Here is a 144,179-nt window from a genome sequence, read left to right on the forward strand (position 1 = left end):
ATAAGTCAGTAATTCCTATGGGCCACTAACAAAGTATATCCCTTGCCTCGAGGATGAGCAAGATTGGATGCATGTGCTAGCCACCATCGATTTGCTATTCTTAGATGATGAGGAGGATTATAAGTGAGTTGCCAGGTTTACTGGTGAGTCCTACAAACTCACACCATCTCAGACTATTGAAGAATAGAATCCCACCATCAATACCACTCTACATGATAGCCAAGAGCTCTGGTAGATGACCATCATCACATATCCCCTTCCATGTCTCATCTAACAAACTCGAACTCTCCAGGGGATTCTTGAACACTTAATGAGAGAGATTGCTAGTAACCCAACTATCCATCTCAAACCTCTCAAGGAACTCATGGACAGGGCCAAAGTGGCAATGGGCCAAAGTGTATGAATTGAATCTATTGTACAATTGGGTACTACTCACAAATGAAAAGATGGCTGAGAGAGGAAGCCTAGGAGAGGATGAGTAGTCAAGATGTGATGATTTAGACAACAATTACAAAGACTGCTACTCTATGAATGAAGAAAGTGAGAAAGAGGTCGATACAATAGAGTATGAAATGAACATTCAAGTGAATGAACAAATATGAGTAAACTCCAAGCTATAGAAATACAACATCTTTAGGATTGAAACAAGAGTCGGTAGGATGGAATGTGACCATACTTGGTTGGACCACCTAAGTGTAATGGACTACAAACAAGCTAGATTAGTTCAACCAAGCACCACACGACTCCTTAGAATTGAATTGGCCTCATAGTTGTGACCATAAGGGAGAAACTCCTTCCTCTAGTGAGGGTTGTGAGTTTAACTCTGAATCAAAAGAAAGCTCTAAGAGCAATCTAGATATATCCCAACCACCTAAGACCAAATGCTCCAAAGGGAACCTACCAGTCCACTTAAGGTGCAGGCGGTTGAAGGAGGAACATAGGAGGTAATCCAAGGGATTAGAAGCCAAACGACAAAGGAAGCCCCAAGTCCTACTGAAGGGCTTCACAAAATTCAAAAAGGGTGATAGGGCGGTGATCTTGGTGGGAGCTAAGAGGCAGGGACAAGAAATTGAACTGATAGAGGGGCTTGTTAAGGTCAAGAAGTCAACTTAGCAAAGGAGGGTGAAAAGACTTGACATGTATTTATAGCCGAGGAGCTTGATCTCATCACTCTTCTACAAGAATACATAGATGTGTTTGCTTGAACTAAGAGAAGTAGATCCAAGGGTTGTGACTCATAACATCCCCATGACTCCTGATGCAACACTAGTCAAGCAACAACTATAGGCAATGAATCCTAAGCATGCACATGTAGTTAAGGAAGAGATAGATAAGTTGTTGAAGACCAGATTCATATGCAAAATTAAGCATACGAATTGGATGTCACCTATAGTGGTTTTCTTGAAGAAGAACCAAAATATTCGAGTGTGTGTGAATGATAGAAATATCAATGCTACAACTAAGAGGGAAAACTATCCGCTACCCTACATAGAGCACATGCTTAAAAGAGTAACAAGGAAGGAAGCCTACAAATTCCCTCCAATTTCCTAGACAGCTTCTCAAGCTACAATCAGGTATAGGTGCACCCTAGCGACAAACATAAGATAGCATTTGCAACCAAATGGGGTGTATTTGTCTACATAGTCATGCCATAATGCACTAGCTACCTTTTAGCGCCCCATGTGTGCCATCTTCAAAGACATGCTCAAGCGAGAATTGGAGGTATTCGTTGTGACGATCTATGTGTCCACTCTAGTTGGAGAGAACACCTAGATAGACTTTGTGTAATCTTTGAGTGATGTAGAAAGTATAATTTCTCCTCAAACCCCCTAAAGTGCCAATTCTAGGTAAAACATGGATGTATTCTAGGGCACATGGTGTCTAAGAATAGCATTGCCACTAATTTCTCCAAATTGTTAATATCTATTTGCCACCACCCATGAACTATAAGGGAGTTAAGTGCTTCCTGGGACACACGAGGTACTATCGATGATTCATTCTAAACAATGCATTGATTGCTGATCCCTTTACAAATTGCTAATTGTATTCGAGTGGATCAAGGAATGCCAATGTGCTTATGAGGAACTAAAGAAGGATCTTATGAATGCACCAATTCTACAAGCCCCAAATTGGGACATGACATTCCATGTGCACATTGATGTGTCAAAGTTTCCTATGGGAGTTGTTTTGTGCCAACCTAGTGAACATGATCTCAATTATCTTGTGAGATTTGCTGGCATACAACTCATGGATATAGAGATAAATTACTCCACCACAATGAAGAGGGAAGGCCTAGCCATGGTGTTCACAGTGAAGAAGTTTTTTCATTATCTTTTAGCTACATCCTTCACCTTCTTTGTTGACCATCAGGCTTTGCTTTATTTAGTAAACAAACCTTGCACTACAAGATGCATAGCTAGATGGTTACTTCTACTTCCAGATTTTTACTTCTCTATGGTTGTACGCAAGGATAAGCAGCACTACATGGTAGACCATATGTCTTGCATACCCATAGGAGAAGTTGTTGACTAGGGCATCGTAGAAAACCTATCAGATGTGTACCTTTTTAGTATGACCACTGGAAGTGACCTGTTTAGGGCCAATTTAATATCATATTGGATAGATGATATAGTCCAAATACTAGAGCATGGATTACCTGAGTGACCTATAGGGAAGGCTAGGATAAATAACCTTATCCTCAAAGTTCAACCCTATCAGTTAATAGAGCTAACCAGCTCTATAGACTAGGATAATATGGGTTATTATGAAGGGGTGTGTATGAGCATGAGATACATGATATACTTGCTGAAGCACATGGTGGAATTGTTGAAGGACAATTTAGTGAAGACACCACAACATGCAAGGTGTTGCAATCACAATTGTGGTGGCCCACTGTCTTCCGCAACATAAGTAAGTTTGTGAAGCATTGCGGCAAGTATCAAAGAACCAAAGTCCCCATTCGAAAGATCAAGATGGATTTGATTCCAGTGTGATAGCACAACAACCCTTTGAAAAGTTGGGAATCGACTTCATTGGGCCAATCAGTCCCATAGTGCAATACTCACAAGCAAAGTACATAATTGTGGCTATGGATTATCTCACAAAATGGGTTGAAGCTCAAGACACTAGAAAGAATGACTCTAGAACCATGGCTAAGTTCCTTTAGGAGTAAGTGATCTTGCAATTAGGCTACCCCATCGAACTGGTTAGTGATCAAGGCACACACTTCATTAATGAGGTGATTGGCCAATTTTAATCCACCTTCTTGATTATCCATAAGAAATCCTCACCATATTACCCTTAGGCTAATGGTCAGGAAAAATCTATGAATAAGATCCTAGTGAATGTCCTAACTAAGGTAGTCTCTACCTCTGACTCGGACAATAAACTCATGGTTGATCTATGGGTCTATAGAATAGCTTACAAGATGACCATAGGGTAGACACCATTCAAGCTAATCTATGATGGGACCGAAGCAATCTTGCTAGATGAGTTCTTTATTCCAAGCCTGAGAGTGGCAATACAAGAGAGATAGAATGGAAAGGAAGCATGCACAGAACACCTAGTGGAGTTAAACCGCCTCTTTGATGTTGAGATGGCAAGCTCAACACGTGCGGACATTGATGATGGACCACTTGGCTAGATGAGTCTGCACGTCAACACTTAGCACATTGGTGGTCATTATGATACTCACATAGCTAATGACTTATCACTTATTATATTTAGTTTGTTACACCTAACGATAGCTGGCAAAGATATAATGCGAGTTGATTAGTGTAGTCGGTTATGCACTGTTTGACTTAGAAGGCTACTTTCCTTTATGTTGTATCTTATCTATACTTTGTGTACATTGTATAGTGTGTGGAAGAAGAAGAAAAATCAGCAAGAAAACGTTTTGGCCTCCGTCTATCTTCTTGTGTTCTTGAGTGAGCTTCCTCTTATGTATACAGTGTGTGTTTGGTGCAGCAGCTCAAGCACATCCCCCCATCACGCAATTCTTGACATGGTATCAGAGCCGTGCTACTGAGAGAGGCTACTTTTGAAGGCTGAAGTGAAGGAGAAGAAGCAAGATTCGAGTAAGCAAGCAACGTGTAAGAAGCTCTCCCGTTCTTTCACTCTCTCTCTTGGATAGTGCATGTGGAGGCATCGGAAGCAGGGTCGAGCAAAAATCTCAAATTGCTGTGAGATTTGTGTGCGAGCAGATCACTATATATTCAGCAGATATTAGCCCTTTAGGGATTTTTCGCAGTTATTTTGGGCATCTGAGGCCATTTCAGGCCCTGTTTTAGAGCCACAAGGTTGCAGACAACATTTTCAGGGTACACTGTGATTTGGGCTGTATTGACCAAAAGTGGGTGTGTAGGTTATAGATTGCAAATCTATAATTTTTGAGGTGTTTGCAGGAAGCAAACATAAGGTTTATCTACAAATAGGTTGCAGATTACATGTATATTGAGCAATCAGTGAAAAAAGGTTGCTTGGTGTAATGCTGTGCACGTGTTGTGAAAGATTGTAGAAGACTAGCTTGTTGTGTTGTATCCTTGTTTGTAATAATGGCAGAGAATAGTGAAAATCTCATTATTGAGAAGCTCGACAAGAACAACTACCCTTCATGGAAGTTTCGTGTGACGAACTGTCTCATTGGAAAGGGCCTTTATGAGTTTGTTTCAGGTGAAGAAAAGGAGCCAGAGATGGAATTAAAAGTATGGAAAAAATGGAATGCGAAAGAAAAAAAGGTGATGTACTGGTTATCTGCAGTCATTGATAATACGATGTTGGGACATATCAAGAATGTAGAAACTTGACATGTAGCTTGGACAATTTTTGAGAGCATGTTTTCAGTAAATACATAGGCATGAAATATTCAACTCAAGCAAGAGTTGAATGCCTTGAAGAAAGGAAAAATGTCTGTCAATGAGTATGTGTTAAAGGTGAGGAGCATTGCATATGCTTTAGCAGTGATTGATGCAATGCCGGACGATGACGATTTGGTTACATCCACTCTGAGTGGCCTTAACAATGAGAAGGCATGGAAATCATTTGTTACTTCAATATATGCACGAAAGCCATTTTCAGATTTTGATGAGTTTATCTCTCTCATGATTACTAAAGAGATCAATATGCAGGATGATTCGTTTGAAAAAAATGGTGAATATATCCAAGAATTTTACTGGAGTTCAGGAAGGAGATGTGCTAGATCCTTTTCGAGAGGCCGTGGTATGGGACGTGCTGGCGATAACCAGCAAAACATGTTCAATCAACAGTTTGGTAAAATGCAGGTTTTTGGAGGTAGAGGAAACTTTAGAGGCAGGGGGAGCTCTAGAGGAAGAGGTGGATGGCAGAACAGAGGCTATGGAAATTCTGCTATTGTTTGCTATTATTGTGGCAAAACAGGACATATTGCAGCCAATTGTTATGCTAAGAAGGATGATATTCGCAATAGTAATTTGCAGCAAGGAAACTATGCATTGTCTTCACGACAAAATGAAGAAAAAAATGAGCGTATGTTTTTTATGTAGCATATGATGAATGTAGTTACAGGAAAGGGGACACATGATGATGTATGGTATGTCGATTCAGGTGCATCTAATCATATAACCAATCATGTTGAATGGTTTGGAGAGATGCATGACTTACGAAACCTAGGTTATGTGTAGACGGGTGATGATTCATGCCACCCAATTTCACACATTGAAAATGTTCCCTTGTCCTTGTATAATGGCCAGACAAAGAGTTTGACAGATGTATTACATGTGCCATCAATTACAAAGAATCTAGTGTCTATTGGCCAAATGGTAGAGTCGGCATTGCAAGTCTGATTCAATGCAAAAGGTTGTTTTGTAGAAGACTTTAATGATAAGTGCAGGTTGGTCGCAAAAGGAAGTAGAGTTGGCCGAATGTTCACTTTAGATGTTGGAATTCTTGCAATGGATGCTGCTATGTATGCTAAAGGAAAAGGAGTAGTTGTAGATATTGAAATATGGCATAAACATATTGGACATGCAAATGTGCAAAGACTGAAATTGATGCAGTCCAGAGGATTGGTTACAGGGTTGCCTTCTTTTAGAGTTGCAGAATTGCATAAAGTCTGTGAAGCATGCCAGTTTGGCAAGCAGGCAAGACAACCCTTATTGCATGATAGAGAAGTGAGCAGAAATATACTTGATGTAGTACATACAGATGTTTGGGGGTCTACACAGAATGTATCTCTTGGTGGCAACAAATACTTTGTCACATTTATTGATGATTGTTCAAGGAAGCTATGGGTATACTTCATGAAGGAAAAGAGTGATGTGTTTGAGCACTTCAAATCTTTTAAGACAGTTGTTGAAACAGAAACAAGCTTGAAAGTGAAGTGCTTGAGATCAGATGGAGGGGGAGAGTGCCTCTCTAATGAGTTCAGTGGCTTCTTGAGAACTCATGGGATAAAGAGGCAATTTACTTGTAGGTATATCCCACAGCAAAATGGTGTTGCAGAAAGAAAAAATAGATATATTGTAGAAGTTACACGGGCATTAATGGCTGAAAAGAATATGCCCAAACATTCTTGGTTTGAGGCTGTCCGTACTGCTGTCTACATGATGAATAGAACTCCCACAACTGCTGCAGTTCATGGGATGACTCCTGAAGAATGCTTTAGTGGCAAGAAGCCTGATGTATTACACTTGAAGGTATTTGGCTGTGATGCATACATTCATGTGCTAGATGAGCTACGGAAGAAGCTTGATCCAAAGGCAGAAAAATGTGTTTTTATTGGATACTCTTTAGAGGAGAAAGGGTATTGCTATTATAACCATGTCACAGGTGAGTTCAGAGTGAGCAGGGATGTTATCTTTGATGAGATGGGAAGTTGATATACACCCGCTGGTGATGTTTTGGATGATGATAATGATCAGGAGACAGCAATGTGCAGAAAGATAAACAAGAATCACGGAGTTTTAGTGGACCAGAAACATCATTTAGCACTACACCTATAGTGAGCCCTTGGTCTGGGAGACTAAGGAGTAGCCCCACATCTTTAGGTGGATCTATAAGTGTTGCAAGGAAGGACAAAGGAAAGAATAAAGTGCTGGATGGTAATGATGCATCTACCAGTCATTTGGGATTTGATGGAGATTCTAGTGGTTTGGAGAGTTTGGATGATGAGATTGGCATTCCTTCAGTCAGGACACCAGGCGTACAGAGAGCTCATAGTAATGTAAAGGCTCCATTGAGTGATCCGGTGGTACGTAGATCTAGCAGGGTCAGATACCCTGTTAAAAGTTTTGGTTTTTAAGGTTATGCAGTTCACCATTATGCTTATATGGTGAAACTAGTTGAGGATATTGAGCCCACTTGTTTTGAGGATGCTGTTGGTCATGCTCATTGGGGTGTAGCAATGGATGAGGAGATGGCTGCATTAGAAGTCAATAAGACCTACAATTTGGTACCCTTACCTAAGGGTAAGAAAGCTATTGGCTATAAGTGGGTTTACAAAGTCAAGCATAATGTAAACGGTTCAGTTAGTAGGTATAAGACTAGGCTGATTGCAAAAGGCTATGCTCAAACATATGGCATAGATTATGAAGAGACATTCAGTCCAGTTCCTAGGATGGCAACTGTTAGGTGTGTGATTGCCTTGGCAGCAGACAAAGGTTGGAGTTTGCAGAAAATTGATGTTAAGAATGCCTTCTTACATGGTGAATTGCAAGAAGAAGTGTATATGGAGCAGCCATTAGGTTATGAGGATTTAGAGCATCCCACATATGTGTGCAGGTTAAAGAAGACACTCTATGGGATGAAGCAAGCACCTAGAGCATGGTCTAGTAAGATTGGAGATTATCTTGTCAATATTGGATTTTATATTTTTGATGCTGATCCCTCACTTTATGTGAGAAAGGGAGATGCAGGTTTGGTCATCATAGTCATCTATGTGGATGACTTGATTATTACAAGTGACAGTGACAATGGGATTGCTAAAGTTAAGGACTTCTTGAAGAAGAAGTTTGAGATGAAAGATTTGGGTGAGCTGAGATAATTTCTTGGTATTGAGGTGATTAAATGTGATGATGGTATATGGCTATCCCAAAGGAAGTATGGCTTGGATATATTATCCAAGTATGGTATGATAGCATGTAAGCCTCTTTCAGTACCATTGGAGAAAAATGTGAAGTTGAGTGCTAACATTGGGGATGAGATAGAAGACCATACTATGTTCAGGAGGATAGTGGGGAGTTTGATTTACATGACTATCACAAGGCCAGACTTGAGCTATGTTGTTGGCGTTGTCAGTCAGTTTATGCAGATGCCTAGAAAGCCTCATTTGGATGTAGTTAGACATATATTGAGGTATGTGAAGTCCACTTTACATTATGGACTTTTTTATGAGGCAGATAAGGACGTACAGATCTTTGGATACACAAATGCAGATTGGGCTAGTAGTATGTCGGACAGAAGATCTACAAGTGGATTCATGTTTTCCCTTGGTAGTGCAATAGTTACATGGAGTAGCAAAAAGCAACCTATAGTTTCTTTATCGAGTACAAAGGCTGAGTATAGAGGTGCTGCTATGGCAACATGTGAGGTGGTATGGCTGCAAAAATTATTAGGTGATTTGGACATGCAAGGAGATGGTCCAGCTGTCATTCATTGTGACAACATGAGTTGCATATAGCTAGCTAGGAATCCAGTATTCCATGCTAGGACAAAACACATTGAGGTGCACTACCACTTTGTGAGAGAGAAGGTACTTGCAGGAGAGATTGACTTGTTATATGTCAGCACACAGGATCAGATAGCTGATATTTTCACAAAGGCATTGGGTGCATAGAAGATTTGAAAGTTTCAAAGTTTACTTGGAGTTGTAGAGATAGAATTGAGCTTGAGGGGAAGTGTTGAGATGGCAAGCTCAACACGTGCGGACATTGATGATGGACCGCCTAGGTAGATGAGTCCGCACATCTACACTAAGCACGTTGGTGGTCATTATGATACTCATATGGCCACTGACTTATCACTTATTATATTTAGTTTGTTACACCTATCTACAGCTAGCAAAGATATAATGCCAGTCAATTAGTGTAGTTGGTTATGCACTGTTTGACTCAGAAGGCCACTTTCCTTTATGTTGTATCTTATCTATACTTTGTGTACATTGTATAGTGTGTGGAAGAAGAAGAAAAATCACCAAGAAAACGTTTTGGCCTCCATCTCTCTTCTTGTGTTCTTAAGTGAGCTTCCTCTTGTGGATACAGTGTGTGTTTGGCACAACAGCTCAAGCACATCCCCCCATCACGCGATTCTTGACATTTGAAACCAAAATCTTGGCAACTCATGCACTAATTTGTGAAAAGGTGAGATGCAAGAACTAGTTTGACAAACGTGTCAAACAATGCAACTTCGAGCAGGGTGACCTAGTGCTCCTATACTCTGTGAAGGGCCATAAGCAAAGATGAAGTTGAGGGGACTGGGACCTTTCAAGGTTCACAACATCAGTCAAATTGGCAATGTAGAGCTCGACATGCTAAAGGAAAAGAGAGCAAAGGATTCTTTAATGGAAGTTTCCTCAAGAAGTACTACCCTCCAGCGCACCCACTATACAAGCCTCCAATGTTGGATCAGCCTATAAACATAATAGTAGCCACCATCACTAAGATAGAGGATGAGGACAAGGAAGTAGTGCTAAATGCATACTTGCACATATCAGTCATCATAGGCCACAAGCCATATGCCTTTGATGCACTCATTGATGAGGGAGATGACTATAATATCCTTACATACAATCTTTGGACCCTCATTGGTCAACCCCAATTGCAACCTACTAATGCAAAACTTATCCCGTTTGGAGGGTAGCCTTATTTACTGCTGAGAAAGTATAAGGTAGTGGTCTCTATTGAGATTGAAAGCCTCCCAGTGATTTTCTATGTGATGCCTAGCACCAAGACCACTGGTAAGGAATTGTTGCTAGGATGTGCATTCAAGAAACATGCATATTGTAATGTCAACTACAACTCAAAGTGTATTCACCTTACCATTGGCAATATTTGGATAGTGACCGCTTTCAATAAGGGCAATGTAGCTCTGTCTAAGGTTGTAGTGTTATCAGTAGAGCAACTTAGTGTCAAGCCTAAAGAGGGGGGTTGTAACTTATCCTACCCCACTACCATGCACCGGCCACTAAACAACAACTCAAATGGGCACCCAAATGGCAATTGCAGTTGCTTAGAGAAGCCAATTTGCATGAACTCGTAATTCCACAACCTCATGCCCTAGACCTAAGAGACTGGCACTACAGGAATTGACAAACGGTCAAGCCACAATGGGTACCCAAAGCCCCGTTGCATGCTCAAGGCTACTACAAATGCAACACTTAGATTTGGTTGCCCAAGACCAGGTGTGGCACATGTATCCCTCAACCTCATTGCCTTCCAATCCATCTCCACTGGTCTATAAGCCAACTAGGTATGAGAACCAAAGTGACCCAAAAGGAACCAAACCCATCAAGCCTCAATAGGTCTATTAACCAAAACCGTGACATGCTGCTTCCAAACTGACCCAAACGGAACCAAACCCCCATCGAGACTCAATAGTTTTATCGACCAAAACTGCACCCCGCTGCTTCGAAACCGACTCAACCTGACACTTCTATTGTTCTAATTTCCCCACAAGCAGAAAGAAGCATATCAACTGAGCCACAAGACCAACCCATCACACAAGTGGCTGCCAGACACCCCACTGAGACCAGCCCATGCAGTAAACATCAATAGTTAAGTTATCTAGTCCAACCAAACTCTAACCTTCCGCAAGCCTTAGACCCACCTGTAACCAGAGATCCATTCTTATCTTGGCCTGAAACCTAGCCATGAACATAGGGAATGACTTGGCCACTTGTATTAGATGCTTGGACACTACCTTCACTAAGTTTACTAAAAGCTATGAATTGTTGGATTTAGGCCTCCTCGACGAGCCATTAGCAACAGAAGTATGTTCCTTGCTATGCACTTGGGAGAAATATGAATTCATGTTTATCAATTTTTTGCAAGTGGCTATTGAGGACTTGCCAACAAGATTCCTCAAGATCAAGCTCTCAAATAGTAGTTGCTCACCTCCTATAGCAAGAGCAAAGTCCCTGCAACAACCCATGAACTAGGCAGAGTTGAAATGGTTAGTAGACTTTGACTCTTCCTTTTTGTGAAAATGGTATGCTCTCCATCTCCAATAGGATCAAGAGGGCTGCCAAATTACGACCAACATCCAACATAGACATGCAGTCAAAACCTCCGAGTACGGTCCAATCTATGTAGCTCCTACCTTGTTCAGAGTATTTTCCATCACGTACAACCAACCTTTAAAAGAGCATGTTATGGCCCATCCCTATTTGGATTGACTCATAACTAAGGAAGAACTACATGTTGCAAGCAAGATCAAATCTAGTGACTTCCTAATCGATGTTCTTGACCTACATCACACACATAGGTATTAGGCCTCAAAACATGGATTTCCATGCCCACTTAGAGTATTAACCTATAATTCTATGCTTGGCTTACAAAGAAATAAAGCACAACAAGCAAATTCTTCACATCCTTAACCCTTTATCCTCCAATCCTAGGAAGGATCTTCATCATTCCTGGGGGGGAGAAGAGGGGGTAAGGTGGAAAAGAACTTGAACTTTAGAACTTCAAACTAAACTTCAAAAGAAAAAAGGACGAATAAAGAAAACAAGTACTTGAAGAAAAGTTTTATATGGAATTTGTGCTTGGAATGTGTGGATTGCTCAAAGTATAAAACTTTTTTATTCTATACTCGAACATCACACCATTCCATAGCATTTGTTCTTAATCTTTTTTTTTAAATTACAAAAGGTACTCTCTCAAATGAGCTAATTGTAAGCTATTGTGCCATAATAGAAACTCAAGATGGCAAGATAACTTTTGTTCTTAGAGGAAGAGCACAATAGGTATCGATTTTCCACTAAGACACAAGTCTACAACTAACTAAAATACCATAGCATCAAGAATTTGGGAGAGTTGGTAAAGAAGAAAGGCACAGTGAAATAAATAGTCGATCAATGAAATATCCATAGATATGCGGAGAAGATGGGCCAGAAAATCAACCATGGCATATGCAAAGAGTTCTTGATAACTTTCAACGAAAGAAATAACACCGGTACGATGACCATCATGTAAGGAGGCTCATCGAGGGCTCACCCAAAAGGATAGAACTTGTGCTTAGCCCGGAAATAGTGGAGAACGCTTTAGGGTTGGCAAACACACTAGGAAAGAGACCAAAGAGGGATGTTCAGGGCATGCTAAAGATGTTGAAGACAAAGGTGCATACCAATGATAAGATCGGTCTAGCAGACATCACTAACCTAGCCATCCTATTATAGGCAAAATGGTGCATGCCCTATTCTCTAGTCATCGATACAACACCCTCATGGCTTAGATCCCAATGCCAAAATGCTTGAAAGCATAGCTGGGGCATTAGATAAAATAAATCTAAATTCCTACATCTACAAAACGATTGAATCATCAACCAAAGCATTGTCATCAAGCCAAAGACTTGTGTAGGAGGTGAGTCATTGGCCACCATGATTGAATCGGATAAGGAAATGCCTATATCAAAAGTATCCATGAAAGGGTTTGGAGAGGTGTTAATGGCCATCATCTAAGAATCCGTGGTAGAGATGGAAAGGGAAGAGGAAGTAGGGGAAACTCTAGAGAGATATCTATTCAAGAGTATCACCTCTCACCGTGGTTGCAAAAAGCATGTTAGCATCTCCAAATGTGAGAATGTGGAAGATGAAGAAGGTACAAGCCACAGAAAGAGAAGGAAGAGCGAGCTGCAAGAAATAAATTACCTCAATTCCAAGCAGAATAGCAACAACATGGGTTTAGTGAAAAGACTATTACTGAGCAAGGTGGGGAGGGTTTGATCCCATTGAGCTAGGGGGAGTAGAGAAAAATCATGCTGAAAATCCTGGGCACGAAGAAGGAAACCACAATAGGAGAGGACAAAGCCCAAGGAGCCATGCAGATGAAATCAAAGGAGCTAGAGGAGGAACGAAAGTTGAAGCAAGAAGAAGAGGAAGAATGCCTGCAAAAGGAAAAAGAAGAGTCCTAAAGGATGGAGGAAGAATGAAGGAGGAAGCAACAAGAGGAGGAAAGACTAAGGAGAGAAGAGGATGTGCAAATGGCTCTTGCCATTAGGCTGTCATTTGAGCAATCCTCTCGCATAGAAGAATTGGTTAGGAGGAGCCTAGAGAACACTTTTGGAACCACACATTAGAACCACTCCTGCCCATTATGGTTGCCACCATTACCACCATCTAAGAGACCACAGATGCAATGGTGAGCCAAAACAATGTGATGGCTTGGGTGTAATACCTAGTCAACATGGTGCAACAGCTTGGTCCAACACCTAGTGGAGGAGCCCCAATGTCAGGGATGAAGAGGCTTGCCATAGTGTATGCAGAATCAAGGAAAGACCCAAAGAAGGCCATGATAGAAGCCTTGACTATGTCCATACCCTTAGCCATGTCAATGCTTTGATAGCCTTCTACAGCACCATATCACATGAGCGCAACAATCCCACCTATAGCCATATCCATAGAGAATAGAGGTAGATTATATCTCGGATATGCATGGTAGGTATGACTTTCCAAGGATCTACAATGTGAATGTAGAAAGTCTAGAGGAGTGCCTAATCTTCACCAAGCGCGACATCTCCTCATCCATCACACACTTCATCGACCAATTCTCATCCTGCCTTGACCCTGCCTTTATTACTACATGTAATTTAACTTAGGCTACGTAGGATTTTACTCAAGAAAAAGCTTACAAAAAAAGAAGCCCAAGAATCCTACAACTCTTTTTTAATCTAAATGTAGGACTTAATAGCTATGCGATGGCCCATCTTATGATGAGGGCCGTGCTCCTGCCTTCTTTTTGCATGGCCATACTTAAAGATATGAATGACAGTCACTTCACCAAGTGCACCACCTCTTCCTATCAACGACACCCCTAAATGTATGCATTAACATAAAGGCCTACTTACAGAGAATACCCTTCCTTACTAAGTCTCTTAGGCCCCTTCGCAGAGTGTAGCTCCTGAAGAGCATTGGGATGACAACTAATGTGTTCCCTCCCAGTTTGAATGTTAAAAAAAAAACAAGCAAACAAGAAAAAAAGAGAAGAGAAAAAAAAAAGAATGCAAAGAAAGGGAAAAAGATGAAGCACAAGAAAAGGATCGAATGGAGTTCTCATATACCATCCGAGTGCCACCAACACTGCACCTAGGGACAATTATATTCCCAGGCCCTTCCCCACTTCACACTAAAGAAACATCAAGGACATGACACACCTAGGGAGTTTACATTTTCCTAGGGTTGGACCTGTCTCCTTGAGTCACACCCACAATACCTTCCCTTACACTCGAACAAGATCCTTAAGTGTGGGACAATACCAAGGACTTTCCTGAGGTTTGCAACCCAACACCCAATTCCATTGGCACAGACACCATGCCCCTAGGTAGTGCACTTCCTTTTCCTTTTCAAGTCTATTCGACAACCCCCAATCAACCATTGATATCAAAGGTCCCATTACCCACTTAATCTATCCTTGGCTTCCACTACCTCTTATCCATTTTATTATGCTTCTTGGCCAATCTCCCAAAAGCCCCATCATTGATCCACATGGTAAACCTTCAACCACTACAATCCTCACCACCAAGTGCCACGGGACTAGCACTTGGCTAGAAGGGGGTAATATTAACTCTGGTGTAAAGAAAGTGAAAAGAAAGCAAAGGAAATAAAAAATATGCAAGACAAAGTGGAAAAAGGCGTGGCCCAAGGCCCAATGGAAAAGTAGAAGGAAAAGGGCCAAAAGTGTAAAAAGCAAACTTAAAAGTCCAAGGAAAGTGCAAAAGAGAAAATGTGCATTTTAAATATAAAAGTGCATCCTAAATCCTTGTAAAAGAGTGCTAGGCTCCCTGCTATGCAATTTGTAAATGTGGGCTAACATGGGTAAAGAAACAATGTAAATAGGAAGGAAAAAGGAAAAGAGAACCTAGGCTAAAATGGCTGGTCATATAAAAAAGGGGATGGGCATGCAAGAGAAGTAGGGCATGTATAAAAAGCAAAAGATGAATGAAAAAGCTAATTCTTATGTGTAGCCAAAACTAGCTCTATTCTTCTTGTTCTTGCTTGTGCTTGTGCTTGAGGGAGGGAGCGAGGAATGAGTGTGTGAGGGTAAGGGACCATGGTGGAGAAGCTATCCATCTTCTCCTTTCTTCTTCTTCTCTTCTTTTCTCTTCTCTTCTCTTCTCTTCTCTTCTCTTGTCTCGCACATAACAATGGAGCTTGGAGCTTGGAGCTTGAGGATCGAGCTTGCTTGAGCTTGCACCTTAGATCTTGGAGCTATTGAAGAGCTTGTGGAAGGAGGCAACTCGATCGGGCATGAAGGTAAGCTTACTATACTTATGAGTGTGAGAGTACACACAGATATGTAAGAGATGTTAAAGTTACGGGATCTAGAGCATGGCAGTGAGTTATGGTGGATGGAAGAAGAAGTGTGGACTCATGATGGAGAAGACAAAGGCACTGTTTGTTACACAAGTGATTTAGGTTCCAAGATTGAGACTTGGACTCATAAACACAATCTTGTGTATGTGGACAATGACACTGACACTTCACTGGAAAGAAAAGAGTACTATCATTGCATTAAGAAAAGGAAGCAAGTACAATGCTTTATAGGAAAGTAGGAAACTGCAGTAGGCACCACTGTGCATATGGGATAGGTTAGCCTGCATGTCCTTGGCCCTGAAGCTCCATACAAAGAGGCTGTTTAGTGAGTGTGATTGCTGATTCTCAACACCCCTTCTCAATCACAACTAGAAAGGCACAAAGTGTGTAGAGGCTGTAATGAGAACCACCTGCAAAGTGTGGGCACACCACAAACATGGTAGACACCAGAGGTTGTCACAAAAAAGGCTAAGTGTGGGCACCAAAACATGATGGACATCCAGAGGCTGTAACAGGGGCCTCACAAAGTGTACAGGGACTGTAATGCCAAGTTACATAAGGAGTTTACAAAGCTTATGGCAGGAAGCATTAGGGTAAGGAAATACAAGGCTTTTAAAATAGTCTATCAGAGTTATGAGAGTAGAAGGACTGATGAGTCTTGTCCTTCCAATCCTGGTGGTCTTCATCTTCTTCTTCTTCCTTTGCTCCATTTTCTTCTTCTTCTTTGACTGCGACTAGATAGGCCTTTTGGGATCTCTTTCTTGCGTGACAGAACTTCTCAGTATATCCGGTCCTTTTACAGAAGTCACAGAAGAGCAGTTCCTTTTTACCTTTGTATCTATTGCCAACATATAATGCATGCTCATCTCTAGAGGTACTTGGTTCTTCCTTAGTTTTTAGCTTCTTTTCCTCTTCTAACAGTGATGCCTGGATATCAACAAGTTCAGGATTTGGCATGCTGATTAAAGTTGTTGATACATTATTATATTCAGGAGGCAAACTCTTAAGTAGAACACCGATGCAAACATCTTCGTCCATTTTAATGTTGATTCCTGCAAGTTGGGTTAGGAGTCCTTCCATGTAATTTAGATGTGTGGCAAGTGATGTGCTGGACTTCATTTCAAGCTTGAAGAACTCAATAAGGAGACCATACTTTGATGATTTTGATTGTGCACCGAACAAGGTGTCAAGTCTCTTCCATGTATCCTGTGAGGTCTCACAGTTATCCACATGGTGGATATAACTGTCGTCTAGCTCCAGTTTGATAAATGGCCTAGGCTCTGTCATCATTCTTTTGCCAAGTAGTTGCAAGGTCCGCATCCCGAGGTTTCTTCTCTTTGCCATTTGTGATGGCCCAGAGACCCTTTTTCATCAAGATGAGCTTGATGCAGGTTTGCCGGGTGTGAAACCCGACTCCTTTGAATCGAGCATTTGGAGAGTCTTTTCCCATGTTGAGGTTGCAAGATCAGCAGCAAATCAGTTTCCAAAATTCTCAGTTTGCAGCAGAGTTGGTTGTGTCACAAGACACAAGTGCTAAGAGCACTAGATGAGTGTCACTGGACACTATGTTTGTATCTTCTTCCTTGAGTTTTCAAATCTTCAATGGTTCTTCAAATGCTTCACAGATCTCCCCTCCTTGATTTGATGCTTGTCTTGTTGAGAAATTTAGTAGCTTAGTGAGATCTCCCCTCCTTGATTTAAGTGGCAGGAGAGAGAAAGTGAAGTGAGAGATGAGCTTGAGCTCAAAAAGCTATGGTGGTCTTTTTTTTAGGGTTTCTGCACGACTGGTTTTTCTGAGATTCCAGCTCATAGCCTGAACCATATGCCTCAAGATTCAAGTTGGAGATAGCCTAAGTGATAGGCTTCAAAATCCCTAAAGACCCAGGACGAATCGCGCTGCATAGATGGACATCAGGATATACGAACAGAAGGCGCTGTTTCTGGACTGCGACTGACGAATCATGCAATGGTGGAGCTGTAGGTCACCAATGTTGGTGTTTGAAGTGACAGGAGGCAGCGCCTTGAGTCAAGAAACATTTCTCCAGAAGAAAGCGTGTTGAAATATTGCCTGTGGAGGGAGATCAAGAAGCTCCACGGAGGCAAGGTGCAGGTTTGGCTATGGCTGTCACAGGTCAAGTGGAGATAGAGTTCAGAAATGAGCTCATTAGCTGGGACTGAGCTGGACTTGAGCTGACTTGAGTGAAGAGGAGCTGAGAGAGGAGTGAAATGAGCTAGGCCATGCCCGACTGCGCTCTGATACCATGTTAAAGTTATGGGATCTAGAGCATGGTAGTGAGTTATGGTGGATGGAAGAAGAAGTGTGGACTCATGATGGAGAAGACAAGGGCACTGCTTGTTACACAAGTGAATTAGGTTCCAAGATTGAGACTTGGACTCATAAACACAATCTTGTGTATGTGGACAATGACATTGACACTTCACTGGAAAGAAAAGAGTACTATCATTGCATTAAGAAAAGGAAGCAAGTACAATGCTTTATAGGAAAGTAGGAAATTGCAGTAGACACCACTATGGATATGGGATAGGTTAGCCTGCATGTCCTTGGCCCTGAAGCTCCATACAAAGAGGCTGTTTAGTGAGTGTGATTGCTGATTCTCAACAAGAGGTAGCCATTATACTTTGCCTAAAATGCTTGGAACAATAAGTAGTCCATGGGACTTGGTGGCTAAGCAAGGGCTCCCACAATTGGTCAGTTCACTACACCTTGAAGCTAGACTTATGTTTTTGCTTTCTAGGGTTAGAGAGAAGGATGCATGGTTAGCTAGAATGGAATGTCAACAAGAAGACAAGGTGAGAAATTATTGCCAAAGCAAGTTGTAGTTTCTGAAAGAATAGAAGTTTTTTCAATGTCTCAATCTCTTTAGAAACGTTTTTAGAGGTTGTAAAAGACAAAAGTGAGGGATCCGTATTAGGAACCGACTTTTGTATGTTTAGCCCAATATTTTAGTTTTGTTGTTGGGAAAGTAATGCACTCCAACCATTGAGGTTTTCACACCCTTATCATGTGGTACAATCAAAGACTTTTCTACTTAAGTGTAGATGATATATATGGGGTATTGATAGTCCGTCCACACTTGCATGACTTATGTTTTTTCTTTGTAGGGTTAGAGAGAAGGATGCATGGTTAGCTAGAATGGAATGTCAACAAGAAGACAAGGTGAGCGATTACTGCCAAAGCAAGTTGCAGTTTCTAAAAGAATAGAAGTTTTTTCAATGTCTCGACTTTTGTATGTTTAGCCCAATATTTTAGTTTTGTTGTTGGGAAAAAGGATGGGCTCCAACCATTGAGGTTTTCACACTCTTATCATGTAGCACAATCAGAGGTTGTAGATGATAGATATGGGGTATCGATTGTCCATCCACACTTTCAATTTGCATACTTAAAAATATATGCAACTAGTTTAAGAAAGATAAATTGGGAGGAACCAATTAGTTGGATTAAAATGGGAAAGATTGGATTTGTTAGAGTATGAGAAAATGAGGAGAAAACACAAGTATAAACTCCAAAAAAACACAAGAAAACTCAAGAAACAAAACAAACATAAAAACAAAAGCTCAAAGCTTAAAATTGAAGTTGCTAATATTCCTTAATTTATGTGGCATCATTGTTAATTGTCTCCTAGATCTTCTATTCAATTACAATGAATGCAAGAAGAAAATATGAAAATGGAAAGTGAGATTTAGGATTGTGATGAGGGTTTGAAAATACCATTAGGATCATTGAGATCACCTATAAGAACATTGAGGTCCATTCCCTTCATGATGTGTGTTGTATCAAGTTTAAGGGTAAGTCAAAGAAATCTAGGTTTAGTTTTCTTGTGGAAGGCAAACACATTGCTTGTAATTGTATTCATTGTGTTGAGGCTATGGTTTTTGTGCATTAGGTAGTTGTTTCTCAAGCTTTGTCTCTATTGATTTCCCAAGGTTTTTTTCTATTGAAGGTTTGATTGATTAGGCTTGTTGGCTAAACCTCATGAGTCATTGGGTGGCTCTCCCACTCAATTAGTCTTGAATGGTAGCCAAGAAGGCCTTTATGAGTGATTGTTGATTCTTAATGTTGCACAACCTCAAGTGGTGTATGGTTCATGAGATGGTAGGTAGCACTGAAATGGCACTTCTTCACTTGGGTGATGCCTACCTTGCTTGAGAGCACTAGCTCAAACAACATGACATTGCCTCAGACCATGACATCTACATCAAACTATAGGACATGTGCTTGCCTTAAGTAGTGACTCACTAGCTTTATGTTGGTTTATTTTTTGATCTCTTGATTTGGGTGTCTAGTCAACAACATTTGTTTGTGACTTGGAAGTCAAAAAACTTTTGCTTGCCATGATTTGCCAATTACACGTGATCATTTTCTTAGTGTGAGCTCTTTGATATAGTGAGCATGACTCATTCAAAGCATGCATCATCTCACTGTTGCTAGCTACAAAGTTGCCAACGAATCACTAGTTGTGGCTAGTATGGCATACATGCACTTGGACCATAATGCATGTGCACTTATGCACATGCTATGAGTGCAATTGTGCACACACCACCGAATTTTTGCTCATGCACATGACGAGTAGTCTTTCACTTGGTGCCTTCTACCCTCATGCACAACTCATGCCCATTTGTGCACTCCCCTATACTCCCTACCCACTCACTAACACTCATGCAAATCAATCATCTATCATGCACACACTCACCCTCTTGTGCAAAATATACCACTCTCACTCACTCTACTTATTAGCCTCTTGTGCACTCACCTACTCACTAACCACCACACACATACCCGTCCATTGGTGCACTGCAATACCTCATGCACTAGTGCACTCACTAGCCTATGCTCACACACTTTCACCCTCTTGTGTATACGCTGATTCTCCCATGCACACACATACTCACACTCTGATGCACTGCCACTCTCATTCATTGCACTCATTAACCTCTACTACACTCACTATTGCACTCATTAACCTCTACTACACTCACTATTGCACTCATTAACCTCTACTACACTCACTTACCACACACACACACGCACACACGCACACACACACACACACACACACACACACTCTCTCTCTCTCTCTCCCTCTCTCCCACCCGCTCATTAACCTCTCCAACATGTGCTTACTCACTCACCACTACGTGCACACTCTTCCGCCCGCTTATTTGTGTACTACATGCATACTCTTCTAGCCACTCATTTATGTATTACACTTTCCCATGCGCTAGTATCCTCACAAGCCTCCATTCACACATGGAGTTATTTTATTTTTTAAATTGTTCCCTTGGAAAAGAAATGATTTCATCTATGGAGATAGGCTATTTGACTTGCTTTTGATTGAAATTTGAGAATTTGCTAAGGGGAGAGCTATAATCACTATGAGAGATTTTTGCACGAGGCTTTAATACATGAGTGGGTCATCTCCATGATTGCATCATGAAAAATATACCGATAAAGGCAAGCTCCTATGAAAGTGAAGTGTTAGGGAGTCTTTGTTGGGACACCCTCAAGTTGGATCCTAGGATGAAGATAGGAACCCCTGTAGCTTGAGTTTGTAGATGTTGGAAGACTCTATTTTACATAAAGTGTAGATTATGTGGGTTGTGTCCATGGATATTGGACTCTGGTATCTAGGTGCTTTGGATATGGGTCCGAGTGCAAGGGATGGAATGCTGTCTTGGAATCATATCTTGGGGAAGCTACACATAAGTACATTGTTTGTAAATAATTTCTAAGAGATTATTTGATATTGTCTTGGTATATTGTGTTAATGGGTCTAATTAAGGAAGCCTAAGGAGTTTACTCTTTGTAAAGGAGACATATCACCTATGACTGAAGAATCTTGGAAAACCCTCTATCTATGTGTTGTGCAAGAGTCATATGATCCACCTTTTAACACTTACATGGTGTATTAAAAAAAAAAATTACATACTCTCTTTTTTAGATATAATATTTTGAGTTTTATTTAATTTGTCATATTAATTAAACTTAGAAGACTAGAACATTTCTAATACAAGAATTGCATGCACTTTAAACATGATACATTGTTACATTACTCTAAAATATTATTTCATGATAATGCATTATCTTGAATACCAAAAAGGTTGTATTTCAAACATATAACAAATAGATCATCTTTAATTTAAAAATTTGGTAACAAATAGATTATATTTAATTAATTTTTTTTACTAAGAGTTGATATTAAGCCCTTTCTAAGATAGAATATCACACACACACACACACACGCGCACGCACGCACGCACGCACGCACACATTTATGGATAGACACATTACGTTGAGATTTTTCTATATTGCCACACTAAAATTTGGCATAAGCAGGACATAAGAATGTGTCAAAGTTTCAAAGTACTACAACAAGATATACACAATGGTCTCCTTTACATAAGAATGTATCAAAGTCTTAGAGTATTACAACAAGATATATACAATGGTCTCCTTCCCATCGTTTCAAAATATTAATCCCATATCAATGTTCCAATTAATTTTTTTATTTATAGCAATCTTTATGTGCATGGTAGATGTTGTTCAATATTGAGGAAGTATAATAATGAAATCTTTATGTAACCTTATAGGTGGCATATATTCTAAAATATATTTTTTCTTTTATTAGACTCTCATGTCTTTTATGCTAGTACTACAATCAAAATAGACAAAGCAATATTAATGAGACATGATCTTGAGCCTTCTTTAGTATTAATCATTGAGGCCAAGGATAGGTGGATGGTGATATAATGTATAACAAATGGTGATGCCTATGAATTTGTCAGTATATAAGCTCTTAGACATTGAAAGAAAGGACTATATTAAGTATGGAAATATTTATGCAATTACTTGTAATGAAGGAGACCTAGGAGAGAGAAGGAGAGAAGGGAGAGACTGCAGAGAGGAGAGAGAAAGAGGAAGAAGATGAGAGAGAAAGACTAGAAGAGGAGAGAGAAATAAAGGAAAAGAGAGAGAAAGAGGAGGGAAGCCATGAAAGTTGAAAGGAAGGAGAAAAGAGACTTGATTATTGATAAAACTGATGCCCTAATTGGGTCTCTCAACACCTTATATACCCTGTCAATATAACTGGGTATTTCCATGCTAACCCGTGTCCTACCCGTCTATCCCCACTCTTTTACATTCCATCTCGACCTCGAAGGTTTTTGCCCTCAAAAACAAAAAGAGGACTTATGGCTCACAACAAAAAAAGAGGGGGGAGGGTTGCATAGTACTACTCTGCTCAGCATTACAAAGGAGAATATAGGTATGGGGAAGTACAATCTCATGTGGAATTGGGACATAGAATTGTGTATATGATGTATATGACATGTGCAAGTTGATAGCATATGAGTTTGGCCTCCAATTCTTGACAATTAAGGGCTGACAAACAGTGGATAGCATGCTGTCCAGAACATGCATGCTGGAGAAAACTGGTCATAACTTCCTATGGACAGCTCGGATTGAGGTGTGTGACATGTCAAAACAAAGCTCATGAAGTGTACTTTCAAGACATATAGGTGACACTTGATTGTCATTAATGCAGGGTAAAAACTATTCTGAAATAGTATGTTGTCTGTAAGTTGTCTGCATTTCAGACTGGGGAAAATTTAGCTACTTCTCAATCAAAATTGCATCCTTGAAGTAGCGAAAGAACTGCACTGGTGAAATGCTGATTAGGATAGGGCTTTTTCAAGACCATTCCGTTCCCTGAGATCAAATGGATAACCTGCATAATAAGCATCAAGAGCACAAGGGTCATCCATACAAGCATGGGTCACCATACTACCACCAGGGTCAAAAGGATAATTGTGATCCAATGCATCCGTTGTATCATAGAAGTAATTCATGGTGTCATCGTCAAGCATTGATGGTGGCACAAGATCCTTACCGACCCATACGGTAGCCTGCATTGACTTGTCCATAAACTCATTGGAAACCACTAGGTCAAATAAGACTGGAGTAGATGAGGCTGCAATCAATACAGCATTCAATGCATCAATCCCTAGGCATTTCATGTCCATGAGTTTCACATGCGTGGCTATTACTGGGCATTCAAAGTTAAGGGCCTTGGGCTGATGGGGCATCTGCTCATGAGCCTGCAGCAGTGAGATGCTCTCATCATGGCATCGTTCTTGAGAAGTATCATGTGGCTCATAAGGATGCACATGTTGCTTATAGTAATGATCAAGTGGCTGATGATATCAAGCACTCCATTTCTGATAATGATGTTGCTCCCCATGTACATACTCATAAGGATGCACATGTTGCTTATAGTAATGATCAAGTGGCTGATGATATCGAGCACTCCATTGCTGATAATGATGTTGCTCCCCATGTACATACTCATATACATTTGCATGATGTTGTCCATGTACATAATGTGGTCTAGATGGTTGTCCATGTATGTGACCAGAATGTGGTTCATAAGAACGTATATAGTCATCAGAAGCATGCTGCTCAAAATATTCACACTCATCATATGCATGTTGACCATAAGTAGGTGCATGCACTTGCCTTTGCACATCGAACCCATGCCAATGGTCATGGTACTCATAATGTCCGTGAGAATGCCCATACATGCCTTGCTGACCAAAATGTCCATGGGTACCATGCTGACCATGCATTATATATGGACCAAACTGATTATTAGGGCCTTGCTGTCCATGAATGCTATGTGCTACATGCTGCCCATACATGCCTTGATGTCCAATCCCTGGCTGTCCAAAATTTCCATGGGGGCCATGCTGTCCATGCATTACATGAGGACCAAATTGCACATTAGGACCTTGCTGTCCAAAATGGCCATGCTGCCCATTGCCATGTGCATGCTCCCCAAAATTTGCATTTTTCCCTTGCATATAGCTTCCACTACACAGGGGAGCTACTGTCCCAAGGATGAGCTAGAAGGGTTCATCATAGGTGATGGGAGAATGGATTCATCATGTTGCATAGGGGGCTCACCCAGCTCATAGGTGCTATGGGGAAGGCCATGGGTGCCACCAAAACCTTGTGGATTACGCCCAAGGTAGGAGAGGAGTTGGCCTCATGGGGAGGGACATGCTCCTTGGGCTGAGCCAAGGAGGGTGCGATGGAGGGGATGAGGGCGCCCATGCGCTCTATGAGTAAGTCCGTCTTGGCCATCATCTCAGAATGACGGCGATCTTGGCAGGTTTCCATCTCCCTATGGCGTTGTTCCATCTCTTGATGTCGTTCAACATGACGGGTCTCATGTTGGCATAGGGTTTGGTTGAGCATAGATAAGCGGTCCATCTCGGGGGCACCCTCTTGAAACATGTCTTCATGATCCTCCTGGGCTGAACTAGGATTGTTCATTGAGGTATGGGAGTCCCTTATTTCATGCTGGAAGTCCTCCTGGGCCTTTGCTTTACCCTTGTGGCCTACCATCCCAAGTGAAGTCCACTAGACCCCTTATTACAGAAATGACAATATCTTGAGCTAGGAAGCTCTCATAGCCAAAATTTTGGATTCAAATTAAAGCCCTCGATCCCCTCTACAAGGCTATGTAAAAATATATCTGACAGTAAATGATCAGGGCTTTGCTGTAATCACTTTTTGCGGGTTGATTGTGTAGGACTGCTGCCTGTCCCACAGAACCTCTGAGCACAAAACTGAGCGTATCTCCCAAAACGTAGGGCATAATGGGGGGTTTTTTAGTTTAGATCGAAGGGGAGGATGCCCTCTTCAAATCAAGATATAGAGCCCGCACTCAATCACACAAGAAGGTTTTGCTGTAATCAACATTTTCGGGCTGACTGTGTAGGATTGCCGCCTGTCTCACAATACCTCTGAGCACAAAACTGAGCGTATCTCCCAAATTGTAGGGCAGAATGGGGAGTTTTTTGGTTTAGATCGAAGGGGTGGATCCCCTCTTCAAATCGAGCTATAGGGCCCTGACTTAGTCACACAAGAAGGATTTGCTGTAATCAACTTTTGCGGGCTGACTGTGTGGGACTGGCTGTCTGCAATACCCTGCAAGGACTCCTTCAAAGAGCATACCTTACCCCAATGGTGAGGTGCTTATTCCAAAACATCCTAGGCCTCAATGGTAGTTCTCAATGCCACGTAGATCCATACATCATTTGCATCAATAGTTCTCATGCTACCACCACTTCTGCAACATTGATGCCATGTCTATGCATCCGCCGACCAAAATTGTTGCCATCTGACTTTTGCATACCAGGCCCTTCCATCCGCCTAAAATCATTGCCACAATCTGCGTTAACACTGGGGCCTTGTACTATTATAAATACATCATCAAGTTCAGGGCCAAGAATCCTAGTCGAGATTGTCACAGGTTGATTGCTTCAAGCAGCTTGCTGGCTCAGCTAGCTATGGCTCTACATCATGCACACTATAGAGGGCATGGAGCTTTTCAAAGGCTCAATGAAAACACCATAGGCAGGTAGAAGTTTACTAGCTAGAAAGAGAAGTTGCTTTCAAAAGACTTCAGAAGTTTAATCATCATATGCATGTTATTAATCTACAATGGTAGACAAATATCTGTTCTACACAGTGTTGCATAATACATCTAGCACATTCAAATGTGGCCATAAATGCATGTTCCAAAATGACAGAGCGTTGAAGTATCTCTGCATAGGTAGGCTGATGAGAATCAAAGCCCCAATTTTGTTGTGAATAGTATAGATAAGAATATCAACAAGCTGAAGAACAATGTTTGGTCCTGTCCCCCACATGCCTCCTGTAGCCAGAACATTGTAGCTCACTTCTAGATCTCCTCCCTTAGGTTTGGGTGTAAGCAACTGCTTGAGCTTAGACAAAATGCAATTGTGAACTTACTCCAAATCAGCTGTTGAGATGGAGCTATTACCCAAACATACACACAAACCAGGCTTCAGAGAATCGTTAAAAGAAAACTGTTATGCTGAGTTGAGTGCCCATTCATAGACAGTAGTCACTTTGGGTCTTTGGGAATCTATAGAGCTGAACTTCCATAGGAGAACTGGTGGTTGGTGTCTCAAGTCTTGACTTCAATGGTCAAAAGAGAATCAGATGACATTGACAGTTTGGTCTTCTATACCCTCCTTAGGAAGGACTGTGAGCAGCTCCAGAATGGCATTGCTACCACTTCCTTGTCCTTATAGTTCATAGAGGCTTGCAAATAGTTCAACAGGCTTCTTCAGTTCCACAGCTCTTAGAACCAATGTTGATAATGCCAAACATATCTGGGTCAAAAGTTGAGGGGGCCCATTGCTAAATTCCTTTAGAGAAGTAAGTAGCGTTGCCTGTAGAGCTCCCCTATAATCAGGCTGAAGATTTACTCCTTCACTCTGGATCTTTCTCTGCAGTACTTGTGTAGCAAACAACTTAACCTCAAAGTCATGACAGAAATAAGTAAGATTTGACGTAAGGATGTCAATTGCCACTTCTCATGCAACATCCGTATGCTGGAACTAAACGAGCCACTGGTTCGCAGCCACCCTGTTGCAAGTTTGCACATCGTGGTTTAGGACTCGAACTGGGGAACGCAGGCAAGATTGCAGTAGGACCTTATTCCCAAGCCTGCTTGGCTGCACATATTATGTTGTTCTCCCTGCGACAATGCTGGTTACCTCAACTAGAAATCTCACAACAAGCCTTTTCAATATAAGGGGATCCCTTATGAATACACAGCTTGCAGACAAGGAGCTGTAGATTTACAAAATTTAAATCATCTCGAGGAACAAGCCCTCTATTTGCAGGTGCCTTGACTCTAGGTATGTGGTGAAGCTCTTAGTAGGGTATTCCTCCCATCGTGAGAAGGTTAGCTTGCTCATCTATGACTGCATGCAAAATAGAAGCTTGCAAGAAGTGCTGCATCTGAAAATTCGACCCTCTAGATTCAATGTCTAGGATCCCGTCTGGGAATCTAGCAAGCAGGAGACTCTTGACAGAGCTGGAATTGAGTCTCCTGAAGAATTTAGATACGATCTTTTAGATCACTCGAGGGTCCCAGCACCAGAGGCGTGGTGAGCTGCAGATGTACTTAAAGGAAATGATGTGTTGATCATTTTGCAACATCCTCCTACGTACACTTTGGGAATTCGAAGCTCTGAGGACTACCTGCTATTTGACATGGATAATCCTCCTTGTGATGCATACAGAACAGAACGTGGAGGTGAAGTCACATATCATGGCCCTGGCCAGTTGGTTATGTATTCCATTTAGAATCTTAGGCATTATAAGTTAGATCTTCATTGGTATCTTAGGGCTCTTGAGGAAGTAATCATTCAAGCTTTACAATGTGCCTGTCACATTGAAGCTTCACGTATTGAAGGATACACAGGTGTTTGGGTTGGAGATGAGAAGATAGCAGCGACTGGGGTCAGAGTATCACGCTGGATAACCTACCATGGCTTTGCCCTTTATGAGATCACAGACCTATCCCCCTTCAGAAATATAGTCCCCATTGATATTCATAATCGCCTAGTGGGAAGTGTATGCAAGTTGTATATCCATTTCTTTGTTGATTTCCCTGAGTCTTGTTCACTTTCTCTAGACTAGTGCAAGAACCTGGAAGAAGCTATATTACCTACCAGGCACACCTGAGAGCATGCACGAATCCAAGACGAAGAGAATCTTTGCTTTGATGTTATATTCTGTTATTTGGAAGGAGATAGACAAGGCCTTTTGACAATTGCATGGATGGAGGAGTATGTCAACTACTCGATCCTGCTACAGCATCTTGAAACCCATTGGTTCTCTATAATCAATTCATGTGTTACTATGTTGCTTTTAACTGGATTTCTAGCTACCATACTCATGTGGTGCAGCCAGGCAAAGGGTTACACAATGGAACCTGGATTTCACAAGTGGCAGTGAGCAGGGAAGCAGATACTTGGAGTTGGCCCATCGTGTTGATGAAGCATTGGGCTTCATGTCAGCGTGTGGGCTCACCATTGATCATCCAATTATGACCACAATAGAGTTTTGGACTTCACACGTGTGTCTGCTTATCCCTTATGAGCAAGCCCTAACTCGACTTGATTCAACATCAGGCCTTTGGTACGATTGTTTACTCACATGCTGTGGGTAGGCAAAAGGACAAGGCAATTAGATCGGTGCCAAGTTCTGGGAGCTCATGTGCTGGAACTCCAGAACCAAACACTCCCTCGAGTTCATGTGATGCGACTCCAAAACCAGACGCTCCCTCATCATGTTGAAAAGGGGCAGTTCATGGGAAAGAAGTAAAACAACCTACTACAAACAGTGTAGCTTGGCTGCGAGTACCACATGGTACTCCATCACTGCTTCATACAGCTCCTGTCCCTGCTATACCTCAAAGTTAAAAATGAGCTGCCATTTTTGTCTCCTTGCCTCCAAATTTAGCCAAGCCTCCTACCGTACCTCGTTTGTGTCTTGCAAGAAAGCTACCATCTCTGCCTCTGTACCTGAAAAGTAGGGTTTATTGTTAGAAAATGAGACTAGATTTGAGGGAAAGGAGAGAGAAAGGAAGGATCTAAAAACTAAGCTCTGATACCAACTGTAATGAAGGAGACCTAGGAGAGAGAAGGAGAGAAGGGAGAGACTGCAGAGAGGAGAGAGAAAGAGGAAGAAGATGAGAGAAGAAGAGAGAGAAAGACTAGAAGAGGAGAGAGAAAGACAGGAAAAGAGAGAGAAAGAGGAGGGAAGCCATGAAAGTTGGAAGGAGAAAAGAGACTTGATTATTGATAAAACTGATGCCCTAATTGGGTCTCTCAACACCTTATATACCCTGTCAATATAACTAGGTATTCCCATGCTAACCCGTGTCCTACCCGACTATCCCCACTCTTTTACATTACCCCATACCCTAAACCCTTGTTACTATATAGATAATCCCCATTAGATAATTTGTAAGGTTTTGTTGATGCTCCAATGGCCTAGGATCTACCTATAATGCAAAATCATGTTGATATTGGATACATAGGACATGATGTACTAGCTCCATGACGTTTTATGATAATCTATTAGAGCCTCACATCTTGCTAATTATTATTAGACCTCTATGGATTATGGCATGGTGAAAGACTCTACTAAGGACCTTATGAGAAGGCTATGTGTATATATGATGGTTTTCCTGGGAGAGGGCTATGAAGACCAAGTTACATAAAAACTATACTTGGGATTTGGTTTCCTTGCCTAGTGGAAAACATGTGTTGCTATGCAAATGGGTGTATCAGCTAAAAGCATCCCTGTTTTCCTTAGGCTAGCATATACAAACTACTTGGTTGCAAAGGATTTAAAACATGAAAAGGGGCTTGACTTTGATGATATCTTCTCTCTCGTGTGGTCAAAATGGCTAAAGTTGCTTGGTTTTGGTGTGTGTGGGTGTGTGTGTGTATTGGATGCATAGTTAGATTTAGATTACTATCCAATGGTTGTCTACATGGGGATATATATGAGGACATTTATATGCATAGCCTAAGGGCTTTGTTGAAAAGGGTAGGGAAAACCTAGTGTGCAAGTTGAGGAAGAGTTCCTATGAACTTAAGGAGGCACCTAGAGAATGGTATCATAAGTTTGATGCCTTTATGCATTTACAATCTTATTCCCACAATGCTATGGATAAGTGTCTCTATATGAAAAAGGCATGTGATGGTAGCCCTATTATTCTGATGATCTATGTTAATGATATGTTGACAGTTGGGAGTGCTCACGATGATGATTTGGATGCTTTAAAGACTCAAGTAAAGAGGAGCTTTGAGATCAAAGACATTGAATATGCTTCTCATATACTTATTATGTGTATTATACACAATTGCTCTAACAAACTTCTCTACTTATTGTAAAAGGTATACATTCATAGGATGCTATGGCAGTGAGATACTAGAGTTATGGGTTATAGTGACTCAATTATACAAGACATGTAGATAGTATGAGATCCACCTTTGGCTTTGTCTTTATCTTTCCTAGAGGTTCCATGGTAGCCACTAGACCTGATATAGTATTTGCAACTGCAAAGGAACTAATTCCCATAGGAAGCCATTAAATTGAAATACAAAGAAATAAACTATTTAACCAAGAAACCATAGCCAAGGTGGCTAGGCATGAAATGATATTACCATTGTTGGCTAAGAATCAAATGATGAGAGGTTGCAGCATGGTATGCACCCCAAGCTATGGTGGCCAAGAGTGTGCACCCTCTTAGATAGTGGAAGGTTGAGACCTCAAATATGTAATGTTCTAAAATGGCAAAAAGATGCTAGGCTAGTTACAACTTATCCTTTTATACTTAACCCTAGTAGGCTAAATATTGGCTAAGGTATTTAGGCACTTTTACTCTATTACAAGCCATCCCGACGTAGAAAAGCAAGTTAAATTTGGGACAAGATACAAGGATGAGTACAAGAATATCTTGAAATAGATAAAGTCATGCTAAACTAAGTCTCCATGTTGAAATAAAAGTCTCCATGCCACAAAGAAGAGTCCTTCAAAATATGAAAATAATCAAGAGAGGTCAGTGGATTGCTATAAACTGTAAAACATGGCAGCCAATAAAAGTTGCCCATTACTTGTGATAGAAGAGTCCAAATGGCACAAATAAAGTCTTATTGGATAGAAAAGACCATAAAGAACCTGTCCAATGCATAGAATTCAATCATGTTACCAAAAAGGACCATATAATTCATGACAAAAAATTCACACAGCAAGCTATCCACTATCTTGTAACTACAATAATCCCACTATTTTGAAGGAATCATGATGCCTTAGGGAGGATGATTGAATATGCTGAGGAATCAATATTTCATGCATTATTTACAACCCATTGACAATGAAAGTCACTGAAGTCCAATATGGCTCGAGGGTCAAATGGATAACCACCAAAAAAGTCATCACAACCATAAGTTCCTTCTGTAGAAAAATATATCCCATCATTGCCTCCCGAGTCAAATGGAAACAAGGAAACATCCTCATGATCCCCTAGATCAAATGGAAAGATAAGGTCATCAATTGAGAACATGTCATTTGAGTCCATAGATTGGTGTATGGATTCATGAAGCTCCTTTACATGTCCCTCTTCAATTATTGCATTCACTTGGTCTTTAGCATGATGTAGGTTAGAAAGTTGATAGGCATCATGATCAAATTCAAAGGATTTGTAAGACTCTCCATCTTGGACTTTACAATCCACTTCCTCTTTGTCCTTTTTAACTTCCTCTTCATTATTTGGAAACTTTATAACGAACATCACTTTAGCATTCCTTTTCCTACATATATATTTATGATTAGAAGATATTGGTTCAACACATCTATAACATCATCCTTGTGCATGTAGTTCTCTAATATCATCATTGGTTAAGAGTTTTCCTCGAATAACATCATGTTGGCCACTATGACCATCATACTTCTCATGACAAAATGGTTTTCCATAGTCATGACCACATTCAACATGCTGCCCATGTTCTCTAGCATAATGCTGCTTATATCCATGATCATGATCATATACATGTTGCTGCCCATTCATGTATGGCTGTCCATTTGTAGGCATATCAAAAGAGTTGAAACCATTCTCAAATCCTTATGGCCATCCCACATGATTCTTACACATGGAAGAGTGTCCAAAATGACTACAAGGGTGTCCTTGCTTTTGGGGCTGACCATAAGCATAATGATTGACATGTTGTTGTCCAAAAATATTATGATCATTATTTGCATGCTGCAACTCAATAGAGTTTTCATCATTGCCATATGCATGTTGTTGGTCATACCAATGCTCATTGTACTCACGGTCATAATGCAATTGTGGATCATAGTCATATTTTTGTCCATAATAACCATGAAAAGAAAATTGTGGCTCATAATGATGTTGATCATGAGATTGATGTCCATACCTTGCATATCCTTCATAATCTTCATGTTGATAAGCATGTTGTTTGCTTGCATAGTATACTTTTTGTTCCTACATAGTTGCTCCAAATGCATTGAAAAATGATAGCTCAGTGCTATTCATTTTCAATTGCAAGTAGCCAAAGCAAGGGAAATAATCTCTTCCAGATTCATCATCCAATTGTGATTGAAGCAGATATTTAGCAAAGTAGTATGTTCAATTGGTTAGCAAGCCTTGTATTCTCTATCAAACATTTGTCTACATAATCCACCTCTCAGATTTTTCTATTTCCCAAAATTCAGTTTGCATATGGATTTTCAATGGTCAAATCTACATACAATAACACTCTTATTGATGGATGGAGAATCTTCTGTAAACTAATCTTAACATCATACATATATTATAAGTGTTTCCAGCATATAAACTATCCTATCTTCACCAATTGCCACATAATACTACCGAGTCCTTGCAAACCTTCCTCCTGCTTTCCTTGGTGTCCATTGTCTAATAGAAGAGCAAAAAAAAGTCCACTTTACAATAGGGGTTTAAGTGCTATAATGATTTATCAATCTCTAACTGCAATTGAGACCTTGTTTATCTCTTGTGGAAGCCCTGTGTGATCTAAGTTTTCATCAGTTGATTCACATCTTTATTCCATAATATTGGATGCCAATGATCTGATTAACAATTTCTCCCACTGAACTGAGGGAAACCTGGAAGTTCAGGCAAGCAGCAATGGATAATCAAATTTGATAATGTTGAAGGTTGCACTTCTCAATTGTGTGAAAATCCTAAGTCAGCATCTAGAAGTGTTCATTCTAGTTCTATTTTCCCTTTTTCTAGAACATCTTCTCCTACCTTAGTCTCAGGTTTTACTTCCTTTAGCAAATTTGGGTTTGGTTCTACTTCTGGTACAAATCTAGGGTCTGCCTTTGCCTTTAGAGCAGCTAGCAATGGTAACTTTTTGAGCTCCTCAACAACTTTGATGAACACCAATGGCTCTTCTTTTCTCTCTAATGCAACTTCCAGTAACTTGACTAGAGATATACTATCATTTCAATCCACGTCAACTTTTCAATTCCAGCAAATTCCCTTTTAGACGACAAGAGAAGAGCATGAAAAGGCAATTCATGCATCAAATGCCACTCTATATGAATTTGCAGGTAGAGTATGGAAGGAGTGAGGAAAGGGAGAATTAAAGCTAAATGTTTTTGAAGATAACCATGGCAGACCAAGGCTTTTGATGTGGGCAAAGGGGAATTGCAAACTCCTTTTGAATGCAAGGCTTTTCCCTAATGTGAAGTTGACTAGCATGGACACTAAGAGGTACATATTTGTGTGCATGAATATTGAGGATCCTAGTACCATGCATCAATTAAGAGTACATTGGGAGAATTGACTTGGGTTGCTACATTAATTTTTTGGTATGGATATTGTTTAGCATGATCATGGCATCTGTCTCTGACAATAAATGCTTTTGTTGCATTCTATAAAACCCATCCTATCCAAGAGCACAATTGACCCTCTTGCCAACATAAGAATCTCTTGTCACTTTATCATTTCCATTTGAAAAACTAATGAAGCATCATAAGGTTGAATTGAGTGAATCCCATTTTCAATCTGTAGGTGAAATGAGCTTTGCCCTAGGATCTTTACCTTAAAAATAGGTTAGCTGGCAAGCCTCTTGGAAAGGAGGAAGAGGGAGAAACAAAAAGAAGGAAGATACTCTGAATTAAGTATGAATGAAGAAGACACAGGAGAAGCCGCTAGTGATATTGAAAAGGCCGCAACAAAGAAATCAGAGAAGTCCATTCACGATAACATTGAAATTGAAATAGAATACAATGACACAATTAATGATTGGGATACCCAGGAAAGCAAATCTAAAACAGAGAAAGAGAAGGTGAGAATAAAAGGAAAGCGAAGTTCATACGACACACTCTTAGAATATGAAAACATTTTTTTATGAAAATCTTGAAAAGAAGACAATCAAGGAGACTAGACAAGAGGATATGTCTACAAATGATGAACTTCAACCAAAACAAGTCAAAGAAGCCTCAACAATTGTATGGACACTTTGCAATTTTAAAGGTGAAGTTGATCATATTCCTTGCCTTGACAAGGAGAAGGAAATCAAAGCTCTTTTGAGTACTAAACACTATGAACATAGAGAGAGACATTGTCCTATTGCAGCACGTACATGCCTTATTCCTCTCCCTAATGGTTATCGTTTACTAGTTCAGTGGTTACAAAGCAAGATTCCATACCATTCTCATGCATAATCACAAATCCCCTTCCTAAAGGGCCCATGGAATTAAGCTTGCTTCCAACTCAGCTGAGTGTTTGCTAGGGATTGCAAGGTAGAGGTATTTAATGAACATTGGTGGAGAAGAAGATGGTAATACTTGGCCCTTTGTAGGAATGACATCAGGCTCTTGCTGAGATTTGATGAGCCTTCCTTTTCCAAGGCCTGTGGGAATGACACCGGGCTCTTGAACAACCAATGGAATGCATAAGAGGATCTCAAAGGAATCACTTCTCATCGCAGCTAGCAACATTGTACCCTCCTCCTGGCCTTACCTTCTATGTTTATCTCATAAAGCTTTAGGATAGTGCATTTTTATATGATCTCGCTAACCACATTTTGAAGCAAACCCTCTAAGAATGGTTATGACCATACTCCATGTGTCAAGTAGAATGAGGCTTTGACAAGCATTCAAGTCATTAATGTAAAATAAAGAACATATGCAGGGAAATCTACAGTTTAAGCTTAGAGAAAAGCTTGAGAGAGATGAGGAAGAAGAAGATGAACCCTACTTTCAAAAAGTAGAGGTAACTTTAGTCCCCTTTAGTCTCCTAAACTCTCCTTTAAAAAATGTCCTTCAAAATAAGCCAAAATTCAATGATGACCTGCTAAAATAACTAGAGCCCACCATTATTCATTGGGTCATGCCAAGAACCTCTATCTTGGTCACAATTTGTTTTTAATCTCCATGTCTAACCCCAGTTATGGAAGAACCAACTCCTATGACTAAAATTTAACAACGGTTTCCACTCCCTAGTCACTACAACTAGATCTAATGCACGAAATGACTTCTGACAGGATCTGAACTATTGCTCTGATACTAATGTAAAGGAACTAATTCCCACAAGAAGCCATTAAACTGAAAATACAAAGAAATAGACTATTTAACCAAGAAACCATAGCCAAGGTGGCTAGGCATGAAATGATATCACCATTGTTGACTAAGAATCAAATGATGAGAGGATGTAGCATGGTATGCACCCCAAGCTATGGTGGCCAAGAGTATGCACCCTCTTAGATGGTGGGAGGTTGAGACCTCAAATATGTAATGATGTAAAATGGCAAAAAGATGCTAGGCTAGTTACAACTTAGCCTTTCATACTTAACCCTAGTAGGTTAAATATTGGCTAAGTTATTTATGCACTTTTACTCTATTATAGCAATAGGAGTTTTGGCTTGTTGCATGGAAATAATTGGCTACCAACATTGGGATGCCATGAAGGGTATCATGAGATACCTTAAAGGCACTATAGACTTATATCTTTGCAATGGTAGCCAAGTTATTGGAGTTGTGGGGGGCTACACTAACTCAGATTATGCACAACATGCAGACAATAGGAAGTTCACCTCTTGCTATGTCTTCACCTTTGTTGGAGGTATTGTTCTTGGATGTCTAGGGTCTAGAAATGCACTACCTTGTCTACTATCAACATTTAGTACATTGTGCCATTGAGGCTTCCAAGGAGGCATTATGGTTAGGCTATCTAGTTAAAGACCTTGGTATTACTTCTATGAATCCTATCTTGCATTTAGATTCTATGAATGCTATCTAGTTGGTGTAAAAGAGTCCTACTTCAACCAAGAAGTATACTAATCTACTTCTAAAGAAATAGAGAAATGTCAAATAGATGCACAATCATGGCCATGCCATAGATTAATCTTCCATTAATTCCATGACACAAGGTAGCCATGTTTGCAAATTTAAAAAAGTATAGATGTGAATTCTTGGTATACACCCTCTAGAAGATCAAGTTTTGTAAAATGAGCAAAAGATAGCAAAATGTTATATGTCTCCCGTTTTATACATGTCCTTAATACTAGTGACTAAGGCTAAATTTTTGCTAAGGTTAAGGCTAAATTTTTTCTACATTACAAGTCACCCTGCCTAAAAAATCTTTATCCTCAAAGCTTGAGAGTGGCAAGAGTACAAAAGATGGATCACATGAAAAAAATTGATTATGAGGGTTTGATATTGAATATTATCCATAAAGCATTGAGGATTCCTCCATGAGAAGAAAATACCATAATTATTGAAAGGGCCATAGCTTTGGGTAGGAACCCAAATGAGACAAATGAGGTATAAACATGTAGAATATATCCCAAAGTACCCATCCATGTCATAAAAATTGAAGTTTGGCATGGTTAGGACAATTAATTTTAATGTAGAAATTTAATACAAATTGTTTTCCCCTATTTTATGATTCATGAAGATCCATTATTTCACAAAGACTTCCCTTAATTCCAAGCCTTCTTAAGTTTGGCGATGAGTATTCATATCAACATCATGAGGTAGCTATCTTTGAAGTGAAATAACTAATAGGATCAAATGGATACCCAACAAAATAAGGATCATTGATGTTGTAGGTATCACCATGCTTTTTTGTAATGTAGGAAAAATTTAGTCGTAACCTTAGGAAAAACTTAGCCTTAATAACTAGTATTAGGGATAGAAAATTACCCATAGTTACTAGTATTAGGGAAATGTATAAAAATGGAGACATGGACTTTTGCCCATTTTATAAAAACTAATCTTCTAGATCTAGTACTAGCTTGGGGTGTGTACCAAGAATCCATTTCTATACTTTCTTTATTTGTAGGTATGGCTACCTTGTGTCATTGGATTAATGAAAGATTGATCTATGGCATGGTCATGATTGTGTATTTCTTTGTCATTTTTCTAAATTTTTAGTAGAAGATCAATATATTTCTCAGTTACAGTAGGAATCTTTTACATTGGTATGAGCGCTCTTGATAGCCCCCCCTCTTTTCTCATAGTCCTTTTGATTTTAATTTCTAATTTTTTCTCATGGGACAACAAGAAAAAGGATTTAGAAAAACCTCAATTATCTACATGTGTAAAAACTCATGAGGCTTGTAGTCATAAGAAACCATCTATAGACCTCACACTTTAGAGCTTTTGGATATGGATGCTATACACATGTTACAAAGGATAATATGAATAATTTAAAGCCAAAAAGTAAAAAATATATGTTTTTGGGTTATAATGATGAGTAAAAGGATTCTAAACTATATGAACAAGAGGCAAATAAGATCATAGCAAGCTATAATGTAGTGTTCAAGGAGCAACCATGCCACATATAGAGAAGACCAATGAAAGTTTTCTACTTTATTAATAAATGAAGAAGTAGTCCATTGTCCCAAGAGCTAGACCTATCCTTAAGGAGGAGGAAGCATTATCTTTGGATGATAAGGAGATGATTCATCAACCTACCATCACACCTAAAAAGCCATTGTCAAAATGGGTAAAGAGGCTTTATGATAAAAATACTCATGTGCCTACATTTATTGATGAAATGGTAGATGGACCAAGGAGGTTTTAGGGAATAGAGGAGCAAATAAAATATTTTTCTTACATAGCTAATATGACCTAAATGATGATTGAGATTAAATGAGGGAAGTGAAGGATCCAACTAATTTATAAGAGAAGGTGAAAGGATAGAGTTATATTATTTAATTGGTGCATATACAATTTTCCTTCACACCTTTTATACTTAGGTCAATGTGACACTAAGTATTATTCAAATATGCCCATAATTTCTTTTTCCTACAAGTCATCTCTATTTTTATGTTTTAATCCTCAAAAACAAGACGGTACTTATTACAGTGTTTTTCCAAGTGGTGGAAAGGGGCAAAGTAGTACTCTATTTAAACATTACAAAGAATCTATAATATTCAAGTATTCTAGAATATGACTGATGAGTCATAAGCTATGGAATAAATACAATATGTAGGTATTAGTGTGGAACCATAAAGATGAAGTCTTGGTCACCAATACTTTAGTTAAGAGTTTTTTCGTTTGATAGTGTGACTCTATGATGTCCAATGTAGACTCTACTATAGCAAATCTATCACAAGTTTTCCCCGATTGATCCAATTAGGGCGTATGATGGCTCCATGAAAAGCTAATTTTATATATTATTAGTATATGTGGATCATTTTTTCCTATAGTTAATTCAAAATTTAAATTGATGTAAAATAGAAAGCTTTCTATGAAGACTCAATAGTGGAATAATGCTAAGAAAATGGGGCCTAATTGATATAACCTTCTTACAAGGATAACTTGAAGAGTTTATAATGTAAGCTTGTCCAAAAATAGCTTTAATGTTTCAAAATGAAGAGTTTTCCTCCTAGATCAAAATGAAAATTATCATGTTATCCTCCTAAATCAAAAGGAAAACTATCGTCCCCTGCTATGCATTGGATCATCTTCCACTAAGCCACAAGTATCATCATCCATAGGATCATCTACATATGCCCATGGATTTACAAAAGCATAAGCACTAAAATAAAATAGAAACCCATGGTCTTCCTCATGTAGTCATGATATTCATGATCTTCCTCATGTTGGTCTTCAAGAAACTCCCCAATATGATCTGCCAAATCTTCAAAGGCTGCTACTTTACCATAGTAGCAATTGGGGATAGTGAGCTACCACAATTTATCGAGGTTACAATTATTCAAATTTGGTCAAGAAGTGATCTTCTCCTACAAATAAATTGCTGCTAATTGTTGGTCAAGATGCAACTAAGATTTCCTGGAACATCTTCACTCAAAACGACTGATAGTCAACATTGCAATGAGCTTGCTTTTTGAAAGTTTGTCCTAATAGCAATTTCGTGCATGCATTCTTAGTGTTGGGAAACACATAGAAGATTATCGGCACACTTTTAGACTCGACAGAAACTACAACCTTGCATTTTCCTAACAACGTGTAGGGTTGGCCTCCATAAGGGATGAGACTAGCATTAGTGGGGGCTGCAATTGCGGTTTTGCCAATTTGGGTCCAATGGTCATGAGTCAAGATATTAAAATCAGCTCATTCATCGATCAATGCATTGATGGTGCATGTGTGTTTAGTAGTGACTGTCATGCATAGGTAAGCTGGTGGTACTACTTCCTCATCCTCACCATCCACCTTAGTGATAGTGGCTACTCGTACATGGAGAGGGGGTGCTAGCATTAGGGTCTCATGCAATGGGTGTGTGGGAGGAAAATACTTCTTTATGCGGCTGCCATTGGATAAGTCTATGCTATCACCCTCTAGGGTTTCTAGTTCTATGTTGCCAAGTCGGCTGATGGTTCAAACCTTAAAAGGTCCTAGCCCCCGAAACTTTAGCTTTTGATTATGTCCTTTAATTGAGTATAACAGTACTAAGTCATCCTGTTCAAAGTCGCATTGCTTGACATGCTTGTCAAACCAGCTTTTGCATCTTTCCTTCTCGCATATCCTTGAGCGCATGGGTGGCTAGAAGCTGGGTTTTCGTTAAGCGTTTGAGTTTAATCAAGTGTTCTGTCCATGCCCCCTTCCCATCCCATCTTTCTTGAAGGGCTATCCTGAGGCTTGGTACAAAGAATTCCAAGGGGAGGATTGCCTTTGTACCATATGTCAATCTAAAGGGGGTTTCCTATAGGTGTGTTATAAGCCATGTAGTAGGCCCACAAGGCCGCCATCAGCTTGTTATCCCAATCACTAGGTGAAGCACAGACAACATTTACTAGGGTTTTATTTGTTGATTCAGCTTGACCATTTTCTTGTGGCTAATAAGGTGAGGATTTTTTATGGATGATTAGGAAGGAGGATAGGAGGTGAGCTATCATTTCGTTGATGGAGTGTGTGCCTTGGTCACTAACTAGTTCCATGAGGTAGTTGAATAGTGGGATCACTTGCTCCCATAGGAACTTAGCAGTGGTCCGAGCGTCATTCTTTTTTGTAGCTCGCACTTCTGCCCATTTTGTCAGATAATCGGTAGCCACAATGATATACTTGGCTTGTGAATACTATGCTGCAGGACTAATGGGTCCAATGAAGTTGATCCCCCATTTCTCGAAGGATTGTCATGCAATAATTGGGGTTAGCTCCATGTGATTCTTATGAATTGGAACTTTAGTCCTCGTCACAATGCTTCACAAATCGTGCCACATCATCTTGGAAGAGGGCGGGCCACCACAATTGGGAATGCAACACCTTGTAGGCTATCATGTCTCTGTTGAAATGTCCTCCTACAATTCCGTCGTGTGCCTCTGTCAACATGTCATGCATCTCCTGCTCACACATGCATCTGTGCAATAACCTGTCTTGCCCCAGTCTGTAAAGTTGACCAATAGAAAAGACCTAAGTCAGGCCTTTTTCTATCGGTCATTTCCAGAAGTCAATGTTTAAGCACTTGAACTATGCCATCTGCCCAATATGGTGTCATGTCAGCTCTAAACAAATATTTTTCATTGGACAAGTAGAATAGATGTGCATCTGGTAGTTGGTCCACAATGCCCTGTCCAGTCGCTTCTCCTGTGGGGATACAAGACAGCTGGTCAGCCATGTAATGTTGTTTCCCTCTATGCACCATCATGGAGAAATCAAACTCCAAAAGTAGAAGAAGCCATCCAGCAATGTGTCATGTAGCACATGGTTTGTTAACCAGATACAACAAGGCTTGATGGTCAACAAAGAAAGTAAAAGGCATAGCCAGAAGATAACGTCAAAATTTCTTTACGGCAAATACTATGTCTAAGCCCTCTCTCTCCGTTGTTGAGTAATTCATTTCAGTCTCAATGAGTTGTCTGCTAGCAAAGCTCATTGGATAGTCCAGGTTGTGTTCACCAGGTTGGCACAACATAGCTCCTATGGCGAATTTTGAAGCGTCGATGTGCATGTGAAACGTGAGTGTCCAATCTAGGGCTCATAGTATCGGTGCTATGGTTAGAGCTTTTTTTAGTTCCTCATATGCGTGTTGGCATTCCTCGGTCCATTCGAATATAATCAACAGCTTGTATAGAGGTCTAGCAATCAATGCATAGTTTAACACAAACAGTCGATAATACATTGTATGTCCTAAAAAGCATTGAACACCCTTGTAATTAGTTGGGGATTGAAGATTGACAATGACCTTGATCTTTGAGGAATCTGTGGCAATGCCATTCTTTGACACAATGTGGCCTAGGATACATCTATGCTTCACCTAGAACTAGCACTTCAAGGGGTTCAATGAGAGGCGGTATAATTGACATCATTCAAAGACTACTCGGACCCTATCTAAGTATTCTCGCCAAGTAGAGTGAACACACAAGTCATCCACGAAGACCTCTAACTCCTTCCTCAGCATGCCTTTGAATATTGTACACATCAGTCATTGGAAAGTGGCTGCCATGTTAGTCAATCCAAAATGCATGATTATGTAGGCAAAGACTCCCCATTCAGTGGCAAATGCGGTCTTATGCCTATCGTTAGGAAGCACTTGCACCTGATTGTATCCAGAGAAACCATCCAGAAAACTGTAGGTCTCTTTGCCATCCACTCTCTTGAGCATGTGCTTGGTGTATGGTAGTGGGTAATTATCTCTCTTTGTAGTTGTGTTTACCTTCTTGTAATTGACACACACTCTAATCTTTTTATTCTTCTTTAATACAATAACTATGGAGGAGACCCAGTCCGTGTGTTCAAATTCGTAGATGAATCCTACCCTCATTAGCTTGTCAATTTCTTCCTTGACAACATGGGCATGCTTTGGATTCATGGGATATGGTTGATGTTTGACCGGTGTTGCATCAGGTGTCATGGGTATGTTGTGAGTCACTGCACTCGGGTCTACCCCTTTGAGCTCTTCTAGGGACCAAGCACATATGTCTACATACTCTCACAAGAGAGGAATAAGACTTGGTTCATCTTGCTTAGTCAAGTCATTGGCTATAAAGACAGGTTGTGGGGTCTCCCCTTCCCTAGCTGAATTAACCTCCTTGACCTTGGTGGGTCCCTCGATTGGTTCACTTGCATTGCCCTTGTCGTTTGGCTCCCAACAAGATCACCACCCTATCTCCCTTTTTGAACTTCGTGAATCATTTTGGCAGGTCTTGTGGGTTTCGTTGTTCTTCTATCCTCATTACTTTGCTCAATGTTCGTCATTCCTCCATTAATTGTCGGCATCATAGGTGGATGGGTAGGTCCCCCTTAGTGCATCTAGCCATGGGAGGCCGAGGTATTTCAGGGTCACTATCTGAGCTAGCTTCCAATTCAAAATCTAACTCTCCATCTTTGCTAGAAGAGGGGCTCTCTCATGGTGGTTGTAGCTCAGAAGGTGAGTCCGTTTGCAGCAGTGGTGTATCACTCGGCTAGGCTAGGTATGCCTATTCGTAGTTGATTGCCCCCGTGTGCTCCAACTAAGTTCGATCGCAGTCCTTGCATCTGACTCCTTTCTCTACTCTAAGTGCACTCTCCTTGCATGGTCTAGGGTCTACTCGTATTTGCTTGATTATACGCCTACTCCAGAGTATCGATTTCCCTTTCGCTCTCATCACTGACAGAGTAGTAGTCCTCACATTTGTCGTCAGAGCTATCTTTGTCCAGTTGCTCATCATTTTCCAAGTTCTGACATATGTCTTCTTGCTGGTCAAGGATTAGATCCCAATTTTATCTCAAGTTTAAATCATGTGTCTTGGAACAATGCCATTTAGGCTTGTCCAAAAGGTCTTGGAGTGGCTTAAGATTCGTTGTTGGATTGCTAGTGACTTGTCGATCAAGTACTCTAGAATCTCCAGGAGCTCTCGTCTATTGTTTGGGACTTGGAATGCAACATGATTGGGTCTTTCACGTAGGCTCCGGGTCATCATGTAGACTGGCACGGAAGGTGTGTCCTTGAGCTTACCAATTGCCTTGATGTTGTGTTTGTAATACTTAGTGTTTGAGAACAATAGATTGATGGTAGCGAGAACATGCATCCAGTCTTCCTCATTCTCAAGGCATGGGATATACTTGGTAAGGGCCCCATAGGATCCCCTAATCTGTTTTTTGTTGGCCTTTAGCATGGTGGAGATAGCATCTAGGTCGACTGGCGTAGTCTTCCAAGTGTCCATCTCTACTCATACACCCTCTATTCTATTGGCTAAGAAGGTGAGACCATTGCCCCAGTCTTCTATGACTCTCATGTTGTACATCCAGGGTCGGCCTAGTAGGATGTCATAGTCCACTCCCTTCATGACTATGAAGTCAACTAAGAATTGGATTTTTGCAATCTTCACTGGCCAAATTTTTAATACTCCAAATGGTTTCACCTTTATTCCATCAGCCAACATGACATTGAACCTAGAAATCTCGACCGGTGGGTTACCCTCAGTGTCTAGAGTACTGCATGGCTTAGCACATTCACTCTTGCCCCTGTGTACAACGTCCTTTCTTGTGATATCCCCCAGAGCTAGGACAGGCAATATTGCATACATTTTCGTGCCTTCCCAAAAAGCATTGAGATGGAAGGATTTAGGCATGGAATGCAATGTCAGACTCGGTATTTGAGTTTTTGCATCGTGCCCAAACAAGTCTGTGTGGTAATTGGCTCGTTTTGTTCTTCGACTCACTATTTCAGCTCTAGCCATAGCCTTGGATGTTGCCTAAGCAGGTTGCCCAAGCTTAGAGTTACAGGGGTGGTCACTAGTGTATTGAGGAGGTTGCTAGTCACTTGCCTCTCTCCTAAGTCTGAGGTTCTTGGCCAATGGCCTTGATTGTGTTGCTGGCTCGAAGCATTTAGCCTTTGTCTAGGTGACGTTGCTTGTGGTGTTATCGCCTTCCTTGATTTTGGTCGTGGTAGAGAGATTGATGCACTCATGCTTGAGAGATTATTGATCTCGTCTTCTAGTATGGGATGAGTGTCTTTTAGGTCCTCATGGGCCTCCTACACCCATTCTTTTACCTTCTCGATGGCTTCGAGTTGACACTTTGGGTTGGGGTACTCCCCGACCTTAGCACTTCCCCTTTTAGTCATCTGTGGAGCCGATGCCTCTTCCTCTGTGTCAATGACCTTTCTTCCCACAAGTAGTGTTGTGACACTCCTAGTATTGACGGTGGCCTTAGCATCTAGTCTTTTGTTCCCTTGTCTTCGACTCTTCTTTCCAACTGAGGTTGCATCAATGTTGCTAGGCCTTGGCAATGATATGCTAGCCTACTTCATTTGCGCGTGGGTCATGACATGCAACGGGATAGGAGTGGCCTCCCCATGGAGTGTCTTGATGCCGAACAACCCCAATGGAACCAATGGTTTGTTTCCCGAACTAGAGGATGGTCTCCGCCTAGGGCAATTGACAAAGAGATGAGTGATTCCACACTCAACGCATCTCAGGTCAGCCTTATCTCTATTTGCTTGCTCCCTCTCGCGGCAACGCAAAGAAATGTGTCCTCGGTGACCGCAACTCTAAAACACAAAAACCACTCAAGCGCGACGCAAGGCCTATCATGATAGTTTCATCAAGCACAAGGAGTTCAAAGAAGGTGATCTTGTCCTAGCCTATGATTCGAGATTTGGCATGTTTCTTGGCAAGCTTCAACAATGGTGGATGGGCCCATACAAGATACTTGCTATCGATCCTAATGGCTCTGTTTAGGTGCAGACCGTTGATGCCTCTAATGATCCTTTCCTGGTCAATGGCTATCGTCTAAAGAAGTATTTCCCTCCCTGGGGATCTTGACAATCACAGTTGACCTACCCTCTCCCTTTTGGGCTTCGCACATTGTCTTTCTCTTCGTGCTTTTGATAGCCCTTATGATTCTCCTTATGAGGCAGTCTCGTTCTGCTAGCCTTTCACAGGTACCTCTCAACCCGACCTTGTTCTCTTCTCGCCTAATCCAACAACGGTGGTGTGGTTGGTCTTGACACATGGTATTTCTACCATTCTCTTTCTTAACGAAAAAAAGGGAAAAAAAAAGAAAAAAAAAACAAAACTAATATGGGAGAAAATGAAGAAATTCCCTGTCATAACATGCCTCGTTCCAAGAAAAGGTGGAAACACCCTTGGGTGAGAAGCTGACTGTGGAAAAGGTGGTAACACCCCACAGTTTAGGGTAGCTGACTCACTAACAACACCTTTTCAACAAGTACTTTGAAGCCACCTCCCTTGGCGCGCTGTCTCTGCAATATCAGTCGATCTACCCCCTTCTCAACAGACGACCTCTCTTACAAATCATTGAAATACCAAACTTGTTGGCTGCCTCCTTGGGTACGTCTCATCTTTAAGATCCTGATGACAACAACAGCCGACATGATCTTCATCACCAACCCCTTGAGTGATGTGAGCTTTCATCCTAATAGGATGGGGATGTGCGTATGGGCTGCCCTTTGTATCTATCAGAGAGTGAGACAGAGGATGGGGTGAGTGACTAGTTTTTCCCTTCAAATCAAATGAGAGGTGAGATGTGTGAACGGAGTGTTGCATGCACGGGATGGGCCTCTCAATGCACAATGCATGATCTGTTCCTGTGCAATGCACCATAAGGCTCCATAGCCTTCCTTCTTGCACTGTATGCCAACGTAGGGTGGGATGCACTGTTGCACCATCAAAAGAGCACAAGGCATACAAGCTCTGCACAAGTAACAGTGAGGATTACATTAATGGGTTTCAGGAATGGGCTACCCTCAGTATCTTTCAACAGAGTGTGAGATAGAGGTGGGCTGAGTGTGACGGATGGTTTTTCAATCCATTATTGCAAGGTGAGGATTGAGGGATGTTACAACAATTGGCGTCAGGTACATTTCTATTTCCTTATGCACCCATGGGATGGGTCTCTGCCATCAGCACAGGACACGCCACTCTGTTCTGTACACTGCACTACAAGGCTCCTTGGCCTTCCTCCTTGCACCTATGCCAGACGGGTTGGATGCACTAATGCACCATCAATTGTGCACCTTGGCATACTCCCTCTGCACCACCCTCTTGTCGATTCCTAAACCGGGGTGTGAGATCTGGGTTTCCATCAATATTACCTCGAGTGATGTAAGTTATGGGGCGAGTGATTGTTCTCTTATCCCATCCGAGTGCCAATGAGTTGAGTGACTATCCTTTGTTAACGACACCTCCCCCGATGGATTTCATCAACCAGCTACCTCCGTAGGTGCTGCTGCATGGTCCCTGCCATGTTGACTGAACACTGTAGTGAGTTGTGATACCTCTTGTAGCCAACTCTAACCCTTCTGTAGCAGTGACAGTTCCTTCGACCATACGCGAAACGGGCCAAGTCTTTCTAACCTTCTTCTTATACTTACAAGTGTACGTAATGTTTTAAGTGTGGGGATGCCAGTGTTCAGTTAGCTGACAAGTTCTAGGTTATGTTGCTACATCTAACCCTGCTCGGTAAGGTCTTAAGTGTGGGGACGCGTCCCTGCGCATCTGTTCTGCATATCATCATGGAAATAAATCTTTTTCATCAACCAACTACCTCCCTAGGTGCTGTTGCATGGTTCTTGCCATGCTGGCTGAACATTGAAGCGAGTTGCGATACCTCCTGTAGTCGACTCCAACCCTTTTGTAGCAGTGACAGTTCCTTCGACCATACACAAAATGGGCCAAGTCTTTCTAACATTCTCCTTATGCTTGCAAGTGTACGTCATGTTTTAAGTGTGGGGATGCAAGCATTTAGTCAGTTGATGAGTTCTAGGTTATGTTGCTGCATCTAACCCTTCTCGGTAAGGTCTTAAGTGTGGGGACGCGTCCCTACGCATCTGTTCTGCATATCATAATGGAAATACATCTATCCACCTCCAAATACAAAAATTCATTTTTTATGCTCTGATGGGGTCCCTTCCCCACTTATCCATTCTATTTCACCTTGTCCTTGGGGCTGTTCCTTGTTTGTTTTCATTTATCCTTTGTTTTGTCATTTTTTCATGTGAACGTACCCTACGTTCACTAAGACTCACATCCAATCTTATAGCCTTGTTCGTCCCTTCAAACTGGCCGTTTTTCCTTTTTATACACCCTTGTTTCGACTTACGGTTCATCCGCCATCCCATTTTGAATAGTTTTATGTTTTTCCATGTGAACGCATCCTACATTCACTAGACTTGATATCTAACGTCATAACTCAATTCATCCCTTTGACTGCCACACTTTTCCTGTTTACATACTAAGAAGATGGAATTCCAAATGAAAGGGAAGAAACATGAAGATAGATCGGGTATGCATGCTGACGAGTGACGGCTCCACCAGTGAATGCAGCAAATACGAGCTCTCAAGGCATTTTGGGGAGAATAGGCATTCCTAACAACACTTTAGAATAGGGGGAGCCTTCACATAGACAAGAGGAGCCCATGAACAATGCAATGAGGGGAAATTTTCAGTCATCACAAGGCCCCATGCCATTTATACGAGCTCAACCATCTTTTGGTAGAAATTTCTCTAGCAATGGTTCATTTTTGGGTAGCCACATGGATCACCCTCAGTTTGGATATGTGGGACAGCCACCTAATCATGAAAGAGAGATGAGAGACAAGATTGTCTTCTCAAAATTCAATGGTTAATCATCATCCCCAGTTGAACTTGAAGAGTGGCTCTCCAAGCTTGAGGACTATTTTGACATCCTACCCCATAACGATGACCAGAAGATCCATTTTGCAACGATCCATTTGGAAGGATTTGCACATAAATGGTGGAGGTACATTAAAAGAGAAAATCAGCAAGTAAACTCATGGGAAGTATTCAAGGCACTCATGGTGCAAGTATTTGTCTCACCGGTGGAGAAAGAAAAGCTTGCTCGCCGATGGTATGGCCTTGAACAGCGTGGTCTTATTGTTAGAGAATATACAAATTAGTTCCTCAACCTTACCATGTATGTTGAGTTGATTAGTGATGATGCCAAATTACACAAGTATGTGTATGGGTTGGATCCCCAACTCTCGGCTGATGTTTCAGCTCAAGACCCATCGGATTTGTTCAAAGCTATTGAATTGGGTGAAAGGTACTCTCGCAAGTATCGTCGGGATGCTTCATTTTAGTATGGATAGCAAAGAGGGGCATCTCAGCCACCAGTGTTTGGGCAACAAAGAGGACACATGCAGTCATATTTTGGACAGCAAAGAGGTGCTGTAAGGCCAGGGCAGTTTGGGACCATTTATGGTGGTGGTAACATGTTATTCAGCACTCCAAAAATCCCCACATACCCTACTTTTAATGCTTCAAGACCACAAGGCAATTTAAGGACATCAAACACCCCAAGAATGGATAATAGGCAAGGGGACAACAGAAATAAAAATGCTTCAGCCTTTGGTAGTCCAAGATCCATTCCCATGGATTTTTATAAAGAAAGAAAAGAAAAGGGGCTTTGTTTTAAGTGTGGCGAGAAGTATACAGCTGATCATGCTTCAAAATGTGCTTTTAGAAATACTAAGTCACGGGTTCACAGCATGTTGGTATTTGAGGACTCAGAGGAGGACCCTGAAGATACACATGCTTTCATGATGACTGCTGAAACAGATGATTGCTGATGAAGAGTTTGTTCAAGAAGAGTTTTTTGATCCTACTGATTCGTTTCCTTTTGACCCCGGTGGCCATTTATCATGGAGTGTGGGTAGAAAGATTGAACCACATGCTGAAACACATGCTGCCACTCCTTATACCATATCAATGGATGCTTGGACAGGATCCAGAAGCCCTAATACATTGCGTATTAAGGGCCAAATTCATGGGAAGGATGTGCTTATACTCATGGACAGTGGTAGCACTTGTAGTTTCATTAACAGAGCAATCATGGACAGGCTGAAGTGTTTTCCCACTAATTTACAGCAACCATTAAAGGTGCAAGTTGCCAATGGGGATGAAGAAATTAGCACACAAGTATGCCCTACTGTTCATATTCAGTTTGCTGAAAATTTTGGACAGCAAGTGGATCTAATTGCATTAGAAATGGGGCCTATAGACATTGTCTTGGGTTGTGATTGGCTGAAAACTTTGGGCACTATAACCATGGAATTCTCCTTGTTGTATATGGAGTTTGTCAGTGCGAGACAACTCATTCATTGCAGGGAATTCAAAATGATAGTGAATTTCAACTCATTACCAGCAAACAACTTAAGAAGGAGTTCAAGAAATGGTCCCAAATCTTTGTATTGCAGTTAAATAAAGAAAATCTAGATCAGTCCACTAAAATAGTAAAGAATTCATAATTAAAAACTCTTTTAGAAAAGTACAAGGACCTCTTCAAAGTGCCCACAACACTATCCCCTAATAGGGCGGTTGATCACCCCATAGATCTGGAGCCTCATTCAAAGCCTGTGAACAAGCCACCTTACAGATTGTCTAGGTGTGAAAGAGAAGAAGTTGCCAGACAAGTCAAAGAATTACTGGACATGGGATTCATTGAGCCTAGTTCTTCACTGTATGCTTCCCCTGTGTTATTCGTCAAAAAGAAGGATGGATCTTTTAGGATGTGCATAGATTACAGGGATCTTAATAAGATCACCGTGAAGGAGAGGTACCCTATTCCGCGCATAGATGACTTGTTGGATGAACTCAAGGGGGCTAAGTACTTTACGAAGATAGATTTGAGGTCAGGCTATCACCAGATCCTCATGAGGACATGGGATGAAGTCAAAATAGCATTTCGGACTGATAGGGGGCTTTATCATTTCTTGGTCATGCCTTTTGGGTTAACTAATGCACCGGCCACCTTTCAGAGCTTAATGAACAAAATACTTCAGCCCTTTCTTTTCAAATTTGTGTTGGTCTTCTTTGATGGCATCCTCATCTATAGTAGATCACTGAAGGATCACCTTTGGCACATGAGGCAAGTCTTTAATGTATTGAGGCAGCATAGGCTCTTTGCCAAAGAAACAAAATGTTCTTTCATGAAAATGGAGGTGGAATACTTGGGGCACATCGTTAGTGAAGATGGAATTAGGGCTGATCCTAAGAAAGTGAAATGTATTAAAGATTGGCCCACACATGCAAATACCACTTCACTTAGAGGATTTCTTGGTATCGCATCATTCTATCGCAGATTCATTAGGCATTATGCCACTATTGCAGCTCCCCTGACGGATAGACTTAAGAAAGAGGCCTTCTCCTAGGATGCCATAGCTGATAAGAGCTTTAATCAGCTCAAAGAATTGCTTACCTCGGCACCCATCTTGGTTTACCCAGATTTTTTGAAAGAATTCACCATTCAATGTGATGCCAGTGGCAGAGGCATAGGGGCTGTATTGTTACAAGAGCATGGGGTTATAGCATTTGAGAGCCACAAACTTGCTGAAAATGAGATGACCATGAATGTATATGACCAAGAAATGCTGGCCATCCTTCATGCCATTATGAAATGGCACCACTACTTATATGGCAGCAGATTTAGGGTCAAGAGCGACCACAGGGTCCTCAAATACTTCCTCTCCCAATCTAATCTTACCCCCAAACAACGCAGATGGGTAGCTACATTGCAGAACTATGACTTTGACATTACACATACATGGGGAAAAGACAATGTAGTTGCTGATTCATTATAAAAAATGTGGGCTTGTAAAGTTTCAGCCATTACGGAACTTCATAGTGATTGGATAGAAGAGCTTCAGGAGGCCTATTTGTTAGATGCTGATTTCAGCCACATTTTTCAGAAATTACAGCAAGGACATGTAGAAGAAAACTCTCCATATCGGCTCAAGAAACCCCGCTCTTATGGTTTCAGGGCAAGATTGCCATCCCATACACATCCCCATTCAAGCAAAAGATCATGCAAGAGATGCATTCTTCACCTACAGCTGGTCACTTGGGCATTTTTAAAACTTATGACAAAATTGCTAAAAGCTTCCATTGGAAGGGCCTATGGAAGGATGTAAAAGATTTTGTTTTGAGCTACGTGTCATGTCAACAAAACAAAGACAGCACCTTAAAACCAGCCGGTTTACTACAGCCGTTGCCTGTGCCTGAAGGCAAATGGACGCATATCACTATGGACTTCATAACCGGCTTACCAGTGACCAAGAAGGGGTGGAACATCATCTATGTAGTTGTGGACAAACTCACCAAGGCAGGCCATTTCATTCCTACAAAGATCCAATATAGTGCTTCTCAAGTAGCTAGCCAATTCATGGAACATGTTTTCAAATTACATGGCTTACCATAGGTCATTGTGCATGACCGGGATAATAAATTCATGAGCAATTTTTGGCAGGTAGTTTTCAGCTCTATGGGCACTCAGTTAGCTCCTTCCATTGCTTATCATCCACAAACTGATGGCAAACAAAGAGGGTTAACAAGTGGCTGGAAACTTACTTGAGGCATTTCTGTTATGATGTGCAAAACACTTGGGACTTGTGGTTGCATCTAGCTAAGTTTGCCTATAACAACTCTATACACTCTAGCATTGGAGTTTCACCGTTTGAGGCATTGTATGGATATAAGGTACCCCTCCCCACGGTTATCTTCAATGATAAAATAAACCCACAAAGCAAGGAGGAATTGGATAAAATGCACGCCTTACTTCAGCAGTGCGAGTCAACTTAAAGAAAGTTCAGGATCAAATGAAGCTTTATGCTGATGATAAAAGAAGGGATGTTGAATTCCAAGGAGGGGGATTTAGTGCTCTTGAAGGTGCCCAAGTCCATATATGCCACCCTTAAGGATGGATCCATCAATAAGTTGGCACATAGGTTCTATGGGCCATATCGGATTATCAAAAGAGTGGGAAACTTGGCATATCAGTTGGAACTACCACCATCTACGAAAATTCATAATGTCTTCCATGTGAGCCAATTGAAGCCCTTCATTGGATCATCAGTGGATTATGTTGAGGAGCTACCACATATAAATGAAGAAGGCATCATTCAATACATACCCGAGCAAATCATTGGACAAAGGGAAAAGAAGCTTCGCTCTCGTTCCATCATGGAATACTTGATTAAGTGGCAAGGTTTACCACTTGAGGAAGCTTCTTGGAGGCCAGCTTCGGTTTTGGAAGAGTTTCCATATCTATTAGAAGCAGATTTGGCTGAATCTAGCTAACTATGACTCTGTTTTTTCTCCCAAAATGATTACAGACAGCTCTCTATTTCAAAGCAGATTTTACCTTGCAGTAAGGATAGTAATGGACATCATACATAGGTTGAAAGTACTCTTCGAGAGCTCTGTTTTGATATATGGCCCACCCCGATCGGAGTCTCCTACAAAAAGTTATGATAGATTTACTATAGCAGGGTCCTGTAGTAAACATCTTGCTGTCCACTGTCTGCAGCTCACATTCACTCAAGATACTTGGGTCAAATTTTATTTTTTATAATTTTCCAATAAGACCCATGTAACATACATACCCCAATGACCCAACATACATAATAATTCATTTGTAAACCCCTGTAATAATGCAGTAGAGTTACTCTGATATGCTCCTACCCAGTTAGCATAAGTGCCCAAATTGTTTTTAAGGGCAAAAACCTTCGGGTGGGGATGGAATGTAAGAGAGGGGGATTTAATAATGGAAAAATACTAACTACACTGGCTAGTATATAAGGTGTTAGGGACTTGATTTTTCATTATTAGATTTTAATACAAGTCTCTTTTCATCTTCATCTCCTTCTCCAAGCTCTCATGGCTTCTTTCTCTCTCTTTCTGTCTTTCTCTCTCTTTTTCTAGTCTTTCTCTCTCCTCGTTACTCTCTTTCTCTCTCTTCCTATAGTCTTTCTCTCTCTTCTGCTCTCTCTCTTTCTCTTCTTCTTCTTCTCTCTCCTGTCTCCTTCATTACACATCCCCTTGTTTTGGCTTACTATTTTTGAGTTATTAATTTTTGAAGCAATTCCCACTCATTAGATATATTTCCATGTGAACACATCCTTCTCTCTTCAAAACAATAATCTAACATACCAGCCCTATCCTACGCCTTCCCTTAGACACATTTTCTTTTTACATTATGTCCTTTCGATGTATGGGTTATCCGTTATTAATTTTTGCGAGTTTTCGTGTCTTCTTCGTGCGTTGTTTTGTCCTTTTTCTATGTGAACCTACCCTATTCTTTTTGGAATTCTATTCTGACTGGATCCCCTTGTCCGGCCACCCTGGCTGCACAAATTTTCTTTTTTCTCTGCCCTGTTTCACCATCTGGATTTTTTGTTATTAATTTTCATTGGTGTTTTTTAGCACGATTTTCTTGTTTCTTCCATGCGAATGCCTTCTTACCCATCTAAATTGAGATTTGATATGATAGCTGTGACGATTATATTTTTCCAAACATTTTTCCTTTTTACTGTCCTCTATTCCCATGCACGGATCATTCCATATTAATTTTCGAATCCCTTTTCGGGTACGATTTTTGGGTTTTTTTCCATGTGAACGCATCCTCTCTCGGTCGCAATTGTGTGTTGACATGATAGGTTTGTCGGGCACATTATTTGGCACATTTTGCCTTCTTTTTGCCCTGCGTTCTGGCAAGTGGATTTTTCCATATTCATCCTCGATGTATTTTTAGAGTAGTTTTTCGTGTTTTTTCCATGTGAACACCTTGATTTTGCCATGGAACCCGTGTTGTAGTTTTATGTCATCTTCCCCTCGTCTCCCGGCACATTTTTCCTTTTTATAGTCTTTCGATCCGATGTACGGTTTGGGTTTTATTAAATTTTCTTCCTCTTGATGTGTGGCCGCATCTCTCATGTCGCGCGTGAACGGGCATGTTTTTGGTTTTCAGCGCCTCAGGCCAGCCCCGTGGCCTCTGTGACTCGCGTGTCGCCTTCCCCGCCCTGTTTGATCCTGTCGATGCAAATTTCTTCTTCTTCTCTGTCAGAGAGAGAACTAGGGAGAGAGAAAGAGGAGAGAGAAGACTGCAGAAGAGAGAGAAAGATTGCAGGAAGAGAGAGAAGAAGAGTGACGAGGAGAGAGAAATACTAGATTTAGAGAGAGAAAGAAAGGAAAGATGGGAAGCCATAGAAGCTGTGAGTAAGAAGGGAGAGAAAGACTGTAATTGTATTAATATGTCAAAAAGATGTGTAAAATTACATGTCCTCTCCTTTTATACCAATGTCAGTGTGACATGGCATAATATCAATGGTATTTACACTAATTCCTTATTCTTAGCTTCTTACATTCTCTTCCATCCCCCGCATGCGCGCGGGACACAGGTATGTTCCCTTTTTACTGTCTTTCAAAACAAAAACTAAAACAACCCTATACAAACAACAACAACAACAACAACAAAAACAAATAAACAATTAAAGAAAGAAAAACAAAAAACAAAAAAACAAAACCACACACAATCCACAACCCCATTACTCAATCAAATTTTGTTAAAAACAAAACAATTAAAAAACAAAACAAAAACAAAAAAAACATTAAAAAAAACCACCACATGCTTACCTATTCAGCCGCATCACCATCTCCTTTCCCCTTCTCCTCCCCCCATCGCCATCGCTCCCTCCCTCCTTCCTCTTCCCTCATCGCTCCCTCCTCCTCCTCCTCCTTCTTGGACCCTTCTTCTCTCCCCATCGACTCTCATCGCCTGCACTCTCCTCCCTCTTGCATAGGTCGCCACCCGGCTGCTTGAGACAATCGCATTAGCCACTCGTGAGCCACCCATCACCCACCCACCCGACGCCGCCAGATGATTGCCAAGCCTACCACACGGCCGCCACATCGCACTGTCAAAGCTGTGTCCACCGCGGAGTCCCCCACGCTGCTCGAGTTGCTCATGCCAGCCAAGTGTCGACAAGAGCTGCCCACCGCCTACGACAACCACCCGCCGCCTACGAGGATCACTTCATTGATGACACTTGTGAGACAACCTTGTCGTCGGCCACCAGTAGCATTGCCACTGCTCGCCACGTCCCCTCGTTTGATGCTCGCTTGCCATATTGGTGTCGCCCATTGCAGTGCTCGACAGAAGGGTACCCCCAACTCCCACGCGACCCCCTCTCCTCGCCATGGTTGGCCTCCCTACCCTCGCCCACCCATGGCCCCCTCCATCATCGGCCCCCTGACAGGCCCTTCACCCACGTGACCTGCCCATCCCCTTCCCTTCCTTCCTCCACTGCCATCATCGGCCCCCTCCCTTCCTCTGCTGCCATCGCCGCTTCCTCCTCTCCTCTCCTCCTCCTTCGCCGCCATCGCCGCCCGCTCCTCTCCTCCTCCTCCTCCTCTCGCGGCCTCCTCCTTCCTTCTCCCATCACTCCCTTAGTTAACTTACCTAACCTAGACCTAACTAACTTAGTTAACTTACCTAACCTAGACCTAACTGACCTAGTTAACTAACCTGACTTAGTTACCTAACTGACCTAATTAACTAACCTGATTTAGCTAACTAACCTGACCTAGTTAACTCCCCTATCCCTATTTCAACTAACCTACCCTGGTCACACTAACATCTCCCCCCCTCTAACCTAACCCTAGTTTCCCCCCTTCTAGCCCTCTTTCCTACCTCTACACCACTCTACCCCCACCCTCCACACGCAGGCCACTTGCTGCCCGGTGGTTCTGTGTCTATGTGTGTTTATGCGAGTGCCACGACTTATTTGCATGATCGGGAGTGCTAGCGGGTGTTCATGCGTGAGGACGTTTGGTCTTCTCTGTGCAGTGGTGCGTGCTGTCCTTGAGCACACACATCTATTCACATGCAACCTGCGTAACTCTTTTGATTTACCACAAACCCGAGAAAAATACCTAAAAAATACCTAAAATACTTAAAAATAATAAAAAATTCAATTAGAAAACGAAAAAAATTAATGAAAAATTACTTACTAAATTGGGTAAATTTTTGGCTAATGTTGATGAGTATAATACAAAGAATTAATTGTAAAAGAAAATAATATAAAAAATCCTTTTAGAATTCAATAAAAATTGAGAAATTTTCATTAAAAATCTCTAAAAAGCAGAATTAAATTCAAAAAAATCACAAAAATTCCATCAATGCATTAGACTGCTTTTGGAATATTTTATAAGCTGAAAATACCTTGGCACATGATCATCCTATTATTTTTGGACCAAAATGATAAAATTTTAATCTAAATTTATAAAAACTTTATTTTAAATTCCAAAAATAAGCTACCAAATTACAAAATAATTAAAAAATTACAAATCCATTGTTGAAGCCTGATGGTTTTATTTTCAATTAGGTTTGATTGATACTCTAATAAATCAAACATTTTAAAATAAAAAATATACAAAAAAACGCAAAATACAAAATCAAAACATGCCTAAATTACAATTAAAAAAATAATACTAATAACAATCTCACCCAAAGACTAATGAACATTGCCTAAACCAAATGTGATCCCACTAACATTGCCTTGATATTTATTTTGTTTTTGTTTTTTTTCAAATACTAAGGTGTTTTATTTTTTCCAGTCCAGTGGTTTTTACTTTTTTGCTGGATTCCTTGCATTTGGGACTACTCAACCCGCCCTCAGTCTCTTACATGCACACCCCTATCAGATATCTATTTTTCGTGCTTTATTTATTTTTGGTCATATCTAAACCACAGTTAACTGTTTAAATGAACTTTATTCACCCACTTTTCCATGCGCACTTGCGTCAAACACAGATTTTTCTAATAAATTAAAATCAACCCGCCGTTCACTTTGCATGCACTATGTGCACTTTAGAGGCACTTTAATTTTAAATAAAAACGAACCAACCATCACAAAAATGCACGTGCTGAAAAAGAAGAGCGCTTCAGACACATTATATTTTTAATCAATGGATATGCATTTAGAGGCCCGAGTCTGGGGATCGCAGTCCCGGTTTTGTTAAAAGCACCGTTTCACATTCATAAATTGTAACTAACAATTTAAAAATGAACCGCCGTTTTCTTATTAAAGTTTACAACGTAATAAAATTTCAATCATTGTTAATAATTTGTTAAAATAAAACCTTCACTAAAATCATTCCCCTCACTGCACTTTTTTTCCTTTTTAATAAATATGCTTTGTGGGATGGGTACATATAGTCCTTTAAGCTTATATTGTTTATCAAAGTTCTGGTTATGTCCTGATTAGGTTTTTGAGGTATTATGGTTTGATTGTGTAATATGATTACAGGTGCGGTCTTTAGCTTTCTTTTTTGCCTGATATGGGGTCTTGGGTGATTGCTTGTTGCATAGTATGAAGCTTTTGGTCACATATGTGTAAAGATCATGCCGAATTTTTTCTAAGATATGGGTTATTTAGGGTGGTCAATTGGTTAGTTACGTCTGTGTGTGTTTTTTTAAATCAATTTCTTTTTTATAGCTATTTTGTTATTTTCTAGGCATTCTCTGTGATTGTCTATGTTTGTGGTATGTGTATACTCCATCTGAATGGCGCCTCAAGCTCCTCCTCCTGTTCAGTATGTTCCATTGATCAGTAGGGATTATTCTTCCCTACTGACTTTTGAGCCTATCGCAAAAGCTGGCCTTGCAACTTTCATGGCTGCTTCACTCCCTTTGATTCCAGACGATCCAGTCCTATGTGATAAGTTTCTTGCATCATACATAGTAAGAAATTGGGCTTGGTTCGTGTTACTTCCATGGTTTTGACACTTAGAGGGTTAGGGAAGGCTTTGTTTCTTCCCTACAAACAAGAACCCTTTGTTACATCTATACATTTATTCTCAAATGACAATATTCTCAAGCTATTACAGAAGCAGACTAAAGAGGTCCTTGATGTCAAGAAGGTGATTAACACTTCAGGAGTGTCTTTCTTAATGATCACTGATCCTCTCTGGAAGCTAGTCTGCCAATTTCTCCAAGATAGGTTTATGCCTGCCAAGACACCATCCCACTATTTGTCCAAGGAGCTCTTCACAGCTTCTAGGATATTGTTAAAAGGGGTTGCCATTGACTGGAGTACTTACCTTCTTACGAAGATGGACCAACATTTTGTCAAAGTGACTAGAGGGAATGTTACTAATGTAACTTGGGGTTCATATTTATATGCTTTCTTGACATATTCCGGCCTTAAGAAGGTTGTGCTTCCTCCTCCTCCATCTGATCAAGTCCCTCCCCCTCCACCTTCAGAAGATTCAGAACCCATTGACATAGAGGATCTTGATTCCCCTCCTCCATTGGTCATTCAGTGGAAGCGCTTAAAGCATGTAGGAGAAAAAATTCCACCAGTCATTCCTTCAGTAACAGTTCCTGCTACCTCTGGAAGTGACCTCCCTGCCTACCTCACATGCAACAACTTATTCAGGGCACATCGAGAGGGTTCTTTGGACATATTAGTTCCTTCACTTAACAATTTAGTGTTAGGAGATGCCATTCCTTTCCTTTGTAACGACATCCAGAGCTCTATCAACTCTCAGTGAGACAGCTTGTGTTTAATAGTTATATGCTTCTTTCTATGAAGAATTGATGCAATCCAAAGACCAGATGCATAAGGTAACCACAGAGTTAGCCTCTGCTAAAGATACTCTGCATAAGGTAACCACAGAGTTAGCCTCTACTAAAGATACTCTGCATAAGGTAACCACAGAGTTAGCCTCTCCTAAAGATACTCTTGCTGATCTGTTTAAGCAGATGGAGCAGCAGACACAAATGATTGAGACCTAGAGAGAAGAAATATCTTCTTTGAAAATTCAGTTAGCAGAGGCTCAATCGTAGATCGCTAGAGCTTTGAAAGAGAAAGAGAAAATGTCCAAAGAAGCTCAAGAGTTTAAGACTCTTTTAGATATGAAACTGTCAGCTTTGCATACTGCTCACAATACATTGGAATCCCAAGCTTCCTAGATTAAGCAGTTGCAGGACCAACTGGTGCAATCACGGTCCATTCCTCCAAGCCCCAGTGTTCCTATGATTCCTTCTATATCTCAACAGGACTTGGCAGTTCTCCAGAGATAGGCCACATTATATCCATTGTTTCAAGATAAAGTGGAAAGATTGCAGTCCAGGATGGGTTTATTATAGTCTATATTTGAGCACTTTCAGGAGTATGTTCCTCCCAACCATTCCTTTTTTATCTACTATCAGCTATACAATGCCTTCTATATTAAGCTCTCAACGATGGATCTCCCTCTTCCAGAGGATGGTTGGAGTGGGGCTTGGTCTTCTGATTTGCTGATAGAAGTTGTCCGTATGGTCTTTGAAGATTCCGTAACGACGGATACCATGTTGGTGTCTTATATGTATCTACGAGGTTATCTATTAATTTCAGATGATGTAGATCTGGCTTGGTATGTGGGGGATGTGGTCTTACAAGCTGCCTTATATGTCAATCATTTGGAGTTGAGGATAGATGACATGTTCCAGTGCTATTCTTCTAAAGTGGCTACTTGTCCTGGCACTTTATGGCATTCAATGATTGATTTTGTAGTCTTGAACCAACGCCAGAATACAGCTTCTACTTATGTGCAGAGTACTAACCAACTGAGGGTGGATCTCCTAGCTTATCTTTCCAAGAACCATCCATTTGATTCATCCTTCTTTGATCTCTATCATCGACGATTTGTTTTAGGTCCCTCTGTTCCTAGCTTAGTGTACTATCAACAAATGGCCCTCTGTTCCTAGCTTAGTGTACTATCAACAAATGGCCCATCGCTACGATGCTTATTTTTCCCTTTATCAATCCAACTCAGCAGCTATCCTACCTCTCCTTTTCCAACCTCAGGGTTTTCCTCAAATTCCAATCTTTACCTATTATTCTTTCATTGAAGATCGAGTCTTTTCCCCTTCTTCGCCACCATGTCCTTCTCCATCTATCCATATACCTTCTACTTTTCCTGCTTATCAATTGACACCTTTCCTACTGATTCACTTAAATTTTCAACCACTCCTTCTTTAGCTTATTCCTCATTTTATGATTTTGCCTACCCATCTCTCCATCCTCTTTTACTTATTCCACTTCCATCTCCTGCCACTTCTATTTCTCAACCCCCTTAGTTGGTTAGTGGGTACGAAGGATTTGATTAGCAGATTCCGAGAAGAAGAGGATGGAGCTCAACTGATTCTCTCACGGGACCACATATTAATTGGCCATTAATTCCAAGGGACTGGACAACTACTAGTCAAGCATACCAAAATTACCTCCATTTTTCTCAACAATATTCACAATCTCTAGATCCTTCAGTGAGATTGACAGCCCATTTTGCTTGGTACCTAGCATATATGCATAGGTATTCCCATAATGATCAAAAGGCCATTCCAAAGCTTTGTATGAATGTCAATGTAAACATTGATTCCCAATAGTTGGATGTCCTATATTTTCATGCCCTTTGTCTACCTAGCAGATACCTTGTTTTGCTAGAACGGAGGTGCTGCCTTCAATTCTTTCAGAATCCTCCAAAATCTTTTGTAGATGAGTCTTTATCCTTGGATCACTTCCGAAATCATCAAGCCTTTAAGAGGGATCATCTTCATTGATACCCCTGGCCTGGATCACTTCCGAAATCATCAAGCCTTTAAGAGGGATCATCTTCATTGATACCCCTGGCCTGGATCACTTCTGAAATCATCAAGCCTTTAAGAGGGATCATCTTCATTGATACCCCTGCATGTATCTTTTGTGCTTCTTAATGAGACATCTTTTGGAGGTGCCATTTAGATGGTTGTGTTTGTGTTTGTGTTGTATTAATTTGTATGTGATGAGTTTGTGCTGGTTGAATAATTTGTTCGAGAGCTTTCTTTTCAACTATTGATGGTGATGGTGATGGTGGATGGCAAGTCTACAATGGGAAGCTAAAGAACCTCTTATATCCTTTACAAATTTGTTATGACTTTTTATTATTTATCAGATGTGTTAATGAATAATGAAGTTTTCCTTTAGTAGTATTCTTTTCTAGAGATACATGTGATAAGTTGGGGTCATTGTGGGGTAATTATTGAAGATACTAAATAAGATCAAATTGAGCTCTTTAGTGAAATTATATTCTTCTTTTCCTTAGGTCACGAGGATGTTTCCTTTCTAAGTGTGGGGATATGTTGAGAGTGGAAAAAGACTGAATTTTTGACTGATTTTTATTGTTTTTGAGGTCTGAATGATTGATTTTTGATGGATTTAGAGTGATGTATGGTTGTTAATGGAAGTTTTTGAGAGTATTTTAGATGATATTTATTATATTTTGGAAGTTCACGATGATTTTTAGTAGAAATACGAAGCTCTATGATGTTCTGATAGGTTCTATTAAGGTTCTGATTGGTTTTGATACCTTCTGTATAGCCTATGTTTTGTTCTGATTTTCTTCTATATAAAGCATGGATTGATGATTAATGAAGGTTGAAATATTTTGAAAGCTTATTGAATAGTTTTTGATAGTTTGGAATGGTTTTAGTATGAGTTATGAGGATTTGATGTTCTCTGATGACCTTCTGTAACCCTCTGTAAACCTTCTATGGAGCCTCTGTCTCTGTTCTATCTCTGCTTTGTTCCTGTTCTGTAGATCTTCTGTAAGTGTTCTGTAGAATGTATGTGTGACTTTGGAAAAGTTTCCTAACTTTTGAAAAGGATGAATCTAAGTTTAAAAGAGCTAAAACAAATGGAAGAAGCAGCTGCTAAATACTGAAGAGAAGACTGGAGTGACAGAGATAGTAGTGAGCTATGAAGAGACACTGTAGTGGCTCTGGTGCCTCTTCGCATCAGAGACATATCTCTTGGGAGGTGTATCCATGACCTAATAAGGATTATTGAGAGACATTATTGAGTATTTAGTGAGGAGATGATGTATTATTGAGAGAGAGAGAGAGTGTGTGTGTGTGAGTCAGAGATAGCCAATTCTATCCAAATAGTGTATATTTATATGAGAGATTGAGAGAGAAAACTATGAAGACATTGAAGATGAATACTATGTGATTGATTTTCATTCAAAAATGGTGTATTCTTTTATGTTCCTTGTTCTATTGAAGGATTCTGTGAAGATGTTGAAGATTATGGTTGATTCTATCAAATCCGTGGGAGATATCTACTATGATGCTGTGTGAAGATTTGTTGTTTTCTTTGTTTTGGTCATCAAAAGAATGAAATAAAAGCTTTTTGATGTTGCAAGATAGATTTTCTTGTAGTAGAATCCCCTTTTCCTTGGTGTTCCTCTTGGGGCTCCAATGGAACCCTAAGTACTAGTTACAAGTGTGGAATCTTAGTAGCCAGAATACCCTTGTGGAATTCTGTATATATTTTGTAGGGTTGAAAAGATGAAAATTGTAATAAGCTTCCAATATAATAAAGAAGTTTGTTTTATTCAAGGATTGCTTGAATTGTATGCATGTCCATGAGATAAATTACTTGAAGGAACATGCGATTTAACAAACTAATTAAGGAAGCTGGTTGTAGATGTTCCAATAAATGGGTTGTAGGTAATTAAAAAACTAAAGATGATTCTATCATCAAAGGAAAGTGAGTGGGCATGACCCTCGATAGGTCCGCCCAATGGTAGGGTGGTCCCAGTTAGCTCAGAGCTTTTCTAAATTTGCAGTAGAAATAGGAAGACGATAAATTGACTAACTAGTTTTTAGGTAGAATTGACTTGCATTGTTTTAGGGGACCCGAATGGGATTTTACCTTATGGGTAGGAGGGTTGACATATCGCACTCTCCTCCATCTCCCATTCTCTTTGAACTAAGTGCAATGGCAAGTCCGCTTCAGTTTGAGTAATCCTATAGAAGTGAAAACTCAAAATTACTGATGCTTGTTGGCTGTTAGGAGGCCCCTCTGATTTTAGGAACTCGAAAATTCAAGTCAATCCTAGTGGGTTTGGCCGGAACTCTCCTGTTGCAAAGTAGACTCAGTAGGGCCTAAGTGACAAACCCTGTGATGTTCCAAGGGAGTGCTCAACGGCATCATTTTTGGAAAACCTACTAATGGACTACTAAAAGGTGTGCCGTGGATTGAGACTGGTGGATATCTCACATACCTTCCCTTTATTATTCTATTATAGTGAAAAATAATGAATAAAGATGATAGTAATGGGGGGTTGCCACCTACAATGTATAGATGTGCAAGCATTAAGTATAAGATAGATATAGGTAGCTAGGTATAGGCAACCTTTAACCCCAATAGCTTCCGACTTAGAGATGAATGTGCCTAGAGTGAGGAGAAAATTGCAATATGTACACATGACTATAGCTAGATAAGGCAAGACATAATCTCATCCTACACCCATTAACTTCCTAAGAAAGGCCCCAAGAGACTTTTAGTATGAAAAACAATATGATTCTTGTCTATAGAGATCTTGACATGCTCTATGAGCTTGTCCTCAATCACCTCTCTGATGAAGTGATCACACACTTTAGTGTGCTTGGTCTTTGCATAAAAGAACAGATTTCATGCCAACTATAATGTAAGAAAAAATTAGCCTTAACCTTAAGAGAAAATTAGCCTTAGTCACTAGTCCTAGGGATAGAAAATTAGGCTTAGTTACTAGTATTAGGGACATGTATAAAACGGGAGATGTGTGACATTTTGCTATTTTTTGCTCGTTTTACAAATATTAATCTTCTAGATCTAGTACCAAATTGAGGTGTGCACCAAGAATCTATTTTTTAATTTTCTTTTTTTGTAGCCATGGCTACGTTGTACCATGGGATTAATGAAATATTTATCTATGGGATGACTGTGATTGTGCATTTATTTGCATCTCTATGTTTCTTTAGGAGTAGATCAATGTATTTCTTAGTTAGAGTAGGAATCTTTTACATTGGTATTAGAGCCTGATTTTAGGTCCTATCATGGAGTCATTTTCAAGCTTAAATTGGAAAGGCGTACATCATTTTAGCAAGTCATCATCAAATGTGGAGATATTTTAAAGGTTTGTTAACAAAAATGAAGCTATAAAAGGTTGGCGACAACTAAAAGGCTTGTTACTTTTTTTAGAAAAGAGGGTTTCTTCTTCTTTCTCAAGCTCATCTAGAGCTTCATGCTTGATTCTTATGAATTTCTCTTCACTAAAGTCTTTGTAGCCTACATGGAATTTCTATCTTGATTTCCTATGCTTGAATTGCAACCATTCTGGTTGTGGCCCAAGTGTGGAGATGAGTTGAGAATTCAATGCAAATGTGTTATCTTCTAAGGCTGATTAGCAATATCAATTGACTTAATCTCCTCCATGTTTTTAGCTTTGGAGTGCTTCTACACCTTGCTTATGATCATTGCAAGTTTCCATAGCAAGCTTTGACGGCCATTTCTAGCTTCTCTTCTAAGACTAGAAGACGTACATTTAGTTCGTGAGCCATTTCCCCTCTTCCTCTTAATCCTAGGCATGGAAATTTAGGACAACAAGGTCTCAATGGCTTAAATATTCAAATATTGGAAGGAGATTTTGCTTCTTCATGATCTTGGGAGTGATTAAGGCCAAGCATAAGCCATTGTTCCATTTGTTCCAACATTGAGTCATTCTTCCACCATTTGAAGCCTTTATCTTCTCTAATTCATATTTTGACATCATGATTCATTTAAGGCAATTTGAAGACTTGAAGATTTATTGGTCTTGGCAAGAAGATGCTTCAAAATTGGGCATTCTATTAGAATTGGTCAAAATTTCAAGCTCCGTGGTTTGTGATGCAAGCTTGAATACCTAGAGGCATCAAACTTCGTTCCTATGTTCAAGCATGAAATAATCCATTTTTATCATTTGAGTGATTAACCCGCACATCGACTTCTTGGAGTGTCATGCTTGAAAATATTGATTGAAAAATCTATCAAAGAGGGTAAGAAAAAAGTTGTAAGTTACTGTTGATTGGCAAGCCTATCCCATTCCTTGTTTATCATCCCTTATATCATCCAATTCCTTGCATAACATTGAAAATCTAAAAGATTCCTTTTTGCCACCTCATCATGTTTTCTTAGCCTAGCATTGGAATTGTTATGTTCAATACCCATGAGAAAAAAGTAGATGCCAAGAAAGACAATGATAAAAAAGAGAGGTGGCCCTCCCTTGCTATTTATGACCCTTCAAGGGTGCATAATCCCAACCAGAGAGGTACTTTGACAATCCCCAATAATTTGGAGCTCGAAAAATTAATTGCACTATAGATAACTTTGAGGTTTCACTATTTGGATGATGTTGCATTAAGACACTCAAATTTACATTAGTGAATTAGTTATCTATAGGATTATAGGCATAAACAAAGTCGAAGATTAGGTTTTGAGTCACTTACATGTGTTACAAGTTCATTATAAGGATTATACAGGCATACTTTGGTACTTCTAGATTATTACCCCTTTCCCATAGGTGCTACATCTCTAGACATAGGTTCCACTATGTTTTCTACAAACAAATTATAGGCTTTATGTGGTTATAGGTCTAAAACGTGGCTAAAACAAGGGTTTGTCATGTTACAAGTGTTATAGGATCTCTACAAGGATTATATAGTCATACTTTGGTACTTGTAGGTTATTACCTTTTTTCATAGGTACCTACAACCCTAGCCAGTCATACTTTGGAACTTGTAGGTTATTACCCTTTTTCACAAGTACCTACAACCCTAGCTAGGCATAGGTCCCATTGTGTTTTTTATAGACAACTTATAGGCTACAAGTAGTTACATGTCTAAAACAAGGGGATGTCCTGTTGTTGTGGACAGGTTTGCAAACTTAGTTCCAAAATTAGGTGCAATCATTCTAATGCATGCAAACTAGAGGCTACAAGCCAATAGAGGGCAATCATTCCAAATTTAGGTGCAATCATTTTAATGAAAACTAGAGGCTACAAGCTGATAGAGGGCATCATCCCAACCTTTTGAGATAATAACTCTTCATTTGGGTATATGGATCAAAAGTTACTAGTAAAATACTGATTGGCAAGTTAGTAGGAAAACATTGTTTCACATTTGGCTAAGAATAAAATGAAGGATCCAATAATGGACACTATTCATGAGGAGTTGAGAGCATACCATATTGAGTGAGAACCCTTTCAAGAGACCATAAATTAAGAAAAAGATTAAGTGAAAATGAGTGCAACCAATGCCCGTAATGCTCCAAATGTTGGCCAGTGTTTGAAGAGGCTAAAGCATTACAACTCAAACAATTATCAACAATTATCCAATGACATCAAAGTCATGAAGCAAGGATTACGACTGTAAGAGAGGGGGATTTAATAATGGGGAAACACTAGCTACACTGGCTAGTATATAAGGTGTTAGGGACTTGATTTTTGGGGATGAAATAATAATACAAGTCTCCTTTCATCTTCACCTCTCTCTCATTCATGGCTTCTTCCTCTCTCTTTCTGTCTTTCTCTCTCCTTTCTAGTATTTCTCTCTCCTCATCACTCTCTTTCTCTCTCTTCCTGCAGCCTTTATCTCTCTTTTGTACTCTCTCTCCCTCCTCTTCTTCTCTCTCTCCTATCCTCGTCTTGACAAGTGGTATCGGAGCCATAGGTTCTTGATCCAGTTAGTCATATTTCATTTAATTCCTCCTTTTCAGTCACACAAATCCAAGAACTTCATGTACACAAGTACATACATGGTAGGGAGCATTGGAGTGACTAGTGGACATTTCCAAGAAGAAGGCAAGTAGCATTGAAGACTCCTCAGAAGTTGGAGACATTTCCAAGAAGAGGACATGCAACATTGAAGACTGAAGAGGAGATAAACCATGGATCTTTGTATTCAAGGTGGGGAATACTAGGCTCACAGGTATGGGAAGTAAACCTTTGTCAGGGGCAAGTTGGTAACACTTATGGTAGCAATCATATGCCAAATGGGAGCTTAAGGGTGCCAACTTATTCACCATTCAATGCTTCTAGACCTCAAAGTTATTTTAGGACATCAAATAGTCCTAGGGTTGACTTCAAACAAGGGGACAACAAGCCTAAATCCAATTCAGCCAACATTAATCCTAAGTCCATTCCTATGGATCTTTACAAAGAAAGAAAGGAGAAAGGCTTATGTTTCAAGTGTGGGGAAAAGTATACACCTAATCATGCCTCAAAGTGTGTATATAAAAATGCCAAACCCAAGCTTCAAAGTATGTTAGTCTTTGAGGATTTTGAAGAGTATGTTAGTCTTTCAGGATTTTGAAGATGAGATGGATGAAGCCACTGCAGTTGCACTCAATGTTAAAAATGAAGATCTTGAGGAAGAAGTTGGACAAGAGTATTTCTATGATCCCGCTGACTTCTTTCCTTTTGATCCAAGTGGAAGTATTCCTTTTGATCTAGGTAGGACTTGTAATGACACACTTACTGCCACTAATTGTTCTATTTCCATGGATGCTTGGATAGGATCTAAGAGCCCTAATACACTCCGTATAAAGGGTAACATTAATGGAAAGGCAGTGTTCATTCTGATAGACAGTGGTAGTATCCATAGTTTTGTGAATAAGTCCATCATGGACAAGCTGAATTGTATTCCCAGAGATTTATAGCAGCCCATTAGAGTTCAAGTGGCCAATCGTGAAGAAGAAATCAACACCCACATATGCCCACATGTTTCTTTATAGCTGGCTGAAAATTTTGAAGCAAAAGTAAACCTGATTACTTTGGAAATGGGACCTATAAACATCATACTTGGTTGTGATTGGTTGATGACATTAGACAGGATCACTATGGATTTCTCATAGTTGTACATGGAGTTTATCTTCAATGGACACCTCATCCATTTACAGGGAATTCCTAGTAGATCAAATTTTCAGCTTATTACCATTCAACAACTTAAGAGGCGCTCACAAATATTTGAATAAAGAGATGCAAGATTAGCCCAATAATTCAGCAAACCATCTAGCCTTGACAACTCTTCTTGAGGAGTATAGGGATTTGTTTGAGGTGCCTACTTCATTGCCTCCCAAGACCTGACAAATTATCTAAGTGTGAAAGAGAGGAAGTAGCCAAGAAAATCAAGGAACTTCTTGAGATGGGATTCATTGAACCAAGTTCTTCACCTTATGCATCTCCAGTTTTGTTAGTCAAAAAGAAAGATGGATCTTTCAGAATGTGCATTAACTACAAGGATCTTAATAAAATCACAGTGAAGAACATGTATCTAATACCTAGGATTGATGACTTGCTTGATGAGCTCAAGGGGTCTTGATTCTTTACGAAGATTGATTTGAGGTCAGGGTATCATCAGATTCGCATGCGAGAGGGTGATGAAGTCAAGACTGCTTTTAGGACTAATCGAGGGCTCTATCATTTCTTAGTGATGCCATTTGGGCTTACAGATGATCTAGCTACCTTCTAGAGCCTGATAAATAAGATTTTACAGCCTTTCCTCTTTCAGTTTGTCTTGGTGTTCTTTGATGACATTCTGATCTATAGTAAGACTTTATAGGATTACTTGGCACATATCACGAGGGTTTTTTATGTATTGAGACATCACAAGCTTTTTGTTAAGGAAAAGAAGTGTTCTTTCATGCAGACTGAAGTGGAATACTTGGGACATTGTCAGTGAAAAAGGAATATAGGCTGATCCCAAGAAGGTGCAGTGTATAAAAGATTGGCCAATACCGGCCAATACCCACTACTACTACCTCTTCTAGAGGATTCCTTGGTTTATCTTCATTCTATTACTGATTCATCAAGCATTATGCAGCTATTGTAGCTCCTTTGACTGATAGGTTGAAGAAGGAGGCTTTCTTTTGGGATGCTCTTGTAGATAGTGGCTTCAACCAGTTAAAGGTACTCCTTACCTCTACTCCTATCTTAGTATGCCTGGACTTTTCCAAAGAATTTACCATACAGTGTGATGCTAGTGGCCTTGGCATTTGGCCTATTTTGTTACAAGAGCATGGAGTGATTGCCTTTGAGAGCCGTAAGCTTACAGATAAAGAAATTGCCATGAATGTTTATGACTGGCTATCTTGCATGCAATTAAGAAGTGGCACCCTTACTTGTATGGCAACCGATTCAGAGTACACAGTGATCACAGGGTTCTTAAGTATTTCTTTACTTAGTCCAATCTTACTCCTAAGCAACATCGGTGGGTAGCTACTTTCCAAGACCACGAAGCCACCAGTAGAGGAACCAACCTTCAAGACTAAGGAGGGGGGTCGTGGCTTGTCGCAACCTACCAAGCCTCTCAATGCCAACAACCCACTGGAACCAAAGCCAAAGCCCACAAACCCCAATTCAGATGGGTACCTAAATACAGAGCATCGCCTAGGAATAGCAACCCACAACCTCGCAAGGCTAATGATCCACACCTAAAACCTGGGATGCGAAGATGGCACTATAAACACAGATGTACGGTCAAGCCGTGATGGGTCCTCACCAAGGCCTTATTTCAAGCGCAAGGCTACTATGTAGATAGCACCTGGATTTGGCTGCCTTAAACCAAAGCAATTAAAGGCCCTACACAAATGCCACCCTCAAGCTTGACCACATGAAACATCATGCCAGGGACACTCACAACATAAGAGAATTAGGCCACTAAGTCCATAGAACCTCCAAAGCCTAGCTCAACAGGGCGTGAACCAATCTATCGCCCAAAATCGCAACCTGCTATTGATAAAATGCCCAGTTATAGCACTGATGATACCCCTTATATATCAAATGCATCTAGTAGCACAACTCCAACTACCACCACACCCATCGAACATGAGACCAAGCTCCAACCTAAAGAGCTAACCAAGCTATGACCATTAGCTGTTGAACTCTCTAGTCCTGTCAAGTCTCAACCACCCACCGACCTTCGACCCTCTTATCAGCGATGGTTAATTCTAACCTTGGATACGGACTTACTTGAAAATACGGGGGACAACTTGGTTGCTTTCCTTTTATTCTTGGATACTACTTTCATGACCTTGGCTAAAAGCAACGATCGACTACTCCCTTGCTCTTGGGAGGAGTTGGAATTTGTTTTCGTTAAGGCTTCTGAAGCAACTCAAGAGTAAATTACAACTGAGATATCCCAGGAGCAAGCAATCAAGCAGTGTCTCACTTCATCTTATAGCAAGAATACAATCATGGCCACAAACCAAGATATCAAGAAGTTGAAACAACTTACCGACCACGGCTCCTTCTTGCAGAAATGGTACGCTTCACGCTTGCAATGGGAGCTAGAGGGATGCCAAATAATGACCAACATTGAACAATGATGCGCAATCAAGTCATTTGAATATGACCCAACCTATGTCACTCCAACTTCCTATAGGATGTTGACTTCCATTCGTAATTGACCCCTAAAAGAACACATTAAGGGACATCCGTATTTAGATTGCATCCTCACTGAGGGGAAGTTGCATGTTTCTTGTCAATTGGACTCTGGTGACTTCTTGCTTGACATCCTCACTTACATTACGCATGTAAGCATCCACCCTTTCGACATGGATAGCTATGTTAATTTCAAGTATAATCCAAATTTCTATGCCTAGCTCATGCAAAGGTAAAGCACTAAGATTATGTACTGAATGTACTTCATCTTGTAACCCTTTAATCCTAGGAAGGATTCTTCTCAATTCAAAGAGGGGGGGAGGTAAGGTGAATCAAACGAAACACATAAGAAAAACCATAAAGGAAGATCACACATGAGGGACCTCAATGGTAGAACGAATCAACTTGTGATTGAGGCATTGACAATAAAATTTGAAATCAATAGAGTTAGAGTGCTTGGAGGCAAAAGTCTAATTTTGTACTAAAAACAATTCAATTTGCCAAGCACGAAGTCTTTTCTTTCAATGAGTAACTATTTGCACTAATGTCAAACCATGGCTTATGACAGGAGCTGAAGATGTCACAGCAAGACCGAGCCCATCGCCTATCCTTCACGGAAGAGGAAAGAGCAAAGAATGGCCTCTCCCTTGAAAACCGGGCATACAATCAGCTCAGGTTTAGGAGCATCCACAACATTGAAGAGGTAGTGACCAGCAAGAAAGCCGTCAAGAGGATCGTGGATCAGTGCAACTTCGCCACGTATATCAAAAAGTTTGGACAAGAGCCTAACCACACTAGGTGTGTGGAATTCTTGAGGACGTATGACCTCGATAAGGAGAGTGGGACAATGTCCTTGGGAAGTAGAGAAGGAATCAAGAAGGTGCAGGTTCTACTCAGCAAGGCCTTAGTGGAGAAGGCATTGGGGTTGGAACCGAAGGTGGAGAAGAGGCATAAAAGAGATGTCTATGCCTTAGACTATGTTGCATTAACATTCTTTAAAGTTTCTTGCAAATCCTGATGAGCATTTGTTTACAATTGAGGCTGTGAATAGCACACGAGCATTAGTATGGAAGTTTGAAGAACTATTCATAATTTGTGTGTCAGATTAGTGGATCAATGGATTATAAATATTCTAGAGAAGGAAGCTCATTTTTTAAAGGTGGCACTCCTTGTAGTCACATAGGCTTAATAAAAAGAGAAAGAATCTTCTCAAAAAACTCGAGAGTGGATAGAGAAATTAGAAAAGACACTTGAACGAGAAGAGGCACATGTTTGGACTTATATAAGTCTCTAGAAGGCCTAATCTCAAGAAGTTCAAAAAAATATTTGGAAGTAGCAACTAGCAATTCAAAATTTTTAAAAGTTGACTCCACTAAGCAGATGTGTTTGCACTCCCAATTTCAAGCATAAAATGTTATTACTATTAGAAGGTTTTGTGAGAATTTTTGTGAAGCTCTTTTAGGTTTTATCTAAATATGGCCAAACATTGGTCATATTTGAATGGCCAAATATTGGGCTCACCAAAAAATTCCTACGAACCAAATATGGCCATATTTGAATGACCAAATATGGCCAAATATTGGGCTAACAAAAAAAGTAGCTTTAGATCTATCAAAACTTTCAAGAAGGTGAAAATTTTTCAAATTGATGATACATATTAGGGGTCACAATATTTTCTTTTGTCCAATAAATTCAATTTCTCCACCCATCCCTTTAACAAGTCCCTCAATTGCACTTTCAGCTTTTGACATAATTCATACGAGGGGCAAAGACAATATAGTGGCTGATTCTCTTTCTCGTATGTGGGCTTGCAAAGTTTCAGCTATGACTGAGTTGCATAATGATTGGATTGAAGAACTACAGGAGGCTTATCTTTTGGATGAAGAATTCAGCCATATTTTTTAGAAATTATAGCAAGGTCTTATGGAAGAAAACTCACATTATCAGTTCAAAAATGGCCTTATTTGGTTGAAAAGCAAGATTGTTATTCCTTCTATCTCTTCTTTTACATGGAAAATTATGAAGGAACTACATTCTTCACCTTTAGCTGGACATTTAGGAGTTTTCAAGACCTATGACAGGATTAGCAAAAGTTTCTATTGGAAAGGACTGTGGAAAGATGTCAAGGACTTTGTCATGAAGTGTATGCCTTGTCAACAGAATAAGCAAAACACCCATAAGCCAGGAGGTTTATTATAGCCATTCCTACATGTAAATATACTCATATTACAATGGATTTCATTACTGGCTTGCCTACTACCAAGAAGGGATGGAATAATATATATGTGATGGTAGATAGATTCACCAAGGCAGTCCATTTTATTCCAACCAAGATCCAGTTTACTGCCTCTCAAGTGGGCAGTCAGTTTATGGAGTATATTTTTAGACTACATGGATTGCCGCAGGTGATTGTTCATGATAGAGACTCAAAGTTTATGAGTAACTTTTGATAGGTGGTATTTACATCTATGGGCACTAAATTGGCTCCATCTATGGCCTATCATCCAAGGATGACAGAAAGAGTTAATAAATGGTTGGAAATGTCGAAACTTCATGGGATTCTTGGTTACACTTGGCTAAGTTTGCTTATAACAACTCTACCCATGCTAGTATTGGAGTTTCACCCTTTGAGGCTCTGTATGGTTACAAGGTGCCCTTACTCACAGTCATATTTAATGAAAGGATCAATTCTCATGGAAAAGAAGAGTTAGAAAGAATGCAAACCCTTCTTCAGCAATGCAATATGAAGCTTAGGAAATCTCAAGACCAAATGAAGATGTATGCTGATGAGAAGAGATGGCCTTTAAAGTTCCAAGAAGGAGAGTTGGTCTTACTGAAGGTGCCCAAGTCTAGGTATTCTACATTAAAAGATGGATCTAGTAATAAGCTTGCTCACATGTTTTATGGTCCCTACTGGATCCTTAAGTGCATTGGAGACTTGGCATACAGATTAGAGCTTCTCTCTTCCACAAAGATTCACAATGTCTTTCATGTTAGTCAGCTCAAGCCTTTTTATGGTGATCCAGTGGATATAATTGATGAGTTTCCACCTATAGATGAAGAAGGTCTTATTTAGTACATTCGAGAGGCTGTTATAGGTCAGCGTGAGAAGAAGCTTCGATCTCGTTCTATCGTAGAATATTTGATCAAATGGAGAGGTTTACCATCTGAGGAAGCTGCTTGGAGGCCTAATTCTATATTGGATGAGTTTCCTTTCTTAAAGGATACATTAGTGGCTGAAGTCTATTGATTGTGGAGCTAGTTATGGTGCAGACAAGATTAGGACATCACGCTAATTTAGAACAGTTTTTATCGTGCCTAATTTTTAGAATTAAGCTATCTACATGGGCTTAAAGTACTCTTCAAGAGCTTTGTTTTGATATATGGTATGCCTCATTTGGACACTTCTACTAAAAGTTATGGCAAATTTAGTCCAGCAGCGTCTGTTTACATAGCAATCTGTCTATTTCATTTTGAGATTATCTATTGAAGATTTTATGGCTCCATATACTTTTGAAGTATTCCAGATCATGTATATAGCTGAGGCCTACTCTTGTTCTTCAATTTTAGTCCATATGTTAGTAATTCTTCATTCATTTTTCCATTTGTAAAGCTGTAAAAATAGAGTAGTACTCTGTTCTATCCATCCTTTTCTAGTCTTTCAAGTTTGTTTTTGAGGACAAAAACTTTTGGGAAGGGATGGATTGTAAGAAGCTGGGAATAATGATTTAGTGTAAGAATAATATTGATATTATGCCATGTTAGACTGACATTGGTATCAAAAGAGAGGACATGTAAATTTTCACATCTTTTTGACACATTAATACAATTATAGTCCTTCTCTCCCATCTTGCTCACAGCTTCTATGGCTTCTCTCTCTTTCTTGTCTTTCTCTCTCTGAATCTAGTATTTCTCTCTCCTCATCACTCTCTTTCTCTCCCTTCTTGCAGTTTTTCTCTCTCTTTTGTAGTCTTCTCTCTCCTCTTTCTCTATCTCTAGTTCTCTCTGTGACAAGTGTCAACATAAATAACCTTTTTTTTTTGCCCTGTTTTTAATATTAATTACTGTAGAATTTTCAGCCACTATATCAACATCAACCAACCCTGAAATACCTTCATTTGTAGCTATCAATTCATATTTCTTTAGCCCTTTTTCAGCCCATTCTACATATTTCTTTTCAGCCCTACACATGGCTGAAATATTCTTAAAATTACCAAGACTACATGTTGTCCATTTCTGCAATCCAAACACAAACACAAATTTTCCCTTTCTTGGAGGCATAATTATCTTTCTAGAGGCACTACCATAGTCTCCACTTACAATAGTTCTGTCTAAAAATTCTTAAACTCTTGTGCATTAGGTGGCATAGGATTATACAGTAGCCTATCTCGATTGCGGGGATGATTCACACAAACAATGAGAAACTGTAACTGCCTTTGTATTGTCTTTGATCTGAACTTGAGCATATGAAGAATCATCATGCAAGGATTTTGTTTCCAGCCTTGATTCTGAAATATAGGGTTTTCCCAAAATCACAAGATTTTGTTTCCAGCCTTGATTTTGAAATACAGGGTTTCCCCAAAATCACAGGATAACTACATAAATCCTATACAAAAAAATGATATTCATCCCTAACATCTCCAATAGTCACGGGTACATTCAAACAAGCCGCATAAAGATCCCCTGATGAATTGTTTGCTGCCCGCATGCACCATCTCAGATCTACATCAATCGGCCAACCTCCATTCTCATACAAGCTACGTGCCACAACATTGATTTCAGAACCATGATTCAAGAGTGCTACGCAAGGTGTCCCTCTTTCTCCCACTTTAACAATTGTCTCTGTTGTAGCACGAGCCCAATGAGTTTGTGAATAATGATTGCTTGGAATAAAATGAGCATTTTCTTCTTCATGTGCTTGCTAATGGACATCCCTATTATACATAGCCTTCTCTCTATGCTTAGTGCTGCCCATAATACCATTTTCAGCCACAAGCTTGCTATCTATACTTCCATTTAGCCCATTTTTAGCATCAACTTGTTCCAAAATAGCATTACATGCATCATCATATTCCCTTTGAAGATGTTTCTCTATGTCCTTGCCAACCTGCATCAATGCTTGCAAAACTTCACCATCAAATTTTCTTTTTTGTTTCAACATATTAATGATTGTATCATGAAATTGCATAGAGTGAAAATGAATCCACTAGTGCACTCCATCTTGTTCTCCCTCGTATACTCTAACTTGCATTAGCCAATTTAGACTTTGTTGTTTTGCCCTTATCCAGGCAATCTGATGCTTGCATCCAAACAGAGATTTTGCTTCAACCATGCCTCCTTTACGAGCTTCATCAGTCCTTTCAATTCTCAACCCATATGTGGCTGCATCTATGGTAACAAATGCTGTCTTTGTAGCCATATCTTCCAACCTCTTTTGCATGCCACCATTTCCAAAATTTGGCTCTATTGGAAGACCAGTTTTTGTTGCATGTATTTTGCCGTCTTTCCAAAAGGCTAATCTTTTTGCTTCCACTTCATGCTAGGCTGTACAGTCTCACTTTTCATGCTATAAACTATCACACTAAATGCATCTCCTCTTGTATCCTTCTCTATATGACCTTTGGGCTTTTGCGCCCATCCCTTTTCTTCTACCTTGGCATCCAACTTTTTGACATTTTCATAGATTTCTGTCAAATTCAGCCTCAAATCATGCATACCTTTGATTAATTCATCCACAACATCACTTTTAAGAGTCGGACCAATAGGTATAGCTGGTTTTTCTACCATAGCTATATGCGCTTTGGCTACCATTTTAGCCCCCTTCTGAGCACTGGCAGGTGTGGTGCCAGTACCCCATCTTAATTTCATCCGCTCTCTCTTTACCAACATATGCACTACCTCAGTTACATTAGGCCAATCTGACTTCAATCCCATGTCAGAAGAGGCATCTTCTAAATAATCAACTAGCTTCTCCTGCAAAATACGATCTGCAACCTTCAGAAACAAATCAATTTTCTAACTCTCCAATGATTGATGTTCATCGGCATCCAACTGCATATACCGACCTTCAAATTTACGGAGCAAAACTGTAGGAGGCAACCCTTTATTGTGCTTTTCAATCTAATCTATAGATGTCTTTTTAGTTGCCAATCTTGTATCCTCCAAGAAAAACTCTTCTCTCAAAGCTTTCTTGAAAGCTGCCCAATCACCATCTCTTCTATGTAACTCATCAATCCGATCATGCAAAGCATGCATGGCCAAATGGGAGAAATACTGACTCATGCATATTGTGGTACCCCATGAAAAAACATCTTTTCTTCATACAATTGGATGAAGGACGAAACATTTTGACCCTTAAATTGCTTCAATTCTTGTCCCACTGCCTACAATGCATTCATAGCTAAGGAATCAATTCTTTCTGCTTCCTATCGAGTTTGCATATGTTGTTGTTACAACAACTGCTCCTATTGTTGTTGCTACAAAAAAACAATCATATGTTGTAAAGCATCACCACCACTTGAACTTCCAAAATCCCTCATTTTTACATACTTGATGCCGACTTTCACATCAGGTTCACCACTTTTAGAGCGTTTGGGATTGAAAGTCTACCATGGGGGTAAGAAATAGCAGGGTGAAGGAAGATTCAAGGAGAGGAGTAGACGAAAGAGAAGGGTTTCGAAGAAATAGAAGATGTAGAAGAATACTCACAGAAAGAAATAGACGATGTAGAAGAATACTCACAAAGGTGAAGCCTGTCAATTTATCTCTACATTATGAGAATATAAATCTCTTATAGACAAAAACATGCATAAAATAATACCTTCCTCTATGCTGCTCAGATTGCTAATATGATGCCTCCATTGGCTTCGAAAGGGAGGTAAAATACCATGACACTTGGCTAGAATTCTGCCAGATCACTTCTTCTTCATCTCCCACTTCAAAGTGTTGTTCACTACCTGAAAACATCAATCGCGCATTGCGTGATTTTGCCAATCTTCTTTTTTATATAAAATCCTCTAAAAATGACTGAAAGCTATATACTTTCTTTTACATATCATCCTAATCTAGAAGTTGTCTACATTTTTATGGATTTTTAAAAGAGATAATATCTAAAATATAAAAAATTAGCTAAACTTGTCCAAAAATCTAGTATTTTTAAACCATTTACACTACGAAATCTAACATTGATATGGCATTGGCTCTCTAGATCAATAGGAAAGCCACACTCTAGAGTTTTTCACATAGTGTATGCCTAGCAGCATGACAATGTCACTAGTCATTATGAACCTCACATGGCCAACTGACTTATCACTTATTATATTTAGTTTGTTGCACCTACCTACAGCTAACATAGTTATAATGCCAGTCAATTAATATAGTCAATTATGCATTATTTGACTCAGGGGGCCACTTTCATTTATATTGTATCTTACTTTGTATACATTGTATTGTGTGTAGAAAAATAAGAAGAAACCAACAAGAAAACGTTTTGTTCTCCATCTCTCTTCTTGTGTTCTTGAGTGAGCTTCCTCTTATATATATGGTGTGTGTTTGGTATAGCAGCTCAAGCAAGTCTTCCCACTACACGATTGTTGACCATACAAGCTTGATAATCAATGCCTCGGACTTGCTTGAATACTTAAATGTTGAAGATTTAAGCTTCTTGAAGAAAAGCTTCAAAATAAATCTTCAATATGAGCTTCAAGAGGCTCAATATATTGAAATTTCTTTAATTCTTAAATCTTGAACTTCAATGCTTGTTGGAGTAATGTCCTTTGGCTTTGAATGAAAGTTTTATTGAGTAATCTTAAGATATTAAAAGAGTTTCAACAATAGCTTGCTATCCTTGGCCATTGGAAGGTGAAGAAATCTTGAAGAGACGAAGAAACAAGTCAGTATCAGCAACCTATTCATTTTTTTTTGGGGCGGGGGGGGGGGGGGGGGGGGGGGGGGCGCCAGGGGGAGTTACACATGTAGGAATGTAAGTATATAGCTTGGAGAAGAAGGAGTTTGAGAGAGCACAACTCAAAGTGTATTGAGATGTATCAATATACAAGATTTACAAGACTAAATATGTCCTAAAAATAAATGAGTATATATATAAGGTCGGGGAAAAAAACTTCATCAAATGGAAAAAAGGTACAATGACATTCCTAAGTTTGCTTGCACATATAATTATCGAAATATGACAAAAATTATTCCTTGTGAGTGATGAGTGAAGAAGAGCTAATATTCATATAAAGTGCAATGCTTAGTGGACAAGATCAATCCATGGAGGGGAGTAAGCCCAAATCTTTGCAAAAATATTCAAATACCTTATGAGACAAAGCTTTGTGAAAATATTTGCAAGGTTGTTCTATGTTGGCATATATGTCAAGTTGATCTCTCATTCAAAGAGTGTGTTCCATAATGATTGAATTGAAGCACTCTTCTAGTTGAAAATGACAATTAATACTCAAGACAAATACCAAGAATTGACCAAGAATGCATAGTCATCCCATAGCAATATCTCATATATTCATGATGTTCATGGCACAAGGTAGCCATATATGTAATCAAGAAAGATGTATACCATAGAAAATGAATGAATACTCATCCTCATGCTAGGTAGATATGAGTGTGCAGCCTCATGTGTGAGGGGTTACAAGATAGATCCTCAAACTTAAGAGTAAAACATGATGTGAAAAATGTGTGCACAATGCTAATTCTCCATATTTTATACTTAACCCTGATTTCTTAGAGTTGTTGGAAAATCTAGACTAAAAGCTTTGTGACAATCCATCCTAGCCCAAGGTAGTTTTGTTCTCAAAACTAAATGAGGGAAATATAAAATAGAAGCTTATGCTACAAGAAACCCTCCTCCTGTGAAACCTTGATTGGGAATCATCTATAATAGAGTGATAAAAACCTCTAGTGAGACAAGGATAAATGGCGATCCAAAACTGTGAATTCTCCTTGCAAAGTAAAAAGAGTGATAAAAACCTCTATAATAGAGTGATAAAAACCTCTAGTGAGACAAGGATAAATGGCGATCCAAAACTTTGAATTCTTTGTGCAAAGGAAAAAGATAGGATTGCCTTGGGGAAAAGCCCATAACTCTTGGTAGAGGGCTCTAATTCACACAAATGAAGTGTTTTTATGGAAAAGACAACACTAGGCATATATCCATTACATAAAAACCAAAACTTGAGTGAGTTAGGATACTCCATAGGTAGGCCATTAGATGGGGTATTACCATGAAGTGTATTCCCTTAGAACCTTTTCTCACTTGCCACAATGATTTTTTCACATTCATATATAAATCAGACCATCCTCATCAATAAGAGATAACTCCTCAAGAATTGTGTTTGCTTGATCCACATATTGTTTAAGTTGGTAGACATGAAAGACATCATGAATGCTTGTGGAAGAATAAAATTCAAGCTAGTAGGAAAGGTCACAAACTCTCTTAATGATTTGAAAAGGATCATAAAATCTATGCACTTGGATTTTCCTTTGTTCCAATAGTCTTGCTCCTTGTGTCTAGTTTTCTTGCATACCTACAAACATGGTTCAAATAGTCTTCTTTATTCTTCCTATAGATGAATATATCAGCAAAGAACATAAGGAGTTTTTTGAATAAGAAAGGCTATAGTATTTTGCTCACCAAAGTTTGGAATGTAATAGGTGTATTTGAAAGCCCCAAACACATAACCAAGAAGTGATAAATCTCTTTCAATCCTAAACATTGTTTATGGTTATCCCTTTATTTCATCCTCATTGATAATATCCTGCTCTAGTTCAATCTTGGTGATGAAAACCTCGTCATCCTTCAATTCATCCAAAAGATCAGCAATGTGTGGGATATGATACCTATTCATTATGGTGGTCTTTTTTAAATCTCTATAATTGATGCACATTCAAAAAGATCCATTCTTCTTCTTTACAAGCAATACAAGAAAAGCAAAAGGAGATTGACCTAGTTCTATAAAACCCATTTCTAGCAACTCTTAGATTTGTTTCTCCACTTTTTCTCTCTTATACTTTGATATTTGATAAGTTTGTTTGTTAATTAGTTTATCTATAACACTAAATTTGTTGAATGGTCCACTTATCTCTTTGGAGACAATGAAGTAGGTGGTTGAAATATGTCTTTATACTATTCCAAGAGTTTACAAATACATGGGTCCATTGCTTTTGTAGAAGAACATTGTTGATTTCCATCAACCTTGGAAAGAAGGAGAGTAAATGTGCAAGATTTAGCATTGATTTCCTTTTGGAGCTTCTTTAGCTTGATTAACTCCACTTTCTTTCTCTCATATCCATTAATAATAACTTATCATCCATTTTAAGTAAACTCCATTTGCATGTTTTCAAGGTCCATGGAAAACTTACCAAGTCTTTTAAGCTAATTGCAACAAAGAATTATATGAATGGACTCCATCTTAAGTGCTATAAGATCCACCATAGTGGTATAAGATAGTGATAAGACAAGTATAAGCTGGTGATAAGATTATGGGAGTGTATAAGCAAACCTCCTTGCTGATCTCATGTGCCCCATTTAGCCACTAATGTCTATTTCTTATCAAATTGTACTTTATGTATATTTTTACTTAGTCACTTTTTTCTTCTTCTCTCCTCAATAGATCAGCCTTTAAGTATAAGGTTATTAAGGGTAAAGGTGCATGTGTCTATGCAACCTTATATTTACTCTAACACCTTGACCACACACTTGTACATTGCAAGTGGTGGGTTTCCATCACAGTCACTTTATTATTTATTCTTTTAGTGACAATTGAATAATAAAAGGCTGCTTACACATTGTGACTCTTGGAGTTTCCACATACAATGTCTCTCTCTCTTCCTCTCTTACTCCATCGACCATAGCTCTTGCTTTCCCTTTTGCGTTTCCACTTAGGATCTACCTTTCACAAGCTCATCCTCATCATACAAACTAGAAACAACAAATACATAATAATCTAATGCATGAGATACACTCTAAGAGCCCAAATGAGTATAATTAGCCAATGGCGCATCCAATTTACTATCGTGCAATGTTTGCACTAACCATTTTGGCATAGTCCTACCCTACTAAATATCATTTTCTATCAAGAAGTGAATCATTTATATCTACATAAAAAATAGGTTGATCTACCTCATCATAAGAGACGTGCATAGGCTTTCATAAAAAACTACCTCATTTGGAACTACATGTGACTATGCACTACTAACTTGGGTAAGTTACTCATAGATATATGTGTGCATCACATGGGTTCAAAATAAGGTTTTTTTTAAATACCATTTTTATACATTTTTTACATACAAAAGGATATAATAATATAAAGGGGTTATTTACAACTTGAATAGAAAAGGATTGTGTTTTATTCAGGAAAATTTCACAGATAAGGATATTTATAAATATGCCTTGAACGCACGTGATGTAGAGGATATACATATAGTAATTTCCTCGAGACTACTAAAGAGAAAATAAAGTATAATAGATATCTTGTGAATACACATTTTTCTCTTTTGTACATGAAAGTAAAGGTTGAATACCATCTTCCATCGTGGCTAACCAAAATATAGTGACTTCGTGAATGGTACAACCTATAGCCTTTTCTTTCACTACTATATCTAATGAAAATGCATTTTACAATCTTATCATCCAACTTTTTACCTTGCAAGGGTCACTCAATGTCACTAAATTGATTGCTTATTACGCATTCTCTATTTAATAAATTCATGCCAATAAATTAATGACTCAATTTTCTTTAAGTGTTGATGATGATCTAGCATGGCCATAAGACCATTTAGAGACCAGTATTCCTAGTGCATCACTTAATGGGGTGATAAGAGCACTATGATGGGGATATCTGGTACAGGCAGCAGTACAAGTTGTGAAGGGGAAAAGAAGTATCTGCTAAGTGTAAGAGTGTACAAAAGAACTAAGGGGTTACACATAAATGAAGATGGATTGAGTTCTAAGAAGAGGAAGTGCATTAGCATTGTGTATATGTATTTATGTGTGCATCCAGGGATGCATGTGAATGTTTACTTGTGTGTAATGAGCATTACATTCATTTGGGGTCATCCTCTCCCCTACAAGTCAATGTTTAAGGTCTTTTCTTTCATTAAGAAAGACGAGAGAGAGAATTCTCTTACTAAGAAAGACGAGAGACATGATCTTCTGGAAGTGAGGAGAGAACTGATTTTCTCTTTCTAAGGTCTAAAATGACACAAGCTTTTGTGTGGAATTCAATCTTAAGGTTGAGGCCCAAGGAAATCTAATGAACTCTCCTGATCTATGACTCAAGGTGGTTGCATGGACCATAAGTTAAGAGTACAGTTTAAAAAGCTATTTTTTGGAAAAGCTATTTTTAAAATATCTCGCAACAGAAAAAACAATCTCTAAAAACGGGCCGCGAATGGTTATCGAAAACAGTGAGATCTACAACTTTTGTGTTGGACGTTTTTTCATCCAAACAACGCACAAAGAGATATCTCGAAATTAGTGCTGCAGCGTGGAATAACCACATCTTGCATGAAGATCAAGTCAACTCTCTCTCCAAGAAGAGAAGCTCTTGAAAGCCTATAAAAGAGGAGGCTCTCCTTGGGTGTAAGGGAGATGTAAAGGAAGCATCACTTTGCATGTATCCAAGACGAGAAGAGAAGGTGCAAGTGCTGTGGAAGCCTTGCTGAAATCAAGTGCTGCAGAAGCTCTACTGAAATCAAGTTCCAAGAGGAGAAGAGAAGGTGCAAGTGCTATGGAAGCCCTATTGAAATCAAGTGCTAGAGAAGCTCTGCTGAAATCAAGTTCCAAGAGGAGAAGAGAAGGTGCAAGTGTTGTGGAAGCTCTGCTGAAATCAAGTTCCAAGAGGAGAAAAGAAGGTGTAAGTGCTGCGGAAGCTCTATTGAAATCAAGCACCAAGAGGAGAGCCCTACACATATTGTGTAGGAGAGAAGGAGACTCAAAAAGGATCAAAAGGTGCCAACTTCCAAGTCGTGCAAGTGTTAGCCGGTGGTATACCGTGCAAGGAATCGTGATCTTGTTTCCAAGATCTACAAGTAAGAACTAGCTTATGTATAATGGAGGAGCTTACTGCTTGTCAATAATATAACTCCACAAGGGGGGGAGGGGAGACTGGCCCATCTTCCAGTCCCTAGTGTGTTGCCAATTTCTCTACCTCTCTCTCTATATCTTTCTTTTCTCTCATCTATTCTCCCTCTGTGCCAACATAATATTCGCCATATATTTTTTAAGTATATAAGAAAGTCGAGCGTGTATCTCGGATTCGATAACACTCATAAATATGTAAGCATATCATATGGATTCAAAAGAATAGATTTTTAGATATCAATATTAGACATTTTTAACATATAGAAGGGTGCCATATAAAGGGGTTTCCATAGACTAAATAGAAAAGGGATGTATTTTATTTCAAAAAAATCCACAAATAAGGGTCTTTCTAATAGGTCTAGTGCAATATTTTCGTACAAAATATTAATGATCCCGCACACGACGCATAAAAAGCGGTTCAAAATAATCTCCCAAATCGATAATTGTTAGTAGCTAAGAGTGCCCTCCACGTGCATTGAAAAATTCTAGCTCTATGACGTGCAAAAGAGGCCGTGGCTTGAAGACCGCAAGCCGCACGGAAACACCCTTCTCAAGAGAAAGGAAAAAGGATAAGGGATAAATTTTGTACAAATTTTTTTATTATAAATCCCTCCCCCTCAGCCAATGCATGGCAGGGGAGAGGAGTGTGAGAGGGAGTGGAGCTAAGTGGAGGAGAGAGGAGCATGGAGGGGAGAATGCCACTAGCCACGTGTGTGCCTATCTCCCCCCCTCTAACTATATGAACCCCCCCTTGAAGCTTGGAGGGGGGGGGGGGGAGGAAGCATGGAAGCTGCCGCCCTGCCTCTGTGGACGCCGCCACACTGACCCACCACATCGCCATGCTACGCCTCGCCACCTCCATCCTCACCACCATCATCATCGTCGTCTTCTTCGTTGTCATCTTCCTCCATTTCCAATCATCCCCCCCCCCTCCACGCCATGCTGTTGTTGAACAGAACCTTCTAAAAACAAAGCTTCCATAAGCCTTGTACACACGGCTTTCCCCGGGTTTCTTAAAACCGCGTATTGTAAAGGTATTTTTGCGGGAGGGGGAGTAGGCAGATTTTGAGGTTGATTTCCCAAATCCTGGAGGGAGTTCGTAGATCGGATAAAGGCAAGGGCGAGTTTGCGGAGTCAAGAATCTACGTCATCGATGGCCCCAAACAAAATACGTGAGGTGCACATGCAGGAGCCTCCAACCCAAGTTTACATGTGGACATCGCTGCGAGTTCTCATGCCCAGGTTCCAATTGTATTTCTTGCATAAAAGGGATGTGTTAAGCATGATGGTTTTTAGAAAAATTTAAATGCATTCGTCCAATCGTTTTACAAAGTTTAGTGCATGCCGATTAATTGAAATTGCTTGCACTCCCGTCAACAAGGGTAGTTGCAATCCCCTTGAATGTATAATGCATAAATTAGAAGAGGGATCGTGCTAAGAAGGATAGGGGTTGTCGCATGTTGCACTTATGATTTAAATCCATGGACTTGTTTCGCATAAAGGTTAATCTTAGACGCCATTGAATATTGCCCAAAGAATTGCATTGCATGAAAAGGAAACCATGAACTTACCTGTTGCATGCGAGGATGCTTGTATTTTAAGTCACATTAAATGTTGTAGGACGGATTAAGTCAATAAGTAGTCCTATGACATTCACTCATGCATGAACTTCTTTATCAAAGCTGTTTTAGAAAAAGATGCATTTCATATTAAATCATGAATTCAATGCATTGGACAAAGGCTTTATAAGCATAGCTCTTGTTGAGATTCAATGTAGGTTCTATACAAGTTATCCCTAAATTGTCAATCATTAAAGTTTGGTTCCATTGCATCATTATAGTTTTAGCGCGAGGGAAAAGAAATGATCATTGATATCTTTTAGCTGCATAGAAGGAAAAGTCTATGAATCGCATATTTGCATGGAATGTTATGTCTTGCAATTATTTACATCTCTTAGGAAAAGGATTTGCATCTCTTCTAAGGAAAGATCACCTCTTGACGCAAGACAATTAGATTAGTTAGGTAATTCGTTGTAAGGGTGTAACTCAAATGATGACCACTTCAATGCGCTAGGTAGAGCTAAGCCGAGTTAAAATTCTGCTTAGTATCGCACTCAAAAAACCGACTTGATGATTCCGACCTCAAAGGTCCTACCCACATTCACGGAAAGTTAGGGTTAGCTGAACGCCTATGCAAGAACAATCTAGGGTTTACCCTAAGGATCAATCAGCCAAAGACTAGACCTTCGTATGGATTTAGAAACCCCAGGGCCAAACGTTGTCGGCCTAGTAAGATTGTTGGATTGAGTCAAGAGGACATCCCAAACCTTACATCTTGACCAAACGTATTTCTTGACCAACAAACACCGTTTGATGGGAGTAATGATCCCGCAAGTCAGATGCGACTCCTATGCAACAAGTTGCAACGTCTCATGGCTTTGTGTTTAAATCACAAGATAGATTTGTCACTCCTTGGAACAAGGTTGGCAGGTTCTAGTGCAAGTCTAATTTGCAAGAGGATGAGTAGACATCCTGTTACATCACTCTTCTTTGGATCGATTTGCCAAGTTAGGGAAGTTATATATTTCCTAGCAAGCAATTGACCAATCAAGTTGGGGTGACGAGGTTGCCCAAGATTTACTGTCTTAATTTAAGGAACCTAAGGTGTTGGTTAATTTGGGTTAATAGGGTATAAATCCTAACCCAAGGATAAAAGGGTAAACAAACAACAAAACCCTTGGGGATCTTGCCAAGTCACAATCGATCCCAGATCGAATGCTGGATGCATTCGGAGAGAAGGATCCACACCTTAGTAGTTGGCCAAGTAAACGACCACTGGATTGATTGTGTTTGTTCAATTGGGAGCATTGTTTGTACTTCTTTGCTCAAGGAACTAATGATGGAAAGATAATTAATGCTTCAAGTTGAAGGCATGGAGGGAGAGGCAACATTAGTTACCCCGACTGTCTGCCTGACCTTAACCAAGGGGGTTGTTAGCCACGCTGGGTACGTGGACCAAATCCGCCATGAGAGGTCTCTTTGTGGGTGCTACTTGGAGCAGGAGGACACTTGGGTGCCACGGGGGGCTCTGGCCATAAATCCCTTGCCTCCACCGGGTCCTGCACAAGAGGCCGACGTGACTCGGGATTGGATCTCGAGTCCCGCATACTAGTCTATGGCGGAAAGTTGGAATAGTAATCCCTGAGGATTGCTGGATTAGCCTTCGGGTGGATTATGGATTGCCTTCAAGTGGATTATGGATTGCCTTTGGGTGGATTATGGAATAGCCTTCGGGTTGGATTATATGATGTATTCCAAAGACTGATAAATAAGATCAATTGTTGAAAAGGAACTTGTTTGATACTGTTTTTCTATGTCAGTGCTTAAGTTACGTGAAGGAACCGGTGAATACTTGGCTAATTAAGGAAGCTGTTTTTGCATGTCAAACTAAATGTGATAGGTAATTAGATAACTAAAGCAACCCTGAGGAAAGTGCGGTGGATGTGGCCATGGGTCCGTCCTACGGAAGGGTGGTCTTAGTTGGCCGGGAACTTGTCTTGAAGGAATTTGACAACAAGGAACGATGACCTAGAATCTAGGATACTAGAGTCCCGATTTATGCTGTTTTAGGGGAATGGAATGGGACTATGCCTTACGGGCAGAGAGGTTGAGCTTTGCATCCCTCTCGTTTTCCATTCTCCTTGAATGAAGTGCAGCATGAATCCGCTTCGACCCTGATGTTTCTGCATAAAGTAGTTTGCCTGGGGTTTGTCGATGCTAGTTACTTTCTAGGAGCTTGACCATTAGGAATAAGTGGGAATGGCTAGAATGCTTCTACTTCATGGTAGACTTGAGAAGACCTAGATCACAAACCTCGTGAGATTCCCTGGGAGTGTCGGGCGGCGCTTTCTGGACTCTCTTCTGGATGGGCTGCTAAGATGTGTCCTACAAGTGAACAAGTGGACACGTTAAAGTTGGTATCAGAGTGAACCAACGACCGAACTAATATTTACAAGAAAACTTAATGAGGAGAAGTAGAGAAAATGTTATTGTTAAAGAACATTTCCTTACTTATCGATGTTGACTTGCAGAGTCGCGAAGCATGGAACAGATTCTTGGTGTTCCAGGTTATGTTTGTGACTATGATGCATGCTTCGACTTATTGATGGAGGCTCGATACGATGAGTATCCTAGACCTTATCTACAATCCTTCGCCCTTGTATGTGGAATGGAGATGGACGGGTGATTCAGGAATTTATTACATAGCTGCCCACCGACTTGCGTACCTTCGAACCAACTTGAAGAGAATCAAGTGGATGGAAGACTTAAAGATCGTGAAGCTGTTCATCTTTGTTGAGGCTCACGCAAACGCAACCCTACATGTTGGCGGTTGAAAGGTCAAGCAGAATATATATGTGTACGAGGAAGTGACTTGAATAATCCCTGCTGACAGAATTAAGGTGTTGGGACGTTATGAAAAGAATGGGTATCAAAGGAAAGGATACCCTAATGTATGACTTATTGATTCTTGAAAATCCATGACCCCAATCTATATTATTACTCAGTTCCTATAGCTGAATGTAACACAATCTTATTCTCCCCGAATTGATATGCCAATCAGCCCGTTCCATCTTTCCAAAAATAATTGTACTCGAAATGGCTATGCCCATATGAATGAAATAGACTTTTTTTATCAATGACTATCTTGGCTGTGAGTGTTGGTAAAGAAATTAAGTGATTAGGTCACTTGGCTAAAAGCTGAACTGGACATGAAATGTAATGAGAGAAAAACTTAGCAAGTTTTTAACATATAGAATCTCATGCCCAGGCACAACCTCAAGTGCAGATTCCTAGTCCGACCCCTACACCAAGTACAGCTGTAATTCAAGAGAAGAAGTTCATTCTCAAGTATATCAAGCCACCAGAATTAGACGGCAAAGGAAGGACTGTCCAAACTGATGTCGAGATTTGGATCGAATCCATGGAGTATTTATTTCGAAGCAGCAGGTATTGCACCTGCTAACCAAGCAATACTCGCCAAGCTAAAGCTTACCGGTGAAGCAAGACTTTGGTGGAAGCAATGGTGCAGAGACCAAGGGATCTCGGAAGGGTCAGTTACTTGGGAAAAGCTTAAAAGAGCTGTGCAAGGAAGATATCTACCACTTGCCTACCACACAAAAAAGATGAATGAGATCTATGAGCTGAAATAGCTTGTTCTATCCCTTGATGCATACTATTCAAAATTCGTCTCTCTTTTGAAGTATGCGCCACAAATGGATATGACACAATAGGTATCAAAGTTTTGTGCTGGATTAAATCCACCTATAAACACTCGCCTTGAATCAATGCACCCAACAAACCTTCAGGATGCACTCATTCGAGCTGCACCCATAATACAGGAGGTGCAGACCAAGCCAAGAAATAGCAAAACTTGGTCTTACAAGGTTCAGAACAAGGGAGTGTATAAGTCTCAGGCGAAGAGAGCGCAAGGCCAAAATTCGGGACAAAGGAAGAAAGCTAGGACCAACACTATCAATAATTTTGTTCCTACCCAAGGTAATGGCCATAATCTCCGTTGCTTCCATTGCAATGAGCTTGGTCACTTTAAGAGGCAATGTCCCAAGCTTGGCGAAGGACAACGTCAAGGGCCATCCCAAGGAATCATCCGTGGCCAAGGAGCCGCCGTCATGGCCAGAGGAAGAACCTCTAGCATTGCCAACAAGGAGCTGTGTGATGAAGAAGACCCAACCATGGAAGTAGACTTTGAAAGGGCAACAATCCATACCATCTTCACAAGAGAGGGCCGAATCGCCAATTCTCGGTGATTTAGACTCCATCGGACTATCCAGGTAAAAGCTTCAAAACCTTGATCGATTGTGGTAGTACATATTCCTTTATCTCACCAGTCTATGCAAGAAGATTAGGAATAGCCACAAAAGATGCACCTACCTTGCTTGTGGAATTACCAAATGGTCGTGAGGTCACTTGTACCAGGCAAACTGCTAAGGTGGAATTCCTACTGGGAGGAAAGTTGACTTTGGTCAGATTCACGATTATGAACCTAGGTATCCATGAGTGTTTGCTCGGAATGGATTGGCTTAAACCTAATGATGCCCACATTCCCTATGGAAAGGGCCAAGTTTCCTTTCAAAATTCTGAAGGGGTATCGGTCACAACTCAAGGAGAGGTTGGGAAGCTGAAAATTCAACTGGCCAAAGCATCTCGGATAATAAAAGGAGTTAGAAAGGGGCTACCTGTCTATTTGATTAAGCTAAATAAGCTAGATCAAAATCAGGAGTCTAGTGAAGAACCTTCATGGATAAAGGAGTACGCAGACGTATTTCCTAAAGAGCTAACAGAACTTCCGCCTCAAAGGGAAGTTGATTATGAAATCAAGCTAGCGTCAGGAGTTGCACCAATTGCAAAGAGGCCATATAGAATGTCCATCTCGGAAGCGATTGAGTTGAAGGAGAAACTCAAGCAACTGTTAGACCAAGGCTACATTCGTCCTAGCAGTTCACCATGGGGAGCTCCATTATTGTTCCAAAAGAAGAAAGATGGAAGGCTTCGGCTATGTATTGACTACAGAGGGTTGAATAAATCAACCATTAAGAACAAATATCCCATTCCAAGAATAGATGAACTTCTTGACTGTCTTCAAGGTGCAAAGATCTTCTCCAAGATTGATCTCAGGTCTGGATATTATCAGATAAGGATCAAGGAAGAGGATATCCCAAAGATGTCACTCATCACAAGATATGGACACTTTGAGTTCCTAGTCATGTCATTCGGACTAACAAATGCTCCTACTACCTTCAACACACTAATGTAGGATATCTTTAGGCCATATCTTGATGACTTCGTACTCGTCTTCTTCGACGATACCTTAGTCTACTCCAAACTGGAAGAAGTGCATTGTCCTTGAAACAATGAGGGCACACTTTGAGTTCCTAGTCATGTCATTCGAACTAACAAATGCTCCTACTACCTTCAATAGGCTAATGTAGGATATCTTTAGGCCATATCTTGATGACTTCGTACTCATCTTCTTCGACGATACCTTAGTCTACTCCAAACAGGAAGAAGATCATGAACCTTAGCTTCGCATTGTCCTTGAAACAATGAGGGCACACAAGCTTTATGCCAAAAAGAAGAAGTGTGCAATTTTCAAGCGACAGATAGAATACCTGGGATTCATTGTATTAGCGGAAGGAATTTCAGTAGACCCGACCAAGGTCAGAGACGTTCTAGAGTGGCCAACACCAACAACTATCAAAGAAATATGTAGCTTTCTTGGATTGACAGGATGGTACATAGTCTTTATAAAAAACTATGCTTTGATTGCAGCACCGCTGACCGATCTACTGAAGAAGCAAGTGCTAATTGTTTGGACACCTACTGAACAGTCTAGCTTTGATAAACTAAAGCAAAGCTTGGTATCAACACCTGTTCTGAAACTTCCAAACCTTAGTAAGGAGTTGGAAGTGATAACTGATGCCAGCACACTTGCCTTAGGATGTGTGCTTATGCAAGAAGGTCATCCTGTAGCATACTCTTCAAGGAAACTGAAGAGCCATGAAAGGAACTATGCTACCCATGATCTAGAGCTGTTAGCTGTCATCCATGCTCTCAAGCTTTGGAGACACTACTTACTGGGTAACAAGTTTACCCTAGTGATGGATCATAAAAGTCTTAAATAGATCTTTACCCAAAATGAGCTCAACATGAGGCAACGTCGATGGATTGAAGTGCCGGAGGAATATGATTTTGAAATCAAATACCGGCCTGGAAAGGAGAATATAGTTGCCGATGCACTCAGTCGCAAGGCATTTCTAAACTCTCTGATCCTGCAAGATCCATCAATAGCTAGATCTTTAGCCACAACCTATCCATGCCAATAACCCAATTCTTGAGCTAGCTAGAGAAGAGGCATGCCATGATCCAACCTATCAGAATTTGCTAAGGGAGATCCCCATCAAGGATCAAGAACCGAAGCTACAGGTAAAATATCTAGAATTCTCTATCAATAGTGGACTTGTCTACTATAGAACGAGATTATGTATTCCAGCAAGCCAGTCACTCAAGCAGAAGATACTTTGGGAAGCTCATGACTCCCCTTTTTCAAGACATTCTGGCTATGCCAAGACCCTCAATGCAGTTAGAAAGAGCTATTATTGGGAGAGGCTTAAAGGTGACGTTCTCAAATATGTCACTGAGTGTTTGTCTTATCAACACATTAAGGCCAAACATGTCCAAATGCCAGGGAAATTGCAACCACTTGACATTCCCCAAATGAAATGGGAATTCATTAGTATGGATTTTGTTATTGGCCTACCCCAAGTTCAGGGAGGATACAATTCCATTATGGTTGTGGTTGATATGCTCACCAAGGTTGCACATCTTATTCCTGTTAAGACAAACTATAAATCCTCAGACATCGCAAGGATATTTATCAAGGAGATATTCAAACTACATGGATTACCTAGAAGAATCATTAGTGATCGTGACTCTCTCTTCACATCACACTTCTGGAGAGCCATCTTTGAGGCCATTGGGACTCAACTCTGTTTCAGTATAGCTTACCATCCCCAAACCGATGGTCAAACGGAGCGAGTCAACCGAGTCATTGAGGATATGCTAAGGGCACATTGCTGCCGTGAGCCCAAAAAGTGGATTCAATATTTACCACTTGTTGAATTCGCCTACAATGCTTTTTACCAACAAAGCATTCAGATGACCCCTTTCCAAGCATTGTATGGGCACGATTGCCATAGTCCTTTAAACTTTTCAGATCCAACCTTAAGGGTTGAAGCTTCAAAGCAGATGCTGGAAGATATGGATGACCAAATCAAGTCAATAAGATAGGACATCCAAGCCACCAAGGACAGACAAAAAGCTTATGCGGACCTGAAAAGATAAGATAGATCCTTCGTTGAAGGAGACATGGTCTTCATTCACATACGTCCAAAGAAGAGTTTTCTGTCCTTGGGGGAATGCAAAAAGCTAAGTCCAAGGTATTGTGGACCCTATAAGATTCTCAAGTGCCTAGGGCCTAATGCTTACAGACTTCAACTCCTCGAGAACCTAAAAGTTCATAATGTATTCCATATCAGTCTACTGAAGAAGTATGTACCTAACCCTAGTCACGTGCTCGATGATCAACAAGTTGTAATGCCTAGCCACAAGAGTCCTTGAACCACGTTCTGACAGGATTTTAGATGTTAGGGAGAGACATTTGAGATCTAGAACCTTGAGAGAAAACCTTGTCTAGTGGAAAGATTATCCCAAAGAGGATGCCACTTGGATGGATGAAAGTACTCTCAACCAACAATACCCCCAGTTCTTCTTGAGATGAGGACATATCGATTCCTCTAAGGGGGAGAGAATGTAATATTTTCGTACAAAATATTAATGACCCCGCACACGATACGTAAAAATCGGTTCAAAATAATCTCCCACATCAACAATTGTTAGTAGCTAAGAGTGCCCTCCGCGTGCATTGAAAAATTCTAGCTCCATGATGTGCAAAAGAAGCCGTGGCTTGAAGACTGCAAGCCGCACGGAAACACCCTTCTCGGGAAAAAGGAAAAAGGATAAGGGATAAATTTTGTGCAATTTTTTTAATTATAAACCCCTCCCCCTCAGCCGATGCATGGCAAGGGAGAGGAGTGTGAGAGGGAGTGGAGCTAAGTGTAGGAGAGAGGAGCATGGAGGGGAGCATGCCACTAGCCACGTGTGTGGCTATCTCCCCCCCTCTAACTGTCAAGATTGTGGGAGAGAAGGAAGGAGTCTCGCTTGAAGCTTTCTTGCTTGCACAATGGGGAAAGACACACAAGGGTGGAGGCTGAAAACAGTTTTCCTCTTCTTAGTTGTGTAAGCCAAAAGAAGTCTAGTACAAAGAAATAGAAGAACCCTATATATGGGTCTCAAACCAAACTCAACTAACTAAGGTGGCATACTAACTGAGCCACGAACTAGAGTAGATAAGGATAGCTATCATGTAGCTATTATTCATGGGCAGTGTACCAACCGCGTCTGCAACTAACAAGTCGGTGACATAAATACACAACGGTCACCCTGGCGTATCACGAGTGGAGCTCGATATCTCAACACTAACTATATGAACCCCCCCTCCCCCCTTGAAGCTTGGGGAGGGAGAGGAAGCATGGAAGCATCCGCCCTGCCTCTGTGGATGCCGCCACACTAACCCGCCAGATCGCCACACTGCACCTCGCCACCACCGTCCTCACCACCATCATCATCGTCGTCTTCTTTGTCATCATCTTCCTCCCTTTCCAATCACCCCCCCTCCACGTCATTCTATTGTTGAATAGAAGCTTCTTGGAAACTTCTTTAGAAGCTTCTAAAAACAAAGCTTCCATAAGCCTTGTACACACGGCGTTCCTTGGGTTTCTTAAAACCACGTATTGTAAAGGTAATTTCTATGCAAGGGGGAGTAGGCAGATTTTGAGGTTGATTTCCCAAATCCTGGAGGGAGTTCGTAGATCGGATAAAGGCAAGGACGAGTTTGCGGAGTCAAGAATCTACGTCATTGATGGCCCCCAAACAAAATACGCGAGGTGCACATGCAGGAGCCTCCAACCCAAGTTTACGTGTGGACATTGCTGCGAGTCCTCATGCCCAGGTTCCAATTGTATTTCTTGCATAAAAGGGATGCGTTAAGCACGATGGTTTTTAGAAAAATTCAAATGCATTCGTCCATTCATTTTACAAAGTTTAGTGCATGCCCATTAATTGAAATTGCTTGCACTCCCGTCAACAAGGGTAGTTGCAATCCCCTTGAATGTATAATGCATAAATTAGAAGAGGGATCATGCTAAGAAGGATAGGGGTTGTCACATGTTACACTTATGATTTAAATCCATGGACGTGTTTCGCATAAAGGTTAATCTTAGACGCCATTGAATATTGTCCAAAGAATTGCATTGCATGAAAAAGAAACCATGAACTTACCTGTTGCATGCAAGGATGCTTGTATTTTAAGTCACGTTAAATGTTGTAGGACGGATTAAGTCAATAAGTAGTCCTATGACATTCACTCATGCATGAACTTCTTTATCAAAGTTGTTTTAGAAAAAGATGCATTTCATATTAAATCATGAATTCAATGCATTGGACAAAGGCTTTATAAGCATAGCTCTTGTTGAGATTCAACGTAGGTTCTATACAAGTTAGCCCTAAATTGTCAATCATTAAAGTTTGGTTCCATTGCATCATTATAGTTTTAGCGCGAGGGAAAAGAAATGATCATTGACATCTTTTAGCTACATAGAAGGAAAAGTCTATGAATCACATATTTGCATGGAATGTTATGTCTTGCAATTATTTACATCTCTTAGGAAAATGATTTTCATCTCTTCTAAGGAAAGATCACCTCTTGACGCAAGACAATTAGATTAGTTAGGTAATTCGTTGTAAGGGTGTAACTCAAATGATGACCACTTCAATGCGCTTGGTAGAGCTAAGCTGCGTTAAAATTCTGCTTAGTATCACACTCGGAAAAACCGACTTGATAATTCCGACCTCAAAGGTCCTACCCACATTCACGGAATGTTAGGGTTAGCTGAATGCCTATGCAGGAACGATCTAGGGTTTACCCTAAGGATCAATCAGCCAAAGACTAGACCTCCATATGGATTTAGAAACCCCAGGGCCAAATGTTGTCGGCCTAGTAAGATTAGGGTTGGGTTGAGTCAAGAGGACATCCCAAACCTTAGATCTTGACCAAACGTATTTCTTGACCAACGAACTCCGTTTGATGGGAGAAATGATCCCGCAAGTCAGATGCGATTCCTATGCAACAAGTTGCAACGTCGCATGGATTTGTATTTAAATCACAAGGAACAAGGTTGGTAGGTTTTAGTGCAAGTCTAATTTGCAAGAGGATGAGTAGACATCCTACTACATCACCCTTCTTTGGACCGATTTGCCAAGTTAGGGAAGTTATGTATTGCCTAGCAAGTAATTGACCAATCAAGTTGGGGCGAGGAGGTTGCCCAGGATTTACTGTCTTAATTTAAGGAACCTAAGGTGTTGGTTAATTTGGGTTAATAGGGTACAAATCCTAACCCAATGATAAAATGGTAAACAAACAACAAAACCCTTGGGGATCTTGCCAAGTCGCAATCGATCCTGGATCGAATGCTGGATGTATTCGGAGAAAAGGATCCACACCTTAGCAGTTGGCCAAGTAAACGACCACTAGATTGATTGTGTTTGTTCAATTGGGAGCACTGTTTGTACTTCTTTGCTCAAGGAACTAATGATGGAAAGATAATTAATGCTTCAGGTTGAAGGCCTAGAGGAAGAGGCAGCATCAGTTACCCCCGACTGTCTGCCTGACCCTAACCAAGGGGGTTGTTAGCCGCGCCGGGTACGTGGACCGAACTCGCTGCGAGAGGTCTCTCCATGGGTGCTACTTGGAGCAGGAGGACGCTCGGGTGCCACCAGGGGCTCTGGCCGTTAATCCCTTGCCTCCGTCGGGTCCTGCATAAGAGGCCGATGTGACTCGGGATTGGATCTCGAGGCCCGCATACTAGTCTACGGGTGGAAACTTGGAATAGTAATCTCTAAGAATTGGTGGATTAGCCTTTGGGCGGATTATGGATTGCCTTCGGGTGGATTATGGATTGTCTTTGGGCGGATTATGAAATAGCCTTTGGGTTGGATTATATGATGTATTCCAAAGACTGATAAATAAGATCAATTGTTGAAAAGGAACTTGTTTGATACTGTTTTTCTATGTTAGTGTTTAAGTTAATGAAGGAATCGGTGAATAATTGGCTAATTAAAGAAGCTGTTTTTGCGTGTCAAACTAAATATGATAGGTAATTAGATAACTAAAGCAACCCTGAGGAAAGTGCGGTGGATGTGGCCATGGGTCCATCCGACGGAAGGGTGGTCCTGATTGGCCGAGAACTTGTCTCGAAGGAATTTGACAGCAAGGAGCGATGACCTAGAATCTAGGATACTAGAGTCTCGATTTATGCTATTTTAGGGGAATGGAATGGGACTATGCCTTACAGGCAGAGAGGTCGAGCTTTGCATCCCTCTTGTTTCCCATTCTCCTTGAACCAAGTGTATGTAATAAAGCAAACTTAACCTAGGCTTAGGAGCTAGACACATTAATTAGGGTTAGCTATAAATAGTGGAGTATGGCCAAATGTGGGAACCTTTTTGATCATTTTGAAATACAACTCCTTGTGGAGCTCTTGAGGTCACATCCTCCCACCATTCATGGAGGTGCATATCCATGTCCACCCTACTTGGAGGTGAGTATCCTTGTCCACCAATGTAGAAGGTGAGTATTCTACAGCAGCTTATCATCACTTGATTCTCAGTATACCATCTATTTTCCCATTTGTACATCTCATATGGAACATGGATCTTGGCAATGGGAGTAGCATTTATTGTTATTGTCAGCATTAGATGTTAGATCTTGTGTATTTTCTTGTATGAGATGTCAGCTTTATTACATTGGTATCAGAGCCTTGCTTTGATCCAAGGCAAGCTTTAATTCCATCATTTTCATGATTATGACCTTGCTAGGGAGGTCATTGTCCATGTACAATTTGGCTACAGAATGTACAATTTGATTACAGTACAGTTTGGTTTGGTTAGAACCATGGATTTCTGCGTCTAGTTGACTGAGGGTGACTTGCACAGTAAACTATGGTTAGAATTGTGTCAAGAAGGTGGTTCTTGGCATGATCTTGGTCAAGATGGAGGTTCTTGACATGATCCAATGGATAATGGCAGACTCCAACTAACTTTGTCAGGTCGTGGTCCAGGAGGAGTCGTTCTTGTTCGAACTTTACGTCTCTCATGCCAAAATGGCATGGGAGCTCTCTCAGAAAGCTCTCGCTTGTAGCCTTCTAGGCAGAGCACGTGGTATGCTCCAGCCTTCCTCTCCCACCGAGCAGTATAAAGAACTCACCGAGCAGCTCTTCCATTATGGGAAACTGCTGCTTGCAAGGTCTGACAAGCCATCGCATGCAGAGTCCGTCAGTTATCTGGATCAAGCCTTTGAGATTCGCTCCGAAGGTGTGTTGATCTGTAGCCAGAAGGGGAAATCCAATTTGACAGGGCTCGGGTCAGAGGAAGATGGCTAGATTCTGACGAACCTGAAAGTCAAGGTCCTGAGATACCTTGCTGCTGGGCATCTTCATAATGAGAACTTTGAAAGCGTGCTGAAATGCGTCTCTTCTGAAGGCAGGGCCTGATCACGTGAGCACTTCCTTCCTTGCCTTGAAAGCTTACCTCGGCTTGAAACACTTTGAGGAAGCCGAAGAGGAGGCTTGCATTCTTGTTTCGCAGAGGGGCACGCCTGGATGTTTGTGCTGCTGCCATCGATGTGTTGTTCGAGAGCTCCGCTGCTTGCTTTGTTGCCACAAGCAAGGTTGGATGTTGTGAATAAGTTGTACTCAATCGCGCATTCGAGATTCCCTTTTGACATCGACCTTACCTTGCGCGCCTTGGAGAAACTATTGACGCAGTTGCTTGATCAACATTGTAAGAAAAGGATAGAGGTTGCTCTTGGCATCACGCTTGATGAGAAGACAGTGGATTGCATCAAGCGCACTGCTAGTTCATTCGACAGACTTTCTCAAGTCGCCTCTCATGCGGTCAGCAATGCATAGCAGGGCGCGTATTCAGTTCTGTGGAACTATGGCACAGAATTCTTCCAAGCCAAAGACTACAACACCAACATCCAGCTGTTCGAAGCATCGCTGATGTACTTGTCTTCCATTGATACAAATTTCTCTTTGTGCTGATTAAAGAACCTCAAAATTCTCTGCATTTGTCACATTGTGCTAGGCCAGTATGACCGGGCCTCCGACTACGCAGATGAAGCAGACAACAAGCTGGAAGTAAGCATTACTGGAGCCTTTCTGAAGTTCAAAATTTGTCTACAGACGAATGACGAAGAAGGAGCATCACAACAGCGTGGCCATTTCTGCACTGTCTCGCATGCTAGATCTGTGCCCTTCAGCAAAGTCTTCAAACACAAAAGAAGTTGTGATTATTCGTAATATCATTTTGCTGTCAACTCAAGACACAAACAGTAATCCAAGCAAGACACTCAAGTATTTCAAGCTTGCTCGTTCACGCTTGGCCAAGATTGGATCTGAGAACTTCTTTGGCGATGGGAGCACGGGAGACAAAGAAGCTCAGTGGTTTTCGGGCTCGGCCTGGAATGAAGGCTTAGCAGCAGCCAAATCACAAAAATGGATATTATGTGCCGAGTTCTTCCTTTGCGCTACAGACTTCTACAAGTGCTTGCAAGAAACAACAGAAAATCTGAGATTGAGGAGGACTTCAATGCTGATTGCTGTGGGAGCAATGCTGTTATCCAACACAGAGGAGGATTTACATCTAGGGCGAGAGGCTGCACAATATCTAGAGAAGTGTCACAAGGTGCATGAAATTCTGCAGTCAAAAATGCTATCAACTAACGATCAAACCACAGACACTCATCTGAACCTACTCATGTTTGAGGTGAAAGGTAGGCTCAAAGATCTCAAGGCTCAGCTAGACTATGGCCTGGTTGCTGCTACCATCAGGAAGCTCATAACACTTGCAGACTCCATCAGTCGAGACAACCCCAAAGCAATGAGTCTGTATCAAGGGCATTGTTCTTATGATGATATATCTCATAGGTATTCTCCTTATGGTCAGCAAGAGTATGCAGGGAATTACCATATGGGGCAACATTCATACGATCATAATCATGGTTATTTTCATGAGATTGATGGGTAGCATCAACCTTATGCAAATGAGGAAAATATGGAAGCAAATGATGCCTATGGAATACACTATGCAGAGTACCAAGGTCAGCCAGCATACGTTATGGATAATCATTTTGAAGAAGAAGAACCCATCCATCCTTTCTCATTCAACAATGTACATGGTACCTATGTGTCAAGTCGCATGTTTGAGGATAGCACTTCAAAAGGGTTTTGTTATAAATGCGGTGAGAAGGATATTTGTGGTCACATAAAGGTATGCAGGGCAAAGCATGTTAAAGTATCGACTGTCCTAGAATTTCCTACTCCCTATGGCATTCAACGAAGGCTTATACCTCACCAAGAGTTGAAGGAAATGTGTCGGCAATTCATATGCTATAAATGTAAAGAACGATGGACTCCTAGTCATGACAACTACTGCAAAAACAAACATTGTTTTGGAGGATTCAAGTGAATATGAAGAAGGGGATTACCAAGTTCAACAACAAGAGTTTTATGGAGTTGAAGTTGAAGACAAAGTTGAAAATAAAACTGAAGATAAAGATGAAGATGAAAATGAAAATGAAGATGAAGATGAAGCTGAAGACAAATCTAAAGATGATGAAGATGAAGATGAAGAGCAAGAGGATACACATGACAAAGTTGATCAAGAGTACATTAGTGTACAACAAGAAGAGCAAACTCAAGGTTTACATATATTTCATGATGATGTTGAAGAGGATTATGTTGATCATATATGTCATGAAGATATTGAGGCATCACATGAAGATATTGAGGAAACACATGATGGGTTCTATCAGCCCATTGACAACTTTGGTATGCTACAGCCAATAGAAGAAGATGTTGATTGGAATGCATATGGAGATGTACATGAGAAAAATGTTTGGGATGCATATACTTTTGATGAGAGTATCAATGAAGACATGCCTTATGATGATGATGAGATATCTTTTCCCTATGATCCGGGTAGTCATGATGGAGATGATTCTCTCTTTCCTTTTGACCCGGGTGGTTTGACATTTATGGTTCATGACAATCCTACTTCTCTTGATGGTTATTATCTCGATATTCCATATGACCCGGGTGGTCTTATACTAAGAGAAAGTCATTTGCAGCAAGACATCCTACATACAAAACTTAATGATACTTTGTTCTCATGGTTTCTTCATGGTTTATATGGGAGAAAGGCTCAAGAAGATGGATTTTCCTGCAGAATACAGCTTGCTGTATTAAATTCCTGTCATGGAATTAAATGATTTATCTTTGTCAAAATCATGGATTTTTGCTTGGAGAGGGTAGCCTACATCATATACTTCGATATGACATATCATTTGTCCAATTTGGATGTGTCTATCGAAAGTTATGCCTATTTTACTATGGCAGCCTGGTTATGCCAGCATGCAGGAAATTCACTATAGATTTCTTGTGGAGCTTCATCGATCATGGGATATTTTCAGCCACATATGCTTTGATCTACTATTTCATCCATTGTATTCTTTCCCATTTTCTCAAGCTTTGAGGACAAAGCTTCTTTAGGCCGAGATGGCTTGTAATAAAGCAAATTTAACCTAGGCTTAGGAGCTAGACACATTAATTAGGGTTAGCTATAAATAGTGGAGTATGGCCAAATGTGGGAACCTTTTTGATCATTTTGAAATACAACTCCTTGTGGAGCTCTTGAGGGCACATCCTCCCACCATTCATGGAGGTGTATATCCATGTCCACCCTACTTGGAGGCGAGTATCCTTGTCCACCATTGTAGAAGGTGAGTATTCTACAGCAGCTTATCATCACTTGATTCTCAGCATACCATCTATTTTCCCATTTGTACATCTCATATGGAACATGGATCTTGGAAATGGGAGTAGCATTTCTTGTTATTGTCAGCATTAGATGTTAGATCTTGTGTATTTTCTTGTATGAGATGTCAGCTTTATTACAGTGTAGCACGAATCCACTTTGACCCTGACGTTTATGCATAAAGTAGTTCACCTGGGGTTCGACGCTAGTTACTTTCTAGGAGCTTGACCATTAGGAAAACCCTGATTTAGGTCGGTCCTAAGTGGGAATGGCCAGAATGCTTCCACTTCGTGGCAGACTCCGGAAGACCTAGATCGCAAACCCCGTGACATTCCGTGGGATTGCTGGCGGCACTTTCTGGACTCTCTTCCCGATGGGCTGCTAAGACGTGTCCTATAAGTGAACAAGTAGACACGTTACATCTAGAACGCACGACATAGATGATCTATATATATGGAATCCCTCGAGCTTCTTGTAATGTTACACTAGTACCAAAGTATAACCCAAGCAAGTAAAAACGCCATGCCAAGCCTCATACAAAGTGATAGACTACAATGTCTTAGTAGGAAACCTATTAATACATAAGTTGCACATAAAACAACCTCAAGTGACAACCCATAAAAACGTATCAAATATTGCAACAATTTTCCACAACATTGTATATATTTGATATACTATTACTATCATTTGGAATTAATTTCATGTAGATGTGGTTGTATTTGATGCCTTTGGAGGACATGTTTCTATAGTTTGGAAAAAGGGAAATGTTGGTGCAAGGGAGTTCTTGTAGGAGAGAAGGGTGGAAATAGTGTACAACAAGTATGCTTCATTCCTGTTGGATCGGATAGTGGTATCTCAGGAATATTTTTGAGACTTAGAGGATGGATGGATGAAGGCCATGTCTAATAGATCCCTAGAATAAGTCTACCAAGTTACTTTTTGTCTTGTAGTACATCATGCGAATAGCTTTTACGTACATGTATACTTGTAAACATAGATAAAATTGATCCTCTTGTCTTGTAGAGAATCTATCAAAGTGCTTAGATAATTGGAGTTTTAAGAGAAATTGTATGGTCTCTCCACCTAGGTGTAGCCACAATATTGTCAATAGCTTTGGTCAATATCTTTTCTCAAATAAAATGGTCATAACTCCATAAATTTTGGTGGATGAGTGAAGGTGTGTCGTCCTAAGGTCATGAATACCTTCCAAAATTACAAGATGGTTATGATACCTTATGACAATTATTAAGGACTAGAAGAATATTAGAAAGAAGAAAAAAGAAGAAAAAAATCATTGGAAAAGAAGGCGACGTTTTGGTATGCGTGGAGAGAGAGGGAGTGTGAGGAGGGAAGAGGTGCCAAGAAAGAGAAGGGATAGTGCACCATCTACTCGAAGAGGAGGATTGCAAGGAGAGAAGGAAGATTTTAAAAAACCAAAATAACCATCTTTCCATGATCTTGGTCATTATCAAGGCCATGATTTCCATTGTGGCCATTCTCTTTGCCTCCATGATCAACATTTGCCCCTCACCATCATTCTCCTTGACATTGTGATCATCTTCCATTAATTCATCATCCTCTTCCTTGTAAGAGAGGGGAAATAAAATAATAAGGGTAAAATACCAGCTACACTAGCCGGTATAAAAGGTGTAAGAAAGGACTAGATTTTTGGATGATCATTATTATAATACAAGTCTCCTTCATCTTCTCTCTTTCTCAGCTTTCATGGCTGCTTTCTCTCTCCTTTCCTAGTATTTCCCCTCTCCTTGTCACTCTCTTTCTCTCACTTCTGTACTTCTTCTTCTCTCTCTTCTACAATCTTCTCTCTCCTTTTTTTCTCTCTCTAGTTCACTCCTTGACAAGTGGTATCAGAGATTTTCAGGTTCTTGATCCAGCTAGTCATATTTTGTTTAGTTTTCCCTTTTCAGCCACACAAATCTAATAACTTTAGATACACAGGTACAAACATGGCAGGCAGCATTAGAGTGATCAGTGGACATTTCCAAGAAGAAGACATGCAACATTGAAGATTAGAGAGTGGACAGTAGGCCTAGAGGAGGCAAAAGACCTTGCCATTTTGTGTGAAGCTCATCTTTGCAACATTCAATCCTTTTGTTTTATGCTGAGTTCATGAATCATTCAAATCCATGCTAGAAAGAACATCAAATGCACACTAAGACATACTGTGAAGAGTCATTACATCAATGCTGTCTTCATTATAACTCAACTCATTATCTGCATGCTAGAACACAGACTTGTTTTGTTAAACATTAGGTGTGCTTGTTTTGGTAAACGTTAGGTGTGTTGCATGCACTGGCCTATTGATATTCGACTTCAAGTCTGCAAACGATTTTGAAACTTTGGTCATTCAATATAGCACAGTTTCTATCTGAAACAAGATTGTTGCAATCAGTCTACCCTCCATCATTCAGATCAAGTCTTGCTCTCATAGTCTGCAAATCCACCATTTATCTCCTTGGCTAGAAAAGAGGAAATCTTTCTCAAAGACTCGCTGACCGCCACAAGAGGAGAAGCAGTGGTTGCAGCAGTAGTATATTGCAAAGAAGAACTAGAAGAGGAAACGACCTCTCTTCTTGTTCTTTTTGTGGTTTGATCCATGGCGATGGTGGAGTCGATGATCCTAAACGAAATTTCCCTAAACTCAACATAATCAGCCTTAGTAGTTCTTGCACTCACAAGCTTCAAGCCTTTGTGCAAGAATTGCATTTGTAGAAGAATATTTCTCGAGCCAGGATTTGAGATCATCCATTGTAAGATCATGCTCAGAGCTGCTTTTTGCGGTATTTGGAGGAGCGAGCTACTGAGAATGAGGCTCCCATTCTTGCTGTATATTATCGAAACCAAGCATTGCAGAAATATGAGGAAAGGAGAGGTGACATGGAGACAGGGGAGGAGAGGGAGACAGAGAGGAGAGATAAATTAGTGACATTAGAAGAAGAAGAAGAAGAAATGGGAGGATTAAAAATAGATCGACAGGACTTCCTCTCTCACGTGCTTCTGAAAATTGGTTACGAGCTTTAGATAATGCTTCTTCCATTCTTGCTACATCTCCAGACCCAGTGAGATGCGGCACTCGTTCTCTTAAATGTTGCGGGTCTTCCAACACCTGTTTTTGGAGAGCCTGACTATCATGGCTGGCGTCAGCCTCCAACATTATTAGATCCAGGTGCACTTTTGTAACATGGAAAGCTCCAATTGACAAGCGACCCGTATAAGATCTTCTTCCAAAAGCTAGGCATCTTGCACCTTCCAAGCCACAAACTGATAAGAGGTATGAGCACCAGGCAACAACAATATCAAACTCTGCAAGCTGCATAGCAAAGGGCTTCATGCACCTCTCGATTTTCCCATTCCTGTCAAAATAATCTAGTGGGGCACCTGCTGATGTGTTCATTCTAAAAAGTGTCTGATTGACCCATGTGTCAACACTATTGTGATCGACTCCAATAGGAAGGTCTCCTTTGAGGACTACTTTATGTAACCTTGCATATTCAGTCGCCTCACAAAGCTATATATGCACAAATGGTAGTGCAAGTAGCAAGCAAAAGCAATTGCACCATAATGGTCAGTGGTGGGGGCAACAAGCTTCTCCAACATTTTTGTTGTGAATCTTGAATATACTCCCCACTGTGAATGATCTGAGGTGCCAAACAAATCTCTTAGAAAACAAAATGCAACATAAGGTTTCAGCCAGTCTTGGTTTTTTGAAAAGAACTTCTGAAATTTAGCAGAGGTAAGCTCTTCATCCTTCTCCGAGCTGAATGCTTGAATGGGACAACGATAAAAAACTCTTCACATGTAGAGTGCCTGCCTATTTTTGTAATGTAGTAGAACTCTTCTACTTGTGGAGCACACATTTCCTCATATTTTGCTACTATCAGCATGCATACAACACCCAAGAGCTGCAGACACTGCCAGTTCACCATTCCAGAAGACAGAAATTGATCAATGTACGTTACTATTAGGTAGAGAGTATTTGGAACAAGCTTGTATTCTTCTGCAACCTCTACAAGCCTATTCACTCTATGATACAATAAAATTGTAAAGATCAGTCATATCCTAGAGATGCTTATCTTTCATTGCTTGCATCTTTGTCAAAACAATCTCTTGTGGATCAATTATTCCTGATTGTCTTGCATGTAACAAGGAATCTAAAGTTGACTGTGTTTGCACTTGAAGTGGTTGTTGCTTGTGTTGTTCAACTTGTTGATACATCACACCACTTGGCTATAAAAGCCTCTGCTACTAATCCAATTGAGGTTGTGCAGCTTGTTGTTGCATTTGTTTTGCTGCTGAGTGGTTTGTGATTGTGGAAGCAAAGAATATTGCTGAGAAGCCATGGACAATAATGAAGGTGTGTGTCCTGATTGTGTTTGAGGGGGTTGTAGAGATTGAGGCATCAAAGCTGCTAGAGGGAATTTCCATCCAAAAGAACATGCTCAGCAACCTTTGTGTTGCTGTCAACAAATGAGGCGTGCTATGATGTTGCAAACATTACATTTTAGTGACTTGGCTACTTGATCTATTATTTTGATTTAAGTCCAGATTGGCAATATATTGAGATGAAGATGATTGTAATCAAAGTATCTATAAATCCTCAGAACCAGATATAGATAGTTGATGATGGACATGTTTGTCACAACTCTATAGAAAAAGAATTTGTATCCTTTTTCATTAATTTGTCTATATAATGATTTATTAAATTTATTTCCTTTGCACTAATTAGATATAAAGAAAAGTGCATTGGAGCTGGCCACTGATGAGTGGTCATAGGTTATGGTGGACCCACGTGGTGGGTTAGAGAAAAGATAGTTCACACTTCCACCTATATGGCTCGATTGGACGCCTGTGACCAGAACTCACACATATCAGGGTTAGACTCGCACACAGAAAAGATTGATGCCTTGAAGTGTGGGCTAGATCCACCAAAACAGACAGTTACAATCAACAAGATGGCATGATCATGAAATGCTTGTATAATGTGCATGTGTGGGCTGAAAGCTTGAAATGCACATTTCTTTGCATAGGAAAGTCACATGAAGATTCTGATACCGTTTTTGCGATGTACACGGAAAAAGCTTTCATATGACACCCATATTGGGGGGATCCCTAAATTTTAGGAGATCCCTAAATTTTAGGAGTCTTGAATTAGCCTAAAAATGCTAGTCCTAAAAAATAGGGATGTCATTCTAAAAATAGTAAGTTCTGTACTCTGACTGTGCTTACTAAATTTGGTTGTTTCTATTCTTAACAGTATTCAGCCCAAAAAGGAAGGCCATAGAGAAGAGACAAGTGTCAAGACACTTGTCACACAAGTTTCCAAGTGTCCCACCACTTGTCACATCTCATGACATGTGGCTGGACACTTGTCTTGTGCTACTCCACTTTCCCCTTTTGTACTAGCTCTTCCCTCTCCTATAAATAAGAGCTCGTTTTTGTTCATTCAGCATCATTTTTCTTTGCTGTAAACTCATGTACAGCACCCACCGATAGCCAGAAACTGGCCCCATTCATCCCCATCATCATCCCCCCACTTCTCCATTATCAAATTCCTCCATGTTCCCTCTTCTATCATTGCTGTTTTACATGACAGCAAGCCTGTAAATTCATTACAGCACCTCCTTCTCAAGCTCTTTCTTCCATTTTAGCAACAAGAAGCAAGCCCTATTCATGTACTACTGTTCAACGACGGAGAAGGCTGATTTCCCCTTTTTCTTCTCTCATACTGTAAAGAAATCAGTTCTTATCATTGCATAATAGATAATGCATGTGTGTTTGTACATCTTTTGCATGATCTTGTGAGAGTGAGAATTACTTCTTCTCACTCTCAGGTTGATTGTAACTGAGCTTTTCCCTAAGGGAAATACATTCCTTCGGGGGGGGGGTTTCCCATCTTCAACCCTCAATCTTGTCTCTATTACTTTTACATTTTCATGGCTCTAATTTTGTGAGTAACTTTCATTTTCAGCTTTAAGTGTTCATTCTCTTTTATATTAAATCTCGAAAACAAGCGAATTTCATAATTCTTAAGCATACTACGTTGTTCGGGGTGTTTACAATGTTTTACTAAGATGTCTCCACCATTTAACTGTTGCATATGATGCAATGAAGATTGTTGAGCTGCACTTGTTGGTGCCTGTTTCTCTCTTGTTGAGATGCTAATTGTCCATATGGCTCATGAGAACACAGAAGATGTACTTTGAGGGAATTTTGATCTTAGCCTCTTCCTCTAAGTCATTTTCAGCAAGCTAATCAGAACCCTCCTTGTCTAAAGGGAGCTATAGTTGAAGATAGAGGCATAGATTGAACTAAGGTGACCCTCTATGCAATTGGAGTAATTGTTGACTAGATTACTATCATCCAAAGGGATTCCTACAACATTTATCATCCACTTGTGTCACATGTTTGCTGCCTTGTGACTTGTGCCACATGTATGCTACCCTGTGACAATCTACAATCAATTGTAGAACCATGAGATACCTCTGTATTCTTTGAGGATTCGTGATCACATGATACTATTGTATTTGTTGGCTTCTACCACACTTTGGAATATTTTGAAAGCAACTTGATTACAATGGCAATTGAGATAAATTGCTCTAGCTCTACTGAACAAGGTTGGCTTCAAACACAGGCTAATATTGATAAACTCGGAGCTTTAATTGATCGGTATATTTCTCTTATGAAGGTGGACAAAGAAAAAAGTTGAAGACTTGAATCAAGTATCAAATTTTATCACCCTAGGTATTATCAACAACACGATGAGTATTCTTATGGGCATTATGCACATGATGCTTATGAGTATGGCCAACATGGATATGGCGATGGTACACCCTATGATCTGAATACATCTTATGAATATGGGCAGTAACAACATGCAAATAAACATGAGCAATATGCAAGTACATTTGGACAACATGTTAATGCTTATAGATATGATGTACCATGTCATAATGCAATGTATCATTCCATTAAACCTTGGCACAAGAATGGCTATTATGGGCAACATGATTATGCTTATGAGCATCCACCTTTTTAACAACATAGTCATGATTATACATGTGAACTTTTCTTAATTCAACAACCCAGTTCTTATCATGATGTGATGATAATGGTCATGCTTATCAGTACTCTTCTAGCTTTGATCAACAACAAGTTCATAACTACCATGTATCTTATATCCCAATTAGTTCATACATCATGATCACCCAAATGTAATGATGAGTTCTTTTCAAGGTGCTGATGATGAAAAAGAGAGAAACGAGCAACATGATCCACAAGAAGATGAGCAAGAAGATGTACAAGAAGGGAACAATGAAGAGCAAGATGTACAAGTTGATAACATATTAGCTTATGAATCACATGAGGTACTCACAAATGTAGATGGTTATGCTGAAGGTTTTAGACTCTTGGAGAAACCTCATGATGGACTTCTTGAGCATCAGTTTACACTTAATCAAGGTTTACAACATCCATTGAACTCATTTGATAATGAATACCTTGATGATGGTTACAATGATTGGTATATGTCTAATGATGATATAATACGTGATTTAGGCATACATGAAGATGAAGATGGCATTGTGCTTCCCTATGATTCGAGAGATTATGGATGTGATTATGGACTTGATTACAGGGATACTTCCTTGTATCCATTTGATCCGGGTGGATTGGAGTATGTGGTTGATGGCCATTCTCTTCTCTTGGACAATCATTATGACATAATACCTTTTGATCCAAGAGGTTAATGGATTGCTTAGGGATCTCATTGAGACTAGCATCCATCTTGCATGTAATTTTTTCTTTTTTGGTAGGCTCTTTTGGTTGAAGATTGGTTATCTATGGCTATATTTTAGTGCAAGGAAGATTGCTGACAACTCATTGTTTTGAACTAGATTTTATTCTGAATTATAGATAGTATTGAGTGCCATACATGGGCTAAAAGTACTCATTAAGAACCTCATTTTTATGTATTAGACACCTTGATCGGAGTTCCCTACAAAAATTTATCTCAGATTTACTGTAGCACGGTCCTATAGTAGACATCATGCTGTCCATAGTTTGCAACCTTCATTTTCTTAGAGAATATGGGTCAAGATTTAAATTTTATCATTCCCCAATCATACCTATATATCATACTTGATCAATGACCTTTTATACATCAACAATTACCCATCATTCCATCGGATAGCCCTTGTAATGTCTGCAAGTAGTACTGTGGTCTGCTTCTACCTTGCCTTTTTGTAATATGTGCCCAACTTATTTTTTAGGGAAAAAACCTTTGCGTGGAGATAGAATGTAAGAGGGAAAATAAAATAATGAGGGTAAAATACGAGCTACACTAGCCAGTATAAAAGGTGTAAATGACTAGATTTTTGACGATCATTATTATAATACAACTAGTCTCCTTCATCTTATCTCTTTCTCAGCTTTTATGGCTGCCTTCTCTCTCTTTCTGTCTTTCTCTCTCTTTTCCTAGTATTTCTCTCTCCCCGTCACTCTCTTTCTCTCACATGTTCTTCTCTCTCTTCTGCGTTCTTTTCTCTCCTCTTTCTTTCTCTCAAATTCACTCCTTGATATTTCTTCTCATAATCATCATCCTCTTCTTGATCATCCAAGTTGGCATCACGAGCACAAAGAAGAAATTCATAACACTACTTTCTTAAAAAGAAGAATAAAAAGAACCTTTCACAAGGATAGTTCATGCATGGAGAACTCTAATGGATTTCGTAACCAATGAGGAACCAATCTCAAAGCGGAAATTCAAGAGGATTGTAGTGAAGACTTTGAGTAGACCGACATATCTTTGCTAGACTGCAAGATATGAACTCCAAAGATGAAAATACAAACCTGCTAAGTTCCCAAGTGCGGCATTTCATTATCAATTAAGAACACAAAAAAATTCAATTTACTATGTTTAATCTTTTTTATCTAGACATTGAAATTTGTTTGTGTGTTCTCTGTATTTGGTATGAATTTTAGACCCTATTTGATTTTTTAAATAAAAAAGTTTAAAATGCATTAAACTAGTCATTAAAAAACCTTTAAAAAATCATAGAAAATTATTAAATGCATATTAGTTCAAAATGATAATTTTAAAGTATTCAATGCACCAAATAATATTCTCTTTTTTTAGAATTCTTAAAATCTAGTTACTATTTTGAAAATTAAAAAATTGCATTTTTTAAAAGTTAAAAATACACTTTTTACTATATTAAAATTATGAAAATGACTTAATTTCAGTTGAAAGTTTTTAAATATAAACATAAATATGATTTTAATTTAATATTATTTATCTATTTTTATAATCTAATGAAAAATTAAAATAAAATCTTTAAAGTCAAATTACATACTTAAGTTGTTAAAACAATAAGGTGTATGCATTTCTTTATTGTGTCATATAGCATGCTTACATTGAAACTAAAGGGCTGGGAAATTCTAGAATGGAGCATACACTTTATCAGAAGATTATATTCATGTATTCAAAAAGGAAAATATTCTAAATATCTAAACTATTTCATGTGGTTATCTGAAATGGCATGAGGGTAAATCTCAACATTAACAAAGAAGTATTGAAAGTTGATTCATTTTAATTGGTAATCATTTTAATGAGAAAGAGAGGAGGGTCAATAGAAAAACTTATTAGAGGGAGAGGGGGAAGGGGGGGGAGAGGGAAAGAGAAACTTTGGGTTTAACAATGAACTCTATGTGTGAATGTACAAGAGTGAGAAAGGAGATTGTCTTTACTTTGTTTGTTACTTAGTTTAAGGAAGGATAAGAATAATATTTTTATCAAAAAGTTAAAATAAATTGATTTTTTAAACATTTAAAGTACAATGCTAAATCATATGTTACAGAGAGGGGCAACATTTTAAAAGGAAATTAAGATTTATGGGCTTTATGAACGTTAGGCTGATTTTTTTGAATGCTTTGCTTTCAAATAAAAAGGAGTAAGCTATAAATTTAGAGACAAAATTTTAAAAAGGAAATTTAATGGATGAATTTCTAGACTGGACAAATCTAGACCTTGAAACAAACTTCCTTGAAGTCAAACAAAATACAATTCTTGGATAAACCATCATAATGTAATAGGAGCCACCCCTGAAAGATGGGGGGAAGCCATCGTTAGCTTAGGATTAGAATTCTAGTGCCTACCTAGATATTCAGCCGTGAGCAAAAAGTGATGTTAATTGGAGCTGAGTAAGTTTTCTGCTTAGTTTCTAGACATTCTACAATATTAGTTATACTACCATGGTAATTAATAGCAAAATCTTGGAAGGTTAGTGAGAGAGAGAATAATATTAGTAATAGATTCCATTTATTGAGTGCAACAACTCTTAGGAGTTGACTTAGAAACTTGGTTTAAAGTGGCTTGGCCAGTCACAAGCTAAAAATATATGGCAACGATTGACTTTTAATCATATATCATATAATCTCCATGAGTGACCTATTTTTTCTCTCAACTATATTATTTAGTTGTGGTGTATATGACATTTTCTTTTTTGCATGATTAAGATTGGCTCTTAATCATGCATCATACCATACACACCATGATTTCTCTATTTTTTCTCTTAGTTATATCATTTAGTTATGATATATATGACATTGTATATTGGTATTTTATCCCATGTTCAGCCAGATATGCATAAAATTCTTTAGACATATACTTGCCCCACCCTTGATCTAAACAAGGAATGCCCACTTTACATTCTGATAAATATTCAACCATGTTGATAAACTACTTGAAGCACAAAAACATCTTGGATTAAGCCTTTAAATCATGTACCCCATGCATACCTAGAGTAATCATCACTGGAAATCGTGAAGTATAGGTAGTTTCAAAACGATGGTGTTTGCATTCTGCCACAAATTATTATTATATATAAACTACAATTTGCGAACAACTCTCATTGAACCATCTTTTGAAAATGATGCATGTTAAAATTTACCCAATATGTAACCTTCACAAATGTGTCTTCTAGGTGCCTCAAGAGTAGGTAATGAAGACACCATATTAGATTTCTACAGGTACAATAAACAAGCAACATTTGGATGACCAAAATGCGCATGTCATAGTCTTGCATCTCAAACTACTTGCACATGTTGTCCCGCACATTTCGTTTAGTTATTGGGCTTATGTATCCCAGATCATAATAAACCAAATATAATAATTGTACCACTACAAGAGAGGTCATGAATTGTATATTTGTCATAATCAACAAACTTCATGATTAAGCCAACCTTGGTAAGTACCAAAACTAAAACAAAATCTTTTTTATCTCTTATATATATAAAGAATCCATAAGTGTGAAAGTACTACTGTTAATAGAAGTCAACACAAATTTTCCAAGTCCTTTGATAGGATAAGGTGAGTTATTGGCACATGTCACAATACTTTCCTTAGGGGCAAGCTCAAGAGAACTATAGAGAGAAGTAAAATGCTTCATGGCACCACTATCAAAGTACTATATATCTGAATGAACAATAGATATGTGAGAATCATGTAAAGAAGAGTCCATTATTGCATTGCACACTAAATGTCCATTCTGTACCCTTTGCAACATTTGTAGGGTTTGACTTAAAAGGAGAGGTATTTTCAATACACGTACTAGTCTCTTTCTTCTTAACTTCTTCACAAACCAATTTAGAACAATCCTTAATTATATAATCTTTTGCTTTCTAATACCTACAAAACATCTGAGTCTCCTTTTACCAACCTTCATTATTTAAACAACATTTGTAAATTTATGCTTACTAGAAGAAAATGAAGTTTTTCTTTTTCCTTGTTGATGCCACAAAAGCTTGGTATGCAAACATGCATAATGGACCTATTTATAGCAAAACAAAAACCAAACATTGAAAGACAAAGCATTACCTTTAATCGCCAAATGAAGAGTAATTACAAAACTCTAAGAAAAATTAGGAAGATCATTAAGAACACTTAGCAGAAGTGAAATGTTTGGCAACATCACATTTACTGCAATCAACTACTCCTTAAGAACTTTGTTCTTTGTTAAAACATTTTGTCCATGGAGTCACATTCATCAAATATTCACTCTCTAATTGCTTATGCAAATAAGCAATACATGCCTCATTTCTTCCTTGATCCAAACATGCAAGAGTATCCCAAGCATGCATTAATTGAAGCACAACTACAACCTCCAACATTCTCAATGATACATATTTCTATTACTTATATTGCGCTTGTTTGCATCTTCTAAGACACCACTAAGACATCTTTCAATTCCACGTATAATGTTTCAAAGCCCCTTTTGTAGCCAATACATAATACATCATATAAGCTCATAATAGATACTCGGTTCCATTTAGCTTATCTCGAATAGCCAACATATAAAATATATAAATGTTGCCAGCTTTAGCTATTGACTATATTTGATACAAAAGTTGCCTATATAAAGGAAAGTATGCATAAAACTAACTTGTGATATGTATAATACACTAGAAAGAAGATTGTAAGGACTCTTATATACTGAACTAATGGTAAAAATTCTACATATAAGGATGAAATAGCCTATGCAATATGGATAGTAGTGTAAAAGGAGGCTAAAATCAACCTGACTACAAAATCTGATGATGCCAAGTCCTTAAGGGCCTTCTTATAGCATCTTTGGACTATGAACAGTTGTTAAATCTTATCCAATCTCAAGAAATCAAGTGAAGGGCATTGACAACTCTACTCAAGAGGTTGAAGCCTACTTTGATAATAATTGCTAGATTTAGGGTTACAAAAATGCAAGTATATAGCTTAGAGAAGAAGAAGCTTGAGAGAGCACAAGTTATAGTGTATTGAGAGTAGACAAGATTTAGACTAAGTATGCCCTGAAAGTGAATAGGCATATATAGAAACCTTGAGAGAAAACACCTCCTAAAGTGGGAAAAACTGCCCTAGTAATCCACTTGTATTCATACACATCACTATCCCAATATGGCAACAAAAATCCCTACTCTAGTTTTGTATTATAATGTTGCTTTGTTGCATTTTAATGATTATGAATTTAATTTGTTTTTAAACTACTAATTGTCCTTGTTACCTCTTTCTAATTTTATTTCAACCATAGGAAACAATGAATCAATCCTCACTATCTATATTTATTCAAACATATAAGTTCATTTTAAATCCCCCTTAGATCCCTAGATTGGAATGAGATTACTATGAGCCCTCTACTCATATCACAAAATAATAGTAAAATCTCATTTAGTCACAAATACTTTTTTCAAATAATAACCTTTGTACTGAGGTTTAACCTCACATCATTGAACCTTTAATCAAGTGTAAATGCTCTTCTTTCTTTTGAATATGTATGTTTTTTTCTATTTCTCTTCAATAAATAAACACTTGTATCTCTATTTCATCAAGTTTACTTTCTAAAATCCTGAAAACCCCATTTACCATTTACCTACACAAGTGTAAAATGTTCTAGCATCTTTATTATGAAAAAAAATCAAGGTTTTAATGTCTTTAGGTCACATTTTAAAGTTCTTTGAAAACCAATAAAAATTACCCCTTTTATTATGAAACTACTATTTTATAACTATAAAGTTGAATAAATATTTAAAAATTTTAAAAACTCAACAAGATTACAATATTTAAATAATTATAGAGAAAATATAAAGTTGATTATAATAGCTACCATAGATTTTCTAGATATTTCAAAACCAAATTTCCATCTTTTTCAAACTATGTTTCATTGATTCCCACATATAGAAGTTTCAAAAAGTATTGGAAAGAAAAGATTCAAACAATATATTTCCAATTGGGATATCTAGCAACAAATATTGTTTCTTAGTAGAAGGTAAGTCAATTTGTCGAGTCTCTCGCTTGGCAATCACTTTGAATTTCCATCCAATATTGGGTCTTGTTACCCTTACTCTATTGAAAAATGGTCTCAACTTTCCTTGCGGGTGAACTAGTAGCCTCAAAGGTGTAACAAGCAGGATACACACCGACTAGGGTTTAGACACCCTATCACACTGACCGGGGTATTTAAGGTGTAAGAGCCCCAGATTAGTGCAACCAGTTATTATCGAAATCATACTCTTCACCTTCATCTCTAGCTTCCATGGCTTCTTCCTTTCTTCTCTTCTCTTTTCTCTCATTCTCTCTCTTCTTCTTATCTTCTTCCTTCTTCTTCTTGCTCTCTTTCTCTCTCCTTAGCTCTTCTTCTCTCTCCTCTCAGCTTCTTTCATTACTAGTGGTATCAGAGCTTCAGTCTCTGGTCCTTTTCTTCTTTCCCCATTCTCCCTTTTCAAATCCCAAAAGCCCTAGTTACTCAGCTTACAGGTACAGGTACAACAAGAAGGATTGCAGTTAACTTCAACTTTTTGGAGCAAGCATGAGCTATGACTGGAGACTCAAACATATCTGGAGGTAAAATAGTTAAAATAGCAGGTCGTCACTTCTTTTCATGAAAATTTTAAGGGTTCTAGGTCAAGTTTAGAGTCTCAAGAGTTGGAAGAGGGCAAAACCTCAGTTACCTTTTGCTCCAGCCCTCTCTCTCTCTCTCTCTCCTTGTGCAAGCTGCCATGGTTGCTAGCCCACATAACCCTCACAAACTTGCTCCAAACATCTCCAGGGCTCGAGCCACCACTTGCACTTGATCCCCACCATCTCCATGAAGTACCCAGGTGACCAAGGAAACCCTGCCATAAGCAACAGGCAGCAGCCCACAATTTGCAGCGCAAATTGCACTGCTATCCCTGGTTTCCTCCTGCCTCCTACTCCTGCTGCTCCTAGCCTTCCCCTTGGCACTCTTGGCCTCTTGGGATAAGGGCTCAACCCCCTCAGCAAGATTTGACCCCTCTTCCTCCGACATTGGCACTCCGCTTGAGCCCCCTTTGCTGAACGGATATCTTGTGGGTAGCCATTACTGATTAGTCCAAGCTCTTGATTCAGCCCATAACCCTAGAGCTCAACCATCAAGAGATATCTCAACCCCTCTTGACCTCTCCTACTCCGAAGGAAGACATGAAGTCAGCATGCATGAGAGCTTTGTGGGCAACCATGAAAGCTTCACTTAAAGCTTTCCATCTTTGAAGCTCAAGCTTGGGGACAAGCATGAGAGCCTTCTTCATCAGTTGGAGCATTCGAATGCTAAAGTATTCTTCCACGGATGCCCCAACCAATAGGACTTGATCAATGATTCATGCTTCAATGGTCCTCCCAAGTATTAAAGAGGCATGCCAATCTGATCTTAATCTCTCAATTTAGCCACTTGCTGAGCTTAATCCATTATTGGAGAGATTCAAGATTGCATGGGTTAATAGTCAAACATATTCATGAGCATGCATCATACCTCTTCCTGAAATTTATTGTAATGGCTGACATTAACCCCCATTTGGTCTTGTGATCTTGGATGAGCCCAAAATGAATAATAGCCATTGTAAAATGGGTAAGTAGCTGCCAGTGAGTCACTGGACTGCCAAGGTAACCCCTACCCCAACCTTTGTCATTCTGTGCATCTCATGAAAAGGACAAATGTCTCCTTCCCAATGCATTTCATACTAATTGCTTAATAAACTTTTTTGCCATGTATACTCCGGCTGAGGAAAAATGCCGATGCCATGCAAGGTGGTAAGACAAAAGAGAGGTGGCCCTCCCTTACCACTTAAGACCCTGAAGGGGTGCGTAACCCGACTCGGGGAAACTTTACCCACCTCTCAGTGATTTGGATCCCGATACTTTTATGCAGGTGCAAGTTTCTCCAAGAGCTCCACTCCCCTGTCCCAATGATCCCTCTTGGATACCCCAAAATGCTAATGGCACCCATCTATGACACTTGAAGTACATGCAGTGAAAGGAGATGTATGCTAGTGAATGTACTTATGCATTAATGGCAAAGCTGATGGGTATGCAATGATGCTTGGGATTATGCTCAGTATGCTCCATATGCTATTGATGTGGCTGATCAGGCCCCTTGAACTATGCTCTATCCATGTAAGACCATGGTACTACGGGACAGGCAGTGTTTTTGGTCACAGTCTTGCAGAACAGTCACAAAGATCCCATTGCAAAAAATTCTATTCTAAATCTGGGAGTGAACCCTATAGCTCACCTTGAATAGGTCTTATTCCCCTCTGGTTTGAATAAAAAATCTCCCCAATCAGAGCTACGGTTTGAAAGATATGCCCATTTTTGTGTACTAGGGTCACTGTGGACAGGGTGCAGACCACTCCAGGACAGGCACAGTAAACCCATTACAGAAAATTCTTATCATTTTCTGTCACAAATATTAATAGCTCATCTCAAAGAGGGCATTGTTCCCTTAGAATTGAGCCCAAAATCTCATCAATCAAAGTTTCCTACAAGGAGTTATGCCCCTTTTACTAATAGCAGGTCCTATGGACTACATCCAGATGGCTAGCCAGAAAGGCAAAAGCAAGGCCCGAGATGAACTCCAAAGGGATATTAGAGACTCCCGAACCTCCCGGACCTCCATGAATGAGGAACCAAGCTTGGTGCAAGATTACCATGGTGACATACAGGAGGACATGCCTGAAATGGACCCGTACACCCTTCTCAATCACACCCTTTGCCAACATGAGCTCTATCATATGGAACGGTATAATGATGTGGTAACCAACCACCACCAAATGATGTCCAAGTTTAATGAAGCGATTGGAGCACATGGCCATATCAAACTCAAAGACTCAACAGACCTTGGAGCAGCTCACTAATCTTGTTGCTCATTTAGTGACCTCTTCATCCCAAGAGAAGACCAATGACTCTAGACATGAGTCTAGACGTCCTCCACATTACGAACCGTTGCATGGTCCACATGGTATACTTGGCGCTGAGGGAATTTCCCCTTCTACCTATGAGATCGGGGAACCCTCTCATATGCATAATGAGCCCCTATTGAATTCCCTTGTCCACCATGTAGGCAACATCCATTTGAGGCCTTCTCCCACCTTGGGTTGGATTTCCCCCGCTCTACCTAGGAGCCCCCATGCACCCCATATAAATCAGCCCCATCAAGGACAATATGGTACAAATGGCCAGCCTGGAAATCATGGATTGCATGGTTATAATGGACAACATGGGCTTAATGCACCACAAGGGATGTATGGCTAGCAAGGCATGTATGGCCACCATAGGATGCATGGATAGCAAGGATCTCATGGGTAGCATGGCCCCTATGATCTACATGACAAGGTCATCCCAAAAAAGTACAACGGGCAATCCCCCTCACCATCTGACTTGGAGGAATGGATGTCCAAGTTGGAGTCCTACTTCAATATCTACCCCCGCAGCACTAACGATCAAAAAATACTTTTTGCTTCTCTCCACTTGGAAGGGTTTTCCCACACATGGTGGCACTATATCAATCGAGAGAATTAGCAGTTTATTGACTGGGAAGATTTTAAAATGCATATGGTCCAAGTCTTTGTGTCCCATGTGGAAAAAGAATGGTTGGCAAGACAATGGTACACTCTTGACCAACGTAACCCCACTGTATGTGAATACAAAAATCAATTCATAAACTTGACAATGTATGTGGAGAGCATTAGCGACGATGCTAAATTGCACAGGTACATCTATGGGTTGGAATCGAGCCTATCGGCCAATAGCATTGCCCAAAAACCTACCACACTATTTGATGCAATTGAATTGGCTAAGAGATATGCAAGAAAGTACAGTAAGAATGAGCATTTTTAGCAAGGTGTTGGACAGAGCCCCGCATTCCTTCACTATCAGCCCCATACGGAGGTGGGTTTTGAGGTGCTTCTATGCCTAATAACAACCCAAAGTACCCACTTACCCCGCCTTCCATGCTGAAAGAAAAATGGGCACTTTTGGGACAACATTGAGCTCTAATGCTAAGAATAGGTATGCTAAAAATAAATAGTCCACTGCATCACCATACCAAGGATCTAGTAACCAACGGTTCATTCCCCTAGATGTTGTGAAGGAATGAAAGGAAAAGGGCCTGTGCTTTAAGTGTGGAGATAAGTATACTACTGATCATGCCTCCAAATGTCCGTACAAGACATCTAAGGTCAAAGTTCATAGCATGTATATAATGGAAAATTGGCACACTAAGGAGGATGACCTGCCCATTGACCAGGCTGAGCCTACGGAGGATGTTGATCACAAGCAGTTCTACGACCCTGAGGATGGGTTTCCCTTTGACCTGGGTGGTGCTCCATCACAGATACTTGATTTGACATCCCACCCACCTCCCACTTCCCTTTGCTTAATCTCCTTGGATGCTTGGACGGGCTCCCACAGCTCCAGTATCCTTCACATTCAAGGCAGTATCAATGGAAAGCATGTGTTTATCCTTGTGGATAGTGGAAGCACTCACAGTTTTGTCAATAAATCAGCCGTTGATCAGTTGAAATGCACCCCTATCGCATTACACCACCCCTTGAAGGTCCAAGTAGCAAATGCAGAAGAAGAAATCAGCACACATGTATGTCCTGCAGTTCCCTTATGCTTGGTTGAAAATTATGTGGCACTGGTTGACCTGATTTGCCCTAGATATGGGCCCCATTGACATTGTCTTGGGTTGTGATTGGCTGAAAAAATTGGGAAAGATTGCGATGGACTTATTTTAACTTTACATGGAGTTTATGATGCATGGACAGCCTATCCACCTAGAGGGAGTTCAAGATCATGGTGATTTTTAGCTCATTACAGCAAAGCAACTCAAACGGGAGTTTAAGAAATGCTCACAAATCTTTGTTTTGCAATTAAATAAGGACAATTCTGATCTGCCCTCTATAGTATCTCATGATTTAGCCTTGCAGGCCTTACTTGAGGAATACAATGACCTATTTTAGATGCCTACATCCCTCCCTCCCAAGAGACAAGTGGACCACCCACTTGACCTAGAGCCCCATTCCAAACTAGTGAATAAACCCCCCTATAGACTCTCCAAGTGTGAGCATAAAGAGGTTGCAAAGCAAATCAAGGAGTTGTTAGAGATGGGTTTCATTGAACCGAGTTCTTCCCCCTATGCATCCCCCGTCCTCTTAGTAAAAAAGAAAGATAGCTCCTTTTACATGTGCATTGAATACAGAGATTTGAACAAAATTACAATGAAGGACCGCTATCCCATCCCATGGATTGATGATTTGCTAGATGAGTTGAAAGGAGCATGCTTTTTCACTAAGATTGGCTTGCACTCTGGCTACCATCAGATCCGTATGTGGGCAGGAGATGAGGTCAAAATAGCCTTCAGGATTGATCATGGACTCTATCATTTTCTATGATGCCCTTTGGGTTGATTAATGCCCCTGCCACCTTTCAAAGCCTGATGAACAAAATCCTACAGCTCTTTCTGTTCAAGTTTGTGCTTGTTTTCTTTGATGACATCCTCATTTACAGCAAGTCATCCGCAGAGCACTTGACACACATTTGGAGGGTGTTTGACATATTGAGAGAGCATCAACTCTTTCTAAGGAGAGAAAATGCATATTCATGCAAACATTTGTGGAGTACTTGGGACACATTGTGAGCAAAAAGGGTATACAGGTTGACTCGAAGAAGGTGCAATGTGTTAGATACTGGCCCACTCCCTCCACCATCACTTCTTTGCATGGCTTCCTTGGTCTCTCTTCATTCTACAGACATTTCATTAAGCACTATGCCACCATTGTAGCACCTTTGACTGATCGCTTGAAGAACGAGTCATTCTTTTGGGATGCCACTATGGATCATAGCTTCAAATAGTTAAAGGATGTGCTTACTTCAGCCCCCATCCTTGTTTTCCCTGACTTCTCTAAGTTGTTTACCATTCACTGTGATGCTAGTGGCCAGGGTATTGATGCAATGTTGTTGCAAGAGGATGGTGTGATTCAATTTGAGAGCCGCAAGCTTGATGAGAAGGAAATGCAAATGAATGTATATGACCAGGAGATGTTGGCCATTCTCCATGCCATCAAGAAGTGGCGCTACTATTTGTATGGCAGCCGCTTCCAAGTAAAAAGTGACCGCTGAATCCTCCAGTACTTCTTGATTCAGTCTACTTTGACTCCTAAGCAATGGCAATGGTTGGCAACCTTACAGAACTATGACTTTGATATTTCACACACTTGAGGCAAGGATAATATTACGGCTGATTCACTCTCTCGAATGTGGGCATGCAAAGTGTTCTCTATCTCAGAATTGCACAATGATTGGGTTGAAGAGCTTCAAGAGGATTACTTGTTAGACGATCACTTCAACCACACATTTCAAAAATTATAGCATGGGTCATGGCTGAAAACTCCCAATATCAGCTTAAGCATGGCCTTATTTGGTCCCATGGTAAGATTGTCATCCAGCACACTTCCCCCTTCATGTAGAAGATAATGGCAGTGATGCACTCTTGCCCCACTGCTGGTCACTTGAGTGTTTTCAAAACATATGATAGGATTGCTAAAAGATTTCATTGGAAAGGATTATGGAGGGATATCAAGGACTTTGTGACCAAATGTGTTCCATGCCAATAGAACAAGGATAGTACACTTAGGCCCGCTAGCCTCTTACAGCCCCTTCCTATCCATGAAGGGAAATGGACTCACATCACAATGGACTTTATCACTAGCCTTCCTGCGTGACTAAGAAAGGGTGGAATATTATCTATGTGTTCCTTGATCATCTCACCAAAGTTGCCCACTTTATCCCCACTAAGATCCAATACACTGCCTCCCGGTGGCCATGTAGTTTATGGAAAATGTCTTCAAGTTGCATGGCTTGCCACAAGTCATAGTACATGATCGAGATGCGAAGTTTATGAGTAACTTCTGGCAGATAGTTTTTACCTCCATGGGGACCAAGCTTGCTCCATCCACTACATACCACCCTCAGATTGATGGCCAAACTGAAAGAGTGAACAAATGGCTTGAGACATATTTGAGGCACATTTGCCATGATGTTCAGCACCGTTGGGATATGTGGCTTCACTTGGATGAGTTTGCATATAATAACTCCACGTACTCTAGCATTGGAGTATCCCCTTTTGAGGCCTTATATGGGTATAAGGTTCCCCTCCCCACAGTCTTATCTAATGATAAGATCAATCCTTAGAGTTAGCAGGCTGAATTGGATCGCATGCAAGCTTTACTTCAGCAATGCAAACTGAACCTTCAAAAGGCCCAAACACACATGAAACTCTATGCCGATGAAAAATGAAGGCATTTGAAATTTGAAGAAGGGGAATTGGTCCTTTTGAAAGTGCCTAAGTCCCACTACTTGACTCTCAAAGAGGGCAACAGTAACAAGCTGGCCCACCACTTTTATGGCCCATACCGGATCTTGAAGAGAGTTGGTGACTTGGCCTACCGCTTAGAACTCCCCCCTACCAACAAAATCCACAATATGTTTCATGTGAGCCAGCTGTAACCCTTTATAGGCTCCTAAATGGACTATGTGGAAGAACTTCCCCCCATAGATGAAGAAGGAATCACTCAATATGTCCTTGAAGCAATCATTGGGCAGCAAGATAAGCACTTACGGTCCCAATACATCAAAGAATACCTCATCAAATGGAAAGGCCTACCCTTGGAAGAAGCCTCTTGGCACCTAGCAACCATCATCAATGAATTTCCCTACCTCCATGAGGCCCAATGATGACTGAAATACTAGCCGGCTAAGTCATGCCCCAATTGACCACCCTCTACCCGCAGGCTGCACACTGTTTTAGAACAGTTTTGTACTTACTCAAATCACAAGCATGTGCATTCTACATAGGCTAAAAGTACTCGTCATAATCTTCGTTTCAACATGTGGTATGCCCTATTTGGAGCAGCCTATCAAAAGTCATGACCTATTTACTTCAGCAGACCGGTCCCGAACTGCATGTTGTCCCTAGTCTCTACACACCTAATTTTCACTGTCAAAGGGCTTTGAGTAGTACTTTGCAACCCTCTCTTAGCCCACCCATCCCTCCCCTCTATTTCTCCTTGTTTTTGAGGGCAAAAACCTTCTGAATGGGGATGGATTGTAATGAGCGAGATACACACCAACTAGGGTTTAGACACGCGGTCACACTGACTGGGGTATTTAAGGTGTAAGAGCCCTAGATTAGGGCAACCAGTTATTATCAAGATCATACTCTTCACCTTCATCTCCAGCTTCCATAGCTTCCTCCCTTCTCTCCTCTTTTCTCTCTTTCTCTCTCTTCTTCTAGTACTTTTCCTTCTTCTTCTTGCTCTCTTTCTCTCTCCTCAACTCTTCTTCTCTCTCCTCTCAGCTTCTTTCATTAGAAAAGGTCCTTTTAATTGAAAGTTAAGAGCTAAAGTTAAGGAATTACAAAAATTGACCCAAAAAAATATATTACTTTATCTTCAGATTTGATCTTGAACATCGCTACATCGTTTCAATTCTCACATGCCTTGGGCTCCTTCTACCTACTAGGAAGAAGAGCAAGTACGTAACATGCTATTGTGTCTTCTTATCCAATTATGTCTCCTCTTCTTCTTGTCAATATGGATGGCTCGGTCTTAGGGTAATGCATAGGGCTTTGAAAATCACACACTATGTAAAAAAATTTATTTCTTTATCTTCACGTTTCCCACCAAGTTGAGTTTCCTCAAATGAGGTAGGTTGCTTACACACGAGTTGTGCACTGTGCATGGAGAGTTAGCCAAAAAATAGTGCTTGTCAATAAGCAACATGTCCAAAAATTTTGTTTTCATGCTCCACAACCACTTTTGGGCAAGAGACCCTCCCCCCCTCTCCTACAAATTTGATTTTGCCCCCAGACAACATTTTTATTCCAAAAGCTAGAGAGTAAGCACGTGAGAAGGCTTGGTCCTGTGCCAAAATAGCATGTGCATGGGGAGAGTGTTTACACCATTGGTCCAAGAAACTCTTGTTGTCAACAATGGCCATTGTTAGTATCTAAAGGGTATACTAGTTGGTTTTTAGACAGCCTCAACTATATGAGGTTGTGTGTAATTGACTCAAGTTCCAATAGTTTGGATGCTCTACAATGTTTTGAGGTAAGAGAGCAAAACTTTTGGGTATTGGGGAATCCTTAGAAATTATTAAATAATTATAATTACTATATAAGGCTTCTTGAGGAGGGGCACAAACTTGCCATATATTATTGTATTTGAATCTAAATGGGAATGGACAAGTGTTATTAGGGCACAAACATTATAATCACAATTAGTGTATCAATCAATAACCAATATGTTGTCATTGAAAGTAAAAGCTGACTAGTGAGAATCACACTTTAATTCAACATTGATAAATTCAATTAATTAGGATGATATCATCATAAGAAAAGATAATATCAAGAGAGTGTGCTCACATGGTCAACACTCAGTCAAGTTCATGTTTACACACTTCTAGTTTTGGAGCTTTCTAATATGCATGCATGCATGCACCCATGCACGCGTCGCACACACACACACACACACACACACACACACTCTCTCTCTCTCTCTCTCTCTCTCTCTCTCTCTAATTTTTCTTCACTTCTATTTTTGGAGCTTTTCGATGTGCATGCTCTCTCCCTCCCTCCCTCCCTCCCTCCCTCCCTCTCTCTCTCTCTCTCCATATTGGTGTACATGCTATGTTAGGGCATATATACAGTATAAATTTAGAGAAATTTGACTAATTTGATTCAATTATGCATTTTGTAGACCTAACTTAGAGTATTTATCTTTTGAACTAAATAGTCACTTTTTATTCATATTTTCTATCTACTTGAAGTGTTCAATCTGAGGATTGCAAGCATCCCTCTGGAACTAAATAGCCTCTTTTTTGTTCATCTTTGTTATCTACTTGAAGTGCTCAATGTAAGTATTGAAAGCATCCCTCTTGATACATGCGAGTACAAACTCTATGGCAAATTTGCAATGTGGATCATTGAATGATATAATATTAATGCTTATGGACTCAATTTTTTTCCATGCCAACTTCTAAGGAAAGCTATGTATGATGAGCTTTTTGTTTATTGTCCTTTGTCTAATGATTTGTTGCAAATGAATCAGCTCCATGAGAGCGATATTTGCATAAGCATCATAATGCAATGAAGAAGTTTCAATGTAGACAAAGCATAAGGACCTTGTACATACAAAGAGAGCTCACTGTCATGTGTGAATCTCATACCAACCCTATAGTGCATGCTTTAAGCCAAAAAGAGTTTTATACAGATACAAAAATTTCCCTCAAGTCCTTATCTAAACAAACCATGAAGGCAATTAGAATAATTTATGCACATATTTGGATCATCCATAGAAGTAAAGTTACAATCTCATAGTGATGGTGGATGCTTGTTCATGTAGAATGCATGTCCTAAAAAGTTTCCTAGATTTCAAAACTCTTCCATGTGTAGCATATGCACAACCATCTATACATATAAATTCTTCTTCCCATCTATGCATATATTTCTTCTTCCTTTCTTATCACTACCATATAAATTGTATGTATAAATTATTGCTTCACAAATTATATTAGAGTTGTGCACAAAAAAGATATAAGAAGTTTATCTATGTTAGGCAAAGTCACATCACACATACAAAGCACAAACAAGATATAAGAAATTTAGTCTCTCTATAGGTGAAATCACCTATGTAACGTGCCCGCTCCTCAAATCGCGTGACATGTCTTAGCAATCCATCGAGAGATATATCTAGAAGACGCCACTCGGCACTCCCAAGGAATGACACGGGGTTTGCCAACTAGGGTCTCTCGAGTCTGCCTCGCAATGAAACTTATCCGGCCGTTCCCACTAGGATTGACCTGAAGTCCAGGTTCCTTGTAGTCAGGTCCTCCTAACAGCCTTCTAGCATCGGTCTACAACTGCTCCACTTTGCCCAGATACAACTAGACTAAAGAAGACTCATACCACACTTGGTTCAAAGAGAATGGAAAATGAGAGGGATGCATCACTCAATCTCTCTGCCCGTAGGGCATAGTCCCATTCCGGTCCCCTAAAATGGTATGAATCATGTTTTTAACTTACAAGTTCTAAGGTCCTTGTCTATCTAACGTTCGCATAAATTAAATTCCATTGAGGAAAGCTCTCGGCTAACCGAGACCACCCTGCCATAGGATGGACCCGACAGTCACATCCACCACTCTTCCCTTTTCGAGGGTTGTTTTAGTTATCTAATTACCTACTACATTATGTTTGACACATAAAAGCAACTTCCTTAATTAACCCGTAATCACAGGTTCCTTTATGTAATTTAGGGCACAGTCATTAAGACAAGTTAAAACAAGATCAAACACTTCCTTAACTTATCTTCAGATTAATGTTTGTCTCCCGCCCATACAGGAGAATTAAGTGTCCCTTTCTACCTCCGTAGAAATAATCCTTCCGTATCTCGAAAATAAAAACCCGAAGGTTTGTCCTACCAAGATTCTGCCTTGTAACTAGTATCAAGGTCTCGAGATCCCATCTCAAGTCGCGTAGAACACTTGTGTAGGGTTCGGAGGCATTGGGATTTATGGCCAGAGCCCCCCTTGGCACCCAAGCGTCCTCCTACGCCAAGTAATTTCCACGGAGAGACCTCTCGTAGCGGGTTCGGTCCACATTCCCAGCGCGGATTCATAATCCCCTTGGTTAGGGTTTGGCGATTTGCGGGGGGTAGCTAGCGCCATCCTTCCTTAATTATCCCTTTAGGAAATCATCCACAACTGAAGTAACCAACCTGATAACATTTACTAGGGAAAACATCCCCCCTAGTTCCCATGGAAATTTATCCTTATAGTTCTCGCCATGAAAATATAATCGCTTGGATATTCATCCAAAACCACAACCAATCTTTAAGTATCTTTTTGGAAACAATCAAGCTAAAACAACCACCCTAACATCCTTTAACTAGGAAAACATCTTTTCCTAATCCAACAAGTAACCACTCTGCTTACTAACCTCTTTTCCATCTCAAACAAGGTCAATCCTCATTAGAACCATCAATGGTAAACCATCTCAACAAGTCCCTCAAGCCATTGTTGCATTGGAACTTACTTTATCCCTACTTAAATCATTTTCAGTCTTGATATACTACCTCCTTATGGTTTACTCTCCCCTTTGGGATCTAGGGTTGCTCAAGGAACAACTTTAATGGTTATCTTCTAGATCTTTTTAATGATCAATGTGATTTCACCTTGACCTTTATTAATCATGGCTACCTATTTAGGGTAGAAGATCAACCCATCTTAAGCCCTTTAATGGCAAATACATGCATTTATGTTTTTCATGATACGTCGAATTAGGGTCTAACTTGCCCATCTTCTCTCTAAGACAACTTTTAACTTTATCCTACAATTTCAAGGCTAACATACAAAACTTGAATTCAAGCACTTCAATGTATGTTAAAATTGATGCAATCTTCCTATGCAACTTTGACACACTTCTTGTTATATTTTATGCAATTTCCCTTCAATCATCATCTATTGTTACTTGCTTTTCAGTCTCCTTTCCTATTACTCATATAATGTAACACTAATGACTTTTACCTATTTTATGCATGCAATTCTACCTCTATTTAAGAATTCAAGATGCGTAAGAAGAATCTAAATCTTGGTACAACCTGGATATGAGCTATAGTTGCTGGAGGGTTGGTGGTATTCATGTCTCCGCTTGCATTGGATATGTTCCTAGCTCCGTTTGCAACTTCAGCACTTGTGCTCCTTGTAACTCGTCTCTTGGGGTGCCATCCTTGTGCATTCTTGGTCTTGCAACCCTTGAGGTAAATCGACTGCTCTTGCCTTGGCAGAAGGAAGTGGTACGAGGGTTCACAAGGAATCTAATGTTAATCAATGTGACTTCAAACATGCATAACTCTTCTTCTTCTTTTACCCTCTCCCAAATTTGTTTTCCTTCTATCTCACCCTCTCCATCTCATAGTCTTCTCTCCCTCTCTCTTTCTCTCGCACTCTTGTTTTACTTCTTCTTCTCTTCTTCTCCTTTTCTCTCTCCCTCTTCTTATTCTTCTTCTTCTTCTCCTCTCTCTCCCTCTTCTTCTCCTTCTTCTTCTCCTTCTCTCTCTCCCTCTTCTTCTTCTTTTCTTCTCTCCTTCTCTCTCTCCCTCTTCTTCTTCTTTTCTTCTTCTCTTCTCCTTGTCTCTCTCCCTCCTTCTTTTCTTCTTCTCTCTCCTCCTCCTCCTCCTCCTCCTCTTCTTCTTCTTCTTCTTCTTCTTCTTCTCTCTCTCACCACATGATAATGATGACCAGGGGGGCTGCGCCTGATCACGGCGTGCTACAAGCTGATGACATTGGAGGGGAGGGGGCCGTTGTGTCCAGACGTAGGGGGGGAGGGCTTGTTGCAATCGTAGCAGGGGGGCGCTATACCTCAGCCCCACAAGGGGCTTTATAGAGGGGGGAGGGAGGAGGTGGTATGGGGGGGGGGGGGGGGGATATTACAACTTAACACATGCACTAGGGGCAAAGGAAATTGCAATCTTAAATGTAAAAATGATGTGTACCTTGTCTTATACTCAAAATTATATAAACAAAAGCAACTAGGAAATCACATATTTTTATTGTGCTTATGTAATGCTATTACAATTTCAAATCTTCTTGATTTTAAAACTACCACCCCCTTAAGCCTACCCCTTGAAAGCTCAAATTATACCTTTCAATGAGGTAATGTCCATTTGTTCCTTGGAGGGTACCTTGGAAGATTTTCTTTTATACACATGAGTATCACTCTATTAGGCAATTCAAGAAAAACACTATTGAGTATAATTTTTCTCTAGTAAATCCACTCTATACAACATGAATCTAAACAAACCATTGTTCCATCCCTCTAACATGTCACTAAGATTTGCAATAAATACACCTTTAAAAGGATAAAAATCATAGGATACTTGACTAATTACATCCTTGTCTTACAAATGCAAAGCCTAGGCACACCATTTGTGGCAAGTAAATTGACCACCCCATTATCAAAGTAAGGCCTTCCACCATGAATTCCTTGCTCAAGAATCGAAACCTTCTCTAAGTAATCTAGTAGTCTAATGTAGACGATGGGAGAATTTGTCAGCCTAGGATTTTCAAAAATAGGTCAATTCCAACCTAAGAACTAAGGCCAATGGTCTAGCAAAATTTCCTTCCAACCATGAACCCCTCCATTGTATAATTATTTGTTTCTCTTATTGCAATTACAATGAAGATTGTAGAATTATCATGTTGAAGAATTCTATTCTATTTCTATACTAAAGTCCACTCTTTCCCCACACTGATAATTTTTTGGGCCGTGATATTTCCTTTTTAATCTCTAGACTACATCAATGTACCATTAGAGATGACATTTGTGACACATCTAAATTGATTTCATTTGAAAACATGGTAATAAAGTATCAATTATGTACATATTTTTTGAAAAATATTACCGAGCAATTTTGAGGAGTTATCAACAATATTCCACAAACATAGTTATGCAAGTCAATCCATACATAGTATACACACATGTAGGTCATTGCACACATGCACTTAGTTATAAGTTTTGAGAACTCTAGCCTCCTTATGCCTTGTCATACCTAAAACTAACCATGTATCTACGTCACCTAAAAGGTAGAGTAGATACTTGTGCCTTTGAAATACACTTTTGTGTTAATTGAAACTCATTGACACATCAATAGGTTAGGTGAAAAGAATGGATATGAATGCACAACAGAATGAACACAATGGCATAAGATATGGAAGCTCAAGAAATCTTCTTCATCTTCATCTTCATTCTTTTTTGTTTTCATTGTCAACTAAGTACATACAAAGTATCTCCCAAAAGTGACAAATACTTTTTGACCTTTAAGTCACTTCACACACAACTTCTACCTTATTTATGCATACACAGGATATAGACTTAGCCTATGTCTATTTCTTAGCACTTCCCTCAAGCTCAAAATGATCTTGTTGGTACAATACCCCAAATGCACTTTTGAAGTACTCAAACTTATCTTTACCTAATGCTTTAATAAGGATATCTATGACTTGATTGTTGGTTTTGATATGTATAAGTCTATCTCTCTATCCATAACTTTCTCTCTCATGAAGTAGTAGTACACTTTAATATTCTTTATCCTTGCATGGTAGACTGGGGTCTTTGTAAACATAATGTTGCTAATGTTATCAGAGTACATGATAACTCCACCATCTATCTCAATCCCCATATCGCATAATAGTAATCTTAGCTATATTTGCTCACATGATGTCAATGTTATACCTCTATACTTAGCTTCTGTACTAGATAAAGCAACTACGGGTTGCTTCTTATTGCTCCAAGTCACCGTGGTTGAACCAAAAGCATAACCACTTGTGGATCTCCTATCCATAATAATTCCTTTCCAGTCTACATCTATGTATGCAAACAATGTAGGTTTGATCCCTTTCTCATAGAACAAGCCAAAGCTAACTATCTTCTTCACATATTTCAAGACTCTCCTTAGTGCATCTCAATGTACTCCCATTGAATAGCTCAATTATAGTCTTGTTATGGCTAGATAGATTAGGCTACCAACCATCTTTCTGAACATGGTAACATATTCAACATATTGTTCATCATCCACCATTTTTATATTTTGATCTAATGGCATATCCACTAGCTTACATGATATCATTCCATACTTCTCTACCATCTCCAATGAGTATTGTCTCTATATTAACCAAACTCCATGTGAGGTGTCAATCACTTCAATGCCAAGAAAATACCTCAATAAACCAAGGTCCTTGATGTCAAACTCCTTATGTATCCCATGCTTTACTTCAACAATCTCTCTTTCAAGAGTACCTTAAATCCCAGGTAATTCTATATATATATATATATACATATACCCTCTATATCACATGCATTCAAGGCCTATATATAAACATATTTATCTATGAATTTTTCCTTTAAAAAACATAATCATTTTCTATTCAATGTGTAAGTATCCCTTTATACGGAACCCTTGTATATGTAAAAATGGTGTAGAAATGGTATTTTAAAAATCCCTTATGTCGAACCCATGTGATACATATATATATTTATGACAGACTTCCTCAACATACATGACCACAACAACCATTCTATCCTCTATATGTCTGACATAAAGTTAATAATAAACCATGCTTTGCTAAAATTCCATGTTAGATAAGAACATGATGATCCTCTCACACCAAGCTCTACGTGCTTACTTTAATCCATACAATGTTTTTCTCAACTTGCATACACAATGTAGAAATTTATAATGTACATACACTTCTAGCTATTCCATGTTTACTTCTTCTTCCAATATACCATTCAAGAAAGAATTATTCGCATCCATTTAATATGATTTCGAGCCATACATGAAAGCTAATATAATCTCTTATCTCATTGTAGTCATCTTAGCCATTGGACTAACTATCCCTAATATAATCTCTCATCTCACTGCAATCATTTTATCCATTGGACTAACTATCTCTTCATAGTCCAATCCATATGTCTATGCATAACAACCCATTGCAACTAACCTTTCTTTGTATCTTTCCAATGAGCCATCCAATTTGCACTTGACTTTAGACACTGACTTGTTTGCAGCCAATTGCCATCTTGCCATAATCAACTCCCCTAGATCCCATGTCTTGCTCTTTGATAATGCATACATTTCCTCATCCATAGCATTCTTCCAATCTTTGATTCCAACTACCTCTTCAAAACAAGTATGATCTACATGTTGAACATAAGATACTATGTATGCAAAATGCATCTTCATGATACCATTATATATCAACAACCTATCAAGTGGATGCCTCACTCTATCTAGTCTCATCAATTGAGGTGCACTAGATGATGTCTTAACCATTCTTGCATGTGGTGGAATATACTTTCCTTCACTCTTTACCCCTATTTTTCTAACATGTGCTATGACAAAATTAACATCCATAGACTCATCCTCAAAACTTTCATCCATATGTTTCTTTCCTTACGCAACTTCTACCCTCTTTTGTGCACTCCTCAACTTGCCACTCCATGAACTATAACTACCATTGCTTTCTTCATGATCTTGAGGTCCAGACATATCCTCAACATCTTGATTTCTTTGATCATTATTTGCTGAAATTTTCTTTCCATAACCATCATCATCACTACTCTCATAAACATCCAACTCAATAGCAACTTTTGATCAATACCAAGACTCATACTCACTGAATATTACATCCCTACTTACATAGACCTCTTCATTGATAGAATCATAGAATTTGTAAATCTTCTTGTCATCTAAATACCCAAGATAAATGGCATTTAATAGCCTTTTGTTCCATATTTTTCCTCAAATCATCAAGGACATGAACATAATGTATACAACCAAACACCCTAAGATATGCAATTGTAGTTATCCTTCTGTACATTTTCTCATACAAGGACATGTGATGAGTCAAAGTTGTAAGGGGTCATGTTCATGATATGAATTGTAGTATGTACTACCTCTACCCAATAAGTCAAGGGAATGTGCATTTGATTCATCATAGCCCTTGTAACTTCCGCAATGATCTTGTTCTTCCTTTTTGCAATCCCATTTTGGTCTAGTGCATACCTACATGTAACTTGTCTTTTGATTCCATGGTTCTCTCAAGTAGTAAGAGAATTCATTTGATATATATTCTCCTTCATTATCCATTCAAAAGCTTCATGCTTATGTTGCAAAAGATATAGTCATGTATCGTACTACTCAAAGAAACATTCTGACATAGATCCAAAATATCTAAGTGTACCAAACTACAAAAGTCCATGAAGAACTTGTCTAGATTGCATTTGTTTAAGCCTTTGCAAATTCACATGCCTAATCCTTCTATGCCATAGTTCAACATCTTTATCTTGTCCATGCCTAGTCTCAACATACATGGAACTCTATATCATATGAGCTCTTGCATCTAAAGCAAATAACTTTCTTCTTACCAACGAGCAATAAGCTTACCCAGAATTCTAATTCTGAACTCCTCAATGAAGCAACCATACTTATTAGACCTTAGTTGTATCCCTTGATCAACCATTTGACCAACTAAGATAAATTTTCAGTGATAGTAGGCATACATAAAATATTCTCAAGCTTATTCTCTATTCCATCTCTAGTCACCAAAGGAACACTACCAATATGAGTTATGTTATCCAATGTATCATCTCTTGAAGCCACATACTCTTTAATTTTCATTTGTTGCTTTCTATCCAGCCACTCTGCATGATGTGTCATACAGTTTCTTGCTCTTAAATCCAAAAACCATTCATCCTCTCTAAGAGAATATATGATACTACCAAGTATATGCTCCATAGCAAAGAGGTAACCTCTAGGTGATGAATAACCTCTAGAACCATAGCCACTACCACTATATTCAACTATATCCATAGCAAAGAGGCGACCTCTAGGTGATGAATCACCTCTAAAACTATCACCACCACTATATCCAATTGTATAGTGTCTGAATTGGGTCCTTCATTGACTCCCAAACATAGCATTTTGTCTATGAAAGTAATCTCTCTTAGACTGACCTGTAATATTCCCTCGTGCCTCCCCCATGAGAACACCCCCTAAACTTTTTTAATTTTAAACCAAAATTTTTTACCTCTCCCTCTCTCTCCCCGTCGACAGCATGTTGGGGAGAGAGAGAGGGAGAGGGAGTTAAGAGAAAGAGGGGGGGCCATGCAGCTCCCCAGGTGGAGGGGTGGTGGCCGTTAAACGGCTATCTCCCCCCCCCCTCCCACCACCCTCCTCCCCCTCTATAAAAGGGAGCCCCCCCTCGTGGGGCTAGAAGACAGCGCCCCCCCCCCCCCCCCCCATGGTCATTGTCAGCACGCAGCCCTCCCCCTCGTGAACAACCCCTCGATGATTAGGAAACGCCGCCCACAGAGAGAGAGAGAGAGAGAGAGAGAGAGAGAGAGAGAGAGAGAGAGAGAGAGAGAGAGAGAGAGAGAGAGAGAGAGAGAGAGAGAGAGAAGAGGGAGAGAAGAAGAAGAAGAAGAAGAAGAAGAAGAAGAGAGAGAGAGGAGAAGAAGAGAAGAAGAAGAAGAATAAGAAGAGAGAGAGAGAGAAGGAGAAGAAGAGAAGAAGAAGAAGATGAAGAGAGAGAGAGAGAAGGAGAAGAAGAGAAGAAGAAGAAGAAGAGAGAGAGAGAGGAGAAGAAGAGAAGAAGAAGAAGAAGAAGAAGAAGAAGAAGAAGAAGAAGAGAGAGAGAGAGAGAGAGAGAGAGAGAGAGGAGAGGAAGAGAAGAAGAAGAAGAGGAATTTCTGAGACTACGCCCCTCCCCCTTCATTATTTTTTTTCCACTCAAGGAGAGGCGGCAAGAATTTTGCATAGGAGAGTGCGGAAATTCTATCTCTCATACACACGTATTCGAGTATGGCCCTGAAGCATAGTTCCACAAAGATGGCCGGAAACCCTACAAGTGTGGATGGAGGTTCGAATCAAGGTGGCTCCACAACCACGAATGGTTCATCAGGTGTTAATACCACTGGAATCAAGGCATAACTCCAAATCAAGGTTGCTCTATTATTAAATCATAGGTTATAATTATCACGATGAAAAATCATGTTCATATGCATCACATTAACTGCGTGTTTGATAATTTCCTAGGTATGAACTTAGTTGTGATGTATGTAACGAGAAAGATAATTTCCGTTGTAAGATGACATCATAATAGGTGAAATTGATTAGATATTTGCATCATAAATTACCAAAAATTTATTGCAAGAATTCCTGCATAAAGTGCATTGTTCCTTGCACAAGTTCTTGCTTAAAATGCATTTCAGAGGACATTGAAGAAACAAAGTGCATCTCCATATCGCAAGATGGATTCTAAGGTACATGTAATAAACTGCAAAAAAGATTAAAGTGCAGTTAAACTCATACAATGATCACATAAAGTTAGATCATTCAAGAAGGTTATAGCTCATGTAAATAATTACAGAGAGGATAATGTTAAGATTACATGCATAGAAAGTACCTTTGCATGTGTGGCATAAAATATCGAATGGATTATATCAAAATTGTAAGCATTGAAATGAAGGCATGGCATTATGTTGAGTGCATTAAAGTTGTTGGGAAAATTCAATGTTGTTTGTAATTTACCAAATGGGACCGAGATCCATGAATCCCATGACAAAGTCCTTGGTGACTTCAAGAGGGATAGGTAGAAGCTTAGTGCTTGTGAGCATTATTAAGAGAGCTTAAGAAGATTATACTTTAGTCAGAGTAGAAGTTGTTCTAAACAGAGCCATCTTGACCAACCATGGTCAAGGGGATAGAAAATCTTGATCAATTAAGATCAAATACAAAGGTACATAGATACTTCAAGGGATCTAGGAGACAACTAGCAAGTTGACCAACCGAGGATGACAGGGTTGTCCATGATCTATCTTACAAGGAGACCTAAGGTAAGGATAATTAGGGTCGGCAAACCCTAACTCGAAGAAAAAGGGAAAACAAGCATCCTAGCTTGCCAAGCCCCTCGAATCTCGCCAATTCGCGAACGATCTAGGATCAAATGCTAGGAGCTTTCGGGAAGAAGAAATCACACCTTAGCAGTTGGTTGTACAAACGACCTCTGAAATGATCGTGATTGTACACTTAGGTACATTGTTTGAACTTCTTTGCTCAAGGAACTAATTCAACGAAAAACACTTAATTCTTTAGGTTAAAATCATGGAGAGAGAGGTAGGTTCAATTACCTTCGACTGTCTCATTGGCCCTATCCAAGGGGGTTGTTAGCCGTGCCAGGTATATGGACCGAACCGGCCGCGAGAGGTCTCTTTGTGGGTGCTGCTTGGAGCGGGAGGATGCTTGGGTGCCAAGGGAGGCTCTGGTTGTAAATTCCTTGCCTTTGGATCCCGCACACGAGGCCGACATGACTCGAGATGGAATCTTGAGGCCCGTGTACTAGTCTACGGTGGAAACTTAGAGTAGCAATCCTATTAATTGCTGGGATAGCCTTTGGGCATGGTACTTGATGTATTCCAGGACTATGATAAATAAAGATCAGATATTTGAAAAAAGAACTTGCTTGATATTGTTTTTGTGTCAGTGCCTAAGTTACGTGAAGGAACATGTGATTAAATTGATTAATTAAGGAAGCTGATTTTGCATGTCAAACATAATGTGGTAGGTAATTAGATAACTAAGCAAACCGAGGAACTTGTGGTGGACGTGACTTGGGTCCGTTCTATGGAAGGGTAGTCCCGATTAGCTGGGAACTTTTCTCAAAGGATGTGAAAAGGATACTGTGAAGACCCTAGAGTCAGTAGAGTTAGAATCCCGATTTATGTTGTTTTAGGGGAGCGTTGTTCCTATACAAAGTGACTCATCTAGAGCTCGATGCTAGCTATTACCTAGAGACTTTTCTGATAGGAAAGAAACCTTGACTTCAGGTCGGTTCTAAGTGGGAACGGCTGGATACTTCCACTCAGGAAGACTTGGGAAGACCTAGATCGCAAACCCTATGACATTCCTTGCGAATGCCAGGCGGTGCTTTCTAGACTCTCTTCCCGATGGGTTGCTAAGATGTGTCCCACAAGTGGACGAGCGGATATGTTATAGTTGGTATCAGAGCGAACCAACAAGGTCTAAGGATTACAAGGGAACTTAATGGAGGAAAATAAAGGGAATAAGGGGATAGAGAGGGGAAGGTGAGTGGAATAGAGTAGTGTTTTTTGTTGAAAACATTTCTTTACTCACTTATGGATGCTGGGTTGTAGAGTTACGAAGCATGGAGCAAGTTCTTGGTGTTCCAGGTCATGTTCATGACTGCAATGCACGCTTTGAATTATCACTAGAGGCTTGGCATGATGGATATTCTGGACCGCATCTATAATCCTTCGCCCATGTATGCAGAGCAGAGATGGATAGGAGATTCAGGAATATACTATATAGCAGCCCACCGACTCGCATACCTTCAGACCAACTTGAAGAGAGAATCAAGTGGATGGAGGATTTAAAGATCGTGAAGCTTTTCATCTTTGTCGAAGCTCCGTAAATGCAACTTTGCACATAAGCGGTCGGCAAGTTAAGTAGAACAAGTATATCTATGAAGAAGTGACCCGTGTAATCTCTGCTGACAAAATCAAAGTGTTAGGGCGCTATGAGAAGAACGGGTATCAAAGGAAGGGATACCCTAAGCTTCCTATGACTTACCATTTCCTGAAAATCCATGACCCCTCTCCATATTATTATTCCGTCCTTGTAGCCGATTGTAACACAATCATATTTTCCCCAAATTGATGTATCAATCAACATGTCCTACTTATCCAAAATAAATATACCCAAGGGGTTATGCCTTCATGAATAAATAAGACTTTTTACCATTGTCTATCTTGATCGTAAATGTTAGCTAAGGTGTTAAGTGATTAAATCACTTGGCTAAAAGCTGTGCCAGTTATATTAACATAATATGGGAACGTATGATAAGATGTTAACATAAAGAATCTTATTGTTCAGACGCAACCCCAAGTGCACAAGGGAGGTATCTACCACTTGCCTACTGCACACAAAAGATGAATGAATTCTATGAATTGAAGCAGCTAGGATTATCCCTTGAAGCATATTATTTGAAGTTCATTTCACTCCTAAAGTATGCACCCCCAATGGATATGACACAACAGGTGTCAAAATTTTGTGTTGGGTTGAATCCACCCATAAACACTCGATTGGAATCAATGCTCCCAACGGACCTACAAGACACACTCATTCGAGCTGCTCCAATAATACAAGAGATGTAGACCAAATGAAGGAACAACAGGATTTGGCCTTACAAAGATTAGAATAAGGGTATGTTTAAGGCTCAGACCAAGAGGGCGCAGGGTCAGAATCAGGGCCAAAGAAAGAAAGCTAGGGCCAATGCTATCAACAAGTTTGTTCCTACACAAAGCAATGATCACAACCCACATTGCTTCCATTGCAACGAGCCCAGACACTTCAAGAGGGAGTGTCCCAAGATTAGTAGAGACATTGCCAGGAGAAATTCCAAGGTCGAAATAGAGCCGCTCATGGCCAAGGAACCACCATTATGGCCAGAGGGAGAATCTCTAGTGTTTCCTGTTGAGATGACAAGCTCAACACATGCGTATATTGATGATGGACCGCCTGGTTAGATCGGTCCACACGTCTACACTTAGCACGTCGGTGGTCATTATGACTCTCACATGGCCACTGACTCATTACTTATTATATTCAGGTTGTTACACCTATTTATAGTTGGCATAGTTATAGCGCCAGTCAACTAGTGTAGCTGGTTATGCATTGTTTGACTTAGTAGGCCACTTTCCTTTATGTTGTATCTTATCTATACTTTGTGTACATTAAAAAGAGTATGAAAGAATAAGAAGAAATTAGCAAGAAAACTTTTTGTCCTCCATCTCTCTTCTTGTCTCTTGAGTGAACTTCTCCTTGTGCATTCTGTGTGTATTTTCGGCGTAGCATCTTGAGCAAGTCCCCCCACCACGCAATTCTTGACATGGTATCAGAGCTGCGCCACTGAGAGAGGCTGATTTCAAAGGCTGAAGCGAAGGAGAAGAAGCAAGGTTTAAGCAAGCAAGCCACGGGTAAGAAGCTCTCCCATCCTTCCACTCTTTCTCTTGGATAGTGCCTATGGAGGCACCGAAAGCAGGGCAGAGCAAAAATCTTAGATTGCAATGAGATTTGGTGTGTGAGAAAAGTGCTGTGTATTTTGAAAATCCATCCTTTATGGCTATCCTGCAGTTATTTTGGGCATCTAAGGCGGTTTCAGGCCCCGTTTTAGAGCCGCAAGGTTGCGGACAATAGTTTCAGGGTACACTGTGATTTCGGCTGTTTTGATCGAAAGTGGGTGCACAGGTTACATATTACAAATTTGTAATTCTTGAGGTGTTTGTAGGAAGAAAACATAAGGTTTATCTGCAAACAGGTTGCAGATTGCATGTATTGTTGAGCAGACGGTGAAAAAGGCTGTCTGGTGTATTGCTGTGCACTACAGGTCGAGGGTTGCAGAAGATTTACTTACTGTTTGGTATTAGTTTTGTGATAATGGCAGAGAACAGTGGAAGCCCCATCATTGAGAAGCTTGACAAGAACAACTACCTTTCATGGAAGTTCCATGTCATGAACTTCCTTATTGGAAAAGGCCTCTACGAGTTTGTTTCAGGTGAAGAAAAGGAGCCGGAGGTGAGTGATCCTCCAACTGCAGAAGAGACAAAGGCACAAAAGGAATGGAATGCAAAAGACAAGAAGGTCATGTATTAGCTGTCTATAGTAATTGAAAATAATATGCTAGGACATATTAGAAATGCAGAGAATTCATATGTAGCTTGGACCACACTTGAAAGTATGTTTTCCGTAAATACAAAGGCACGAAAGATTCAACTCAAGCAAGAGTTGAATACATTGAAGAAAGGGAATATGTCTATCAATGAGTATGCACTGAAGGTAAGGAGCATTGCAGATGCATTGGCAGCGATTGATGCAATGCCCGATGATTTGGTGTCGTCTACCTTGGGTGGACTTAACAATGAAAAGGCTTGGAAGTCTTTTGTAACTTCTGTATATGTCAGAAAGCCATTTCCAAATTTCGATGAGTTGGTCTCCCTTGTGATCACTGAAGAGATCAATATGCAGAGTGAGACATCTGAAAGAAGTGGTGAACAGGTTCAGCTTTCTACTCCAATTCAGGAAGGGAACGTGGTAGGTTCTCTTCAAGAGGCCGTGGTACAGGACGTGGTAGTGACAACCAACAAAACAGATTGAATTAGCAATTTGGAGATATGCAGGTTTCAGGAGGTCGTGGTAACTTTAGAGGCAGGGGGAGCTTTAGAGGAAGAGGTGGATGGCAGAACAGAGGCTCTAACAACTGTGGTATTGTGTGTCATTACTGTGGCAAAACAGGTCATAATGCAACCCAATGTTATGCTAAGAAAGATGATATTCACAGTGGTAAGTTGCATCAAGGAAACTATGCATCGTCTTCACGACAGAATGAAGACAAAAATGAACGTCTGTTTATTATGCAGCATATGCTGAATGCTATTACAGGAAAAGGAACACGTGATGATGTTCGATATGTTGATTTAGGTGCATCCAATCATATGACCAGCCATGCAGAATGGTTTGGAGAGATGCATGATTTACAAAATGCAAGTTATGTGCAGATGGGTGATGATTCATGCCACCCAATTTCACACATTGGAAAAGTTCCCTTATCCTTGCATGATGGTAAGACAAAGAGTCTTTCAGATGTATCACATGTGCCGTCTATTACAAAGAACTTGGTATGGTAGAGCAAGGGCTGCAAGTCAGATTTAATGCAAAGGGTCGCTTTGTAGAAGACTTCAATGGCAAGTGCAGGTTGGTAGCAAAGGGAAGTAGAGTTGGACATATGTTTACTCTGGATGTTGGAATTCCTACTATGAATGCTGCTATGTATGCTAAAGGAAAAGGTGTTGTTGCAAATATTGAAATTTGGCACAAACGCATTGGATATGCAAATCTACAAAGATTGAAATTAATGCAGTCCAAAGGGTTGGTTACAGGGTTGCCTACATTTAGAGTTGCAGAATTTCATAAGGTATGAGAAGCATGTCAGTTTGGTAAGTAGGCAAGACAACCCTTTTCACATGACAGAGATGTAAGCAGAAATATCCTTGATGTTGTGTATACAGACATTTGGGGGCCTACACAAAATGTATCTCTTGGAGGCAGTTCATACTTTGTCACATTCATTGATGATTGTTCTAGAAAGCTATGGGTATATTTTATGAAGGAAAAGAGTGAAGCATTTGAGCACTTTAGAACTTTCAAGGCTGCAGTTGAAAGAGAAACAGGCTTGAAAGTAAAGTGCTTGAGGTCAGATGGAGGGGGAGAGTACCTCTCAAATGAGTTCAGTGATTTTTTGAGGTCTCATGGGATAAAGAGACAGTTCACATGCAAATATACCCCACATCAAAATGGGGTTGCAGAAAGGAAAAACAGGCATATTGCAGAAGTTGCACACGTCTTGATGGCTGAAAAGAATATGCCTAAGCATTTTTGGTCTGAGGCTGTTCATACTGCTGTTTATATTATAAACAAAACTCCCACAGCTGCAGTTCATAGGATGACTCTTGAAGAATGCTTTAGTGGCAAGAAGCCTGATGTATCACACTTGAAGGTATTTGGCTGTGTTGCATACATTCATGTGCTAGATGATCTATGGAAGAAGCTTGATCCAAAGGCAGAAAAATGTGTTTTTATTGGATACTCTTTAGAGCAGAAAGGGTATCACTGTTATAACCCTGTCACATGTAAGTTCAGAGTGAGCAGGGATGCCATCTTTGATGGAATGAGCAGTTGGTATGCATCTAGTGGTGATGCATTAGATGATGATGATGATCATGACACTCATGTGTAGGCTGAAAAGTAAGAACCATGGACTCTTAGTGGACCAGAGACATCATCTGGTAGTCCTTGGTCTAGGAGACTAAGGAGTATCTCTACATCTTCAGGTGTATCTAGTAGCACTACAGGTAAAGACAAATGAAAAAATAAAGTGTCAGATGGCATTGATGCAGTTCTTGATGGAGACTCAAGTGGCTTAGAGAGTTTGGATGATGAGCTTGGTATTCCTTCTATCAAGACACCAGGTGTACAGAGAGCTCATAGTAATGTAAAGGCTCCATTGAGTGATCCGGTGGTACGTAGATCTAGCAGGGTCGGATACCCTGTTAAAAGATTTGGTTTTGAAGGTTATGTAGCTCACCATTATGCTTATATGGTGAAACTAGTTGAGGATGTTGAGCCCACATGTTTTGAGGAGGTTGTTGGTCATGCTCATTGGGATGCAGCAATGGATGAGGAGATGGCTGCATTAGAGGCCAATAAGACTTGGGATCTAGTATCATTGCCGAAGGGCAAGAAAGCTATTGGATGTAAGTGGGTTTATAAGATTAAGCACAATGCAGATGGTTCTATTAGTAGGTACAAGGCTAGGCTGGTTGCAAAAGGCTATGCCCAAATATATGGCATAGATTATGAAGAAACCTTCAGTCTAGTGGCTAGGATGGCAACTGTCAGATGTGTGATTTCTTTGGCAGCAACCAAAGGTTGGAGGTTGTAGCAAATGGATGTGAAGAATGCCTTCTTGCATGGTGATTTGTAGGAAGAAGTGTATATGGATCAACCAGCAGGCTATGAAGATTTAGAGCATCCCACGTATGTGTGCAGGTTGAAGAAGGCGCTCTATGGGCTCAAGCAAGCACCTAGAGCATGGTCTGACAAGATCAGAGAGTATCTTGTCAATATTGGCTTTTATGTTTCTGATGCTGATCACTCACTTTATGTGAGAAAGGAGATGCAGGTTTGGTCATCATAGTCATCTATGTGAATGACTTGATTATTACAGGTGATAGTGATAGTGGGATTGTTGAAGTCAAGGATTTTTTAAAGAAGAAGCTTGAGATGAAGGATTTAGGTGAGCTAAGGTACTTCCTTGGCATTGAGGTGATCAGATGTGATGATGGTATATGGTTGTCCCAAAGACAGTATGGCTTGGATATGTAGTCCAAGTATGGTATGACAACATGCAAACCACTTTTAGTCCCATTGGAGCAAAATGTAAAGTTGAGTGCTGATGTTGGGGATGAGATAGAAGACCCTACTATGTTCAAGAGGATAGTGGGGAGTTTGATCTACATGACCATTACAAGGCCAGACTTGAGCTACGCTGTTGGTCGTATGAGTCGGTTTATGCAAGTACCTAGAAAGCCACATTTGGATGCAGTTAGACGCATATTGAGATATGTGAAGTCCACATTACATTATGGAATTTTCTATGAGGCAGGTACAGATGTACAAGTGTTTGGATACACAGATGCAGATTGGGCTGGTAGTATGTCTGATAGAAGATCTACCAGTGGATACATGTTCTCTCTTGGTAGTGCAAAAGTTGCTTGGAGCAGCAAAAAGCAATCTACAGTTGCTTTGTCGAGTACAGAGACTGAGTATAGAGGTGCTGCTGTTGCAGCATGTGAGGTAGTATGGCTACAAAAGTTAATGGCTGATTTGGATGTGCAGGTGGAAGGTCCAGTTATCATTTATTGTGACAACATGAGCAATATACAGTTGGCTAGGAACCCTGTGTTCCATGCTAGGACAAAACATATTGAGGTACACTACCACTTTGTGAGAGAGAAGGTACTAGCAGGTGAGATTGACTTGGTGTATGTCAGCACACAGGATCAGATAGCTTACATCTTCACGAAGGCATTGGGTACAGAGAAGCTTCAAAAGTTTCGAAGCTTACTTGGAGTTGCAGAGATGTAGTTGAGCTTGAGGGGGAGTGTTGAGATGACAAGCTCAACACATGCGGATATTGATGATGGACTACATGGTTAGATGGGTCCACACGTCTACACTTAGCACGTCAGTGGTCAATATGACTCTCACAAAGCCACTGACTCATTACTTATTATATTCAGGTTGTTACACCTATTTACATCATAGTTATATCGCCAGTCGATCAGTGTAGTCGGTTATGTATTGTTTGACTTAGTAGGCCACTTTCCTTTATGTTGTATCTTATCTATACTTTGTGTACATTGAAAAGAGTGTGAAAGAAGAAGAAGAAACCAGCAAGAAAACGTTTTGTCCTCCATCTCTCTTCTTGTCTCTTGAGTGAGCTTCTCCTTGTACATTCTGTGTGTGTTCGGCGCAGCATCTTGAGCAAGTCCCCCCACCACGCGATTCTTGACATTTCCAACAAGGAGTTGGACAATAAAGAAGATCCATCCATGGATGCTGACCTTGAGAGGACAACGGTTCACACCGCTCTTCACAAGAAAGGTCCGAATTGCCAATTCTCGGTGATTCAAACTCCATCAGATTATCAAGGTAAAAGCTTCAAAACCTTGATTGACTATGGCAATACATGCTCCTTCATCTCACCAATCTGTGCAAAGAGATTAGGGATAGCCACAATAGATGCACCTACTTTACTTGTGGAATTAGCAAATGGTCGTGAGGTCACTTGCACTAGGCAAATTGCTAAGGTGAAATTCCTACTGGGTTGGAAGCCAACTTCTTGAGATTTAGGGTAACAAACCTAGGTGTCCATGAATGTTTACTCTGAATGGATTGGCTAATACCCAATGATGACCACATCTAGTGTGGGAAGGGCCAAGTCTCCTTCCGAAATTCTGAAGGGGAACTAGTCACGACTCAAGGTGAGGATGGTAAGCCAACAATACAGTTGGCAAAAGTAACACAGATAATA

At 40.0% G+C, this 144,179-nt stretch overlaps 1 pseudogene; it reads left to right on the top strand.

Moving 5' to 3' along the window:
- Nucleotides 1–34,084: 34,084 nt before the first annotated feature.
- Nucleotides 34,085–98,520, top strand: LOC148037810 (TPR repeat-containing protein ZIP4-like; annotated as a pseudogene).
- Nucleotides 98,521–144,179: the final 45,659 nt, after the last annotated feature.

Source organism: Lygodium microphyllum, chromosome 4, assembly GCF_053477565.2.
Source record: "Lygodium microphyllum isolate KBCC chromosome 4, Lygodium_microphyllum_v1.1.10, whole genome shotgun sequence".
Taxonomy (NCBI): domain Eukaryota; kingdom Viridiplantae; phylum Streptophyta; class Polypodiopsida; order Schizaeales; family Lygodiaceae; genus Lygodium; species Lygodium microphyllum.